At 33.6% G+C, this 118,784-nt stretch overlaps 9 protein-coding genes, 1 long non-coding RNA gene and 1 other non-coding gene across 11 annotated transcripts in view; 5 read left to right on the top strand and 6 right to left on the bottom strand.

The window, feature by feature from the left end:
• Window positions 1–17,474: 17,474 nt before the first annotated feature.
• Window positions 17,475–18,992, top strand: LOC108339032 (aspartic proteinase CDR1). The gene has a single exon (XM_017576182.2). The coding sequence runs from the start codon at window positions 17,503–17,505 to the stop codon at window positions 18,769–18,771; it is 1,269 nt and encodes a 422-aa protein (XP_017431671.1). The 5' UTR covers window positions 17,475–17,502; the 3' UTR covers window positions 18,772–18,992.
• Window positions 18,993–36,079: 17,087 nt separating this feature from the next.
• LOC128196499 (uncharacterized) lies at window positions 36,080–38,485 on the bottom strand. Its single transcript, XM_052877578.1, has one exon. It carries the CDS (start codon window positions 38,483–38,485, stop codon window positions 36,080–36,082), a length of 2,406 nt encoding a protein of 801 aa, XP_052733538.1.
• Window positions 38,486–42,112: 3,627 nt separating this feature from the next.
• On the top strand, window positions 42,113–43,483 carry LOC108339031 (aspartic proteinase CDR1). The gene has a single exon (XM_017576181.2). It carries the CDS (start codon window positions 42,144–42,146, stop codon window positions 43,419–43,421), a length of 1,278 nt encoding a protein of 425 aa, XP_017431670.1. The 5' UTR covers window positions 42,113–42,143; the 3' UTR covers window positions 43,422–43,483.
• Window positions 43,484–56,183: 12,700 nt separating this feature from the next.
• LOC108339930 (aspartic proteinase CDR1) lies at window positions 56,184–57,609 on the bottom strand. The gene has a single exon (XM_017577157.1). It carries the CDS (start codon window positions 57,606–57,608, stop codon window positions 56,304–56,306), a length of 1,305 nt encoding a protein of 434 aa, XP_017432646.1. The 5' UTR covers window position 57,609; the 3' UTR covers window positions 56,184–56,303.
• A 5,127-nt stretch (window positions 57,610–62,736) lies between these two features.
• Window positions 62,737–64,123, bottom strand: LOC108339079 (aspartic proteinase CDR1). Its single transcript, XM_017576229.2, has one exon. It carries the CDS (start codon window positions 64,115–64,117, stop codon window positions 62,810–62,812), a length of 1,308 nt encoding a protein of 435 aa, XP_017431718.1. The 5' UTR covers window positions 64,118–64,123; the 3' UTR covers window positions 62,737–62,809.
• An 8,791-nt stretch (window positions 64,124–72,914) lies between these two features.
• LOC108340475 (protein LNK2) lies at window positions 72,915–81,807 on the bottom strand. The gene is made up of 8 exons (XM_017577886.2): window positions 81,454–81,807; window positions 78,395–78,707; window positions 78,085–78,196; window positions 77,023–77,329; window positions 75,392–76,111; window positions 75,137–75,294; window positions 73,345–73,720; window positions 72,915–73,243 (listed from the first exon to the last, which is right to left on the bottom strand). Exons 1-7 carry the CDS (start codon window positions 81,475–81,477, stop codon window positions 73,372–73,374), a joined length of 1,983 nt encoding a protein of 660 aa, XP_017433375.1. The 5' UTR covers window positions 81,478–81,807; the 3' UTR covers window positions 72,915–73,243; window positions 73,345–73,371.
• Window positions 81,808–88,432: 6,625 nt separating this feature from the next.
• TRNAR-ACG (transfer RNA arginine (anticodon ACG)) lies at window positions 88,433–88,505 on the bottom strand. The gene has a single exon. It is a non-coding gene; the product is annotated as a tRNA-Arg (tRNA).
• A 2,845-nt stretch (window positions 88,506–91,350) lies between these two features.
• Window positions 91,351–92,731, top strand: LOC128196452 (uncharacterized). Its single transcript, XR_008248752.1, has 2 exons — window positions 91,351–91,446; window positions 92,534–92,731. It is a non-coding gene; the product is annotated as an uncharacterized LOC128196452 (long non-coding RNA).
• Window positions 92,732–95,047: 2,316 nt separating this feature from the next.
• LOC108339623 (annexin-like protein RJ4) lies at window positions 95,048–97,893 on the top strand. The gene is made up of 6 exons (XM_017576786.2): window positions 95,048–95,174; window positions 95,449–95,594; window positions 95,867–96,085; window positions 96,404–96,616; window positions 96,695–96,784; window positions 97,469–97,893. The coding sequence occupies exons 1-6, from the start codon at window positions 95,102–95,104 to the stop codon at window positions 97,670–97,672; spliced, it is 945 nt and encodes a 314-aa protein (XP_017432275.1). The 5' UTR covers window positions 95,048–95,101; the 3' UTR covers window positions 97,673–97,893.
• A 10,029-nt stretch (window positions 97,894–107,922) lies between these two features.
• Window positions 107,923–110,898, top strand: LOC108340687 (annexin-like protein RJ4). The gene is made up of 6 exons (XM_017578208.2): window positions 107,923–108,232; window positions 108,669–108,814; window positions 108,913–109,128; window positions 109,781–109,993; window positions 110,128–110,217; window positions 110,450–110,898. Exons 1-6 carry the CDS (start codon window positions 108,160–108,162, stop codon window positions 110,651–110,653), a joined length of 942 nt encoding a protein of 313 aa, XP_017433697.1. The 5' UTR covers window positions 107,923–108,159; the 3' UTR covers window positions 110,654–110,898.
• A 5,191-nt stretch (window positions 110,899–116,089) lies between these two features.
• The window catches only part of LOC108339841 (annexin D4), a 3,425-nt gene continuing 730 nt past the window's right edge, over window positions 116,090–118,784 (bottom strand). Inside the window, exons 3-6 of the mRNA XM_052877348.1 lie at window positions 117,742–117,960; window positions 116,975–117,199; window positions 116,593–116,661; window positions 116,090–116,503 (exon numbers count right to left, since the gene is read on the bottom strand). Coding sequence (XP_052733308.1) covers window positions 116,294–116,503; window positions 116,593–116,661; window positions 116,975–117,199; window positions 117,742–117,960 — 723 coding nt within the window. The 3' untranslated portion in view covers window positions 116,090–116,293. The remainder of the gene's footprint in view (window positions 116,504–116,592; window positions 116,662–116,974; window positions 117,200–117,741; window positions 117,961–118,784) is intronic.

The following is a 118,784-nucleotide window of genomic DNA, read 5'->3' as shown; positions in this document are numbered from 1 at the left end:
ATCGATAAGAAGCGTTAATTAACCAATAACAAACCAGAGTAATTTAAGTCTTTAATAGATATTAGAACAATTAAATTCATTAATGAGTATTAGAGCAAGTAAAGTCATTAATGGATAATTAATGAAAATAATAAAAATTATTTATTAATAATTAATGAGTTAGACCTAATTGATGAAGAACGTTTCAAAGTGAACTCTCATCGCATTATCATACAATCTAAGAAATGTTCCAAGTGAATTTCGGGAACCCAACGATCTGATAAAGTAGAAAAAGTATAACCAATTTTGTAACCAAACGAAGATATAAAAAAAAAAAACCATGAATTGAAGGCTGCAAAATAATAGCTTCATTGGATATGTACAAGGGCATAAGAAAAAGGTTGATTGGTAAACACGATGGTCTATTACTAAAAACCATGTTTACCGAGCGGACCATTTACAATGTTAGTTGTAAAAATTAAAATAAAAAAACCCCAGTACCCCAGGAGGCCCCTCATTCATCTTTGTTCTGCCCGTCCTCCTTGTTTCAGTATGAATTTGTTGGACCGAGAGACTAACCTTTTCTGACGTGGCTTTGCTGCTTTCCGACGCTGGAATCGAGTGCTCCGCTCGCTTGTCCTCAGTTTGGACCGCTCGGTGGCCTCCAATATGCCCGCTAGGTTGTCGCCAGCTCCGATCGGTTGTACTCTTGACCGCTCGGTTATCGCTTTGGATCAGAGGGAGAGGTACCTACAAAAAGTGCTCTGACGCTCAATTGAACGTACTTGGCTTTTGGCCCTGGCTTTGTATTTATAATTTGTCCCATGGACCCTAAACTGACACAGGCCCAATAAAATATAAACAGACTTACCTTAAAATCCAGTTGGTTGCTCATAAACTGCCTATCAATATCTTTAATTAGATCGTTAATCAGATATCCTTGATTATTTTATCTTCTACTGGACCATTGGCCCAATAACTTAAATGCTTGCCCAAAAACCATTCGACCTGGTTGACCTTAGTTAATGTAGTGGATGATGGCCTGGTTGACCATTGTTGTGGTGGTGACCGAATGGTTAACAATTAATAACCGTTCGATATACACTATATCTGATACATGCCCCCATGTCCGAGTTAATCGTTCGACTTTAGCCATGATTAACTATAGGACTTATGAGTTTGAGGGAGGTTGTATTCGCTATATTGAGTAGTGTGCTTTTAGATTGTTGTTCACCTGGCAAGGCTGAACCGAATGGTTAATGGCAAGATGCTAGAGAAGTTCTCTTTTTGAAACTTTTTCTAAACTGAGTGGTGGTTGATGAGAGTTCTTTTAGAACCTTTTCTCATGTTTATCGGTAACCAATCGTGTCTATTTACCTGCACTGAGGAATAATAATTGAATTTGAACTGTAAAAAGAATGCGGATGATTATACTAACCACTTCACAAGGCAGGTTGCCTAACCAAGCAAGACCGTTCGGTTGGCGACTAATGGTCTATGATCACACCATTCGGCTTTTACCACCCAGGGGCCTTGGGTGATGAGAACGACCGTCTCGCTCGGTTTTTTCGCACCCAGGTGTGCTGGGCGGCGGGAACGACCAAGCCGCTCGGTTTTTTGCACCTGGAAGTTCCAGGCGACGAGAACGATCGCCTCGCTCGGTTTTTCGCATCGAGGGTTGCTGGGCGACGGGAATGACCGACCTGCTCGGGTTTTCACACCTAGGAGTTCTAGGCGACGAGAACAACTGTCGCTCGGTTTTTCAACCCTAGGGTTGTTGGGCGGTGGGAACGACCGACCCGCTCGATTTTTTGCACATAGGAGTTCCAGGCGACGAGAACGACCGTCTCGCTCGGGTTTTTTGTACCCAGGTGTGCTAGGCGGCAGGAACGACCGACCTGCTCGGTGTTGAACTAGTGGTTCCTAGAGAACATCCCTAGGTTTCTTTGAACGGTAGGCTCACATCGGCCAAATGATTTTTGCGCAAGATCCTGTCATCTACACTAAAGAAATATAACAACTCGAATTTTACATGATGACAAATAGAGTAGTCAGACAAACCAATGTATTTACAAGGTTATACAATTATTATTGAAATAGTTATGCTATAAGGCCGAACGACCAATCGAGTAAGACCGTTCGGTCTTCGGTTGAATGTTTTAGACCAAAATGAAGATTCCGTATTAAGATGTGTCATGGCCAGGATGTACTTACTTTAGTGCTTTGTGACCTGAAGCCATGGGAGGCTGAGCAATTGAGGCCGAAAGGCCGAATACCTTGTGAGGCCGAATGGCCAAAGGGTGGAAGGTTTCACGCTTGACGCCAAATTTGGCTAAGTACCTAAGGCCATGAAAGGCCAAGCGGTTGACGCCAAAGGGCCAAATACGTGGAGGCCGAATGGCCTAATACTTGTTAAGCCGAATGATCGAATGTTTGAATACTTGAGGCCATGGAAGGCCGAGCAATAGATGCCGAATGGCCAAATGTCGAGCAGTCGAGGCCGAAGGGGCCGAGCACCTATGAGACCGAATGGTCGAGTACCTGTAAGGCCAAATGGCTGAGTACTTGTAAGGACGAATGAATGAATACCTGTGAGGCCGAAATGCAGAGTACCTTTGAGGCCGAATGGCCGAGCACCTGTGAGAATGGCCGAGTAGTTGAACACTCGCAGCGAAGGAAGGCTGAGCAGTTGAGAACGTTCCTCATCGAGCGGTAAGCTCTATTTTCATTAGGTAGCTTGTACACCGGGTCCTATCACTTGTACTTTGAAGCAAAATAGTATTTCGAATTGGAATGGTCATAAAAAGTGTACACAATCAAAAGTTGAGATAATTAATATCAAATTAGTTTAGGCTATAAGGTCGGACGACCAAGCAAGTAAGACCGTTTAGTCCATGGTTGAATGTTTGAAGACCAAAACTGAAATCCATATTAGGATGTGTCATAGATGAGCTTGTAGGTGCTCTACCACCCTCCAACCTGCATAAAAGAACAACAAAAGATGATGATAATGACTGTATGGATATACATTGCTTGAGATGCGTTAGACAAGGGTTGAGGTGTCCGGTTCATGCTCGAACAAGAGCAAAGCCATTGGAATCTAATTAGCCTAAACATGAGGTCGAGTTAACCAAATGGGAGAGACCAAGGTCAACCACAAGCAGTCTTAAATAGCAAAGTCAGCTAAAAGACGCATTTAAGATAGTGCAGTGTTATATGGTTATTGTTAATTTGAGGTGTATAAATTGGTTGGTTGAAGGAGCTCAACACACTAAAAAGGCGGTGGATGATGCAGAGGCTGAACGCAACGGATGACACGGGTGCTGGACCGGACGGTTCGACGGATGACTACACTTGAAAATTCATTAGTAGGTAGAAGCAATTGTAAAAGCAGCTGAAGAGATCCATGCATTTGATTCTAAATATATTTATTTTCATATGGAATACTTATTCTAAATATATTCATTTTCAGCTGAAGATGATCACCCATGTGGTGTAGCTTTAGCTTTGTTGAAATTTCCTAGTGTTGATCCGAAGTACCAACGTTGAGACCGAGCGCTCGCGAGGTTCCTTGCGTTATCAACGGGTTGCCGCTCAACTTAGTGTGGTTGGATGACTGGTGAATGCAACCGTTCAGATTGGTGTTGTTGGATGGTTGTTGAATGTAGCCGTTCAGAATGATGTGGTTGGACGATTGTTGAATGCAACCATTCAAATTGGTGTTGTTGGATGGATGTTGAATGTAGCCATTCGGAATGGTGTGGTTGGACGGCTGTTGAATGCAACCGTTCGGAATGGGCTAGTTCCGCCCCTAGTGCCGCGATCTCCTTTTAGCGTTTCCACTACATATCTCTGATTGGTTCCCTGGTGCTCTATTGCTCCTCCGTGTTTCTCGTGGTCATCATTGGGTTTCTTTAGCTTGCTCTCAGCCCCACGGTGGGCGTCAAAATGTTTCGGTATGGATTTGTTGGATTGAGAGACTAACCTTTTCTGACGTGGCTTTGTTGCTTTCCGACGTTGGAATCGAGTGCTCTGCTCGCTTTTCCTCAGTCTGGACTATTTGGTGGCCTCAAATATGACTGATAGGTTGTCGCGAGCTACGATCGATTGTACTCCTGACCGCTTGGTTATCGCTTTGGACCGGAGGGGGGTACATGCAAATGGTGCTCTGACGCTCAAGTTCGGAGCGGTTTTATGAACTATTTATCACAATTTAGTATTTAAGTCCTGATCGGAGGTAAGTAGAACGTAGTGGAGTCTTAGTTGAACGTACCTGGCTTTTTGCCCTGGCTTTGTATTTATAATTTCTCTCATGGACCCTAAACTGACACAACCCCAATAAAATATAAACAGACATACCTTAAAATCCAATTGGTTGCTCATAAACCACCAATCAATATCTTTAGTCAGATCTTTAATCAGATATCCTTGATTATTTTATCTTCTACTAGACCATTGGCCCAATAACTTAAACGCTGGCCAAAAAACCATTCAACCTGGTTGACCTTAGTTAATGTAGTGGATGGTGGCCTGGTTGACCATTATTGTGGTGGTGACCGAACGGTTAACAATTAATAACCATTCGGTATACACTATATCCGATACACTCTTCAACATCTTCCACAACAACCTCAATACGTTGAGGTTCTTCAAAAACAGTCGGCAAAACTTCGCCGGCCTCGACATGGGGAAGAGGAAGATCAACGAGTTGACCGTCGATCACCATCTTCATAATACCATACCCGTCGTGGTCATTCAGCACGTCAAAGAAGTAACTGCAATGGACGATTGCTTTGTAAAAGCCATTGACGTTCTCATTGTACACCTCACCCCCAAAATACTTATTTTCTTCAATCAATTTGGCCCACTCAACCAAAAGACCATCCCGTTCAGCTTGCAAGTCTTTGTACAAGCCTCCCGTTTCCTAAAGATCCATCTTCAGATCATCAATAACCTATTGGAGTTGCAATTTGCTTAGTTGGCTTCAATAATGACGGTTGTGGCCTTCTTTCTATTCTCTTCATTAGTGTTTTGCATTTCCTCCGAGCACCGGTTGAGCTCCTCGTTTGCTTTCACAATTGCCTCTAAATCTTTCTGGACGACCTGAAGTTCCTCTGCCGAGACAATGGCCTTAGGAGTCCCGACGACATAGGCCATGCAAATGTTCGATCTGATGCTCAACTCGTAAGCCATGTTTGTAGCCACTTCAGCAGCCATCCCCTTGAAGAAAGTCTTCCCTTCTTGGAAAAGATTAAATTGGGAGCGGTGAGCCACCCGTAGGTTTAGGTGGAGCGGACCAATCAAAAGAGGCCCCTCGAGTGAACTTCTTTTACTCCTCTTATGCGAGGAGACAGAGTTCTCTCTTGAAGATTTTCTCTTCCCCTTGGCTTTGGATGGTGGAGGAACAACTGTCACTGGAGTAGGGTCTAACAGTCGGGGAGAACGGCAAGCACTCTTAGGCTCTTGGATTGTTCAGGTGGGAGTCGTGGCGGTAGCCTTTGGAAGAGGAGGCCGATTAGAAGAGCCTTCCCCAGACTTTTTTAAATCTTCTTTTTGCCGCGTAGCCATATGCTACATAAAAGAAGGCTTACCCAACACTCTAGTACTTAAAGCGTCTGATAAGAGGAAACTGATTAGTGTAACGCTCTAAATTTTAGGGTGTCACGGTTAATACAAAAACCAGTAAATTTCAAAACTTTCTTATAGCACGGAAACATATTTTTAAAAAGTTCAACATTTAAACTTGTATAACATAATAGTTCCAAAATAATTGTCTAATAGCATTATTTAAAATAATGAAAATAATGAAGGAAATAAAATAACTCCAATTACATTGTCTTAAAAATTCAAAAGCAATAACTTTAAATAAAAATCACAAGTCTGTCCCCCATCATCTCTCGGATCTATCATACTTCAGCACCATCTACAATATCATCTGCTCACGTATAATACGTTATACGATCATCACCGATAAGATCATTCACAACACACAGAAATAACATGTATGGGGTAAACTACTATTAAAACAATCATAATAATATCAAGATGTAACACATTGAATATATCAACCCTAAACAACCACCCCATACCCACTAGTAATAACAATAGAATTCATAATCTTTTAACATAACAAATCAATCATATCTGATTACTTAATCCTCGATCCTTTATTTCTTGACCCTTGATCTACACACTTATTAGCACATTTGCTAACTACTCACTATAACTATTATAGTAACATTGTTACCAACATAACATCACCTGGAGCATTCCATACCATGATCATCATCATAAATACACCAACATCATGATTATCCTAGTCATGAACAAACCATGAGCATTACCAAACCATAAACACCATAGTGGAAAGATTTAGTCTCACTCATGTACCCTACCTCACCGACTGTAGCAGCTCCTAGAATCTAATCTATAGATTTCCCACATAGATACACTCAAGTAGTCATGCAATCCAACCAAGAAACATGTAATCTTGCCACACAAGGACAAGGAAGGTTCAATACCCGAACAACCCTTCCTATGCACACAAGGCAAAAGGAAGTACCTATCCGTAGATAACAACAAGATTTAGTAGGTACAACAAGTAGACTTATCCTTCACTCTCATGCTCATCAATCACACAGTCATTTATATCCCAACACTCACTCATGCTCCAATCTCAACCACAATTCAAACCTCGCCCTAAACATTACCATTAATCCCAATATTTTACTATCATCACATTCTATAGCTCCTCAAGCTTGATCGACATCCATTCTTCAACAAAACGCTCTTTTCCAGCAAATGATTCATATTTCAACAAAACGCTCTTTTCCACAAGTGTTAATTGATTATTCCACAAGCGATTCATATTACATAAAAACATATTGTGATAATCAATTATCACTTAAGATAATTGATTATCTCAGTGAAAAATTCCCAGAAACATCACACAAGAAGGGATAATCGATTATGATCCAAGATAATCAATTATTCCCGCAATCATACTCAACATCGATGTGCAGGTAATTGATTATAACTAATGATAATCGATTATTGCCGAAACGAAACACATCTTGGACAAAATTCAAGTATTCAAAACACACATACATGAACCCTAGATCACGTTAACACATACTTAACACATCATTCATGCATTCAAGCATCATATACCTTTGTAAGCTTAGTCAAAAACATATAATACATCACTTGAATCATCCAAAACCAATCATTGACATGTTATACCCCATTAAAACCCAAATATACTGCATATGATTATTACCATACCCTTACAATATATATTTGCATGGAAAACCCCCAAGCATCATAACTTTGTTCTCCCTTAGCATCAAACCCTTTGCTGGGATAACCCAATAAAACATACATAATACATTCATAGGAAAAACCCAACACAGACATTACATAAACCCTATGCCCATGCATACATAAACCCTTACCCAACAATGACCACAGATAATCATAATCGTAACCATATGTACTCATACATCAAAACAAGGATTATTAATCAATATAATCAAGAACATATAACATACACCACAAACAAATAAATGTAAGTTTCTTCATACCTTGACCAATCCTAGGGCTTTGTCTACATTCAAAAACACCACCAATCTCTAAGGTTTTTGCAATTCTTCCTCTTCTCTCTCAGAAATCCCCCTCTCTCTTCCTATCTCTCTTTTTCAGTTTAGATGTAGGATAAAAATGTTCAGACCCAAGTTTCCCTTTCTCTTTTTTATCTTGTCTTATTCTATCTTTATCTTATTTTATCTACTTTTTAAAATATCAACAACCACCCAATATTTCAAAGATTCATGTAATCTCTTAATTACATTTCAGATTTTGGTTTAATTTCTTACTTGATCCCTATATTCAAAGGTTTTTTTTTTCTTTTTATTACCTGCTTTTAAAAATTCTCTATTTTATCCCAAAGTAATATAAATTGTACCAATCGCGTTCCTTCCATTAAATTGGCAGAAACAAAGTTAACTATGTGCTAAAGTGACTATGAAATCAGTGTTGTTTCTTCTCTTTCCTCTATTTTTCTATGCAACACGGTCTTTTTGTCAATGTTCTCTCTGTAACGCAGCATAAAATGATTACTTTTCAAATAAACAGTTTTAAATTTATTTCAATAACGAAATCCAATCAAAATATTAAATAAATAATTTTATAAAATATTTATTCCAAAATTACTTATTTTAAATTTAAAAGAACTAATCTTTAATTAAGCCAAATAATAATAATTTATTTGACACTTATATTTTCTGTTTTGATAACAATAATTTATTGAAAGGAAAATTTTCAATAAAATGGTTTAAAAATACACATTTTGTGTTTCTATTAATTTATACAAATGGTTTAAAGTAATAGAGGAAGACGAAAGGAAGGGAAGCTCTGAAGCCCGTGAGCTTATAGCAGTTTATAATTTGTTCCTCTGCTACCCCTTACCAGAAAATAATTGTTCACTTTCACATTCACCTTCATTTCCAATTCATTCTATTCTCTCTTCAACCCAACCAAGGTTCTTCCATCACATTCTAACCTATCTTCATTTAACCTTCTACATATAAAACTCTCTACAAATTCTTATATTCCAAACCCCTTCACTCCTTTCGCCTTTATCCGTGTAAGAGGAAATGGAACAGTAATAAAATTTGGAAAGGGGAATTGAATGACGTTATAATAGTATCTCGTAATATTCTCTGTAATACGTCCAAAAATCTGAATTCAAAAGTTCATATAACAGAAAAGGAAAACACAACAAAGAAGGGAAGCACAGAAAGAAATGAAGAAGTCAGAGAATACGCAAAATGAAAACACCCCTTTCTTCTCTAACAAACTTCTATTTAATGAACCCTTGCCCAATCATAATCTTTGAGTCTGATATTATTTTTCCTCACACGCCTCGTTACAATTCCTCCTCCTTTAAAATTAACATTGTCCTCAAGGTTGAAGTTTGGATAGGCTTTACGTAAGGCACTTTCATCTTCTCATGTAGGAGTTGATTCTTCTAACCCTTCCCATTGGATTAAGAACTGTTTTACTATCTTATTTCCTTACAGAATTTGATGAGCTTGAAGCACAGTAGCAGGTTGGATAGCAGGGGGAGTCTCAGAATCAATAGTGATTGCTGGAACATATTGTTGAGTATGATCTCCCTTGCAAGGTTTTAGTTGAGAACAGTGGAAGACTAGATGAATTTTTGCTGTTTGGGGGCAAGAGCAGCTTATAAGCAACAGAGCCAATTCGTTCAATGATAGGAAAAGGACCAAAGTATTTCATGCCTAAGTTCTTATTCTTTCTCAAGGCCACTGAGTTCTGTTTGTACGGTTGTAACTTGACCAACATTATATCTCCAATCTTAAAGTCCATGTGCTTCCGTTTGGCATCAACATATTTTTCATGTGGTGCTAGGATCGTAATAAATTTTGTTGCAGTTTGCTGATCATTTTCTATCTCTTACTAAGGTCATCTTGAACTGTTGGAGGATCAGAAGAATTAGCAGTGTATTTAGTCAAGTGTGAAGGATCTCTCCCATAAACTACCTTAAATGGAGTCATACCACTGTTGTGATGATAAGCAGTGTTGTACCAAAACTCGGCCCAAGGTAAAAATTTGACCCATTCCTTAGGAGACTCATGCGTATAACACCTTAAATACATCTCCAAGCATTTATTAAGAGCTTCTGATTGTCCGTTTGACTGAGTATGGTAAGTCGTGCTCATGTGCAAGGTAGTTCCACTTAATTTGAATAAGTGTTGCTAGAATTGACTTACAAACACCTTATCCCGATCTGAGACAATGATCTTTGGGAACCCATGTAGTTTGATGACAGTTTTGACAAACGCCTCAGTTACCTGTTTGCTGTTGTAATCCGCTTTCAAGGGACGGAAATGAGCATATTTGGAGAACTAGTCAATCACTACCATTATCACAGTATAGCCTTGAGAATTTGGAAGGCTAGTGATAAAGTCCATTGCCACATCCTCCCAAATCTGATTTGGCACTAGTAAAGGTTGTAGTAACCCTAAGGGAAGAGAATTAACTGATTTTTCCTGCTGACAGATCAAACAATTTTGAACAAATTGTTACACATCTTTCTGCATTCTAGGCCAATAGAATTGTTGAGCAAGTCTGTTAAATGTTCTCGTGATTCCTGCATGACCACCGAGAGGAGAATTATGAAATTCTTTGAGCAACTTTTGAACTAATTCAGGAGATGCAGGTATGACTAGCCTGTCCTTCCAGTAAAGTAAGCCATCATGGACTGCATAATGTGGAACAACCTGCTTGTTGGTTACACAATCATTAATGATTTTTTTCACTTCTTCATCTGTAGTTATAGCCCTTCTTAATTCTGGTATGAAATCTAATTGTGGTTGTGACCATGCCATCATAAAGGATCTGGATAAAGAATCAGCAACCACATTGTCTTTCCCCGATTTATATTCAATCGTAAAATCATACCTCAGTAGTTTATGTATCCATTTATGTTGTTTCGATGTTTGAATGGCCTGTTCAGTGAGACTTCTTAAACTCCTTTGGTCTGTTCGAATCACAAATTTATGCCCCAAAAGGTAATGTCTAAACTTGGCTACAGCTTCAGTAATGGCAAAAAATTCCCTTGCGTAAGCAGATTGTCTTTGAAGTCTGGGATTCAATTTCTTGGAAAGGTATGCAATGGGATGTTTGTTTTGAATAAGCACTACTCCAATAGCTGACCCTGAAGCATTAGTTTCCAGCACAAAAGGAATGGAAAAATCCATAAGAATCAGCACAGGGTCTTGAGTAACAGCAGCTTTTAAAGCTTCATAAGCTTGAGTTGCTTCTTCATTCCATATAAAACAGTCCTTGAGACAAGCAATTTCAGTAGCTATTTCTTTCATTCTCGTGTTTTTGGCCATAGTTCAGACAATGAAAGCACCAATGTAAGAGGCAATGGAACAGTAATAAAATTTGGAAAGGGGAATTGAATGATGTTATAATAGTATCTCGTAATATTCTCTGTAATACGTCGTCAAAAATCCGAATTCAAAAGTTCATATAACAGAAAAGGAAAACACAACAGAGAAGGGAAGCACAAAAAGAAATGAAGAAGTCAGAGAATACGCAAAATGATAGCACCCCCTCGCTCCTCTAACAAACTTCTATTTAATGAACCCTTGCCCAATCATAATCTTTGAGTCTAATATTATTTTTCCTCACGCGCCTGCTTCCACGTGTATCTTCAATCCTCACGTTTTCATGATCTTCCCTCGTTACAATCCGACACCGGAATCTCATCGCTCTTCACCACCGGCTTCGCCCCCCAACACTCTCCTCGTGCCTCCCGCTTGGTCCAGCTAAATGCTTTTCAAGATATTAACAAAATAAGTGTTTGTTATATGAAACAAGTTATATTAATTTGTTGGGAATTACGAGTTTATACATACAAATAAGAAAGTTTAGTTTGGTGATAAATTTATTGTAAGTTTTTTATTTTATGATTGTTTTATATGGATTGAATTTAAGTTTTATTATTGTTAAATCCCTTCAGTAAATATACTTGAAGGATTGATCATAAAAGGTAAGCTTTATGTGAAAGATTTTTCATGGTTGAATTATGTGGAAGCTAGACCAATGATAGATGAGTGTGATTTCATTTCCCAAAAGAGAGAGAGAGAGAAAAAACGTGTTTCATAAAGATATACAAGAGAGAGAGAAAGCTCGCGCATTGCAAGAAAAACAAAGGAAATAGAAGAAACAATATTGATTTCATAGACACGTCGGTGTAGAGTTAACTCTGTTTCTGCCAATTTAACGAAAGGGACGTGATTGATACAATTTATGCCCCACTTTGGGACAAAATAGAGAATTTTTAAAAGCGGATACTAAACAAAAAGAAAACTCCTGAATGTAGGAACCAAGTAAGCAATTAAACCTCAAATTTTCTATTATTTTCACCATTTTCCTTTCTACACCCCCTACAATAATTTTTATACCAATTAATGAAGGTAAAAAGACTTGTTTGCCCTTGGGCAAAAAAATACAATTTAAAATTTAAGTTTCTCTTAAAGTCTTCTTTCTTGCTAGAATTGAACCCACGTATATTCAATATTAAATCACTCTTCTATCAACAATCCAAGACATGATATTGGTAATATGACACACACACAAATCATTAAAATCACAACATACCAAAAATGTGTTCCAGTTAATCAACAATAACATTAAATTATTATAGTAATTATAATCCTAAAAGACACATCTAAGCATTAAACACTAATTACAAAGAAATGCTACTCAAGTCTTATAACCACTTTATTTCCTAATTATGACATTTTCATCGGGTCTTACAATGAGTGTGCGGGAGGAAGCCTTGCGGGGTAGTTGCTTGATCATGTTGATGGTCTCCAATATTGTTGGCGTCATAGTCGATTTCGCCCAAATAGTTATTCTCTTAGGACGCTCAGTCTAGTATAAGGGAAACTTGGATCGATCATTAGTAAAGAACTTTGGCCGACCGACTTATGTTATTGCAATTTTAAGAAAATTCTTTATCAATTTTTTGTACAAAGTATAGTAGAGAGTGAACAACATCCGGTCTTTTTCTGATATGAGAGATACCCAAGACTGACGAGGTGCGGAAGAAATATAGACAGGAGTCGAGTGTCGGTGTTAGGTCAAGTGCTTTACATAAGGCAACAAACGCCTGCATAAACGCCAACCCTTTTAGGTGAAGTTTAGCAGGAGCCACATTCAACTCCTGCAAAACACCAATTTGAAATTCGGAAAGCAGAAGTCGAACGTGCATCTCCTTACTCGACTTCACCTTGATACAATAGGAAAATTTGAAGTTGTGTACCCCTAAAATATTTTTGGGCTTTGGTGGTTATCAGACCTTGTAATCGATTAAACAATGTCAAAGTCGTATAGGGGGCACGAGTTCACCCGTAATCGATTACCCCTTCTATAATTGATTATAAGAAGTGTAAATCGAGATAAACTCTCTGGTAATTGCTTACCAAAGTTGTGTAATAGCAAAAACGACTCAGGTAATCGATTATAGGCCTCTGATAATCGATTACCATAGGCTTTTAGTGTTGAAACAATGAGTTTTTTTGGTTTTTCAACATCTGTGTAATTTATGGTTGTTTATTACATTGAGAAATTGTATTAAATATTTATAACATTTTCTCTAATTTTTTTAGATTTAATGTGATTTCAATATTTATTAAAACCCATAAATGTGGTCTTTCATTAGATTAACAATCCCCTTTTTCTTCTTCTTCATTTTATGTTCTCTTATTTTTCTTCATTTTTGTTTCTTTATTCCCTCTCACAAGAAGTCTTTTTGTGGAATATTTTTTTTTTCTTGTTTAGGAAGATGGCTTAATCTTCATACATGAGAAACCTTGTTTGCTTATCATTTTCTCTCTTTAGTCCTCATATATGAATAGATAAAATTGTTGATGAGAAAAAATAATGGTGAAACTCACCTCTACCCTCCTCCAATGTAGGTTCTTTTCTCCCCTCAAAACAATAATTACACACCCCTTTTATTAATCTAACTAATTATTCTTCTTCAATTAGTGTTTTTCTTTTTTTCCTTTTTGTATGAGTAGAGTGTTGGGTAAGGAGGATGTTCATCGGAAAGACACAATACCAAATGAAATTTGAGTTTCTCATTTCTATCCAAAGTAGGACTTGGACTCACACTTGAATTCCCAACAAATCTCTCCCTCAAGGGTGAGTCCCTTCCACATATACACTCCCCCTCCAACGGAAGCATTCGTATCGTCGTTCATCTTAATGAAACTCGCTTACCTAAAAACCATTTGCTATGAAGACTTTCGGTATAGGGACCATTATACTCGTCTGAGCTATCACTGTTGGATCTATCAAGGAGGAGGTTCACCAGGAAGACACAATACCAATGAGATCTGAGTCCAACCATATAAGGGATTGACATCACATTCTACCAAAAACTTTAAAACTATGGTTTAATGAGTCTTTCATCTTTATATAATGTTTTACTTTCTCACTTTTATCCAATGTGGGACTTGAACTTACTTGGATTCCCAACATGGAGTTGAGGTGGAAAGGGATTAATCCAAATGACCATCGCGTAAAATTTGAACTTGCGTTTTTGTTTTTCTATAATTGGTCTTCTTGGAATTTGCCTATCATATTGTGCTTTAGTTGTTTAAGTTTAGGTCTTCAGTGATTTGTGTTGTAATTGTTGCTTGGCTTATGATTGAAAAAGATAAACATGTTGTAAAAGAAATTCAATTACCTTTGATTGAAGAAATTAATTTTAGGAAAAAAATCAACTCTAAATGTTTCAATTTCATATATTTCGTAAGTATAGAATAGAGATAAAGGATTACCAAGAATTAAAAAAATAGTTCAGTAAAATTCAATTCATCACCTTCTAATACTAATTTAATTTAAGGGATCACATTTGCTTTTTTTAAATATTAGAAAAACATTGAGTTTAACAATTAAAAAATAAAACATTGAACAATCTTTTGAAATATTGAAATGTAAAAGTGTAATTAAATAACACTAGTAAAAAAACTGGAAACTAACGCGTCATATACGCTTCGGTTACGCAAAACCCGAAGCGTAAAAGGCTATATGCCTCGGTTACAGCTTGACCCGAGGGCGAATGGTAATATTGTCTCGGTTAGAAGAAGACCGGAGACCTATACCTCTGTCCTGAGGACACAACTTTTTTGAAAAAGCCCTGTTGCCTCGGGTTGTCCAGACGACCGCTACCTATACACTCGCTACAATTTCTCAGTTTCTCTGAACCTTTTCATTTTCACACTCGAACAACTTCTTCTTTCTCGGTGCTCTCCCTTCTCCTCTGTGCTCTCCCATTCTTCCCATTCTCGTGCACAATCCAGACGACTGCCGCTGCCTCCGCCATTCTTCCCCTCTGTATCTTCATCTTCATCCACCGCTCAAGATCTGTCGCTTCAGATCCATCGCTCCGGATCCACCGCTCCAGATCAACTGCTCCAGATCGCCAAGCCGCTTCAGATCGGCGAGCCCTCCGTCGTCGCTACTGCGACTGCTGCTGCCTCAGCCATTCTTCCCCTCCGCGAGTGATTGGAAACCCTAAGGGAGCTTCTTGGTTCTTCTGCTTGTCCTCAAATCTACTCTTGTTCTTCTGCTTCTTCTTCATATCTGGTTTTGGATTTTCTAGTTTTGGGATTTTCTGGTTTTGGATTTTCTAGTTTTGGATTTTCTGGTTTTGGGATTTTTTGGTTGCTGAAAAACAATTTCACTTGCACCACTCCGTTTCAGGTTCCTTTGCCGTCAGAGCCACTTCTCGGGTTGAAGGTTTACACATGACCAACCGCAATGGGAATTCTCCTGTGACATGGAAATGGATTTTTGCATCTGAAGAGCACGGTTCTATTGTGTACTAAAATCTGAGAAAAAAAAAATATAATGCCTCGGTTATCTAAGAACCGAGGCATAATTCTATACTGTTTTATCTCGACATCTGACCGAGACATAAAATGTGTCCTTTTTACCTCGTCTATGTATGCATCGGTTCTACAACCGATGCCTATAAGCAAAACTAATCGGTGTTTTTTCTTATTATTGTACTAGTGTAAAAATTAAGTTTTAAAACAATTTTATATCTTTTAACTTTAAAATATTAAACACAGTGTTACATATTAACCCACGTTATTATTTGAAGGCTGTTTTTTTTAATGTATTTATTAAATAAAATAATAAATATATTGTATATTAAAGGAACCAACTATTTATTGTATTTATTAAACATGATATATAGTTAAGGTGACTAGGTAATTAAATATTAATTTTTTATTCGTTAAACACTCTATCTTTATTAACATTTTTTTATAGTTTTATAAAAAAACAACTGATTTTCTTAATTATTATTTAAAACATCATTTTATTAAACGTAATAAAAAGTCTAATTAAACAAGATTATTTTCAATAAATGTAATATATTTATATATAGCTAAGCAAATTAGCTGTTTTCAATTGAGAAGATGAATAGAGATGGTACTAATTAATAGAAATGTTTACTTAAATTAAATTATATGTTGAATAATTCTGACAACTGTCTTATGTTCTAAGTGCTTTATATAAAGAAGAGTTAAGTATGTTTTTATTATTTAAATTTTTACACGAAATTAATATTTAATTTTAAAATTTTAATATATTTTAATCTTTAAATTTTAAAATAATAAATATAATTTTTTAAACTAATTACGTTAAATTGTTTTTATGTGTTAAAATCATTTTTCAATAAATATTAAAATAGATATTTATTAAACTACACAAATAATTCAAATACTAATCTAAAACACATTTAATTATAAATAATTTAATTTCATTGAATTAAAAAATCATATTTACTATTTTTTAAATTTAAGAATTAAAATATGTTAAAATTTTGAATATAAACAATTTTAATTTTATATTAAAGTTTAAATTTTAAAAATTCAAACCAATCAGAAGGTTCTTTCACTAAATATTTAACCCATTACACCTCAAAATCATATAACACAATACTTGTCTATATGTAAGATGATTTATTTGAAATATATTTTACTTATATATTTAATACTAAACTAGTGGACGTGAGCTCATTGTCCTTTTATGATGATAAAAATAAATAATAAAATTATTATTATTTTAATTATAAAAATAAATACAAATAGTATTTAAAATTTATTAAAAGTGATTTTTATTTATCTTGTTGGTGTATTATTATTGTAATTAATTATTTTAGTTTTAAAACATGGTTAAATTTTAAAAATATAAAATAAAAAAATTGTAAAAAATAGTCATTCTAAAAAGTAAAATTGATAAAGCAATTATAATTTAAAAAAAAAACAATAAGGATAAAACTGAAAATATATATATATATATATATATATATATAAAGAAGAATTATCTTTATATAATAATATAAAAATAAAAATAAACTTTAAAATTTAATAATTTTAATGTCACTTTTAACTTTTATACTTAATACTAAAGACTAATAAAACCATAACATAGTTTTACATTCATTTAACAAAGAGTAAAAGATAAAAATGTAAACTTTTGTATTTAAGAAGAGTAATGGTATCATGACACACTTTTATAATCATTTGATATACAGTATAAGGATAAAATGATCATAAAAGTATAAATTTTTGTATTTTATTTACAAAGAAGAAAGTAAAAGTAAGAAAGGATATTATCGTAAAAAAATTATGAATGTTAAATTATTTTTTTTTTAAGAAAGAAGAAAATAAAAAGTAGAGAAATATAGTATCAAATTAATATAAAAAATTTAGGTGTGGATCTTTTTACAAAACTAAAACACCAATGAGGTTACTCTGAAACACGACATTGCAATCCGCGTCCATGAATTTCAGTGGTTGTCAAATTTGTTCTCACACACGCTTCAACAAACGTTGAATGTATCACTAGAACCTTATAAATAGTGACTAGGAATATGCTAATAATACAAATTGGAAGACTTTGATGACAACAATGTCACTTTCCTCAACCCTAGTTCTTATTCTGCTGTCTCTTCACAGCATCTCTTCCTTAGATGCTCACAAAGATGGGTTCAGTGTGGAAATCATCCACCGTGACTCATCAAAATCACCGTTGCATCGTCCCACAGAAACTCAATTCCAACGAGTTGCTAATGCAGTGGGTCGTTCCATTAATCGTGCCAATCATTTCAACCAAAACACACCTAAGGCCAATATAACACGAGATGATGGTGAATACCTTTTGAGCTATTCAGTTGGAACCCCACCATTTCAAGTTTATGGTATTGCTGATACAGGAAGTGACATAACTTGGTTGCAGTGTAAACCTTGTAAACCCTGTTACAACCAAACCAGTCCAATGTTTGACCCTTCAAAATCCAGCACATACAGAATCCTTTCTTACTCTTCTAAAATATGTAAATCAGTGAAAGGTACCACTAAAGATGGAGACCATTGTGAATATACCATTTCCTATGGTGATGGGTCAAAGTCACAAGGAGATCTTAGTGAGGAGATCCTCACTTTAGACTCCACCAATGGCTCTTCAATCCAATTTCCAAGAACTGTCATAGGATGTGGACGAAGGAACACTGTGTCCTCTGAAGGGAAGGCCTCTGGTGTAGTTGGCCTTGGAAGAGGACCTGTGTCCTTGATATCTCAATTGGGTTCTTCAATTGGTGGAAAATTTTCCTATTGTTTGGCACCAACGTCTAATACTTCTAGCAGACTCAATTTTGGAGATGCTGCTGTGGTTTCTGGGAAAGGGACTGTATCAACTCCAATATTCTCACGTGGAGCAGTATTTTACTACCTAACATTGGAAGCATTCAGTGTTGGAAACAAGACAATACAGTTAGGAAGCTCCTCGTCTGAATCTGATGGAGAGGGAAATATCATAATTGACTCAGGTACAACACTCACTCTTTTGCCAGATGATGTTTACTCAAAGCTGGAATCAGCAGTGGCACATGAAGTTAAGTTAAAACGTGTTAAGGGTCCGTTGAGCCTTTGCTTTGAAAGCAGTTTTCATGATCTGAAAGCACCAGTGATCATGGCACATTTTAGAGGCGCAGATGTGAAGTTAAATGCTGTCAACACATTTGTTGAAGTGGACGAAAGGGTAGTGTGCTTCGCTTTCGTGCCAAGTAACCTTGCCATCTTTGGGAACATGGCTCAGATGAACCTTTTGGTTGGCTATGACCTAGAAAAGAAAAGAGTCTCCTTCAAACCCACAGACTGTACTAACCAGTGATTGTTGCTTGTTTTACTGAGTATCTGTCAGTGGACTCAAAATAAAAATATATATTTTAACTATTTTTGTTCCATTTTATTATTGATAACCGATAATGAGAGAAAACAAAAATGTTGAGAACCTTTGCCAACGAATGAACAGACTAAAGGTGTTGTTTTTAATTTGCCCAGATGGGTTTGGAGGCATTTTCTATCAGAAATAATACAGCATTATAGGGCTTATATGTGTATAGCTATTACCAGGTTTGAATTCCAATGTCATAATTCTTAAACCTAAAGGTGATAATGCTAATACAATCTCTTGTTTTATGTATTAACTTGGCTAATTTTCTGTTTAAAATAATTTCCAAAATCTTAGTTGACTGGCTTGTTATTGTATCATTTCGAGAATTATTTCTGTAATGATTACTTAGTCAGTCATAAACTGGGTGACCGATCATCTAACTACAGTATGACCAATCGGTAAGAAGCGTTAATTAGCCGATAATTAATCAGAGTAATTTAAGTCATTAATAGATATCAAAGCAATTAAATTCATTAATGACTATTAGGACACTTAAAGTCATTAATGGATAATTAATGAAAATAATAAAAATTATTTATTAGTAATTAATGAGTCATACCTGATTGGTAAGGAACGTTCCAAAGTGAACTTTCATCACATTGTCATTCATACCAGCTCGGAAATGTTCCAAGTGAACTCCTAGAGCCTAACGATCGGATAAAGTAGAAAAGTGAGGATTTGATAACGATAACCACTAGCGAAGATCTAAAGTACATTAAAGGCAACCAAGATATAAACAAAAAACAATGAATTGAAGGTGACAGAATAATAGTTTCATTAGATATGTATAAGGGTATTGATAATGACATATTTTACCATGAATTAAGTATCGAAATTGAGAGAAAATGTCAACTCTTTCTTAGCTTTTTACCTTCTTTATGCCTTAATTTGTTATGTATCTAAGTGGTTATATTTTGAGTTGTATTGATTTAATTTCATCACTAATCCCCACTTTTTATTATGGAGATCATTCACATGAAGCTTGTGTGCGAATCCAAATAATCAAAGAACCATAAAAGCAAGAAGAAGTGTGAAAGAAGAACATTGAACATAAATTTTGTGGCTGGGGTGCAGCTGGAGTGCAGTTGAGTGTCTGCTCTCTGGAATGTTGGGGTGCAGTTGAGGTGTAACTGAGCGCTCTGTCACTGGAATTCTGTATAGCTGGGCTGCAGCTAGGGTGCAGCTAAGCGATGGCGATATTGATGTGGCAAAATTGGTCTATTTAACTCAGAAACGCGAAGAACTTTGCATCTTTTGGCACCCAAACACGATTTCTCTCATTTGGAGCACTTGGAGGTGAGCTAGGAGCTGTGGAAATAGTCCATCTTCTTCCTTGGGTCTTCTTCCTTCTTCCATTTCCAGCGTTGTTGTAAGCTCAAGCTCTCCATTCATGGAAAGTTAGTTTCATTGTTGTTGGGGGATTGATGTAGCCACTGAACTCTTATGTAAACTACTATGTTTTGAATGAATATATGCCTCTTTCATTGATTGTTAGTGTTTAATTCCTTTTCTTAATGCTTGTTGTGAAGTTCTACCCGTGACATGATTTTAGGGTTTGCTTGATATTGGGAAATGTTGGGTAAATCTATACTTGGATTAAACACCTAAAGGAAATAGTATCTAGGGATAGAACTAGGACCTTTGGTTATCTTAAATCTCAATTCTTAGTTCGAAAATAATTATTGGGTCTTCCAAGGGATTGGAGCCTAATAAAGAAGTCTAGGCTCTCTCTACCAAGGGATTGAGTTTGAGTAATTTAGTAGATTGACATTGGCATATTAATGAAGAGGAAGTGATTTTCTATACATAAGAGTGAAGTAGGTGAAATCATACCCGCAATAATATCATTCCATATCATTTCTAATCTTTCCATTTCTAAGTGTTTGAGTATATATAAGATCACTTTTATCATTTATTTTCATGTTTACTTTAATTGCATTAAAACCCAAATTATGAAGCATTCCTTAGTCTAAGTTAGTTGGAAATTATACGATTCACTAGTGTAGTAAGAGGAAATGGCACCCCGGTTACTTTTGTTTATAGGCACCGGTTCTAAAACCGAGACATATACAGAGGAGGTAAAAAATAGTAGGTTTTATGTCTCGGTTATGAACTAAAACAAAAAGAATAGGATTATGCCTCGGTAACGTGTTTTATTTTTTATTTTTTTAACCTTTAGGACGCTGATTCACTATGGAATGATCTTGTTGATGTTCCTAGAGCTGGTAAACAACCATCCTCATCTCCTTGACATTGCTTGTTGACCACTTTCCTCACTTCTTGCTCCTCCTTTGGCTTAGGCATCATTTGTTCACAGTCAGCCAACTAACAAGCCTGTTTCAAGAGTGGAGGGTCAAAACTCAAGGCTTCATTTTGGGGGTTCATAGCATAGTAAGAACAACAACATATTAGAAATTCCTACATACAACACAAAGTAATACACAACACACAAAGAAGCTTCATCGCACCTTCATTGCAAAGTATACAACATCATCAACAAAAGACATCATCAACAAAAGAGAAGCTTCGGAGGCCGTCGGGGGACCACTGAAGGTCGTTTCGCGGAGAGGACTCTGAACTCCTTCGTCAAAACGAAGTCGTTTCGCGTGCCCTAGATCCTGACGGTACTGGACGCATTGGCGGAGGCGACCCATTCGCCGTTGGGGAAGAAACGCACGATGGTGGCCGAGGCGAAGGCGACCCACAAATCTGGCATTTGTGTAGATGATGGAGTTGAACTTGGCGTCGCCGGAGACGAGGCTCACGATGTCACAACCGACCAAGCTCTGTTTCAATTGATGCAATGTAGGGTTCAAAGCGACGTGAGGCTCGTGCATCTGATTCGATTGTTGCAGGTACCATTGCAAGGAGACGAACTCGCGAGGTTGAACAACAACCAATTGCGATTTTCTGATTTAGGGTTCCATGGCGTGATTCTGGTGGCGCATTGATGGCGGGCAGTGAGGGTTTTGGCGAAGAGGCCATGGGCGAGGAGGGAGAGGACCAGGGCGATGTGTGGCTTGAGCTTGTCCACGATAGTTTTGAAGACGGGGTAGAAGAGGCTTTAGAGGGAGGCAATGGTGTTGGGGTTGTTGTTGTTGGTGGTGGCGGCGTTGGGGTTGGGAAGAGAAGAGGAGGGGTGCGGTGAAGAAAATGAGGGGGGCGATGGAGGAGGAGACAAAGGCGATGGTGAAGAAAAGGAGGGGGGCCATGGAGGAGGAGTGAAGGAGGGATGAGGGGTTGGCAGTGGTTTATGAGAGTGATTCGGAGAGGATGGAGGTGGTTGGGTCGAGAGAAAATGTGGAGGTGAAAAGCTAATATCAGATTTACCCTCTCTCACCTCCTCTACTGCCTCGGTTGGTCAGATAACTAAGGTAGAACCTTTATATCAGAAAAGTTGTCAGGTGAAAAGTCCTTTTTGTAAGTGGAATCAAAGTTTTCTAACTCGGTTGTTTTCAAAACCGAGGTAGTATCCCCCTTTAGGCATCGGTTCCCGAACAACCGAGGCGTATACTTTCGTTAAAACTACGATAATGCCACAGCGCTTTTATACGCTTCGGTTTCAGTAAAACCGAGGCGTATATAGCGCGTTAAAAAACCTAATTTTTACTAGTGATTATTTGGTGACATGAGTCTCTTGAGAAACGATATCTGGTCTTTCCAGTTTAATTACTTGAAACGATTTGGTACACTTGCCAAAGTCTCAAAAGGCATACAAAAAAAGGCTGATTGGTAAACATGATGGTCTATTACTAAAAACCATGTTTATCGAGTGGTCCATTTACAATGTTAGTTGTAAAAATTAAAAGCAAAAAACCCCAATACCCAGGAGGCCCCTCATTCATCTCTGTCATGCCCTTCATCCTCAACATCTTCCACAACAACCTCAATAAGTTGAGGTTCTTCTGAAACAATCGACAGAACTTCTTCGGCCTTGACATGGGGAAGAGGAAGATCAACGAGTTGACCGTCGACCACCATCTTCATAATGTCATACCCCTCGTGGTCATTTAGCACGTCAAAGAAGTAATCGCACTGCATGATTCCTTTGTAAAAGTCATTGACGTGATCATTGTACACCTCCCCCGCAAAATACTTATTTTCTTCAATCAATTTGGCCCACTCAACCGAAAGACCATCCCGTTCAGCTTGCAAGTCTTTGTACAAGTCGCCCGTTTTCTAAACATCCAACTTCAGATCATCAATAGCTTGTTGGAGTTATCGATTTTCTTAGCGGGCTTCAGTGAGGACGGTTGTAGCCTTCTTCCTATTCTCTTCATGAGTTTTTTGCATTTCCTCCAAGCATCGATTGAGCTCCTCGTTTGCTTTCAGAGCTACCTCTAAATCCTGCTCGACGACCTGAAGTTTCTCTATCGAGACAATTCCCTTAGGAGTCTCGACGGCATAGGCCTTGCAAATGTTCGATCAGATGGTTAGCTCGTAAGCCATGTCTGTAGCCTTTTCAACAGTCATCCCCTTGAAGAAAGTATTCTCTTCTTGGGAAAGATTAAATTGGGAACAGTGAGCCACCCATACGTTAGGTCGAGCGGACTGATCAGAAGTGGCCCCTTGGGTGAACTTCTTTTACTCCTCTTATGCGAGGAGACAAAGTTCTCTCTAGAAGATTTTCTCTTCCCCTTGCCTTTGGATGGTGGAGGAACAACCGCCACTAGAGTAGGGTCTAACAGTTGGGGAGAAGGGCGGGCACTCTCAGGATCTTAGATTGTTCAGGTGGGAGCTGTTGTGGTAGCCTTTGGAAGAGGAGGGCGATTAGAGGAGCCTTCCCCAGACTTCTTTAAATCTTTCTTTCGCCGAGCAGCCATATGCTACATAACAAAAGGCTTACCCAACACTCTAGTACTCAAAGCACCTGATATGAGGAAATCGATTAGTGTAACGCCCCAAATTTCAGGGTGTCACGGTTAATACAAAAACCAGTAAACTTGCATAACATAATAGTTCCAATATAGTTGTCTAATAGCATTATTTAAAAGGTTTAATAGGTTCGGAGGTCCCTATATTTGTGGGTTCGTTTCAATTGGGTCCTCCAATTTTGAAAGTGATCAATTTGGTCCTTAATTTAACAAAATTGAGTCAATAATACCCTTTCCGTTAAATGCAATGGACGACATTAACTTTTTAAACATGTGGTATGTTGAAGCATCCTTTAAATAAAACTGTGCAACCTGCAAATAAAAGGATGCCTCAACATGCCACATGTTTAAAAAGTTAACGCCGTCCATTACATTTAACGGAAAGGGTATTATTGACTCAATTTTGTTAAATTAGGGATCAAATTGATCACTTTCAAAATTGGAGGACCCAATTGAAACGAACCCACAAATATAAGGACCTTCGAACCTATTAAACCTATTTAAAATAATGAAAATAACGAAGGAAATAAAATAACTCCAATTACATTGTCTTAAAAATTCAAACGCAATAACTTTAAATAAAAATCACAAGTTTGTCCCTCGTCATCTCTCGGATTTATCATGCTTCAGCACCATATACAACATCATCTGCTCACGTATAATACATTATACGATCATCGTCGATGATATCATTCATAACACATAAAAACAACATGTATGGGGTATGTTACTATTAAAACAATCATAATAATAACAAGATGTAACACATTGAATATATCAACCATAAACAACCACACCATACCCACTAGTAATAACAATAGAATTCATAATCTTTTAACATAACAAATCAATCATATATGATTACTCGATCATTGATCATCGATCCTTGATTTCTTGACCCTTGATCTACACACTCATTAGCACATTTGCTAACTACTCACTATAACTATTATAGTAGCACTGCTACCAACATAACATCACCTAGAGCATTCCATACCATGATCATCATCATAGATACACCACCACCATGAATATCCTCGTTGTGAACAAACCATGAGCATTATCCAACCATAAACACCATAGTGGAAAGATTCAATCCCACTCCTATACCCTACCTCACCGACTGTAACAGCTCCTACAATCTAATCTATAGATTTCCCACACAGATACGCTGAAGTAGTCCTGCAATCCAACTAAGGAACATGTAATCCTACCACACAAGGACAAGGAAGACATCTTCATTCCCACACAAGGAAGGTTCAATACCCGAACAACCCTTTGTATGCATATAAGGCAAAAGGAAGTATATCCTCCACTCTCATGCTCATCAATCACTCAGATATATCCCAACACTCACTCATGCTCCAATCTCAACCACAATTCAAACTTGGCCCTAAACATAATCATTAATCCCAATCTTTGATTATCATCACGTTCTACAGCTCCTCAAGCTTGATCGACGTCCATTCTTCAACAAAACGCTCTTTTCCAACAAAAATACACTGGGATAATAGATTATCACAAGTGGTAATCGATTATTCCCTAAACGATTCATATTACACAAAAACATATTGTGATAATCGATTATCACTTAAGATAATTTATTATCTTAGTGAAAAATTCCCAAAAACATCAGATATGAAGGGATTATCGATTATGATCCAAGATAATCAATTATTCCTGCAACCATACTCAACATCAATGTGCAGGTAATCTATTATAACTAATGATAATCGATTATTGTCGAAACGAAACACATCTTGGACAAAATTCAAGTATTCAAAACACACATACATCAGCCCTAGATCACGTGAACACATACTTAACACATCATTCATGCATTCAAGCATCACATACCCTTGTAAACTTACTCAAACACATACAATACATCACTTGAATCATCCAAAACCAATCATTGACATGTTATACCCCAATAAAATCCAAATATACTGCATATGATTATTACCACACCCTTACAACATATATTTGCATGGAAAACCCCCAAGCATCATAACTTTGTTCTCCCTTAGCATCAAACCCTTTGGTGGGATAACCTAACAAAACATACATAATACATTCATAGGGAAGATCCAACACAAACATTACATAAACCCTATGCCCATGCATACATAAACCCTTACCCAAGAATGACTACATATAATCATACATAACAATATGTAATCATACATCAAAACAAGGATTATCAATCAATATAATCAAGAACATATAACATACAATACAAACAAATAAAGGTAAGTTTTCCCATACCTTGACCAATCCTAGGGCTTTGTCTACATTCCAAAACACCACCAATCTCTAAGGTTTCTGCAGTTCTTCCTCTTCTCTCCCAGAAAAGCCCCTCTCTCTCTTCCTATCTCTCTTTTTCAGTTTAGATGTAGGTTAAAAATGTGCAGACCCTAGTTTCCCTTTCTCCTTTTTATCTTCTCTTATTCTATGTTTATCTTAATTTATCTACTTTTTAAAATATCAACAACCACCCAATATTTCAAAGATTCACGTAATGTCATAATTACATTTTAGATTTTGGCTTAATTACTTACTTGATGTCTATATTCAGAGGGTTTTTTCTATTTAGTACCCGCTTTTAAAAATTCTCTATTTTATCCCAAGTGATATAAATTGTATCAATCACGTTCTTTCCATTAAATTGGCATAAACAGAGTTAACTTCGTGCTAACGTGACTCTGAAATCAGTATTGTGTCTTCTCTCTCCTCTACTTTGCTATGCAACATAGTCTTTTTGTCAGTGTCCTCTCTGCAATGCAGCATACAATTATTACTTTTCAAATAAACAGTTTTGAATTTGTTTTAATAACCAAATCCAATTAGAATATTAAATAAATAATTTTATAAAATATTTATTCCAAAATTACTTATTTAAATTTAAAAGAACTAATCTTTAATTAAATAAAATATAATTGATTTGACACTTATATTTTCTGTTTTGATAACAATAATTTATTGAAAGGAAAATTTTTCCATAAAATGGTTTAAAAATATACATTTTGTGTTTCTATTAATTTATACAAATGGTTTAAAGTAACAGAGGAAGACGGAAGGAAGGGAAGCTCTGAAGCCCGTGAGCTGATTGTTGCAGTTTATAATCTGTTCCTCTGCTACGCCTTACCATAAAATAACTGTTCACTTTCACATTCACCTTCATTTCCAATTCATTCTATTCTCTCTTCAACCCAACCAAGGTTTTTCCCTCACATTCTAACCTTCTGCAGATAAAACTCTCTACAAATTCTTAAATTCCAAACCCCTTCACTTCTCTCTCCTTTATCCGACACCAGAATCTCATCGCTCTTCACCACCGGCCTTGCCCTCCTACTAGGTGACTCCAACACTCTCCTCGTGCCTCCCGCTTGGTCCGGCCAAATGCTTTTCAAGATATTAACAAAATAAGTCTTTGTTATATGAAATAAGTTATATTAATTTGTTGGGAATCGCGAGTTTATACATACAAATAAGAAAGTTTATTTTGGTGAATTTATTGTAAGTTTTTTATTGAAAATTTTATCATTGTTTGGTAGGGATTGAATTTAAGTTTTATTCTTGTTAAATCCCTTCAGTAAATATACTTGAAGGATTGACCATTAAAGGTAAGCTTTATGTGAAAGATTTTTCATGGTTGAATTATGTGGAAGCTAGACCAATGATAGATGTGTGTGATTTCATTTCCCAAAAGGAGAGAGAGATAAAAAAGGGTTTCATAAAAATATACAAGAGAGAAAAAAAGCTCGCGCATTGCAAGAAAAACAGAGGAAATAGAATAAACAATATTGATTTCATATCTGGCAATTAAACCGAAGGGATGTGATTGATAATTTATACCACTTTGGGAAAAAATAGAGAATTTTTAAAAGCGAATACTAAACAAAAAAAACAAACTCTGAATGTAAGAACCAAGTAAGCAATTAAGCCTCAAGTTTTCTATTATTTTCACCATTTTCCTTTATACCCCCCTACATTAATTTTTATACCAATTAATGAAGGTAAAAAGACTTTTTTGCCCTTAGGCAAAAAAATACAATTTAAAATTTAAGTTTCTCTTAAAGTCTTCTTTCTTGCTAGAATTAAACCCACACATATTCAATATTAAATCACTCTTCTATCAACAATGCAACACATGATATTGGTAATATCACACACACACACAAATCATTAAAATCACAACATGTCAAACATGTGTTCTAGTTAATCAACAATAACATTAAATTATTATAGTAATTATAATCCTAAAAGACACACCTAAGCATTAAACACCAATTAAAAAGAAATACTACTCAAGTCTTATAACCACTTTACTAGTATAAGGGAAACTTGGATCGATCTTTATTAGTAAAGAACTTTGGCCGACCAGCTTATGTTATTGCAATTTTAAGAAAATTCTTTGTGAAATTTTTGTACAAAGTATTGTAGAGAGTGAACAACATCCGGCCATTTTCTGATATGAGAGATACCCAAGACTGACGAGGTGCGAAAGAAATATAGAAAGGAGTCGAGTGTCGATGTTAGGTCAAGCGCCTTACATAAGGCAACAAGCGCATGCATAAACGCCAACCCGTTTAGGTGAAGTTTAGTAGGAGCCACATTCATCTCCTGCAAAACACCAATTTGAAATTCGGAAAGTAGAAGTCGAACGTGCATCTCGCGGAAAATAGCCGAAAGCGTATAAAATAAATTAGACGCATAGCCCTCCTTCCCTTGGTACGCATGTTCGGTTCTTTTTTAGACAGTAAGTTTAAAATACCTCGTGTTTGCGGCCTCCGTCACTAGATCCACCTGATCCCTAAACTGCTTCAAGGCCCCGTTGGTATGAAAGTTGGAAACATAAAGTCGAACTTCGTGAAGGGCCCAACCATACCTCGGAACGGGCTACAAAGGAGCAACCAACCCGTCCCATTCATCTTCTCCATCCATCTCTATAATGGTCATTGTGCCCCTTCGATCAGAGTGGCCTCATTATTCAGTGTGTCCTCTTCAATCGGAGTTCCCCCATTATTTATGTGAGCGACCACTCCCCCGTCAACCGAGAACTCTCTACACTCAATTGATCCTAAAATAGAAGGTCCGACGAATGACGACAATTCCGACATAGATAAATAATAATTATATAATAATAATAAAATGAATTATTGTTATGTAGCTTCTTAATAAAATTTATGTAAATAAATAAATTAAGTATAGTAATATTATTTTATGGTTTTAATAATGGATGATATTGTTGGTATGATATATATATATATATATATATATATATATATATATATATATATATATATATATATATATAATCATAGGAATAAAATAAATTATGGTAGTGTGTCTGTGTGTTTAAAGTGTTAAATTGGTAGATAAAATTAATTATAATTGCATTATTTTGTCTTTATGTGATACATGAAATAGGAATTATACATGATTGTTTGCATTTATATAACAGTCAAAGTAAGTTGGTTTAGTTGTGAAGCATGTCTTTGTTATGGAATGGGGCATCATTTATGTAAATTGTTTTTGCATGAAAAAGAGGGTTTTGTTTATGTATCTAGGCAAAAATGGTTTGGAATTTATGTATATGGGCAAAAAAAATTAATTACGTATTTAGGCAAGTCTTGGGGAGCCTAGACGACTTCATATGAGCAAGTCGTGCTCTCCTTACTCGACTTGACCCTGACACAATAGGAAAATTTGAAGTCGTGTACCTAAAATATTTTTGGGCTTTGGTGGTTATCAAGCCTTGTAATCGATTACACAATGTCAAAGTCGTACAGGGGGCACAAGTTCACCCGTAATTGATTACACCCCTTCTATAATTGATTATAAGAAGTGTAAATCGAGATAAACTCTGGTAATTGCTTACCAAAGTTGTGTAATAGCAAAAACGACTCAGGTAATCGATTACAGGCCTTTGATAATCGATTACCACAGGCTTTTAGTGTTGAAACCATGAGTTTTTTTTTGGTTTTCACCATTTATGTAATTTATGGTTGTTGATTACATTGAGAAACTTATTCACCATATCTATCTTTTTATTCTTTAATTATTTAAATCTCATTGTTGACCATGTATGTTGTTTGTGGTTCTTAATGTCAATGACATGTATTTGTTCTCAATTCATTCTAAAGACATTGTTGATGACATTGACGTGTATTTTCTTGACCATGTAATATTGTTTTAGAGTAAATAGAAATTAAAACCACAAAAAAGTCATAAACAGAATATAAACTTTTTATTAAATCATAAGTTGATTACAAGAACCTAAAAACAAAAATAACAACGAATACAATAAAATAAATATCTAAGAAGATCCTCGTGGTGGGCCAAAATGATGATGAAGATAATCCATGTTGCTCCAGATCATCAATTTGAGCATTAATGGTATTGAATCTTTGACCCATGTTTTTCTCAAGATGTCCAACACGAGCATCCATATTACTGAAGCTTTCACCAACAATGCTTGCAGATTGCGTATGTCGTTCATTATGTCAGCTAGTGAGGAAGTATCTTGTTGAGGGGCAGGTATTTGGCGTTGAGGAGGAGCATCTCTGTGAACCCACTGACCATCATGATTTTTATGAAATTCAAAGGAAAAGATTATGTCAGTCGCGCAATTGTGAACTTCTTTCTTGGAGCAGGATGGAATTTCAAAATGTTGCATCAATAGGGTGACAAAAAATGGATAAGGTAAAGGAGTCGTCTCCCTCAAAGACTTCTTCATCCTATGTTGGATGAGATGAGCCAAGTTGATCTGCTTTGATGTCAGGATGGTCCACATTAAAAGGAGATCTTCTCGATAGTCTGCGCAACATTAGATACATGAGGAAGAAAAATACGACAGATAACATAATGTAGTATTTGAGTCTCGACTTTCATAGACCTAGTTAGTATTCTTGTTTGGGAAGATGGCTTAATCTTCATACATGAGAAACCTTGTTTGCATATCATTTTCTCTCTTTAGTCCTCATATATGAATAGATAAAATTGTTGAAGAGAAAAAATAATGGTGAAACTCACCTCTACCCTCCTCTCATGTAGGTTCTTTTCTCCCCTCAAAACAATAATTACACACCCCTTTTATTCATCTAATTATTCTTCTTCAATTCTCTTTTTCCTTTTTGTATGAGTAGAGTGTTGGGTAAGGAGGAGGGTTCATCGGAAAGACACAATACCAATGAAATTTGAGTTTCTCATTTCTATCCAAAGTGGGATTTGGACTCACTTGGATTCCCAACAAATCTCTCCCTCAAGGGTTGATAACTTTTTGGCAAGTATACCAAATCGTTACAAGTAATACAGTGATAAGTAAAGTATCGTTCTCCTCAGGGAATTTGTGTTACGTTATTCAATTAAAATTTATTTATCAAAATCAATTTGAACAACAAAATATAAGTGAATTAATAGTCTCAAACTAGATGACAATTTAAAATGGAAATTAAAATTTTAAAGAAAGCTTCATTGGAATTGACTTCATGACCACATTACAGTAACTCTTCTGAGCAATATAACTTGCGTTCAAACATCAACATCACAGTATCTTGGTTCAATTCCTTAAAACAAGTTCTAAAGAATTATGTTCAATTATTAATTCCTTAAGTAATTAAACATAAACTTTGCATTAAGAACTGATGTTATTGATGACCAGGAGAATTGAAACTATTCCTAGCATCTTTCCTTCTGGTTGCTTTTCCTGCGTTAATACTCAAATTTACTTCCCAGTACAATTTGAATATAAAAACAAGTATATTTTACTTCCGTAAAATAAAATAAAAAGTAAACAAGAAAAGCATATGAACACACTTTATATTGAACAGGAAATATTACATCAAATGTCAGCCATTACAGTCAATTCCAACGAATAAAAGTTTAGCCTATCCTAGACATCACAAACATACTCATTTCTGCAATTCCTTGCATGATGTGCAGTCTTGATGTCTTCAGAAAGGTCTCCTGATGGTCTCCTCGTTCTCCAGAGCAGTTCTCCAAAAAATATTATCCTTTTTCATCAGCTCCCCCTTTTCTCCTTCAAATCACGTCTTTTAAGAGACGGTTGAATTCTCATAACTGCTCCATTCGCTCCGCGCACAGAAGCAGATTCGCTGTGCGAATTAAAATTAATTCAGCACTCAACTGCACAAATTCGCTAAGCGCACAACCTCTGGTGCGCTGTGCGAATTTTGCAATTTTCATTCTTCTCTGATGTCATTCGCTCAGCGAACCAATGGTGGTGCGCTGTGCGAATGTATTCTCCTGGCGAATTTTGCTTTTGCTATGCGAGAATTGGCTGACAGATTCCCTTTTGTACAACTTTTCCTGAACAATAATTTACAACACAATCTACTTCCTATTACGACTTTTCACTGAGTAATAACATGAATAATTACAAAATTGAGATAATTTATAAGTGTCAAAACATCTGTTTTTCACACTTATCAACTCCCCCAAACTTGAACTATTTCATGCTCTCAGGAAATAACAGAAACATATGAACAACACATAACACACCTTTGACGTTTTGATAGAAAGACTTTACACATCAGACAAATCACATGCATTCCTAAAGATTCAAACAGGTATGGCACAGTACAATACTCAAAAATTCACCTGTGTATAGAATATGTAAACCAGATCAGCATTTATCATTCTCACCACTCACAATGTTTGTCCTCACAGCAGAATTGTCATAGAACTTCATCAGCTTTTGCGTTTCATTTGATTCACACACTTCACACACTATTGGTTAAGTCAAAAGGTCTTTTCAGGTTAAGATTTGGCTTGGCTAGAAAAAGAATCATGGTTTTTCTTGGATTCAAAGACACCTATTAAGAAGAGAACAACTTCAATACTCAAATCCCAAAATATATCATTTATCACATACCATTTTCTTTCACAGCTCAACCTTTTCTTTCATTTTGAGCTTCTTCTTCTTTCTTTTTTTTTCTTTCTTTCCCCCAAACTTGAATTCAACCTTAACCTCTTTTAAAACATAATACCTGTTCTCTTCTAAGGTGTAAGGTAGGATATCATCTAATAGGCTCAAGGTGGAAGGAAAAAATTTATCAAGGCTCAAAAGGGTTCACAAATGTATCACAGTGTCTAAAGGTTGGCTATCTGGCCAAGTAGCTATATAATCAATACAAACAGGGCCTTTTTCATCCTTAACCAAAAAGTGTGTGTACATAGAATCAAACTCATGCAAAATCCAAGTCCATATCCAGACAATTCAATATCTCTCAATCAATATATGTGCTCTCAACACTCACAGATCTGGTCATATGCATACACAGATAAAAACTTTGAAGCAATGTACCACATACATACAAGTCATCATCCCCAAAAATCACATAATATCATCAGAACATGCATAGTCATTAAATCAAAACCTCAAAGTCTTTACAACCACAACAAACATCAACAAATAACTGAGTTCCACAATAACATTTAAACTGAAACATCTAAAAACAACATAACAAAAACATCAATAACACATCAATAACATCTGTCCATCAGCACTCTACCAAGACCCATCTGTCCTGGATCTCCATTGGCTCTCCTGCGAATGATAACTCTGCTGTACCCATCTGGGATCTGGCTCCTCTTCCTCCTCATCACCATCACCTGCCATCATGTCCTCCTACTCATCTAACTCTGGCTCTGGTGCTCCTGGAAAGGCACTCCCCCACCGAGACTCTGGCCTGCCCTCAGGCCATGGAATCTGCGCAGCAAACTGGTCTCCAATCATCAGTGAATCTGGAGGAAAATCAGGGATGCCCAATGACAATTGATACATGCTCTCTTGTAAGGACACCTGATCCTGCCGCATAGTAGTGCACCAGTCGTGGATGTCGTCCTGTCTAGCCAGACTCTGCTGCATGTAGCGAGTGAAAATATCAGGTGAAGGAACAGATGGCGCTACAGGTGGTCTAGCCGCTCTGACATTCCGGCGTGGAGGGGGGACTGGAGGAGGAGCATTCATAGCAGAGAACTCTTCCCTGTTGCTGCAATTCCTATCAAAGAATTTCTTATTGAGAGGGGGTTGAAGTTTCAAAGTGATATCAGAAACTCCAGGGACTCCACTGGCCTTGCACAATGTTGTCACCAAGGCAGGAAATCCAAGCTTACAAGTATCATTATCAACAATCAGTGCCATTTCCTGAGAGATATAAGCTCCCACATCCATGTCAATCCCTGTCATAATTCCATAGACCATATAAGACCTTTCCAGATTGATGTCGGAAGTATGAGAATTGGGACAAATGTTGGTGAATGTGAAGAGACTCCAGATAGTGGCCAGTGAATTCAAATGTTTCCTTAATATTCTCACTGGTGTCCCACTAGTGCCAAGCTGATAGCCATATCCGGGAAGGCATAAAGTGGAGGCAATAAGGTCATGATCAGGATAGCTAGACATAAAAGCACCTAGAGGGCACGGCTGAAACATCAGTGTATTTAGAATCCTGTTCAATGATCTGCGATCATAGCGTACTAGCTTGCCTCTCACTTTTGAAACTCTAGAGTGAGGCTGAGAGTGGTCAGGTTCCCAAGCATTTGCATAAAATTCTTTAACCAAGACTTCATCAATCTCATCTGGAAGGCTGGCTAAAACAAAATTCCATCTTCTCTTCTCCAATTCTTCCTAGATATGGTCATACTCTCCAGGTTTCAATTCAACCCTCCTCTCAGGTAATAATGCCCTGCCCATGATAACCTGATGAAACCTATCAGAATGTGCCTCTGATATAAAACGATCATGATCATAGTTCAGGACAAGGTTCTCCTCTTGGGTTTCTGAAGGTTGGGATCTAGAAGAAGACCCTCGGGTAGTCTTCCTCTTCTTTTCTTGTGTGCTCTTGGGAGGTGCCATCTGCAAGAATTAATGCACAGTGCAAACAATTGTGGAAAATGGGTCAGAGTAAGTGAATAACTCAAAACACAGTTGCTGGCAGAATGAATTCGTTATGCGCCAGCGTGCGCTATGCGAATTTGCACTTTCGGTGTCTGTTGTCAAGACTAATTCGCTATGCGAATGTGTCGCTATGCGAAAAAGGCAAAATAGGTGTCCTCGCTCAGGAACAATTCGCTATGCAACCGGGGTCGCTGTGCGAATTTCGTAGCAGAATTTAATCCTATAATTCGCTTTGCAACTTTCTCGCCAGGCGAATTTCATGTTCAGAAAACCAGACCTCTCATTCGCTATGCGAGGGTGTTGCCTAGCGAGAGACAGTGCAGAGGACATCCATCAGAGATCAAATGACAGTCATGGATATGCATAAACAGATGGTACGTGAAAGTGTATATGTACACAGTGGTTCAAGAGAACACTCCAATCAGACCAAAACTCCTATTATACTCCTATGAACATTAAAAACAGAGAAGCAAATGGAGAGTAGAAAATGAAACCTGTGGAGAGTGACCAAGATTAGTGAACAGGATCAGAGAGTGAAGATGCACTTGAAGCAAGGCCGAAAGTGAAATGGTGGCAATGGAGATAAAGTGGAGAAATTTTGCAGAGAGGAAGGACACGTTCGCTGTGCGAAAATGGAAGAGAATGGTGGCTGGGGTAAAATGAAGAGTGGTAAAATGAAATGGAGAAGAAGAAGGTTTTAAAAATTATAACTGAACGAGTCAATTCGCATAGCGCACCACAGCTGTGCGCTGTGCGAATTTCTCTCGTTTTCTGCACCTTTGATTATTTTATTATTTTTTTGAATTTTGTTGTTCAATCGCAAAGCGCACCTCAGCTGTGCGTTGTGCGACTGATTTTTAAATTTTTTTTTTTTTTAAACATAAAATTCGCAGAGCGCATTTCAGCTATGCGCTATGCGAATTAAAACACTAAAATCACTCTCATTTAATTCGCTCTGCGCAAAATTTCGCTGTGCGAATTTTGACAGAGCTCACCCCCAACTTTAATTAGCATAGCGCAAAGTGTGCGCTATGCGAATTAAATGCTCAAATTGCTCTAGTGATTTTATTCGCCTAGCTTATCAAATGCGCTATGCGAATACTTCTGCAAAGAGAAAAATTAACCTTTATAATCGCAAAGCGAATGTAATAGCTATGCGAAATTCAATCTCAAAACAATTCTTTTTCTCTCTCGCAGAGCGCATAAAATTCGTTGTGCGAATAAATCACTGCTTTATAAAATCATCTAGTCGCATAGCGCACCTCAACTGTGCGTTGTGCGAATAGAGCGTCAGAACTCATTCATCAAGCATCTCTGCACTTCCTCTCCACACTCAAACTTAACCATTACAGAAACACAATCAACAAACACAAATATATACAAACATGTGCTAGGGTGCCTCCTAGCAAGCGCTTCTTTAACGTCACTAGCTTGACCCAGAATCTCATGGTTCAGTTGGATTCTTGATGTTGGTGTGCTTCTTCCTCTCATGACACCAACATTTTCTGAGTAACTTTCTTGTCACCAACTTAATTCTTCTTGAATATGGAGCCTCAATTTCGAGTACTCCATTTGCCTTTATGTCCTTGATGACCCATAACCTGTTCTTAAGATTCACAGATTTTCCAGGTTTGAGTTCATCACTTTTCACTTCAAATTGTTGGTGAACTCTTTGCTTCTCCTTATCTTCATCTCTTTCCTTCACTTTTGGATTGAAACAATTAAGATTATTCTTGGCCAACTTGGCAACTTGCCTTGGAAGACTAGTAATTGCTAAAACTTCATCTTTTACTTTGGAACTAGTCTTTTCCTCTTGATTTTGCTTCACCTCTTCAAAGACATTAAATATCACCTCTTCATCTTGGTCTTTTAATTTTACAGTTCCATCATCAACATGAATGACAATCTTAGCTGTCTTCATGAAAGGTCTACCAAGAATGAGAGGCATATCTACACCTTCCTCCATTTCCATTACTACAAAATCAACAGGGAATTTTAGTTTATCAACTTTAATCACCACATCTTCCACTACACCATAAGGATGCTTAATGGACCTATCTGCCATTTGCAAGATCATTCTTGTTGACTTGACTTCAAGGCCACCAATCTTTTTGAGCATAGATAGGGGCATCAAATTAATGCTAGCACCTAAGTCAACAAGAGCCTTCCCTATATCATGATTTCCAATGGTGCAAGGGATAGTGAAACTCCCTGGATCTTTGACTTTTGGAGGTAGAGATTTCTGCATAATTGCACTGCAATTTCCCTGCACTTCTATTGTTTCCTCATCTAAATACTTCTTCTTTTTACTGAGGAATTGCTTCACATATTTTGCATAAACAGGAATTTGTTGCAGTGCTTCAGTCAAGGGCAAAGTAATCTCAAGTTGATTAAATATCTTCTTGAACCGATCCATTTGTCTTTCCTTATCCTTCTGTGAAGTATTTTTAGGATAAGGAAGTTGCTCCACCAACTCTTTCTCTTTTTGTCTTCCATCTTCATTCCTGTTTCTACTTTCTTCTTCTTCAATCACCTCCTTTTGATCATCCTCTATGTGTGCTTCAACCTCTTTATTTGTCGGCTTCTCCTTGGAATCAAACCCCACTTCTTTTCCACTTCTGGTTATTATGACATTACATTCCTCCCTGGAGTGAACTTCATTCTTAGCCACAAATTTCTTTTCAGATGTCTCATCCAGCTTCTTTGCAAGTTGACTCACTTGTGTCTCCAAGTTTCTAATAGAAGCTTCAGTGCTTTTATGGTTGGAGATGGATACTTGCATAAATTGTTGCAAAGTTTCTTCAAGCTTGGATGTCCTATCAGAAAGAGTAGGTTGTTGTTGAAACTGTTGTTGTGGTGGTCTACTAGAACTAGCCTGACCCATGCTAGGATGAGGTCTCCATCCTTGATTATAATTTCCATAATTACCAGAACGGCCTTGATTTCCCCTGTAATTGACCTCTTCCTTTGCATTAGACTGAATAGCACACTGTCCATTTTGGTGCTCTCCACCACACAGTTCACATCCTTGCACAGTATGTTGTGCCTGTGATACATTTTGAATCTGTAATTGTGATACCTTTTTCATCAGAGACTCAAGCTGTTGAGTCATAATTTTATTTTGGGCTAATAAGGCATCTTGGGATTGCAACTCAAACATTCCCTTCTTTTGATTTTGTCCTCTCTCACCCTGAACATCATTGTCGCTTGATGCCATATTTTCAATAATTTCATGAGCTTCATCAGGTGTCTTCCACCTAATGTTACCTCCTGCTGAGGCATCTAACATCAATTTTGTGTGAGATTTTAAACCTCCTAAGAACAGGTTCAATTGAGTGGGGACATCAAATCCATGTATGGGAGTCTTTCTTAACAATCCCTTAAACCTATCCCATGTCTGACTCAAAGTCTCTTCAGGTTCCTGTTGAAAAGAGGATATCTCTTGCTTGCCTTTATTTATTTTTGATTGAGGGAAATACTTCTGCAAAAACTTTGACACAACGTCATCCCAACCTGTCAGACTTCTCTCAGGAAAAGAATTTAACCATTTCTTGGCATTGCCTGCCAAGGAAAATGGAAAAAGACTAAGTCTGATTGCCTCCTCTGACACATTCAACATTTTCACAGTGTTGCAATATTCATTAAAAGTTGTCAGATGATCATAGGGATTTTCGTGTGACAATCCTGAAAACTGATTACTTTGAACAAGGTGTATCAATGCTGGCTTCATTTCCATGTTAGCCGCGATTACCACAGGTTTGGCTATACTGTTGAAAGATGTAGGTATAGACACTGAAGCATAATCTTCCAACGTACGCCTTCCTTGTTCATTTTCCCTGTTTCCCTCCATCTTTTTACCCTCTTGGTCAGATGAAGAAAAAGCGTTTGAGGATAAGCTGGATTCTCTAGCTTCTTTTTTTTCTATTTTCTTTTCTACGCCTACTATTATTCCTACGGGCTGTCCTTTCAATCTCAGAATCAAACAATAAATTCTCAGATTTTGTTCTGCGTGGCATATAGAACAAAAATCTCCAATGACCAACCCAAGAAATAACAACAGGAACAAAACACAATATATACAGATACACAGAAAACTAAAACAATGAATTTACGAGATGGGAACAAAATTGAAATTGATAAACAACTAATTGAAATAACAAAACAATCAATTTCCCCGGCAACGGCGCCAAAAACTTGATAACTTTTTGGCAAGTATACCAAATCGTTACAAGTAATACAGTGATAAGTAAAGTATCGTTCTCCTCAGGGAATTTGTGTTACGTTATTCAATTAAAATTTATTTATCAAAATCAATTTGAACAACAAAATATAAGTGAATTAATAGTCTCAAACTAGATGACAATTTAAAATGGAAATTAAAATTTTAAAGAAAGCTTCATTGGAATTGACTTCATGACCACATTACAGTAACTCTTCTGAGCAATATAACTTGCGTTCAAACATCAACATCACAGTATCTTGGTTCAATTCCTTAAAACAAGTTCTAAAGAATTATGTTCAATTATTAATTCCTTAAGTAATTAAACATAAACTTTGCATTAAGAACTGATGTTATTGATGACCAGGAGAATTGAAACTATTCCTAGCATCTTTCCTTCTAGTTGCTTTTCCTGCGTTAATACTCAAATTTACTTCCCAGTACAATTTGAATATAAAAACAAGTATATTTTACTTCCGTAAAATAAAATAAAAAGTAAACAAGAAAAGCATATGAACACACTTTATATTGAACAGGAAATATTACATCAAATGTCAGCCATTACAGTCAATTCCAACGAATAAAAGTTTAGCCTATCCTAGACATCACAAACATACTCATTTCTGCAATTCCTTGCATGATGTGCAGTCTTGATGTCTTCAGAGAGGTCTCCTGATGGTCTCCTCGTTCTCCAGAGCAGTTCTCCAAAAAATATTATCCTTTTTCATCAGCTCCCCCTTTTCTCCTTCAAATCACGTCTTTTAAGAGACGGTTGAATTCTCATAACTGCTCCATTCGCTCCGCGCACAGAAGCAGATTCGCTGTGCGAATTAAAATTAATTCAGCACTCAACTGCACAAATTCGCTAAGCGCACAACCTCTGGTGCGCTGTGCGAATTTTGCAATTTTCATTCTTCTCTGATGTCATTCGCTCAGCGAACCAATGGTGGTGCGCTGTGCGAATGTATTCTACTGGCGAATTTTGCTTCTGCTATGCGAGAATTGGCTGACAGATTCCCTTTTGTACAACTTTTCCTGAACAATAATTTACAACACAATCTACTTCCTATAACGACTTTTCACTGAGTAATAACATGAATAATTACAAAATTGAGATCATTTATAAGTGTCAAAACATCTGTTTTTCACACTTATCAAGGGTGAGTCCCTTCCACATATACACTCCCCCTCCAACGGAAGTATTTGTATCGTCGTTCATCTTAATGAAATTCGCTTACCTAAAACCCTTTTGCTATGAAGACTTTCAGTATAGGGGCCATTATATGGGATTGACACCACTTTCTACCAAAAACTTTAAAACTATGGGTTAATGAGTCTTTCGTCTTTATATAATGCTTTACTTTCTCACATTTATCCAATGTGGGACTTGAACTCACTTGGATTTGACATGGAGTTGAGGTGGAAAGGGATTAATCCAAATGACCATCGCGTAAAATTTGAGCTTGTGCGTTTTTGTTTTTCTATAATTGGTCTTCTTGGAATTTGCCTTTCATACTGTGCTTTAGTCGTTTAAGTTTAGGTCTTCAGTGATTTGTGTTGTAATTGTTTCTTGGCTTATGATTGAAAAAGATAAACATGTTGTAAAAGAAATTCAATTACCTTTCGCAATTGAGTGAAGAAATTAATTTTAGGAAAAAAATCAACTCTAAATGTTTCAATTTCATATATTTCATAAGTATAGAATAGAGAAGAAGGATTACCAAGAATTAAAAAAGAAATTCAGTAAAATTCAATTCATCACCTTCTAATACTAATTTAATTTAAGGGATCACATTTGCTTTTTTTAAATATTAGAAAAACATTGAGTTTAGCAATTAAAAAATAAAACATTGAACAATCTTTTGAAATATTGAAATGTAAAAGTGAACTAAATAAAAATTAAGTTTTAAAATAATTTTATATCTTTTAACTTTAAAATATTAAACACAGTGTTACATATTAACCCACGTTATTATTTGAAGGCTGTTTTTTTTTTGTAATGTATTTATTAAATAAAATAATAAATATATTGTATATTAAAGGAACCAACTATTTATTGTATTTATTAAACATGATATATAGTTAAGTTGACTACGTAATTAAATATTAATTTTTTATTCGTTAAAAAATCTTTATTAACATTTTTTAATAGTTTTATAAAAAAACAACTGATTTTCTTAATTATTATTTAAAATATCATTTTATTAAACGTAATAAAAAGTCTAATTAAACAAGTTTATTTTCAATAAATGTAATATATTTATATATAGCTAAGCAAATTAGCTGTTTTCAATTGAGAAGATGAATAGAGATGGTACTAATTAATAGAAATGTTTACTTAAATTACATTATAGGTTGAATAATTCCGACAACTGTCTTATTTTCTAAGTGCTTTATATAAAGAAGAGTTAAGTATGTTTTTATTATTTAAATTTTTACACGAAATTAATATTTAATTTGAAAATTTTAATATATTTTAATTTTTAAATTTTAAAATAATAAATATAATTTTTAAACTAATTATGTTAAATATTTTTTATGTGTTAAAAGCATTTTTCAATAAATATTAAAATAGATATTTATTAAAATATATAAATAATTCAAATACTAATCTAAAACACATTTAATTATAAATAATTTAATTTCATTGAATTAAAAAATCGTATTTATTATTTTGTAAATTTAAGGATTAAAATATATTAAAATTTTGAATATAAAGAAATTTTAATTTTATATTAAATTTTAAATTTTAAAAATTCAAAACCAATCACAAGGTTCTTTCTCTAAATATTTAACCCATTACACCTCAAACTCATATAACACAATACTTGTCTATCTGTAAGATGATTTATTTGAAATATATTTTACTTATATATTTAATACTGGACGTGAGCTCATTTTCCTTTTATGATGATAAAAATAAATAATAAAATTATTATTATTTTAATTATAAAAATAAATACAAATAGTGTTTAAATTTTATTAAAAGTGACTTTTATTTATCTTGTTGGTATATTTTTATTGTAGTTAATTATTTTAGTTTTAAAACATGGTTAAATTTGAAGAAGAAAGTAAAAAGCAGATAAGAATAGTGTTGAAAATTTTAAGTGTAATCATTTTTCAAAACTAAAACCTCAATGAGGTTACTCTGAAACACGAAATTTCAATCCGCGTCCATGAATTTCAGTGGTTGTCACATTTGTTCTCACACACGCTTCAACAAATATCACTAGGCGACCTTATAAATTGTGACCAGGAATGTGCTAATATTACAAATTGGAAGACTTTAATGACAACAATGTCACGTTCCTCAACCCTAGTTCTTATTCTGCTGTCTCTTCATAGCATCTCTTTCTTAGAGGCTCACAAAGGTGGGTTCAGTGTGGAAATCATCCACCGTGACTCATCAAAATCACCGTTGCATCGTCCCACAGAAACTCAATTCCAACGAGTTTCTAATGCAGTGCGTCGTTCCATTAATCGTGTCAATCATTTCAACCAAAACACACCTAGGGCCAATTTAACACAAAATGATGCTGAATACCTTTTGAGCTATTCAGTTGGAACCCCACCATTTCATGTTTATGGTATTGCTGATACAGGAAGTGACATAATTTGGTTGCAGTGTAAACCTTGTAAACCCTGTTACAACCAAACCAGTCCAATGTTTGACCCTTCAAAATCCAGCACATACAGAACCCTTCCTTACTCTTCTACAACATGTAAATTGGTGCAAGATACCACTAAAGATGGAGACAATTGTGAATATACCATTTCCTATGGTGATGGGTCACAGTCACAAGGAGATCTTAGTGAGGAGATCCTCACTTTAGACTCCACCAATGGCTCTTCAATCCAATTTCCAAGAACTGTCATAGGATGTGGACGAAGGAACACTGTGTCCTATGAAGGGATGGGTTCTGGTGTAGTTGGCCTTGGAAGAGGACCTGTGTCATTGATATCTCAATTGGGTTCTTCAATTCGTGGAAAATTTTCCTATTGTTTGGCATCAACGTCTAATACTTCTAGCAGACTCAATTTTGGAGATGCTGCTCTGGTTTCTGGGAAAGGGACTGTATCAACTCCAATATTCTCACGTGGAGCAGTATTTTACTACCTATCATTGGAAGCATTCAGTGTTGGAAACAAGAGAATAGAGTTTGGAAGCTCCTCGTCTGAATCTGATGGAGAGGGAAATATCATAATTGACTCAGGTACAACACTCACTCTTTTGCCAGATGATGTTTACTCAAAACTGGAATCAGTGGTGGCACATGAAGTTAAGTTAAAACGTGTTAAGGATCCATCTAACCAGTTGAGCCTTTGCTTTGAAAGCAGTTTTCATGATCTGAAAGCACCAGTGATCATGGCACATTTTAGAGGCGCAGATGTGAAGTTAAATGCTGTCAACACATTTGTTGAAATGGAAGAAAGGGTAGTGTGCTTGGCTTTCATGTCAAGTAAACTTACCATCTTTGGGAACTTGGCTCAGATAAACCTTTTGGTTGGCTATGACCTAGAAAAGAAAAGAGTCTCCTTCAAACCCACACACTGTACTAACCAGTGATTGTATCTTGTTTTACTTAGTATCTGTCAGTGGACTGAAAATAAAAATATATATTTTAACTATTTTTGTTCCATTTTATTATTGATAACAGATAATGAGAGAAAACAAAAATGTTGAGAACCTTTGCCAACGAATAAACAGACTAAAGGAGTTGTTTTTAATTTGCCCAGATGGTTTGAAGGCATTTTCTATCAGAAATAATTCAGCATTATAGGGGCTTATATGTATGGCTATTGCCAGGTCTGAATTCCAATGTCATAACTCTTAAACCTATAGCTGATAATGGTAATACAATCTGTTGTTTTATATGTATTAACTTGGCTAATTTTCTGTTTAAAATCATTTCCAAAATCTTGGCTGATAGGCTTGTTAGTATCATTACTAGAATTATCTATTAATCAAAATGATTATTTGAAAGGTACTAATATAAAGGGCTTGTAATATGGTTGCTTCAAAAGGTATTAATTTGTTAAGTGCAAAAGTTTTTGGTTAATGATGCTCTCAAAGTTGATATTAAAAGGCTTTGGATACTTTTTATTGGGGTTGTTTACTTAATATGCTTAAAGCTTTTGGTTTTATAATATGAGGTTTTGTAGTTGGATTCTAAATATTATTCAATCTCTCAAGCTTTCGGTCAAATTGAATGGATCTTTCGCAAGATACTTTAGTTGTTACAAAGATGTTAGATAAGGAGATCCTTTGTCAACCTTCTATTTTTGTTTGGTCAAGAAAGGGTTAAGTAGAGACAGAGCTTTGATGGTTCATTCTAAGCCATATTCAGCAAATTATAAGTTTCAAAGGTAAGCAAATTTCTTCTCATGTTTTATATTTTGATGATACTTTTATCTTTTGTAGGGTAGCAAGGTTTCACAGAATCTGATATATGAATCGTTCAACTTGGTCATACTAAAGTCTACAAGCTTTGAAGAGATGGCAAAACAAGAAAAATAAGTCAAGACAATGAAGGAAAAAGATTAAATTGCAAATATTTTCACAAATTATCAAGACTAAGGTTTGAACCTAAGGTTATCAAATTTACATCAAGAAGAAGTATTAAACCGCAATGAAAGTTTTAAAATAATATAGAAAATCTTAATATAAAGTATTGAAATGTAATGTGAATTTTAAAACAATGTAGAAAGCCTAAAGTATGAGGTAAATATCGAAAACATTGTACATAGACAAAAATATAGAACATTTCACATAGTAACTAACATTATAACTAACATTTTCTATAATGTTTTATGTATCTATAAATATCCATATATACACTATCATTTGATGCATGACAACAATTACACACAACTACAAAATTTCTTCTAACTTTTACTTTCATATTTTACTATTTTCAAATTTTTTCTACCTCGTTTTCATTTCACAAACTCAAAATATTAAATAATTATAAATCAAGACTTGGATTAGTGTTATTAAACATTGGTCGAATTTGATACGGAGTAATCATATATCCCTCCTTTAAGAAGCTTGGTCTTTTGGAAAGTTTTACACAAAAAGATTCCCATGGAATACATCTTAGCTCCAAGTGTCAGCTGTCATAATAGTCAGAAAAAAAAATAAAACATTTACTTTTAAACTACAAAATTGTTGTTGTGGTTTCTGGAACCAATTGCAGGGTGTATTTAATTGTATTCGAATTTCACATCTTCATTATGATGCTACTTACAAAAAAACGATAAAAAAAATAATGAGAGAAAATTGTTTTCTTTTATAGACAATAATTAATAATAAAATTAAAGAATGAAACATTAGGAATGTGTTAATCTAGATACGTAAAATATTAGAAGGTAAATATACATAAGGATTTGAAATCTCAATTCCCATTTCCTAACATTAATAATATTACAAAAATAAAATTATCCCCACATAACAAAATTTATATTGTGATACAATTTATGATTTTTTCAAATCCAAAACATTACAAAATATATCCAAAAATATTGTTTCCCTTATAGAGTCTTCCACTAATTTTAGATGTCAATAAAAAGATGTCTTTATAGGATATCATTTTTTCTCAACATACTAAAAAGAAAAATGTGAAGGTAGGATGATTCCTTAGACAGCCCAGGAAATTTAAAGAAAATAGAAGGTAGTATGAAAAATCTATAAGTACTAATAAATAATTCTTTTAATAAGTTACCATTTTTAGTTGTACATATTTATTATTGACTTTAGTTGTATGAACATAATTTATTTTATTATTTATGAAAAATGCTTATAATAAATAAAAATTATTGTCAAATGCTATAGAATATTAATATTATAAAAATTAATAAAAAATATATTTTATAAATTCTTTTTATTAATTTTTTATATACCATATAAATTATAATAATAAATTTTTATTTCAATAATTATTATAAAATCTAATTTTTTTATTAGCATAATAAAAACTAGTTACATCATTATATGTTTCCAGTAATTATATATCTAATTTTAGTCGTTAGAGCTTATATTTAGTTATTGCATCAAAATTCTACAATTAACATCATTTCTAAATTTAGAAAACTACTTTTGACTGTCTACGTGTATTCTGAACCTCTAAATTAATTTTCAAATTTATATAAAATTATTTTTTAAATGCTTTTTTCGGTTTCAAAATATCCTTAGGCAGTTTTATGTATAAGAGAGTTTCAAGTTGGCGACATGTTTATTGAACACAAATACAAGTGTTTGGGATGTAGTCGAGTAATTCCATATTGTAAGGACCGTATATTATTTTAGAAAAGAAAATGTGGTGGAGGTGGGCCTCACGTGGGTAGCTGAGCATGTGAAGTGGTGGGGGGCGTCTTTTGATGATTGAATGGTAGGGAAGGGCTTCACGGGGCAGCTGTTGAAGAGGTGGGGAGCAAAAACGTCCGTGAATTCTCTCATGTTTTGGCACCATGCAAACTTGGAAGATAAAAAGGAGGTGCTGGGTTCTGAAATGGGAGGGAAACCCTTGCTGCAAAAATTGGTGAAGGAGGTGAAGTTCAGAGTTGCTGGAATTGCTTGGTGCTGCAAGCTTTGAGGGAGATAGATTTAAAGATTTTGCAAAGGAAGTCTTCAAGAGGTAAGGGGAGTTAGATTTTTCGTTTTGATTGTTGAATTATGCTGTGTTTGATGCAAATCTGGGCATTTTTGGGTTGAAAATGAAGTTTTCTGGGTTACTGGACTCTGGTGCGTTTCTGCAGAATTTCTGCAGAATTTCTGCAGAACGCGCCGTCCCAACAGTGCTCGACCAAATAGTGGTCGGCCTAACGTTCGTACAACCTGTCGAGCGTTCGTTCCTGAACGAACGTCCGCGTTCGTTCGTCTTAGTACGGGACGCTCGTCCAAACAGTGTTTGTCGAGCGTCCGTCCTTCCGCTGAGTGAGCGTTCGTCCAGAGACCGTTCGTCCTTTCTCGCGAGCGTTCGTTCCAGTGAGCGTTCGTCCAAAGAGTGAGCGTTCGTCCCAGTGAGCGTTCGTCCAAATAGTTGGCGTTCGTCCAAATAGTTGAGCGTTCGTCTAAATAGTGAAGCGTTCGTCCAAATAGTGGAGCGTTCGTCCAAATTGTTGAGCGTTCGGTTATATGCTGAGCGTTCGTCCTAAAATGACACTAGTTATTGTTTTGAGCGCTCGTTCTCATTTTCCACAAAATAGCGTTCGTTATTTGATACGAACGAGCGTCTTTGGTCTCGCTATTAGCGTTCGTTATTTGATACGAACGAGCGTCTTTTGGTCTCGCTCTTAACGTTCGTTCTTTGATCTGAACGAGCGTCTTCTTGTCTCGCAAAACAGCGTTCGTTCTCGTTCCCCTTGTGATGGAACGTTCGGTATTTAAATGATGAATAGTTCATGATGAACAGTAAATAATGAATAGTAAAATGACAAATATTAAATGATGAAGATTGCATGAGATGAATGGAAATATTGTGACTTTTGAAAGAACGTTCTTTTTTTAATGGCTTCCTTATGAATGATGAAAATGATTATGGAATGATGACTAGTGAATTATGAATATATGATCAAAAGTGAATGATGAACTATATATGAGATGAAATGAAAGTATGAATGATTAAATGAGCGTTCCAAGGAGGAACGACTCAGAATTTGATTATTGAGATTTGTAAAGTATGAATGTGGGAAGCTTAGCCGGTTGTTCATCCTGATGTTCCGTGAGTACTCGTCCTCACGTAGAGGGGGTACGTCATGTGTGGGAACGGCAGGAGGTCCTAGTCCTAGGGATTATCTGGACAGATAGGACTAACCTCGGGTGGCAGCTGATGAGAGTTCCAGTTACTACATCACCCGGGTGCACGAACACCGAAGCTACACAGAATTCATTCTAGTCCAGACGAGTCTGTCTATGAAGTAACGAGTCGGTCTATAAAGTAACAAGTCTTTAGATGTCAATTTACCATGTTTGGATGACTTTTGCATGTTGTATGAGTGGGTGGAATTATGGTTTAATGAATATGCTCTAATTGTTCTTTTATACGAATCTAAGTATGATAACATTGAATTTAACTGTTCTATCTGTATAACATGTTTTTATATCTAGCTCACCCTTGCATTGTTTTTGTTATGTGCTGTTTGGGTATGTTTCTTTGGCGATGATCATCCACTTGGATGGGAGCAGATGTTGTCGCGGAGTTTCCCTTGGAGCAAGAGCTGGAAGTTACTGATTTTTTTCAGAATAGTCTTCTTAGAATTTCTTGATTGAACACTTATAGTGTTTAATCCTTTCAATTGTTTAAGTTTAAATTCTTACTCCTTTTAATTGGATGACTGTAATTTATTACATTTAATTACACGTCAAAATTCCGACTGTTCTCTATATTTGAATGTTAACGTCCTTATTATATAATATTGATTATTATATAATTGGGATGTTACACATATAACATACTTTTACAATTTACTCTGTTAAGGTAATTTTATTCGCCTTTAGTCTAAGTATTCTCTTGTTAATGCTCCAAACTGTTGGGGGTAACCGTCAAAGATACTCCAATGCTTAAGTCAGTAATTAATCCGGAAGATTATTAGAGCAAAGTTTTAAATTCACAATAAATGTGATCATCTACCTCTTACCTGACCTTTATTTATAATTTTTGAGATGAGCATAAGATTAACATAACTTAATCATGACCTAATCTCAGCCCATTACATACTAATTAGTATTTACTCTTAATCTTGGTTAGCAATATCTCTTAAGAAATACTTTGCTGTTGAGAATGTTCGTCTGATCCTTAACCATGCCCGACCGAGCGGCCATTGTCTTGTATTGTCCAAATCCAGGGGTTCAAAAATACGTGATCGATTGCCCCTTCCTAGTTACGCGGCCGCCCAGCCATACAATACACAGGCCCCCCAAGACCTAAGCAGCCATAACTGACATTGGGATTTGGTATGTAAGTTTAGGGCAATTGCTTTCTTTCGTGATTTGGTGGAAGCTCCATCTGACATATTTCTGAAGGGTTTTCCTGGCAAGAAAACATGTGTTGCATCATCATGTCCTATGCTTCTCAGGAATGGCAAGGTTGTGTGATCTAGACCGTTGATCGTGGCATAGATCAACGGTGGCGATGCATTGACGGCTTTTCCAGATTTTCCTATAAATAGGGGGAGGTTACCCTGTCAATTTCACTAGTTCCTTCCTATTTTCTTTTCCTACCGTCCGACTTTTTTCGTTTGATTTAATGTAATAATAATGATAATCGTTCAGCTTTGTTCATTTGAGGAGTCATCGGGAGTGGTGGTAGGGGGTTCGTTGGCGGAGGTGGTCAACCTTCGTTTTCAAGCTTCATGTCTTCATCTTTCTTTGAGACAACCTAGCGGGAAAGCAACTCGATAAGTATCTCGCCCACTGTATATATTGATAGGGTTACTTTAAGAATTGTAATTTGTCTCCATGTCGGAGGAGTTGAGTTAGATGCTTGAGACGAGGGGCAAGAGCTTACCTAAGATTTGACGGTCATCTCGGGCTATGATTGGGTGTCCCACGAGGTGGGACTGTACACAACGTGCTTCCGCCTGAAGTAGAACCTATAGTACTAGGTCGACCAATCCTACATTATGCGAAACGTGGAGGACATCAAGTTGATCCGATTGGTCGTTTGTAAGGGGAATGTGCGGGTTTCTCATGAGAAAAAAGGAAGTGATGAGAACTTCTTCGTATACACTTATCTCTTTCCTCAGATGTTCGTTTGGGTCCCTTTTACCAACTTCCAGGATGTTGTGCTCTAAGAGTTGAATGTCGCTCCGACCCAATTGCACTCGAACGGTTGGGCGAGTATGTAGGCCTTTGTGGTGGTGTGTTGTGCTTTGAGGATAACCCCTATAGCCCCCATTTTCCTCCACTTCTTCAACGTTCGTCTGATTGCCAAACGAGGATGGGTATCCCTCATCTCCGTTAAGAAGAAATGGTTATTTAAGCTCTTTTCATATTCCTTTAACGGGTATTTTAAAATTGTAATAAAGGAGTCAGGTCGCCAGAGTTTTCTTGAGAAAGCTAGCCACCCTTTGTTCCCCTTTTATTGGATGAGGAACCCTCATAAATTTGGCTTTATGGTCGCTCGGTTCCATGACTCCGATTGAGGTTGAAGCAGTCGGGGTCATCAACGGTTTGCCCCACAGCCTCTTCGCTTGTGGCCTCATTCAATGCCTTGGTTACGAGGAATTCAATGAACAGGCGTTTGATATGTTATCTTCCCTTTATTGTTTTACTTTGTGGTTTGGTCATAACTTGTCTAAGTTTGTGTCTCATTTCAGAAATCATGTCTTCCCCCACCTTAAAGAAAACTTCTATCTTTTTGGTCAGGAAAACGATGGGCGTTGAACCGTCGAAGGTGCAGGATCCCCGTTCAACAACATCTAGCCAGGCGACCCAACCTGCGAAGATTCGTTCGGCTCTTCTCCAACGATGCCAAGGGCTGAGACTCCTCAACGCCATCCCATGGTTGATCTCGAGCAACCTTCTTCGGCCGTTGTCATCGTTCCTCCCCCGAACAAAAGAGAAGAAGAAGAGATCCCATAAGAAAGGGGAGAAATCTTCTTCTAAGAGAAGTCGTCGTGAAGGAAGTACCCTTCGGCCTCTATCGGGCAGTGTTTTCGGTATCAAGATTCATATTGGCCAAAAGGCCAATTTCCATATGAATTCTGCCGAATGGTCAGTTATTGACAAGATGTCTGAAAAAGAGATAACAAACGCAACCCTAGAGCTCTCTTCCCGAGCAACCATGTTAAATTGGTACCTACCGAGTTTGCCGATAGGAGAGGTGCTGAGGAGGTTCAAGTTGAGTTGGCCAAAGAGAAGAAGACGGTCTCCTATCTTTGTCTCAACTGGAAGAAGTGACCGCTGCCCATGAAGGGTGTGAGAAGTACCAAGTTGACCTCCTGGCTAAGATGAAGCCCGTCGAGAGCTCAAGGAGGCAATGGAGAACGCTAAGACTGTTCAGATAAAGGATGACCGGATGGCCAAGGAATACAAGAAGTTGAAGGCGAAGATGGATAAGATCTATGGAAAAAACCAAGAGTTGCTCGCTGAGAAAGTCGAGCTAAGCAAGAAGAACAAGAGTTTTGCTGTTAAACTAAAATAGGCGAACGACTGTTGAGGCCCAATTTAACTTGTTAGCCGTTGCTAGGACTCGGGTTCAATCCCCAAATCCTTGGCAACGGCGCTAAAAACTTGTTAGCTCAAAAAATACTTGTTGGGCTCGATTTCGGCAAGTGCACCGAATCGTTCAAGTAATAAACCGGTAAGACCGGGTATCGTTTTCCCAAGAGACTCGTAATACTAGAGAATTGTGCGATTAACAACTCATATAGACTCAATAACATAACATCAATATACAGAACAAGTGCAGGAATGTAAATTCATACATAATTACAAGGTTGGACTTTGGTATTGAAGACACTTGGAAATGGAAAAGACTAGAAATGATATGAAATGACATTGTTAAGGCTAGTTTTCACCAAAGCACTCTTGTGTATGACCAATTTCATCTCCTCTCTATCAATTTACTAAAGTCAATCCATTAAAACACTCTAGCCCTAATTCCTTAGGTGAAAGAGCCTAGGTTTTCCTTATCAAACCCCAATTCCTTGGCAATCTAACAAGCAAAACCCGCATTAAAGAATTGGGATCTAAGACAACATGTGAATCATCTTCCATTCCTAGAATCAATGACCCACAAGGACTCTTATTTCAGTTCAAGATTTCATCTTACGTTCCCATAATCCATAAAACCCCAAAATCAAGTCATGAACGTTCCCATTACATGCAAGCTTTAAGATTGGAAACAAGAATACTAGCAATTGATAGAAAAGGCATATATATAATCAAATCATTCAACAATTACACAAGAATTCAAAGGCTACAACTAATCCCAACAAAGATGAATTTGGTTCTCCATTTCCATGGAGAACCCTAAAGCTTACAAACATGGAAGATGGAAGAAGAAGGAGACCCAAAGGAAGAGGAGGAGATGTTCCCACAAGCTCCTCACGCCCTCCATGAGCTCCAGCCGTGAAATCGCGCCTCCAAATGACCAAAGACCCTTTCCCCTTCGCGTTTTAGGGTTAAATAAGCTGTCTGCCACATCAGTAAAAGTCGCGCCCGGGCGCCCTCTGCCAGTCGCGCCCGAGCGCGAAGCTCTCGCAAAAATTCAAATCTGGCGAAAAGTCGCGCCCGGGCGCCCCTCTGTTTTCGCGCCCGAGCGCGAGCCTCTCGCATTTGGACGAACGTCCTTCAATCTGGACGAGCGTCCTCTCTGCAATTTGGACGAGCGTCCTCTGCCTGGCTGGACGAGCGTCCACTTCTGCCTGGCTGGACGAGCGCCCTCTGCCTGGGACGAACGTCCTCTCCTCTGGACGAGCGTCCTCTTCTCTGGACGAACGTCCTCCTCTCTTGGACGAGCGCCCGCTTCTGGGACGAGCGTCCTCCTGGACGAGCGTCCTCTTGCCTGGACGAACGTCCACTGTCCTGGGACGAGCGTCCTCCTTCCTGGACGAACGTCCTTGCACTGCTGATGGCATTTCTTCGTGCTAATTTCTTGGTCCAGTTCTATAGTTTGTTGGAGAGTCTTCCAAGCTCATTTTTAGCTACAAAATAAGGGATTATTGATGAAAGTACATCAAAGTAGCCAAAAACACAATTATTTAGAAAACAAGGCAAAACAAGAGGATTAAGCAAGTTATAAGTAAGAAAGGAGTTGATTTTGCCATTAAAATGATGCTTAAAATATGGTATAATTTAGCATTATCAACGACCAACTAAAGAATTTGAACGAGTCTATCGTGACTGAGCACGAGGAGGGTTTCAACAAGGCTCTTCGTCAAGCGACCTTCCTTTTGGGCGTTGATACAACAACCCAAGGTTTTGATATCATTAAACATGTTCACGAGGGAAACCTAGTCCTGTTGGAAGAGATGCCTGGCAACCTTGGGCTAGATGAGATCGAGTTAGAAGTGGTGGTTGACCAAGAAGAGATCCAAGCGGAAGTTGAAGGCGACCGAGAGGCCAATGAGCAATAATTTTTCTATTTTTGTTTTGCATTTGAGAGGTTTATTTTTTTTTTTTTTTGGATTTTAGTTTTCTTTTAAAGATGGTTGGGTGACAAACATTAGACTTTGTAAATTGTTTGCTTCACTGGTCGACCAACGCATTTTGTATACCCCGGTTAACATCGAATATAATGCCTGATTTCACATTTTACCTCTGTCTTTTCTAAGTTACTTTCGTTCAGTATTGTCGTCCACCTACACAATTTGTGTGTGCTTAATATTGTGTGTTCATATCTTAAGGTTGGGTGTGGTCTTTATAAAGACGCATCATTCACATACCTTAAGCAAGAATGGTAGTAGTCCTTGGGGGACTTATCGTTCATCAATTCTCTTACTGACTTTTGTTTTGATTCGAGCGACAATGGTTCTTTTTTAAGGAACTCATTGTTCACTGTTCAGTTAAGTTGACAGTGGTTCACTTTGAAACTCGTCATTCGCCAACTTGGTGCTTGTACATTTAAACTTAATAATTTGAGTTGAATTCCTCATAATATTCAATTATCACGAATACATACATGGGTTGATGTCTCAACTAAAATAAAATTTCAAATGGGAAGCATTTAAAGTTTTTGGTATTACTTTCCTGTTCGGATAACTTAACTGATAGGCTCCGTTCTCTAAATCTTTACTTATCTTGAAGGGACCTTTTCAATTGGCCGTCAGCTTTCTATGCGCCACTACCCATCTTGCATCCCCGGTTTTCCTCCATACTAAATCTTCTTCCTAAAAGTGTCTAGGTTTGACCTTAGTGTTGTATCTTTTTTCGATGAGCCTTTCCCAAGCCTCAAAGCGAATGGTAATGACCTCTTTATGCTCCTACGAAGTGTCAAGCTCTATTCTTAACTCTTCTTCATTCAGCTGGACATCCTCAAGCTGTATTTGAAGGAATGGTTCTCCCACCTCGACTAGCAGCATGATATCGATCTCATACGTTAGAGTATTATGTGATGATATTTAAGTTGTGCGGTAATATTAGATAATTATTATCCCACATAATTAATAGAAAAAATTAATTACATAAACTCAATTTTGAAAAAATTTTAAATTTTAGAAACTCGTAATTAACAATAGGTTATTAGAAACTGAGTTTCTAGTAGGTATTTAAAACTTAATTAAGTAAAAGAAAATTATGTCATGGTGACAAAATATAAGGTGATTAACACTTATAATTTTTTATATGATTAATGTTTGTTCATCATTTCATTTATAGAATTAATGAAAAATTAATAATTATTATTAAATGTTAATAACTAACATTGATGATTTTTGTTTTATATGATTAATGTTTGTTTATTATTTCATTTATAATATTAATGAGAAATTAATAATTGTTATTAAATTCTAATAATTAACTCACGCTTATTTCAAATCTTAACTTCTGAAATTTTCCTGCAAAAGATAAAATCATAGTGCCCTAATGCTTGTTCTCACAAAATTCATAAATAATTGACATAATTTTTTTTCTAAAAAAACAAATTCTAAACTAAGAGGTCCAATTCAAGAGTGTTTATCTTTGCACCTTCTTTTTTATTAGTACACCTCCAAAATTACAAATATAACCATCACTCTTTATTAAATTAATTTTTTTCTTACTTTTCTCTTCTCTCTTTTCACTTGTTGTACCTAAGATGATATCAAGTCGAGTACCGATAATGTCAACTCGTAAATTAATTCGTAAAATAAAAACTTCACCCACAATTTAACCACTACCTCCGTAGGTACTCGTTTTAAAAAAAATTGGCAAATACTTTAAAACTAAATATTAAAAAATTATATTTTATACATTTTAAAAATAAAATTTAATTAAAATTCTAAAAAATATATAAAAATTTAATATAAATAAAAAAATATAAATTTAATTTAATTTTAATTAAATTTAACCTAATAAAATATAAATAGTTTTTATTTTAAATTAAATTTAATTAAATAAAATATATATTAAATTTTTATTTTTATTTTTTTGTAAATAACGAATACTCACAAGTTGGATTATAATATTTACACACAGTCTGCCTGTTTATAAGTGAGTATATTAACCCATTATCCACATCGTATAGCTACCATCACGAATTTTGTCTCTGGACACCATTTTTTTTTTGTCATCTTTAGTTGCAGTCGTTTATTTCTTAACAAACTTTCGAAAACTAATTAAGAGTTCAACTATTTTCAAAAAGTTTAAATCATATCTTTTTTCTTAACCAACTTTCGAAGGTCACCGACTGTTTTTCAATTAAGAAATAAACGTCTTAAAGTCCGAAGGTCACAGAATGTTTTTCAATTAAGAAATAAACGTATTTCGAAATACGTTGAAACGAAATATGATTATTCCTTAAACGTATTTCAAAATAAATTTAAAAAAAATGCATTAATTTTAAAATAAAAAAAATAAAATAATAAATAATAAATAATAAATTTTGAAATATCAAAATAAAACAAACAAAACAGAAAAGAAAAATAATTAACAAAATTTCAAATAAAAAATAACAAGAAATAGAATTGCAATATTTAAATAATGAATTAAATTTAAATTAAACAATTATCAACAAAATAAAAAAAATCAATATAAATAGAATGAAATAAAAATTTATTGTTATTTTAAATTGTATCTTTTTCGTTATTTAATTTTAATTGTTAATTTAATGTTTTGTTTGTTTAACTAAACTTCAAATATTTAATAATTGATATTAAGATATTTTTATGTTTGAAATTATATTGATTTTTGTTATTTGTTTATAATTGTTTAATTTAATTTTAGTTTATTTTTTTAAATATTGCAATTTTATTTGATTGTTATTTTTTATTTAAAATTGTTAAATTTAGTTTTTTTTTATTTTGCTTATTTTATTTTTTATTTTTAAAATTTATTATTTCTTATTTTATTTTATTTTTTTATTTTAAATTTAATACATTTTTAAACATATTTCGAAATAGGCTTTTTTACCTTCAAGGAATAAAGGTATTTCGAAATACATTTCTTTTTTAAATATATTTCTAAATAAATTTTTTTTCTTTAACCAATTTTCAAAAAGTTAGTTAAAAGATCGAAACTTTAATCAATTTTTCAAAATTGTTGAATTTTTAATCGATTTTCCAAACTCAATTAACCCGATTAAGAAATAAAAGGAGAGTAAAGAGAGAAGAGAAAAGTAAAAAGAAAATTTAATAAAATAGTTATATTTGTAATTTTGGAGGTGTAGGAAGAAGAAAGGTAACACTCCTATACTCAATAATAATATATCTTCTCTCTGTCATACGAACTATCTAGAATGCAACACAATACATATAAAATAGCATGTATAATTTATTCTACTTAGACTAAGTAATAATAAAGAAGAATTAATCACATCTTAGTGCAATCTGTTTGCTTAAAGGAAACTGTATTTTTTTTCAGATCATAGCCAACCAAAAGATTTTGCTGAGCCAAGTTTCCAAAGACAGCACCGTTTTGAGTTGGCTGAAAAGCCAAGCACAGAACCTTATCAGCCACTTCAACAAAGGTGTTCATTGGATGCAGCAACACATTAGCCCCTCTAAAGTGTGCTGTGATCACTGGAAAATCTAGTTTATCCAATGTACCTCTGTAGCAGAGTCCCAACACCTGATTTGGATCCTGAACAGGCTTCAGTTTAACTGCATGTGACACTGCTGATTCCAACCATTTGTAAACTTCATCTGGCAAAAGAGTCAGTGTTGTACCTGAGTCAATTACCATATTTCCCTCTCCTCCAAATCTAGACAAAGAGCTTCCAAATTCTCTTCTATGGCTTCCCACACTGAACCCTTCTAGGGTTAGGTAGTAAAATACTTGTTGAGGTTTAGAAAACAATGGGGTTGAGACAGTTCCAGGTCCTAGAACCACAGCAGCATCTCCAAAATGGAGTCTGCTACTTGCATTGGAATGCAGAGTTTCTGGGACCAAACAATAAGAAAACTTCCAGCCTACTGAAGAACCCAATTGATTTATAAGCGACACAGGTCCACGTCCTAGGCCAACTATGCCAGAATTTTTCCCTTGGAAGGCCATGCTATTGTTATGACCACACCCTATTGCAGTTCTTGGAAGTGGGATGGGAGATCCATTGGTGGAGCCTAAAGTGAGGGTCTCCACACTCAAATCTCCCTGTGAGAATGTACCATCACCATAGCTGATATCATATTTACAGTTTTTGGTGATGCTAGAGGAGCAAGAGGTACCTAGCACAGAATGGCATATGGTAGATTTGCAAGGGATGGTTTTGTATGTTGTGGATTTTGAAGGATTAAACAAAGGTGTGGCTTGTCTGTAACATTTTCTACATGGTGCGCATTGCAACCAAATGATGTCACTGCCTGTATCAAGAACTCCAAACACCTTACGCCGTGGAGTTCCAACTGCATACCTCATCAAATATTCACCAAAATCTGGTATCACAGTTGCCCTTACTGTGTTTGGAAACACCATGGATTTGCTGAAATGGTTGCCACGGTTTATGGAACGACGCAGAGCATTGGAAACCCTTTGGAATTTTGTTTCTGAGGAACTATAGAACGGTGATTTTGGTGAATCACGGTGGATTATCTCCACACTGAATCCACCATTTAGAGCTTCTAAGAAAGAGAGGTTGTAGAGACACAGTAGAGCAAGAAGAGAAGAAAAGCATGACATTTTCTTCATCTCTATGAAGGCAGTAACTACAAGTAGTTCCTTGTGGCTTTTTATAAGGTTTTGGAGTTCATATGTGACTGAAGGATTTGGTGGAATTGTGTGAGAAAATAGTGTGCAATTTTTAGGGTTTGAAATTTTGTCTTTTGTCATCAAAATATTTCAGATCGGTTACGTATTAGATCAAATATTAAACGTAATATCTCTTATATAAGTTAACTAAAATGAAAATATTGGGAAATTCTTCCCTTTTAAAATGTCTAGAGTTAAGATTAAAAGTTGTAAGAGCAATAATCTTCTATCCAATTACAAAATTGATAATTCAATACATATATTAAGTTTGATTCGGCTAATTTTAATTTATAATTTTACTGAAAATTTTACTGAAAGGTAATGGAGAATTAATTAACTTTATAAGAATATCCTAAAGTTAAGATTTTTATATGAAAAAATATTTAAAGGGCGTCTATGAATATGATCAGCTAGAGTTCACATTTTATTAATATTTAATTGTAATAATAAAATTTAAATAAATAAAGAATTATGAACTTACTAAACTTATATGAAAGCTAAATTATTAGAGAAAACGTTGTAATAAACATGTTCTGAAATAACATCATAACAAAATTCTTATAAAATCATTATATTGTAAGTGTTTTAAGGGTTTGACACTTTAAATATGAATAATGGGTTTTTAAGTATTTAGCATTAATTATATACATTTTAATAAAATATTATCAATTTTTTATTTGTGATTCATTAATAATTAGAGTCCTCTAATTAGGTTAAAAGCTTCTTAATCAATTGTACCCACCACAAATTTGAATCTTTGTATATTTTAATATGGACAAAATTAAATCAGATTTATTAAGAACAGATGGAATCCGTTGAGAGCTATTATAAAAAAGTAAAAAAAAAATTTAATATTTATATTTAGTATGCATATTAATATAAAATTTAAAATTATCATTTTTATATATTATTTTATATATATTAATTAATGTATTTATTTTATTAATATATACATATTAATATAACGTTTTTTATAATTTTGATATATTTTACATGCCAAATGTATATATGTAAAGACTCTAAAAGCATTATAAACGCTTGAAGTCTTCAATATTAGGAATCTTAATCCTCTTTAAGGGTCAATCTTTCCAAACCGAGTAGAGAATTGTGCTTACAAAAGATAATTTGGTGTTCAAGTTAAACAATTAGGTGAAAAAGTGTTAAATGTATAACAAATGCACTTAATTAATTTATCTCATATTACGTGCTATTTATACTATGTTTATGACTTTTTTACTCGGACGAGTGTGATCATGCAACTAATTAATTACAATGATTAGTCTTTGATTAATCCATCTACTTAATTATCACCTTAAGTAAGCTTTCCACATGATAAATATACCTGGCCAATTTGTAGTCGGTCATGTTGTCATAATATACTAGTTGGTTGACTATGATTCGTAGTCAGACCATTAGGGTTGATTACTTCTAAGCATACCTAGTCATGTCGTCTTTTCACGTGGTTTAGACCATGAGATATAAAGATGTATAAACATGTTTATGAACAAAGCATATTATAATTTTTCTTTTAATAATTTAAATTTAATTTTAGTTTTTATATTAAAATTATAAAATAAAAATAAAATTAAAAATAATAAAATTTTAAAAAAATTAAGTGAGTAACCTTATTTAATCCATGAATTTATTATGGACTGAACCATACTATTTTTTGAAAGGTCATTGATAATTTATTTTGTGAGCTCTATCAATAATATGATTAATTATCTCACATTTTTCTTATATATTTTAAATTAATATTCATAGTCAATTTATAAATAAGAAATTTTCCCCCATTAGGTAATTTACCTTATTGACCCATCTCATTGGTTGTCACCTATCCCAAATGATGGTGTTTTTGTCATTTGTCCTTTTTGGCAAAATGAACAAGTTTACCCTTAGCTTCATCACACCACAACAATGGCATTTTGGTGTTTTTATTTTTCTCTCTTCTTCCCTCGTGTTCTAAGTGAGACCACAATGATTGATAATGACATATTGAAAATGTAGTTTGATATGCCTACGTGTCAAACTACATTCAAATGACACGCACATGTGTCTTTATAAATTATTTTTTACTGAACAATTAGTTATGTTGTTGGAGGGCAGTTTGGGAAAAGAACTTTGAGAAGGGTAAAAAGCATATTTGTCATTTTAAATGTAAATAGAGGAAGATTAAAAATCTAATTATTTGAATGGAACCTAGGGTATATACAATTTAATTTAAGGACAAGGGAAACTAGATTTAGACTTTGGGTTTCATTGGTAGTGTGAAAAGAAGGGAGAGTGAAGGAGAGTTTTATGGTGAGGGTGAAGACATTTTCCTTAGAGCAAGGGTATCATGACACACTTTGACATTCATTTGACATAGAGTATATATAAGGGTAAAATAATCATAAAAGTGTAAAATTTTGTATTTTTTTGAGAAAGAAGAAAGGAAAAAATAAGTAAGGATAGTGTCAAATGAATGTAAAAAATGTAGTTGTGTCAAAAAATAATTTTTCTTTTCCTTATTCGACTTGGTTTATGCTTTTAACTTTGTGCTTTGTCTAAAGTGAAGAGAGAGAAGAGAAAAGTAAAAAAAAATAATTTAATAAAAAAAAAGTTGAAATTTGTAATTTTGGAGGTGTAGGAAGAAGAAAGGTAACACTCCTAATTCAATAAAGCACATTATAATTGTTATTTTAGTAATTTAAATTTAATTTTAGTTTATATATTAAAATTATTAAAGAAAAATAATTAAAAAGTAATAAATATTATTAAAAATTAAGTGAGTAACCTTATTTAATCCATGAATTTATTATGGACTAAGTCTGACTATTTTTTGAAAGGTCATTGATAATCTATTTTGTGAACTCTATCAATAATATGATTAATTATCTCACATTTTTCTTATATATTTTAAATTAATATTCATAATCAATTTATAATAAGAAAATTTTCCCATTAGGTAATTTACCTTATTGACCCATCTCATTGGTTGTCACCTATCCCAAATGATGGTGTTTTTGTCATTTGTCCTTTTTGACAAAATTGGCAAGTTTACCCTTAGCGTCATCACACCATAGCAATGGCATTTTGGTGTGGTTTAAACTCTCATTTGATCCACGTATTTGTGTGTCAATCTCAAGTGGATCATCATTTTTTTTGTCTCAATCGGGTCCATAAACTTGTTAAAATGAGCCAATTAAACTCTTTCCGTTAATTTATTACTTGGGATTATCTTGTGATTATGTGGTGCACAGAAAATGAACTCATTTATAATGATTTAAATAAGTGGACATTAGTTTTTTGAAAAAACCTATATACTAACAGGAAATGAGGGAATTAGTGCTTATACATTAGGAACCCCAAGTACAGTTTTTGACCTTTCATTTTCCGGATCTAGGGCTTCCCTCTTTTATCATCATCATCTTCCACGCGCACACCCTTCATCAATCCCTAGCTACCACCGAAACAATCGCATTATTTCTCACGCGTAAAGAAACCTTTTTTTCGGCCTCCGCGTCGGAGATTCACGATCCACACATCCCAGCCGAGGTCGCGATTCGAAGGAAATCAGAATAAACCACTTCTCGCAACCAAGTGAGAGGTGTCCCCCACTTGCTGTGCTTCACATTGTTACCTCATGTGGTGTTTTCTTCAAAATGGAGTCAAAGACTCAGCAGCAGGACGACCTCTTTCAATTGCACTCCTTGTGTATCAGAGAGAACAAGGTATATAGTAACACTTCAAAAAATTAAGAGGGCGCAAAATAAATTAACTATTAAAGCACTATCTTCCATGACAATTTGACTTTGGACTAAATTATTCTCAGAGGATTGCACTCAAATCCTTGGATAACCCACTTATGACTTGTGTGTTAATTTTGTAATAATTTGCCTAGGCTTAATGAATCTGCTGTTTTGAACCGAGATGATGAAGGAACTGGCTAATTGGTTCCTTAACAGGGACCCAGGAATAACATTACTTCTGAATTGAACTGAGTTTCATGATATTCAATGAGACTATTTTATGAAAGACTATTGTTTCTGGTTAATCTTATGACAATTTCTGTTTCAGTTAAAAAAAAACCTAATAAAAATCACTAATTCCCTCGTTTCTTGGCATGAATATACGTTTTTTTCAAAAAACTAATATTCACGTATTTAAATCATTATAACTGAGCACATTTTGTGTGCATCACGTAATCATAGGCAAACAACGATACTGATAAATTAACGGAGAGGGTTTAATTGGCTCATTTTAACAAGTTTATGGACCCCAGACCGAAAAAAAAACGATGAACCACTTGAGATTGGCCTACAAATACAAGGACCAAATGAGGGTTTAAACCTTTTGGTGTTTTTGTTTTTCTCCCTTCTTCCCTCGTGTTTTAACTGAGACTACAGTGGTTTATACTGACATATTGAAAATGTGCTTTGATATGCCTACGTGTCAAACTACGCACATGTGTTTTTATAAATTAATTTTTACTGAACAATTAGTTATGCTGTTGGAGGGTAGTTTGGGAAAAGAATTTTGAGAAGGGTAAAAAGGGTATTTGTCATGTTAAATGTAAATAGAGGAAGATTAAAAATCTAATTATTTGAATGGAACCTAGGGTATATACAATTTAATTTAAGGAGAAGGGAAACTAGAGTTAGATTTTGGGTTTCATTGGTAGTGTGAAAAGAATGGAGAGAAGGGGAGTTTTCTTAGAGCAATGGTACCAAGACACACTTTGACATTCATTTGACAAAGAGTAAAAGGGTAAAATAGTTATAAAAGTGTAAAAAAAATTATTTTTTCGAGAAAAAAGAAATGACCAAATAAATAAAAATAATGTCAAATAAATGTAAAAAAAATGTAGGTGTGTCAAAAAAAAAAATTCTTTTCCTTATTGGGCTTCATTCATGCTTTGTACTTTGTTACTTGTTTAGAGTGAAAAGAGATAAGAGAAAAGTAAAAAATAGTAATTTAATAAAAAAGTTGAATTTGTAATTTTGGAGGTGTAGGAAGAAGAAAGGTAATACTCCTAACTCAATAATAATATATTTTCTCTCTGTCATACGAACTCTCTAGAATGCAACACAATACATAAAATAAGATATAATTTATTCTACTTAGAGTAAGTAATAATAAAAAAGAATTAATCACATCTTACTGCAATCTGTTTGCTTAAAGGACACTGTATTTTTTTTCAGATCATAGCCAACCAAAAGGTTTTGCTGAGCCAAGTTTCCAAAGACAGCACCGTTTTGAGTTGGCTGAAAAGCGAAGCACAGAACCTTATCAGCCACTTCAACAAAGGTGTTCATAGGATGCAGCAACACATTAGCCCCTCTAAAGTGTGCTGTGATCACTGGAAAATCTAGTTTATCCAATGTACCTTTGTAGCAGAGTCCCAACACCTGATTTGGATCCTGAACAGGCTTCAGTTTAACTGCATGTGACACTGCTGATTCCAACCATTTGTAAACATCATCTGGCAAAAGAGTCAGTGTTGTACCTGAGTCAATTACCATATTTCCCTCTCCTCCAAATATAGACAAAGAGCTTCCAATTTCTCTTCTATTGTTTCCCACACTGAACCCTTGTAGGGTTAGGTAGTAAAATACTTGTTGAGGTTTAGAAAACAATGGGGTTGAGACAGTTCCACGTCCTTGAACTACTGCAGCATCTCCAAAATTGAGTCTGCTACTTGCTTTGGAATTCGGAGTTTCTGGGACCAAACAATAAGAAAACTTCCAGCCTACTGAAGAACCCAATTGATTTATAAGCGACACAGGTCCACGTCCTAGGCCAACTATGCCAGAATTTTTCCCTTGGAAGTTGATGCTATTGTTATGACCACACCCTATTGCAGTTCTTGGAAGTGGGATGGGAGATCCATTGGTGGATCCTAAAGTGAGGGTCTCCACACTCAAATCTCCCTGTGAGAATGCACCATCACCATAGCTGATATCATATTTACAGTTTTTGGTGATGCTAGAGGAGCAAGATGTACCTAGCACAGAATGGCATATGGTAGATTTGCACGGGATGGTTTTGTATGTTGTGGATTTTGAAGGATTAAACAAAGGTGTGTCTTGTTTGAAACAGTTTCTACATGGTTCGCATTGCATCCAAATGATGTCACTGCCTGCATCAAGAACTCCAAACACATTACGCGGTGGAGTTCCAACTGCGTACTTCATCAAATATTCACCAAGATCTGGTATCACAGTTGCGCTTACTGTGTTTGGAGACGCTTTGCTGAAATGGTTGCCACGGTTTATGGAACGACGCAGAGCATTGGAAACCCTTTGGAATTTTGTTTCTGAGGAACTATAGAACGGTGATTTTGGTGAATCACGGTGGATTATCTCCACACTGAATCCACCATTTAGAGCTTCTAAGAAAAAGAGGTTGTAGAGACACAGAAGAACAAGAAGAGAAGAAAAGTATGACATTTTCTTCATCTCTATGAAGACAGTAACTGCAATTTAAGTGTGATTTGGCTAATTTTAATTTATACCTTTACTGAAATTTTTTTATTTTATCTTCTTTGTATATAGAATTAAGATATTTCAAAGGTAATGGAGAATTAATTAACTTTATAAGAATATCCTAAAGTTAAGATTTTTATATAAAAAAATATTTAAAGCGCGTCTATGAATATGATTAGGTAGAGGTCACATTTAATTAATATTTAATTGTATTAATAAAATTAAATAAATAAATAATTATGAAGAGTCAAAACTTATATGGTTTCTGTAGGGTTGAGATTCCTGATCCAAAAGTTGTCTGCTTCATCATTTAGTTGCGCTATTATCTTTCTTCTCTTTGTCTTAGTCGTGTGGGGAAGGTCGCCCTGCAGAAGAAACTCCGACACGTCAGTAACTTTGCGTAATAATCTTGTAATAAAGATCAGTAATTATAATTTATTACCTGCCTTTTTCGTCAAATATATTTATAAATATTATTATAATGAGCTTATCATTAGATCTGACTCGTTAATCACCAATAAATTGTTATTATTCCTATTAATCGTCAATCAATAACTATTATTCTCATTAACTATCCTTTAATGACTCTTATTGCTTAGAATAATTTTCAGACTTGTTAGTCATTTTCTCCCTGGACGGTCAGCCAACTACCCAGTCTTTAGCTGACCGGGTGACCATATAGTACATATATGAAAAAGCTTAATTATTAGAGAAAATGTTGTAATAAACATGTTGTTGAGATCTCCTTGATATAAAATAACATCATAAGAAAATTCTTATAAAATCATTATATTGTAAGTGTTTAAAGGGTTTGACACTTTAAATATGAATAATGGGTTTATGAGTATTTAGCATTAATTATATACATTTTAATAAAACATTATCAATTTTTTAAAATATAGATTTGTTTTTTGATTAATTAATTATTAGAGTTATAAGCTTCTTAGTCAATTGTACCCACCACAAATTTGAATATAATTTTATTATTTGTAAATTTTAATATGGACAAAATTAAACCACATTTAGTAAGAATCTGACTTTCCAGATTGAATCCGTTGTAAGCTATTATAAAAAGTAAAAAAAGAATTTAATATTTATATTTAGTATGCTTATTAATATAATATTTAAAATTATCATTTCTATATATTATTTTACATATATTAGTCAATGTATTTATTTATTTTATGATCATATACATATTAATATAATATTTTCTTTAATAATTGTGAAATATTTTTATAAAGCCAAATGTATATCCTATAAAGACTACGAAAGCACTATGAACGCTTTTAATTTTAGGGATAATTATCCTCATTAAGAGTCATCTTCTCCAAGCCGAGTAAGGAATTGTGCTTGCAAAAGATAATTTGATGCTCAAGTCAAACAAGTATATGAGAAAATACTTAATGTTGTAATAAATGAATGTAATTGATTTATCTCATATTACGTGCTATTTACACTATGCTTATGAGTTTTTTACCTAGATGAGTATAATTCATGCAACTAATTTACCTAAGTAAGCTTTCCACGTGATGAATATACCTGGCCAATCTATAGCTAATCATAATGTACTGTTAGCCGACATTTAGTCAACTATACCACTATGGTTAGTGGTCAGACCATAAGGAATTACTACTTAAGCGTACTTGGTCATCCCATCTTATGTGATTCAGACCATGAGATTTTAGGATGTCTAGACAAGTGTCGACATGTTTATGAATAAAACACAATATAATTGTTATTTTAGTAATTTAAATTTGATTTTAGTTTTTACATTAAAAATATCAAAGAAAAATAAAATTAAAAATAACAATATATTTTAAAAATTAAATGAGTAACCTTGTTTAATACATGAATTTATGATGGACTAAACCAAACTATTTTTTCAAAGGTCAATGATAATCTATTTTGTGAGCTTTATCATTAATATGATTAACTATCTCACATTTTTTGTATATATTTTAAATTAATATTCATAGTCAATCTATAATTAAGAAATTTTCCCCTAATTTACCTTATTGATCCATGGTTGACACCTATTCCAAATGATGGTTTTTTCATCATTTTTTTTTTGCAAAATGGACAAGTTTACCCTTAGCTTTATCACACCATAGTAATGGAATTTTGATATTTTCATCTTTCTCACTTTTTCCCTCGTTTTTTATTTGAGACTACATTGGTTGATTAACGTACTGAAAATGTAGTTTGATATGTCTACATGTAGATTGAGTTTGTAGAGAGAAAATGAGTGATAGAATAGTCAATCTATAACTAAGAAATTTCCTCCATTAGGTAATTTATTTTACTGACCCATTGGTTAACACCTATCCTAAATGATGGTTTTTTCATCATTTGTCTTCTTTGAAAAAAATGGACAAGTTTACCCTTAGCTTAATCACACCATAGTGATGCCATTTTGGTATTTTTTTTTGTCTTTTACTCATCTTCCCTCGTTTTTTAGTTGAGACTACAGTGATTGATTGACATACGGAAAATGTAGTTTAATATACCTATGTGTCAAACTACATTTAAATGACACAAACATGTATCATTATAAATTAATTTTTATTGAACAATTGGTTTTGTTGTTAGAGGGAAGTTTGGAAAAAGAATTTTGAGTAGGGTAATAAGGATATTTTTCATGTTAAACATAAATAGAGAGGAAGATTAAAAACCTAATGTTTGAATGGAATATAGGGAATATGCAATTTGGGGAGAAGTGAAACTAGAGTTGGATCTTGGGTTTCGTTGGTGGTGTGAGAGGAAGGGAAAGTGAAGGGAAGTTATGATTATAGTAAAGGAGGGTGAAGATGTTTCCCTAATTGGGCTTGGTTCATGCTTTGTGCAGAGACAATAGTTGTGTCTTGTGTCGTGAATGGTTTATTGTTTGGGCAGACATGGAACTCATGTCTTGGGTCTAGTTTTTTTGTTGCTTTGGTGAGTAGGTGAAGTCATGTCCATCTTTGAAGTTGTTTGGTGGTTTAGGCAAAAGTTGAAGTGTACATGTTTTCATTACTCGATTTGGTTTCTTTATACTGTATTTGACCTTTAGAGTTAATTTTCGTTTGAGGCTATTGTGCGCGAATGTGATTCATTAATGTTGGTTGGTTGTGGTAGTGTTTACGTCTTTCGTGTAAAAGTATTGATGAGCACCCATGAGTACATACTTGGTTATCATGTTGTTTTAGAGGCAATTTGAGTTTGGAAAAGGTATATTTTCTTTTCTTTATCAATATTGCGTGTGTAACATGTAAGCATTCCTTTAGCTTTGATATTAACATTTGGCACTCCTTCGTAATAAATGAATGTTAGTTTAAGGTTTTAAAGTATAACTTATGAAGCTTATCATAACTTGTAACATAAACGAAGTGGATAAAGGTACATATATTAACTCACTGAAGTTAATAGATAGGTTATTAAAAGACATTATAACATGGTAATTATAGGTGGCATTAGTAATAATATTCGAGTTTGGTGGCATTATAATTTTTCTTTTATGGCGATATAGTAAAAGCAAAGACTTCCTTGCAATGGAAATTATGGGGAAAGAGGTTTGAATGGAAATTATGATGTTTTTTTCATTAAACTTTATTTGTTAAAGTTATGTGTTTGACATGTTGAATTGTATACTCTGGTATGTAGGTCTATCTACGACGTTCCTATACGACAAAATACTTGTCACGTATGAATAGACTATTAACGGATACGCAAAAGTCATGTATAGAGTCAACTCCTTTTGCTTGGCTATTGTCCATCATTGTGAAGGTCAAAATGAGTAGGACATTACTCCGAGAATTATGTAGTAGGTGGTTAGAGAGGAGGGGAGGAATTCAATTTAGATATGCTTTTATTCCATTTACAAAGTTAGATGTTTGCTTAGGTTTGGAGGTTAGGGTTGATGAAGAAAGGTTTGAGTTGTTTAAAGAAGATGTTGATAGTCATACTAGGAGATTGTTTGATAGAACTGATGTTTGCTTAGGGAATGTTTATGAAGAACTTGAAAAGCGTTTGAAAGGCACTAAAGTGGTTGGTGTTTGTAGATTATAAATACTGTTAAGGTTAAGTGAGTTTTTCTTCCCAAATAGATATGGAAAAGTTCATGTTGAGTTATTCGAACTATTAGATGATTTAACATGTATTGGAAAGTATAATTGGGGGAGTGTTATTTATGAATATTCAATTTCTAGTTTGTGTGATGTTACATTATGCGTAAGGAAGAAACAAAATAGATCACATTGTCATGTTGTAGGTTGTCTTGCATTGTAGATAAATTTGTATGTTTCTTATGAAATTGAATATGATATAATTTTGTTAGTGTTAGTTATTTTACATTTGTTGTTGTATGTAAAATAGATTTTGGCAATGAAGCATGTCTTATTTGGTGATAAGAAGTTGGGAAAAAGAAAAACATGTTTTCCTATAATTCTTCACTTGTTTGACGTTAAAATTGGTGAAGTGAAACTTGTAAAAGTTTTTCTCGATAATGAAGTGAGATAATAATTACTTCATTTTAATTACTTTTTATGGATTGTTTGTTGATTTCAATATGATGCTTGTACTTATTTTGATTTGGAAAGGTGACTACTGAGGTGTTTATATCAAATGAAGATATGTGTAATGACATTGTTAAAGAATCCTTCGATGGACATGATAATGGTAATGTGAAGAAGAATAACTAAAAGGAATGTTTGTCTGATTTTATTATAGAAAAAGAAGCATTGGTTTATATGGTTGTTGAGCAATAGGCTTCCATTATGAAACTTGAGAAATTGGTACAGAAACTAAAAATGTTTGTTGCACAAAAAGAGGGAACATAAGTGAGAAGATACTTATACTCCATTTGACAAGTGAAATAAAGTCAACTTATCAAATGAAAGACTAGGTGATGATGTTGGAAGTAATTATGATGTTGGAACTATTGATGTTTTAGTTCAAAAAGACATGGAGAAACAAAAATCTGACTTGTACACACATCTAAAGGCTCTACTTAGGAAGCATGTCAAAAGTGTTGTTATGAGAACCCCTTGGACAACATATTGAAGAAAAAATCATAGGCCTATTGAATAGGTAATGAATTTTGTTTGTCTTGTAAGATATTTTTTAGTTTGTATACCTTAAGTGTTAGAAAGGATATATACCTCAAGTAACTAATAAACATCTTCCTTAAATACTTCAAGTGACGCAATCTTTGATGAATAGAGATGAAATTCATGGTCCATTTATCTTTATTAGGCACCTTATTGAATTTATTTGGTTTCATTTGGCAAGTTGTCTCAGAAGCGGCATCAATCATCTAGCAAAATTCCAATGATGAAGATTTCATTGTTTTTGTTATTTAATTTCAATGAAATTGATTTATAAACAACTTAAGTATAAGTGGGTATCTATCCAAAATGCCTACCTAATGTAACCATGTAACTCATAACAATAACCATTTACTTAACAGTATTAAAGTGATTAATGTAATTGTATGTTATTTGAGTAATACTTAAGGTCCAATTAGAGGAGAATATATATCATAAACTAAATTTCAAAAATTTTATGTTCACTTGAATAGGATATAATTTATTTATTTTTGTTAATTAATTTTTTTTTAATTATCAAGGACCACATATTTGAGTTACTTGGAGTTAGGGTTGGCAAAAAATGGCCAAGCCGAGTGGGTGAGCCCGTCAACTAATGGCATACCCCCTAGTCATGGCCTAAGCACATTCAAGGAGAGCTAGAATTATCTATGCAAGGTGAAGCAACACTTTTTTTTGTTAGGCCATCATGGAGCACCTCTAGTAAATTAGGAGTATTTAGACCTTGTATTAAGGATCAAGTAGTGTAGAATTTCTTTTTAGGCCTTGTATTAAGGGTCATGTAGTGTAGAGTTTTTGAACAATCTTGCTTAAGTTGTAGGACAATATTTGCACCTAGCTTAAGCTAATCTTGGGTGATTAGTTTTGTAACCCTAGCTTAGTGGACGGTGTCCCACATGAGACATGATGGCCACATGCCAAGCTTTTAGTGAAAAGTTTTCTTACAAAAGTAATGGTCATATGTCATTTTCCTAGTGAAGAACTTTTGCTAAAGTGGTTTTCCACATGGCAAGCTTTTAGTAGAGAGTTTTCTTACAAAGGTAGTGGTCATGTGTCATTTTCCTATTATGGAACTTTTGTTAAAGTAGCTTTCCACATGGAAATCTCTTAACGGAGAGTTATCTTACAAAAGTAGTAGTCATGTGTCATTTTTTTAGTGGAAAACTTTTGTTAAAGAGGCTTAAAGTTTTTCTAAAAGTTAGAGTGTCACATGTCAAGCTTTCCTTCACCAAGATAGGATTTTTAAGGTTTGGTGCAAGATAGCATTTTAGGGTTTTGGTTTACTTTGGAGACAACTTCATCTATAAATAGAGGTTTCTCTCCCCTTATAAACCCACTTTGAGATTAGTAATTGTACCATACAGACCGGGCGGTCCAGGGAGCAGCGCCTATATCGACCCAACTGTCGGCGTTTCTTCAATCTTTTCTACTCCTTTGATAGCATTGTCGGACATCTTGCATAAACACCCTGCGCGCTATTCTACTCGACCATCCATCCTTCCATTCGGGTGAGTAATAACTATGTACCGTACGGACCGGGCGGTCCAGAAAGCAGCGCCAACACCCACATAACCGGACGGGTGAACTAGGTCATTAATACTAGGATTAAGGTAAATAGTGATTAGAGCCATTGGGCTAGAATTGGACCGTGATTAATTTTTCACTAATCCCAAGCCCATGGCGAAAACTATAAACACAGGTCAGAGATAAGTGGTAGATAGGTTGCATTTACTGCACATTCAATACTATTCCATTGAATCGCCAAACGATTCCTGTACTGACTTTGGCATCGGAGGATCTTTGACAGATTCCCTCCGGACGGAAAAGTGAGACAACGAAACTTGGAACGAGACCGGACAGCAAGAAGACAAATTGTGAAGGAGTTTGGTGACTCAGCCCTAATAACCGAAACAGTAATAAAATGTTGTTAAAATATTAAGTCATTTTATTAGTCTTTAAAGTTAATACTAGAACATCTCATATGGTTTTCTTTACCCACCTCTTGCTGGAGTTCGCCTAATCTCTGGAGTTGGATGTTCTGGAACCTATTTTTGAATTCGAAAATACATTCTGAAACATCCAATTAAGAAAATATAAAAAAAAGTTTCAAAACTACTTTTTCTTCTGAATTTCTTTTATTATTCCAAAATACTTGTTTTAGAAAGTATATTTACATTCGGAAATATTTTTCAAAATAAGTATTTTGAGAAAGGAAATTTTCGAGAACGGAGGTTCTAGAAGACATTTTTTAGATCCAAAAATACTTTTCAAAACACGCGTTTCAAAAAAATATATTCCAGAATAAGGTTGTGTTCGTTTGGGTGGATGTTACTGTTCAAGTGAAAATGCGAGGAATGATTTGCGATGAATACTCTCTCACAAATCATCTCCCACAAATACATGCAACCGAACAAAGCATAAATGTTGTAGGTTTGAGAAGATATTTCTGAATTAGAAAATACCTTTGGAAACATGTATTCTTGAATACAAAACAAAGTTTAAAATAAATGTTCCATAAAATCCAGAAATACATTCTGAAATACTTCTTATGGAAGTTTTTTCATATATCCCAAACAACTTCTCCAACCATGGTTCTCCTCCAAATTTCCCTTCTCCCTTTTGTTTGTTTTATTCCTTCTTCTTTTCAGCATCAACGTTGGCATGGAGGAGGGGGCTCGAATAGCAGAGAAAAGCAATGGAGGGAGGTGCAGGTCAGTCCACAGCGCTGAGGAAGAAAGGGGAGGAAAAGCTTAGGTTTTTTAATATATTTTTAATGAAGGGTAAAATTGAAATATTATAATTTATGGGTTGCATAAAGAAAAAAGATAGGTGCAGAAAGAAGTAGCCCTTGAACACCATTTCCAAAGCATGTTTTTAAGTGGAGATTAATTTTGTTTCTTCAGATGGTTGGATAGAAAATAAATGGCCTATGACGCATGGTTTTAGAAAACGTTAAAAGTTGCAAATTAGGTGTTGATCTAATAAAGTCAAAGAAGCCAATTCATGATAATCATGTCATCGCTCAGCTTTTTCCCTCTTACTATGATGTCCTCTTAAGTATGGAAGCCAAGGTTATACAGAAATCACGGTACTCACTCTTATTTGGATGAGATAATGAGAAAAAAATTATTTATTTAGGTAATTTAAATTTTTAAAAATAAAATAAATTATTTAGATGAAAAAATTTAAAAATGTTAAGAAAATACTTTAAATAATAAAAATAATATAATTTAAAATTCATTAAAAATAATAAAGGTATTGAAATTTCACACTTTTTTATTTCTTCTCAATACACATTTTACATATTAAAAAAATTAAATTGTTAAATATTATTTAAATATTTAAATTTAACTAATATTTTAAATTTTAACTGTGAAATGCATATTTTTATAATGAAAGTTTATCTTAGAAGAGAAACTCAATTACTTTATCCAAAAAAAATATAATATAATATATTTTAATGACTCTATCCAAACAGAATATTTAAAAATAAAAAAAATTATAAATAATTCAAATATAATGCATTTGAAATCTTTCGTCCAGAGTTAATCATTTATAAAAGTTTGGACAAAATTTAAGCTTGTAAAGATGTAGTTTAACCCTCAACAATCTGTAAGAAACATACACGATCCTCATAAACAACCACAAGCTGATATTAAGACTATCTAAATATGACGTGGGGCAAATGAAACGAGAAAAATAGCAGGAACTTTAAGCTTGGTCCAAACCAGTCTGGCCAAGACTTGATTTTTTGGCATGAGGGGCATTACTTCCAGGTACATAAATATGACTTAGTCTTTCTCATGAGTGATCTTACTACTGCATAATCTGTCACAGCCATTATTAACATAAGTCAGCACTCACTCACCAAGCTAAGTTCATATGCTGAGATACATATTCTCACGGTTTTGACAGATGAAACATAAATATTATTCATAACGTGGAAATGCGAAACGGATCTCCAAGATTCTGTGATTATAGGCTTCCTTGGTTTCCTTGATTATGATCCATACAACTGACAATAGCAGAGAATTTTTTGCATAACCAGTAAATGAATATATAATCAAATAAGGAAAGCATAGCAATAACTAAGGAAATAATAAAGGAAGGAATTACCCTCCGATTTATGGGGAATCCATTTCTTCATTGAGAGGGTTCAAGCACCTGATCTCCGGCATCAACTACCTCATTGTCACAAGCATTCTCTGAAGTGTCTATGCAATGACTGTTTTTAAATGGCTCCTCTGGCAGATGCTCAAGTCCTTGTGTAGAAAATTGTTGATTACCTTTTAAGTCCTCATTTGGCAACCATTCCACTGGAAAGTTCTCCAGGTTAGCTTTTTGACTTTCAAATTGTATCTTCGCAGAAATAGGTGACTCCAGTTTATCAGAATGGTTCTCAGTTAACTCCAAAGGCCTGTGAAAGAGCAAATGCGCCACAGTTCGATCAATGGGATTTGTCTTCGTTTCAACATCAGTAGTCCTGCCATATCTGCGAAACGATTCATACAGGGAAAAGATGTTAAGAGTCTCAAAAGGTAAATCATGATATTCAATAACCAAAAGCCGATTGATTACCGGCGACAGTATGGTAATCTTTAATACGGTTAACCAGGAAGGACAGACACCATAATTAAAGTCATAAATATGTAATTAATTTCAAGACGTCGGTACATCTCTAATCTGTTCAATCAAAAGCAGCAATTTATTTAGTCTAGTTCTTGCTTCGACGCAAATCCTACCCAAGTTTCTCACTCTCAATTTGAACCAAATCAACCCAGCATTTCTTGCACGAGCATCGGGACAAAATGCTCCTTGCTTGGTCCAGTCGTCTTTCTCAAGTGTGATTCTTTCTAGGGTTATTGGTTTATCTCATTCCCATCAAATATAGGAGAAGATGTGTGCCTGTTTCCACCATCAAACCCATGCCAAGGTCTTCATAGTCATCCAAGAAATGCATATTTGGAAGTATAAGGGCAAGACAAACTGATTTGGCCTCCATCTACCTCACTCAGACTCAGTCCAGCTACAGGCGATGAACATACTACACCTTCAATACCTTTCGTGAGATAAAGTGTGGGTATGGTGGACGATTTGGTCAAGGTTGAGAGTGTGGTGATCTTTATTCTACCCAATATCATCTGTTCAAAGTTTGGTCGACAATGGTTCAATGTTATCATCGTTTTGACCAGCAATTCCAACCATTATACACCTGGTCAAGATGCTTACCCAGCATGACCTTAAGCACCTCTTATGCACGCTGGTCAAGGTCACCATGGCCCCCAACTGCAGATTTCACACTAATAACCAACCATATCCATCTTAACATTCTTATTTTTGTTATTCCCATTTTTTTCTCACATTGTCTCTCTAAAGCTCATCACATTACCATAGACAGTAGTTGGACTTATAGTTATACGATAAAACTTCTCTTTGAGCTTGATACCTTTATCAATTTTAACCACTTAATTTGTATCATTTGTGTAACATCTTCACTAATTTTTCCATCCTTTTGTAATATTAATCCCAAATACTAAAACTTAGATACCTATGGTTTACATCTTCTCCAATCCCCCAAATAGTTTTACTTGCTTCTCACTAAAATTACAATGCATATACTCTTATCTAAATTCCTATATCAAAACTTTATCATCCAGAAAAAACAGACATTTAGGATGAACACTATGTATCATCTGTATGATATATTTGAATAATTTTTCATTGTTTCTTGATGTTACAGATACAATACACGTTATTATGATTTATGTATCAAAAAATTTGCTCATTGATTCACAATTCAAATCTCAATTTTATAATCTTGCTTTTACAATAAGTATTTGATGGATGAATGTAAATAAGCTAGTCATCATGAAATTAAAGTAGCTATGCATCTAAGTATTTTCCAAACCTGTTTTGGCTACTGCTTTCTTCTCTGGCAACAGCTAAAATTACTTCTCTGCTACTGTTGTTTGTACTGCTTGTATCACTGGCACAATTCCTTAGCAATGCACTTTGTGCCAACCGGAACAAGCTATCTCTAATGCAGAGTCTTATTTTGACATCTAACTGTAAAAAATGTTGGCCTCAGGATTGTAGATATGTCTTTGTATACAAGGTAAAAATTATACAACACAGCTTAAACCACTATAAAACTCAATTTCACCTTTGATATCACATCCTGAAGCATGTACAGAATTGTGTCTTCAACAAAATGATCATCAATTGCCGAAGATATTGTACTACAATCATCTTGCTCAGTTGGTAGATCTAGAGTTGGAAGAGTTCTTAAATCTTCAATCTCAAGATCAGCTCCATCAAAATGTTGATTATTCATTTCTATGGCACTTCTTTTATTAATTGATTTATTAGAGTTAAGAACTTGATGGCCAAATTCTTTCTGTTGTTTCTGAATAGCGAGCATTGCCTGCATTTGCTGCCGCCTCCTTAATTTTTCAATTTTTTCCTGGGGAGTCATAGTGAGAGGCTTCCCTAAGCCCACAGACTTGTTCACAGGATTCATTACACCAAGAGATGCTTCATACCCAGTAAGGGAAGGCTGTTGCATAAGAACTCCTCTTGACTGGGCCGGTGGTTGCACTGAAATAGAAGAATATGTATTTGTAAGGCTCCCATATGCAGGGGGTGATATATATGTATTTGTGATGTCCAGGTATATTGTCTCAGGTCCTTGAAGCTGGTTTTGTTGCCCAAGAATAGAAGCGGGGGAAGACTGCATGACGGAAGACCCCAGCTGATTCTGAAATTTTCCAGATGCGGTTGATGAGGGAGACCAGCTACCATAAAACTCCTGCAATGCTTTTCCATCTTTTTTACCTTGTGATTTTTTCCGACCTTTCAACTGATTATTCTTTTGCCCAAATTCCTGAATGACAAGAATGAAAAGATCAATCGGCTGGTTGACTTTTGATAAGGAAAAAGGCGACTTCCAGAGGCAGCACATAGTTATGCTAAGAATGGGTAACAAACCTTTCAAAATTTTGATATACATTGACATAGACAGAAAGACAAAACAGCAGTGTAGTTCTATAAAAAGAGCACAGAAAATAAATAAATTCAAACCAGGAAACACATCCTCCATATAAAAATAATTTGTTCCAAAAAAATGTCAAAGAATTTATGCCAAATTTGCAAGTAATTTGGCAATGAAGAAAAATTAACATCGTACACATAAATCTCTGATCTCATAGAGCACAAAATAGATTAGATAATAAATCCTTATGCTGCCCATACACACCTCTAAAATGTTTTGGCTGAGAGCTTGAAACTAAAAATTGGAGGTAGTACAGTTCAAGTTATCACTAAAACAAATACATTTATGAAATTCCTTGTTTGGATAATTAAATTTAGCAAAAGGATGTTGCATTGCCTGAGAAGCTGTATAGTTGATGAAGGAAAGGTTACTAATGGCTAATCTGTCTAGATAAGCTAGAGGCAATATTTCTTTTGTCCAACGTGTGTAATTTGGGATTTAAGGATTATTAAAAACATTTAGAATTTGGGTTAAAAGTTTGGGTCTTGCTTGAGATAAGTAATTATAGCTTTCTCTTAAATTAGGATTAGGACAAGGATTACTCGAGGCTTAAGTTTGGGTTGCCTCACGTCCTGAAATTTAAAGATTTAGGGTCTCTGTCTGTCCCATAAAAGACGTGTTATTTATCTTACGAACATCAACTTAATATTGATGTCAAAATATATTTTTCATTATTAAGATTTCTTTTGGCTCTTTGTTTCCGTTTTACATCACTAGTCATTCTCCAATATGACTTGACATACCTGTTGCTCCTTTTCAGCAGGAGTAATTCTATCTCTAGAATATCCTACATTGAATGTCTTTCCGGGAGCATTTTGAATGTCATGAGATGAAGCATCGCCAATCCTCTTAAATGAAGGGGAAAATGATCGACCATTCTGTTGAACATATTCTGTTTTAATTTCCAAAGGCTCGGAGCTGTTCCTTAAAGCATTTGCTTGGTGCGGTGCTTCCAAATGTATGGGTACTGAACAGTTACTAGTGTCTTTGGAAGACCACAACTCAGCTGAATTCTCAAGACTTACATGGCCAAATATAGGGTCATCATTGCTGCAAAATCATCACTTGCGATAATATTCAGTCAGACGTATACTATTGCAAACAACAAAAGCTCAAAAAACTGTAAAGAGACGCATAAACAGATGTGATGAAGTTCAATAATATGTAGCGCTAAAGTGGAATCTTAGCACTTACGTTAATGTTATTCATCATGAGTACAATATAATTATTCCCAGGAATTGTAGAATACCTATGGACAACGTTAAAAGTTGACAGCATAAGGTCTAAGTTGTAAATTTAATAAGTGAAGAACAGGAGATTTTCATAAATTTGACATCATAATATCATCACTTTGTGAATTTTAGAAATGTTAATAACACAGGCTCTCTAATAAATTCTAACACTCTTTATCCGTGGATAAATTTCATCTAGGACTTACTAATATGTGGGTTCCAGTGCCCATTTAGTGCCCCTTACTCCCAATGTACTATTGCTAGAATTCCTCCTTTCATTTTGGATATTACCTATTAACAATTATAGCTGTTACAATTATGCATACAATGGCTTCATCTAAATTTGACAGAAACAAGTTTAAGGACACTTATATTCGGAGTGATCCATGAGAAAGTCGTTGTGTAACGTAATTTGCAAAACAAGTCTTCAAAAAGAGAGTAAGAGAGAGTAATGTGAAATTTTATCCAGTATAATTACTGATCAAATTCAGAAAAAAATCTAACTAAAATCATATTAACAATTACCTCAAAATATATGTACCACATAATAATAGTACAGATAATATACTTTACCTGAAAATTCGATCTAGATCATCAAAGCTTCCAATGTTATCCCACGCTATGTTGGCAAATTCACCTTGCTTTTCTACGTCCTTTTCTAACTGCGTAGTCTCTTCTGTCACACCTATAAATACATATAATTAGAAATGATGAACTATAACAACATACTTTACTGTTTTTCATGTAATGATGGTGGAACATGAAGAGATACAACTGCACACAAACAAATACACTACTGATGGACATGCTATCTAGTCTACTCGTAATTCCAATAATAAGTAATTTTACCACCTCTTTGCTGAAATAAATTTGCTAATTTCACCTAAATTTTTCGATACTTCAGCACCCCAGGAACCCTGATCAGTTTTAGCTGCACTGGATAAAGACAAGTCAGGCCATGAGTTTGTGCCAGATTCTGACGCAGATTGACCCTCAACATTATCAAATTTGGAACTGCTTCCCAACTTTTCTTGATAAAAGTCAGTTTTAGTCTCGGTCCTCTTCTGCTCAATCAGTTTACTGGGAGAAGCTTCCTGATTCCATTTTTTCTCAGAATGAAGATCTTCGCTTGCCTCTTCATAAGGCACAATATGATCATCACTCTCGCCAGCCTCACCCCATACTATGTTAGCAAGCTGAAAACAATTCATTTTAAAAAAATACAATAAATATCAATGAGGCAAAACTCAACAAGAAAAATAAAATACTTCAGATGCTGGAAGCTGAGAACTTCATGGAAAAAAGAAAGTAAATACTTTGGAAACACTACAAGAGCGCTTTCAGTAATTTCACATTTTGCGGATGTTATTGCTATTGCACCATGCAGTTTATGGACGCCATGATTGACATGGACCCTCTTTTTATCCTTTAAATTTCTTTTCAAAGAATTTTCAATAGGGTTTCAAAACCTTCATCCAATCTTCTGTGTTTTCTTCTCCCACTATCTCTGTTGGGACAATTACCACTCATTTTCTCACGCGCACCACCCAACAGTGATTTTAACTCTGGGAAACCCTCTTCTTTAGTGTTTTTATCTATTCTGTTTTTTTCTCAAATCTTCTTCATTTGCCCTTCTGTTGTCTTCACAATCTCTTCTTTATCTCTTCTATATATTTCTTGTTATTACCTCTATTTTTTTGTTTCAGTTTTTGCTGCCATCTTTTTCCGGTTTTCCTTTCACCCCTACTCTATCTTTTATTGTCCTTTTTCTGTTTTTATTTACTTATTTTTTGTCTATTTTTATTCAATTGCTTACACACTTCAACCCATTATAAGTAACAACTTAATCCTATAACAGTTTTGAAGAAAAACATTTTTTTTCTATTCTGTTACACCTTGATTAAAAACAAACGTCTGCTTTAGACCTGCGTTGTCCTCCATTCATTTCATTTAATTACCATAATTTTCTATCTTCAATACTTCTTTCCATCGTAGCACCCAGAAATTATCTTCCTTCTCTCGAGGCAACAATTACAATGTAAATAATTAGAATTATGCCACCATGCATCAAACATTTATTTGCCCATTATAAAGTATAATTTCTGCCTTATCAAAGTAAAATTTATAGAGAATATATGCAGACACAATTGGACTACGGTACTCGTGATCTTTAAAAGTAATGCTTCATAAACACAACTTGGAAAGTAAAATGAACACAGAAATCACACCAGGAACTATAACTTAAAAATATAAGTTCTTGCTACTTTTTTACCCTAATACATGTTTGTCGTCAATTCCTTTTATTTCCCTGTGCAGTACAATAAACAAATGAAGCAAATATTTAAATGCAGTCATCTGGAATTTAATGTCTAGACAATATGGGAAAACTCAAGCAACACTGAATGCAAGATTGCAATCATCAGTGCAACCAAAGAGATTCTAACAATGTGTACGTGAGAGAATTATCATATCTAACTTTTTCAGTTTCCCCTCTCATAATTTGTGAATAGGAACCAACAATATATCATAGGAAGAAACCATATCATCTTCACATCTCCCTTGAAACAATATTATTATTGAATCCACTCCTTCCCAAGCCTCCTTGTTGTGTCAAACCACAAAAAACCATGAATCCAAGTGCAGCCACCAGCTATACCAAATATAGGTTAATTTTTCCTACCTTTCTAGGAGAAAGGTAGTACAAATTACAAATCATGACAACCTTCCACCTCCATTACTCCTCCTTAAGCTCAAACTTCATTTCAAGGTGTCTGGCAGTTCTGTTGGGGAAAAGAATCGGAGGGGAGGGATTTTGATAATGATTTGTTCCTTGGTTCGATTTTAGGAGGGGAGAGAAGATAATGGAGGGAGCAGAATTCCTACTATCTAATCTTTGATTCCTTCCAATATCAGGGGTACTAAGAAGGGAGGGGGAAATTTAAAGCATTTCTGTGCTGACTAAACTATCCCCACTTATGTTTTGAAATTTAAAATTTCAAAAAGAAAATTATTCTTTAGCAACCCTCCCCTCCCCTCCCTTGGTGAACCAAACAAGAACAAAGGTATTTCCAGTCCCCTCCTCTACATTTAACCAAACAAAAGTGTCTAATCAAAATCCCTCCCCTCCCTTCTTCTCTTCCCTCGTCTCCATTAACATCCTTCCCCTCCTTTGAACCAAACAGTACCATTAAGGTCCAGAACAATTATGATAAGATCTCTCAGAATTCAACCAGAATGCAGCCACAAGTTCCCTCTGCAGTCCACTCAATTTTTTCCAAAACACTGCTTACTGGATCGAGTCCACAGTCCACTCCTCATCCCTTCACCAAATTTCAGACCATCAACCGATTTCCACCACATGGCATAAACTATCACAATCCACTTCTCCTAAATTCCGTATTGAAATACTTTGATATCAAGCCTCAAATCAAAGCAAGGACAAACGAAGCACTAACACGTTTCTCAACATCTGACATAGCCTTTCAAAACCTAGTAACCAAATCCATATTTAAGAAGTTTACACTTCTAAAATGGGATTAAACAAATCAAGAAGGCAACAAAGTCTTTCCTCCTTCCTTCTTGCTCACATTTGAACGTCGAACACAAAAACACAACCAATTACACCAACCGTTGGTCAAAGTTCCAACAATATTCAATTTCCAAGAAATATTACTTTATTGCAAGCATTTCACCCCAAAAGGGTAAAGAAAAGGCAACAACAAAATACAACATCCTCACCTTAATCCCAATTTCTTATTATCATTCCAGACTCAAATCTCAAACCACCAAAATACACCTCAATTTATTTTAAAAAATAAAAAATAAAAAAGGTTGTACACAACAATAACCTAAGCCCGTTTAGTAAAAAATTATTAAAAACAAACATTTAATAGGATCTAATAATAGTAATGATAACAAAAAGTTGAGGAAAAGAATTTGAACCTCTTCGTCGTTCCAATCAAACATTTCTTACATGCGAGACACAGAAATTGTACAAGCGAAACACGTAATCGAACGCCACAGAATGAATTACTCTACTCATAGCCGAGAAAAAACAAACTCAGAAGACTTTCACAGAGAGAGAAGCAGCAGAACAACAAGAAGGACGCGACCATGAAACGAAACGACGTCGTTGCGGACGATTCGATCGTGCTTCACATGACGCGCGGCGCAAAGATAGGTTGAAAGAGAGAAATTAGAGAGAACAGTTTCAAGACTTCAGAGAAAGTGTGTTGCGAGAAACGGCGACGGAGCGAGTAAGAGAGAGCGCGCGTGAGGTGAGGCTCGAGTCGACACGTGTGAGCGTGCGTATCTAAAGTAGTGGCTCTGAGCGAGTCTATCAAATGCCGAATCCTCATTGGTTGTTTACTTTTGTGTTTCCGTTCGGATGTGGGACCCAGTTGGGCCAGTGGGCCCAGTGAAAGGCCTATGTAGTGGCTTAGGTAGCATCACAGGTTGCCTTCGTCGGGCCCACAGGCTCGTGTTTATCAACTAGCTCTTGGTCTGATTCTATGGTCAAAACAAAATAACCAAACTCCATATGGGATTAGGTTTTTTATTTTGCACCTTTGAAAAAAGAAGATTTTTTTTGGTTGAGTTAAAAAAAAGAAGAAAAATATAAATATAATAAAAAGTAGAAAATAAAATAAAATCATTTTACATCTAATGAATTAATAAAAATAATAATTATGTAATTTAATTTATTTCATAAAATGTAAAAGAAAAATATATTAATGAAATCATATACAAAATAGTAAAATGAATTACACTGATTTTGTAAATCTTTTTATTTTGTTACCAAGCTAATCAGGATGTCAAAAATAAATGAATCCGACTTATTTAAACTCAATGTAACTTTGATCCATTAATATAAAATGGGTTAAGTTGTGCTAATCAATCAATATAAAATGAGTTGATATTAAGGTGAAGATGAGAGAAGAATTAGGGTTCCAAATATGAAAGGAGTGGATAACGAGTATTCTAAAAATGAAATGAGAAAAGAATAATGGAGGAGGAAAGTGAAGTGTTGAATATAGTGAAAATTATATATGGGATTAACACATAGGGTTCTCTATTTATAATAGAAGAAATATGGGCTAAGCCCAAAATACAATAAGAAATAATAACAAACTAACTAAAAGATAAAGATAAAAGTAACACTCCCCTGCATACAAATCGTATGTACAAAAGCTTGTTACTAATATAATCCATAAAGACTTAGTGAAAATATCTACTTTTACACTCGAGACACCAAATTGCTAATGATTTGCAAGAAAAGATTTACATGGAGCAATCTCCCATAATTGTTGCTTAGGGGGAGTCTTAATGCCACCAGTGAATAAAGACGTAATTGTTGAAGAGCAACCATGGCTATAAATAAACTAACAAGAACCATCTTTTCCATGAGAAAAAAAGCATATATAGACGAGTCAAACACAATGGTGACAAAAAAATGAGGTCAAAAGAGACACCAGCAGAAGAAGCCATGGATGAATAAGAGAGAGAAACCATAAAAAAAATCCAAAATTCTCTAATCAAGACACCTGAAAAAGGAAAAAGAGCAACCTTGATGCTCTAAATAATTACCAAACATGCCACAATGCATGACGAAAAAGGAAGCAAATTCATAACTTTAAAAGGAACTCCGATGAAGGCATCGTTAAAGGCATGGTAGTCGCCTGGCCGAGACAATGAAAACAATGTGATCATCAGTCGAAACTAGAACTCCGGAGTAGTAGACGATGGCACCGCCGCCGGCAGTAGATGGCGCCACCGTCGGCAGCGGATAAAAATTTTTTTCTCAAAAAAGAACCTTAAGCTCTGATACCATGTTGAATATAGTAAAAATTATATATAGGATTAATCTCCCTTGTATTAAATACACATAGGGTTCTCTATTTATAATAGAAGAAATATGGACTAAGTCCAAAATACAAATAAGAAATAATAACAAACTAACTAAAAGATAAAAATAAAAGATATAATCTATCTAACATGAAGTGTTACATATTCTATTTAGGTTTTTAATTATACTAAACCGGTAGTTAATGAGTTGGCTTAAACCAAACTACTAGATTCAAAATGTTATCCTAACCATCTTTTTTGTCCAAACTTTCACACTGACTTGTCAGACTTTATGCTTTTTACCATCATAAAATTAATAACATTCACTTATTATTTTCCCTTTATAAGTATCAAAATAGTTATTTTTATAAAACAAAATGCTCATAAAAGAATTTGATTGGGATGTATGGCTTAATATAATGAAAATATATTTAAAAATCATTTTCAAGTTTTATAATTATCTTTTCAAATTTTATATAAACTTCTTGTAGAAAACTGATTTGGTTTACATTTAAATAAAATCAAGTATTTGAAAAATAAAATAATTATTCGAAAAAAAAATATTGTGACTATAAAAGAGATTGAAGTAAAGTAAAAATACTACGGATCTCGTGAATATATTTTTACTTGTATTTTTCATTTATTTTTATGTATATCTTTCCTACTTTTATATTTTTATTTTGTAACTAAAGGAAGTATTATTTTTCTAGTGTATTTTTTTTTTTTGTGAGAACCGGTAATTAGATTTAAGAAAATTGAGTTCAAATTAAATGAAGAAAAAAAATATGTGAAATTAATAAATTTTAAAATTTTACATTCGTATTTTATTATAAAATTCTAAACTTTTTATATTATGTTTAAAATTATGGACAAATTATTTATTATTTTTTATTATTAGATCTACATTTTATAAAATAATTGTATATATATAGATTAAGATGAAAGAATTAGAACTTTATTTGACTAACTTCTTAAAGTTGAACTTCCTTCTTCTTTATTTTCATAAGAGTTTTTGTAACATCACATTTTAATAGTATAAAACAATTAAAATATTACCTTACATATATGATAAAAGAATCGCTTAGATAAAAACTAACTTACAAAAAGATAATAGATCGACCTTTGTAAATTCATCTACCAACTCATATGTTTTGCCCTCTTGCTGGAATAACTGAAAAGACCATTTCCCTAAGCTCACTTCATTTAGGTGATCATCGCAAAAGAGAAAAACAACACACAACAAACAACACAAAAGCAAAGATAAACTAGTGATACAAAACAAATCGTATAACATTTAGAACATAGCAACCATGAATCACATATAACATACATCAACCCAAACATCTTAACATGTAAGGACCTAGACTAACTATCTGGATTTAGAATGAATGTCGAGCAAGAGCGGGTGTTGCACTTGTGATGACTTCTACTGCTTTACAAAACCATTGCCAATGGGTTTCACCCTACCACACTCACAAGGTTAGTTTGTTTCACACCTTGCATCATATTAGAAGCACCCAAAACTAAGACCTCATGTTACTTTCACCAACTGAGTCAATCTTCTACTTGAGAATGAAATATCATTAGAGTGTTAGGATAACCCCCAATATTGAGCTCCATGCATTCATTCTAAAGATACTTGAAACCATACCGAAGGAGTCCTTCGGTGGAACCCATTTTACCAACCATGAAACCATTTGAATCCATATGAAACCATATACATATAACATTTCACTTTTACATTACATACAAACATATACAACATTGATTATACTTCAAAGGATCATAAACAACCCAACAAGTCATCAAAAATCACATGAAACCATTCCATATACATTAATACACAAGAACAGTCCAAGAAGAACTACTAAACAACATAAAACCCCTTTAAAATCATATTTAGGAAAGGAAAACAACTTTGAAACTCTCACCAACAGCTTCGAAAGGTTCCAAAACCCTTATAACGACCTAAAGAACGTCTAAAACTAATACTCGCACTGGTGCAAAAACAGCATACAACGTCGAATATTTTTTTACTTTTAACGACGTATTTGTGTTCGACGTCATATCGTGAGACGTAATTTTGACATCGAACACCCACCGTTCGACGTTACGCTTTTATATCCATGTCTACTCTACAAAGTTTGACGTCTAATATCTGAATAACTAGTTACATTTAAGGGAAGATTTAGCGTCAATTGTATGGGGAGGAGACGTAAAGTTGACGTCAAGGACAAAGATGTATGACGTAACATTAACGTCGATTTATGTAGGGCGACGTTACTTGTTGTTTATAGACACGTCGAATATTAAAGTGCTTGATAATATTTGAATAAATATTTATATTTAAAGTAAAATTTGGCGTCAATTGGAGGGGGATTGACTTAAAGCTGACGTAACTTTGACGTCCAAGTAAATCGATCGACATCGTGTTTTGTTGATATACACGTCGAGTAGCAAAGAAAGGACGTCTAAGATTTGAATAAATATTTATATTTAGATGAAGATTTGACGTCGTACAAGAGGAGGTTGGACGTAAGTTTAACGTCAATCAGTGCATAGTTCGACATTCTATATTGGTTTAAATGTCGAGCCCATAAAGTTGGCAACGTTCTGTTTGGTTTATAAGAGAAATTAAATAAAGAATAAAAAAGGGATTCACTTTTTCTGGCTTATAAAACGTCCAATATTTGTCATGGTTGACGTCAATTGTGGATGGAGTAATACTGACTAGAAGCAAACCACTATTTCAGTATTTTTATATTTTGAATTGAACATCAAATGTTTCTTAAGTTGACGTTATGTGATTCTAAGGTCATTGTTTTACGTCAATCTGGGCCTTGTTGGACCTTAATACATTTTTAGACGGCGAACTGTTTTAGTAATTGACATGGAGCGATTGAATTTATTTACGAAAATGTCACCGGTCATTTTTAACGTTGGATATTGGGTGGTTGGACGTTGAATGTGTGACGTTATACGCAGTTTTTGTACTAGTGTCGAAACCCTGAAAATCACCTAAAACTGCCTTGGATTATTTTCGTATGACAATAATCAATTATCATATGTGATAATCGATTATTGTCGAAAGCTTTGCAGAAAATATGACCCTCTGATTGGAACAATCGATTATTCTTATCAGTTTTTTACAACAACCTGATTTTTCTGGTTTTGGTACATCTTAGACATATCCAAATAATCAATTTAGAATATGTAACACTAATATTGATACGAAAACATGTTTATAAATGAAAGTATAGTATTACATTGCTCATTTGGATAGGAATTAGATGTACCAAACCAACTCAAAAGTGCTTAAACTCAATTTTATCTCTTGCAACACTCAATATTAGCATTCTAGCAACATGAACAAGTCTTAATACACTAGATAACATACTCAAATACTTCAATTTCATCATAACTCTCCTACTTTCAATTCCCAACACCTAAAACCTCCAAAATAGACTAAAAACTTAACTTATGAAGCCAATATCACTTCCATGACAAATTTTATTGATTTTAGTTGTTAGATAAGTCCAAATAGGTATAATGACAGACCTCTAACCTTTCTAAAACAGTTTATACTTACTACTTCAAAATCTCACTACTCAAAACCCTTTTTTACACCAAAAATACTTAAAAACTTCAAATATAAACTCTCCCTTTGCTACATAATAGTTTTTCAACCATCTAGCCCTCTTGACAAATCTTAATTTACCTCATGACAGCACCTAGACAATAACTTCCTCACATCAGCCTCATATTCTCAAACTCACAAATACAAACCTTTATTTTAGGCCTAAAACCAAAGAATTTCACCATTTCTCATTACAATCATTTTGAATTCAGTTTCAAACAACACAACTTCATCACACATATTCATAATAACATAAAACATCAATTTCACAATATTACAATCAAAAACTCTTCATAATACCAAATATTGTTATTTACACCTAACAAATATTTTACTACTATCACAATTTCATCCAATACATCATATTATTCCTATAGATTCTATTTTAATATAACCAAACATAAATCTAAGAAAGATCTAGTTTTCCTTACCTCACAAGAAACTGCCACAACTCAAAGAACGTTCCGTCGATTACTTGAAACGCAAGGAATATCTAGACGAACCTACAAAACACCAAATTGAAACCGGATAGAGTCCTTAGAACTCTAGATGAACTAAGAATAAAAGGGAAAACATAAAAGTCACATGCAAAGGAGGATTCTAACCAAAATAAGGGTAGAAACTTACTTGCTTTATGACAAAAATTGATCGGCTAAAAATGTAGATCTCGTCACCATGATCGATTAGACACCTTCTGATCATAAAAAGATGACTCAGGAGTCAAAACTCTCAAAGAGAAGGTAGAGAAATCTAGAAAAGTTGATTTTAGAAAGATAGTACGTTTTTTAAAATAATAAAACTCGTATATAATAAAATTATTTATAACTAAATTATTTAATATTAAAATAACTAAGTGTCCCTATTTTTAAATTATCATCACTTCTAGAATATCATTTTGTAGGATTTACCATTTTTACTTCATCTACGTGAATCAATTGAAGAATAAGATATTTTTAAATTATTCCATTAAGCTAGTGGTGATATTTTGATTTATAGATTTGTGTGAAGGCTCGTTGAAATAATTATGTGTAATATGGGAGGTTTGAGATTCTAATTTTTAGTTTTATTAAACACCAAATTACCACTAATTAAAACAAACTAACTACACTTATCTATTAGAATTGAAACATTAATATTAATGTACATATCTGATATTTGAAGTTTTTAATTAACTCAAGAATTGTGAGATTATATTTTTGAATGGTGTATGTTTGTATTATTTTTTGTGTTAGTGAGAACGTGTTGTAGTTGTAAAACCAAAATTGAGAAATTTCTATATAAGTGAGTATGTACATGATAAAATAATAAGTTTTGAAAATTTAAAAGAAGATTCTTGCACCACTATTTCATTCCAACAATGTTAGTCATTATTTTATTTCCAATAATAAATAACCTAAAATAACAGTTAATTATTAAAAAGCAGAAAATAAAAATTCAAAACGACTCCACTGGGGATCGAACCCAGAATCTCTGGTTCCGTAGACCAGCGCCTTATCCATTGGGCCATGGAGTCTTTGTATTCTTCTACGAACTAAATAAATTTATATATTATAATATTCAATCTAAAGTTTATTAACTAGACAAATAAAACGTGGTCAGATATAGTTGCAGGGACTTAATTAATTTTCTTTTACCGATGGAAGGAATTAATTAGTTTTATTCTACCAAAATTTTAAATTATAATAAGGTCAGTTATATAAATTCACTGTGCAAGATTGATTACCAAAATGATTTCTATATATTTATATTCCAATCAATAGGATATAATTGGTTGATCATATATATATTCAACTCAATTTAGAGACATGAATATAATCAAGGAAAAGCAGAACATATAAGCTTAAACATAATTACCATTTAACCTTCTTGTGCGTAAGGATACTGAAAATGTAGAAAAATTAAAAGCTTTTTCTCGTTTTGTGATTCAAAAATTCAATTAAAAAATAAACCTGTAAATTTAGAAATGGAGAAAAAATGTAAAAACAAAATAAAAAAAATTACACTGTTGAAAGATAAAATTGAAAAATAATTATTTGAATTAAAAAAATTATTTATTAAAAGAATTAAAAAAATTACTAATTAAAAAATTTAATAAACAAATTACTTATTAAATTAAAAGATAATATAAATAATAATTAAAAAAAAACACTCTTTTTATAATATTATTTTTGAGTCTTATGTATCAATAATAATTAAAGTGTCTGTCCTGTTTTAGTTCGCTTTGTCTTTGACTGTTCAAAAATAGAGCCCAGCGAGTTGATTCAACGTAAGAGGGTGAGTATAAAATTGTAACTTATTTTGTTAAAAGACAAACTTGTACATTCATATGCCAACTATTTTTTATATAAACATAAAGAGAATAATATATAAACTCAAACTTAATTATCATTCAATCTTGTATGTTACTTTTTTCCTTTTAAAATTTTATATGTACATATATTAAAAGCATATTGTAAGTTTTTTTAAGTTGTGATATAGATTAATTAATGTCTTTAATGAATAAATCATAATTATTATTTTATATGTTAAATTATTTTATTATAATCAATAACTGAAATTTAATTTTAAATATTAATAATTTAACTTATAATATATTATTGGTTTAATACATCATTTGGTCCCTACTTTTAGGGGTTTGTCTCAAAATAATCTTACTTTTTTTTAAAAAGTTCAGTAAGACCCCATATTTTGTTGTTTAATCTGGTCTTTTCCGCTCACACCGTTAAAAACATAACGGTGCAAACGCCACAGTGGTATCTCATAAGCACGTGACACACGTTAATAGGTAGACTTAAATGATTTTTTAATTTAAAATAAAAAAGTCTCTGTCACGTCATCATCACCATCTCCAAACAAACCCTAATTTCTCTCCAAGAAACCCTAGCCGCCACACCATCCAGCACCGTCACCGCCATCCTCGTTGGCAATCGTCCTCTCCAACGCATCACACGCCACCACCAAAGCTATGCGACGAGAACGCGAGAAACCCTAGGTCTCAACGATTTGTTTGCAGGTCTGATTGTGGTTGTAGTGGAGGCAAGTAGCGGCGCGATTAGTGGTGGAGAAGAGTGGCGATTCGCGATCTACAACAGCTGGCGATTTGGCTGGTGGTTAGTGGTGGACGATTCTATGGTGGAGATTGGACTGCAGTGTTGTTGGCGCGACGACGATTTGGCTTGTGCGAGGGTGAAAATGGTGAAGATTGGTGGTCGCAACATAGCAAGGGATTGCGTTGGGTGGTGGCACGAGAACGAAGGTGAGATGCGAAGGTGATGGAGGTGCAACAGAAAGGAGAAGACGCTTTGGTGATGGAGAGGACGGCTGCCGGCGAGGATGGCGGTGACGGCGCTGGATGGTGCGACAACTAGGGTTTCTTGGAGAGAAATTAGGATTTGTCTAGAGATGGTGATGATGACGTGGCAGAGACTTTTTTTTTTTAAAATTAAAAAATCATTTAAGTCCACCTATTAACGTGTGCCACGTGCTTATGAGATGCGTGGTATTTGCACCGTTTTTAAAGGCGTGAGCGAAAAGGACTGGATTCAACATTTTATAATAAAAAAATTGAATGATCCATTAATTTGGCAAATCAGATGAGATGAATAAGAAAAAACTGACGATTTAAAAAATCGAACCCAACCTCTAGGTCCATTTTGTCACCCTAACCTTAATCATATATTCCACATTTGTTTTGCATACTATCCCTACTTAAATGCAAATCAATACTTAAAACTTAAATATAAATTTAATTTAATTATATCTATTTCATATGTTTTATTAAAATAAAATAAAAATCGTTATATATAATATGATCCTCAGTTCAATTACGAACCGAGTAGTCAACAAGCCTTTTGGTCTCATATGAAATAATTAGTTTATTATAGTTGAATTATGGATAGTGTAAGACTCATGAAAAATATTTATAATAGTAAATTTTAGCATTTTATTAGTAATAATAATTTTAATGGATAGAAAAAAATGTAAATTTTGGATATAAAATTATAGTAATTCTAGAAGGAGAGCTTCAAAATTTTGATAACTTATTTAGAATTTTTTTAGAAAATTGAATAGTAAAAAGTGAATAGTGAATAGTAAAAAGTGAATAGTGAATAGTAAAAAAAAATTAAGAATTTCTTAGCATGGAAGAAATTAGGATTCCTTAGCATGGATGGAATTAGGTTCAGATTTAATCAAGTGGCTAATTAAAATATTATGTTTAAATAATATTAAAATAATAAATAATATTAAAATAATTAATGAATAGTAAATTTTTTTACCTATAAATAGCCATGGGAGGGAAGGGTATTCTACACCAAGAAAAGAGGAATCAAGTGAGAGCTTGAGAAATATAGAAGAAAAAGTTAGGGAGAAAATTTTAGTTGCAAGAAGAGTAGAGGTTCTGAAGAGTTTTCGGGGAAACAAATTCGGAGCAAGAGATTAAGTCTGGAATAGAGGTAGGGGATCTAACTTTTCTAAGCTTTTATATTATGATTTAGTACTGTTTTATTACTATTCATGTCTTGAAATTATGTGTGAATATTGTTAATGCTTACTGTATGTTTATCTATATTGAAATTCGGTGTAAATATTATATGTTGTTGTTTTGAATCTGTAAATAAGAAATTTGTTAAAAACTAGTTGAGGAACGCTTTGGCTAAGAAAAGATTTGGTACTTAAGTTGTCCATTGTGACGCACCTCTCTTTCCTGGAAGTCTACCGACAAGTTTTTAACTTAAATCCTATTGAACAGATTATGTACTGTTAATTTATTTTGTGATATATTCAGTTTGTATGATTTCTAAAATGATTGGATTTTATTACATTTGAATTTATGCATCTGAACATGATTGTGAATTATAATGATGTGATATGTGAATTTATGTGATATGTTGGATTCACTGTGATAATATGATAGTATCTGGTTATTCATGTCTTGGGTTAAGTTTCAAAGTGACAGTATGGTTCATATACGAAATTCCATGATCCTCAAGGAGAGGATACATGGTGGTGATTTGGGGGTGTATAAAATGATTGCATGGTAGCTCAGTTTTGGGGGTCATCTTGAAACTCCAATGGTCTTTCTTCTCATGTAGAGAGGATTGAACCATGTGGTGAGGAGTAGCAGGAGGTCCTAGTCTTGGGTGCTTCCATATGATCCAAGGTGAGTGATAACGGATTAACCTCGTGACTGTGGCCAGGCGGTAGTGCCCAAGTTTCATAAGGCGGTATTGTCGGGCGATAGTGCCCAAGTTTCAAAAAGCCACCACGAGTGCAAGACCCGCCATAGCTCGGTAATCATTCTAGTCCGGACGAGTCAGGGTATAAAGTAACAAGTCTTGTGATGTCATTTTATCATGTGTATCAAAGTAATAGATGAGTATGTATGATGTGATTGTTGTATGATGGTATGAGTATGTCTGACATAATTATTATATGAGGTTTGCATGCATGTTTTATAAATGATTGGTTGCATGTTAGCTTACCCTACTTGTTTGTGTTTGGGTATGTGCGATGATCGTATAATTCGTTATACGGGAGCAGATGGCAAGGAGGATACGTTGGAAACAGTACTTGATGGGGAAGACAATGCTGCAGCTTAGATTCGCTAGCTTTTATTAGTTAGCTTTGATGAACTTTTGTACGTTTAAAGCTTTAAATTCTATGTAATTTCTAGGGAGAAACCCTAATACTCTAAGTTTTCAATTCCATGCTATTCTAAGGATGATTGTAATCCTTAAATTACTCTTGACTACTTTCCTATATTAATAAATTATGACGTCTTTATTATATATGCTTTCAATATATATTTTGGGACGTCACAGATAGAGTTAGTATTAAGAATAATTACATCAATTCTAAGTGAAATTAATATTGTTTAGACATAATTAGGTCAATAATAATAAAAAAACTATTTTAAAACCTATAAATACAAGTTTTATATGAAGTAGTTGGTTACTTTTTACTACATATTTAGTATTAGAGCATTCAAATAAACACTAATTTTATCATCAAAATATTTTTTTTGCAATTAATATCCAATCAGACGGAACCGAATAAAGAATTGAAAATAAAACATTAACCTAAATTTAGAGATTACATATTTTATAGAAACATATTTAACTTCAACCTCGTAAACCGAACCTCTTACATTTTTATAACTGTTTTTAGTATATTTTTTACTAGATAAATTGTTTTTATTAAATTGAAATATATAACCCTGAAGTTTCTTCAATAAAAAGAAAATCAACCTAACTCTTCAAATCAAAAAGTAACAACGCTGCTCCTCGAGTTATCTATATTCTATTTTTAAAATTATATTTTTTAACATAAAAGAGTGCGAACCTACCAACTTATTAGGATATATGTTTCCTTAATATAATATAAGTTAGAAAGTGTTCCCTCGCTCTATCTGCGTGCCTCGTGTTCATATGAAAAGTACAAACTCTGTGTAAAGTATTCATAGAAATGGACTTTCACTTTCTAACGTAACATGACCTTCATTTTCACATCAAAAGGTGGAGGATTGTTGATTGTTCGTTGAGACCTAAAATAATTCAAGTTTATTTTTTGAAATTTGTTTGCTAGTTCATGCCGACATTCAATTTCAATCTTCAAAATGAATGAAAATCGATCTCACTATGAGAGTATGTCTTATTAATTTACTAAAATTTGTAAAGCAATAATATTATTAATAAATATTAGTGAATACTTTTCAATTTCTGTTATATATTATTGATTCTTATTATTAATTTTCTTTATGTTGAGATGGTAATTACATTCATTTTCTTTATGTTGGATATTCTAAGAGTGAAGTTGATCTAAATATGTGCATAACAAAATATCCGACCAAACCACTCCCAAACACATCACTGTTCCTTGTCTTTTGATGGATTGCAAGTCATGCCAGTTATAGAAAATAATCAAATTTTACTTTAGGTTTCTTTGCACCGTTTAATGACAGTTTCTAAAGTTTAAAATCTGTTTCTTAATGACAAAGAGTGCTATTAATTACTTAATATTTAATGCACTTAATTAATAAATAATTATCTCATGAAAAATAACGTTGAGATTTAATTAATGACCATGTTAAGGCGATAACAACTAGGAATCAAACGCAAATATAAATGTTAATTCATTTGGGACTCTAACATCACACATAGTTCAGTATAGTTCTTTGTCAATTTCAGAGTGCAGAAATCAAGAGCTCAATTTTGAAAGCTTCTATGGCTACCCTTTTTGTTCCCAATCACACATCAACACTTGAAGACGCTGAGGCTCTACAGAAGGCTGTCAAAGGTATCATTCATCATATTCAACAAAAATCTTTTGCTTACATTAAAATGAAACCAGAAAAAAAAGAGTAGTTGTCTTCTTTGAATTTAGATATGTATATAAAGACGACAGAGATTGTGTGAAATTTTACAAATATGATGATTTAAAAAAGAATAATTTTAGGATTTGTGATAAAAAAAACATTTAAAATAGAAGAGATAAATATAATTAAAGGGAATAAAATATAATGTAATAAGTTTTTTGACCTTTTTAATGAAATTTAAAGAATTTCAATTTTTTTTCTTTTTTTTACAATTTTAAAGTACAAGAAATTTATGTTCCATCCCATATTTCAACAAATTGGTGTGGTACTTAATACCAATAAATTGGAATAATGTTGCAACATGATTCTTCAATTTCCCATTGCTATAAGGTCAAAAAAGACAGCACAATTGAAGATTATGGCATTGCTCTTTAGCAAATTAGACTATGTAAAAGCACAGTACATAGCCGTGTAGCTATAGGTTATTCATTGTATCATAAGAAGCTTCATATAGACAGTGACAGTCTCTTGTCATTGTTCTAAAACAAACTTATCTGGTATATTTTGTACATTTTTAACAGAAATAGGTAAACTTTTCTGGGAGATTAATAATTTGAATTAATGATGTTGTCACTGAAAATAAAATAAAATAAAATAAAATAAAATAAAATTGGACACCGTAAAAATCAGAGTTCACAGCTATATATTGTATTAATTATGCTATAAATACAAGAGTTGGAAACCAAACTCTATCAAACATACCAAACACCTTTCTGAGAAAATCATAATCAACAATGGCTACCCTCATTGCTCCCATCACTTTTTCACCTGGTGCAGATGCAGAGGCTCTTCACAATGCTTTCAAAGGTTCATATATATGTGTGCATAATTTATCTTCCCATTTTCCTTAAATTTTAAAAAAAAAAGTTTTCTGATTTACCAGTTTGTTATGGTTTTCTTGCCATGATGAAAATCCATCAAGAATACTGATTCTGTGATGGAAAATATATGTGCCTCAATCCTTCCACCATTTTTGACAAAAATTCAATATAAATATAAGTGTAAGAAATAGCTTGATCATCAATATGGTGTAACTGTTGGCAAATACAGTATTTAATATCTATGGTTTTGAACTGTGCAGGATGGGGGACTGATGAGAAAACTGTTATTGCAATATTGGGTCACAGAAATGTTTATCAGAGGCAACAAATCAGAAAGCTTTATGAAGAAATGTACCAAGAAGACCTTGTCAAACGCCTAGAGTCTGAACTAACTGGTGACTTTGAGGTAACCATTGTAAAAACATGGTTTTTGTAAGAAGAATTATGATAAAATGTAATCAGAATGGAGTTTTGTTTGAGTCATGGCTTTGCAATTACAGAAAAAATTGGATGATTGAAATCACGGTTTTGTTTGAACATATTGAGAGAAAACTAGTTTTGACTGAAAATGGAGGGATCTAAAACATAATTTAGTAAACATCACATGATTTTGTGAAGTATAGCCTCAAGAGTACTAATGATTTTGAATCATGGGGTCTGAACAAAACAATAAAACAGAGATCAGTGTATCGTTGGATGCTGGAACCTGCAGATCGTGATGCTGTTTTGGCCAATGTGGCAATCAAGGATGGCAGCAAGGGCTATCATGTGATTGTGGAGATTGCTTGTGTGCTTTCATCTGAAGAACTTTTGGCAGCTAGACGTGCCTATCACCACCGTTACAAACGATCTTTGGAAGAAGATGTAGCTGCTAATACCTCTGGTGATCTTCGTCAGGTGAATAATCTTTTTATACTGTAGGAGATCCTATGTTATTTCAACCTGGTAATACTTTAATATTAAAGGATTGTATTAAACATTCTTCTCTTTCTGAGTTACTGTGACTGAAATTACAGCTGCTGACTGTATTTTAAAACTCTGATAGCAATCAAATATGACTCATTAGATCACAATTGCAGTGACAGTGGAAACAGAAAAAACTCTCTTTAGGACCATTTTTAAAAGTTTGGTGGTCAAAAGTACATGCTTAATAAAATGTTAGGTGCATGCTGATGGTTTTGACTGTTGAGTTTGTGGTTGGTTGGCTTTATGCAGCTGTTGGTTGGGTTGGTGACCTCATATAGGTATGGTGGTGATGAGATCAATGCAAGATTGGCAAAAACTGAATCTGATATTCTTCATTCATCTATCAAAGAGAAAAAGGGAAACCATGAAGAAGCCATTAGGATCCTTACCACAAGGAGCAAGACTCAACTTCTGGCAACTTTCAACCGCTACAGAGATGATCATGGCGCTTCCATAACTAAGGTACTATACAAACACTTTTCTCTCTTCCTTGATCAATACATCTTTGGATAAATAGTTAACATTACGTACTTGTTACAGAAATTGTTAGATGATGCATCTGATGATTTCAGGAAGGCATTGCACACTGCTATTAGATGTATCAATGACCACAAAAAGTACTATGAAAAGGTCAGATTCCCACTTTATACCTGCATTAAGTATATCGTTCATCATTTTAAAACAACCATGTTATTTGCTTGCTTGCAATTTTACTTTGTTTTACTTGAAATCTTGAATCTCAGCAATCCTAAACTTCAATTGGGTATACGATGTATTGTTAGAAATCTCACATCAATCAAATAATAAAACTAGGTGTAAATCTTATTTTATGAATCAGATATTGAGTTAAGCTTAAAATTTACTTTTAAAAGCTTTTGTTATGGTTCATATTTCAAAGTCTTCTGCATTTGTGCTTCGTGTGAGGACTTCAATGAATAACCAACATCTTACTATTCATTTATGTTTAGATTTGAATATAAATAACAAAACTAGATGTCACAAGGGTTTGTTCTCCAATCAAAACTGGAGTTTCATCTTGGTTATGGTTCTGACAGAAAAGCAACAGCGATAGCAACATTACTTTATAGTAGTGTATTCAAGTTTTGCTTACTATAGTTCATGTCAGTAATATGTATATGTTACCAAAGTCAACCTCCAATTCTGACAGAAAAATAACACCAACACTACCTAAGTTATGTGTCTAATTTTGCATGATAAATAACTCAAAATTAGATTTTTTCCAAACAGTTATGATGTTTTCTAAAAATTTATCATACACTGATTTACTCTCATCTATTTTACCATGATATGTAGGTTCTGCGCAATGCAATCAAAAGGGTTGGAACTGATGAGGATGCACTGACCCGTGTGGTGGTTTCAAGAGCAGAGAAGGACCTGAGGAACATTGCAGAGCTCTATTACAAGAGAAACAGTGTTCATCTTGAGGATGCAGTGGCCAAGGAAATCTCAGGGGACTACAAGAAATTCATCCTCACTTTGTTGGGGAAGGATGTTTGAAGTGATTGCACTAGACAACAACATTGGAACATTTCTTGTATCTGTTTATGTTGTTGGTTTCTTGTGCATGATTTGGATAATTTCTCAATTCTGAGTGCGCTTTTATCAGTTATGTATCTGTTGTATTTGTTGTGAGAGAATGAAACTTCTGTAAGATCTCTGTTTGTGATGTTTGAGCACTACAATAAATTTTGAGAAACTTATGCCAATCTCTTTTTCAACACACTCATGCATTTTTTTCTCTCTATTTTTTTGAATAAATATAAGGAAATGATATGAACACTTTTTGTTTAGTTTAGACACAAACTCCTGTATTGCCATTTCATATGTAAATATTACATTTTTTAAAACTTTTAATTGTATTTACCTGATTATTTTCAAAATTCAAAAAACTAAATATGACATAAAAATGCTGAGCTATTTTGGTACTTCACTTTAATGTATATTAACTTTTGTGCTGGTGACTTTTTTTTTCTTTTTACTTTATCAATGACTTGTCAAAAATACACCAAATTTTATTTTATTATTTTAGTACTTGAGAAAAAAAAAATCTCTTTTAAAAATCTCTTTATATTTATTTTCTCTATTTTCAATATACAGTATTATTATTATTTTTAAATTAGATAGAAAGATATTGTAAGAAAAAAATAATAATTTCTCTTTTAAAAATTCTCTTTATAGTTATTTTCTCTATTTTCAATATACAGTATTATTATTATTTTTTAAATTAGATATAAGATATTGTAATTTTTAATAAATTTACATTATTACTTATTGTATGCTATATTATTTCCTTGCATTTTCTATTTAAATTTTAAATTATCATATCCAAATTGATTAAAAGATGTTTTGGTATTTATATTTATTTTAAATGACATTTTTAGCAACAAAAAAAAAAAAATCAATTGATACTATTACAAAAACCCAATCTTTATGCTATAGAGTATCTTTGGAAACGTCAGCACCAGAAGGGTCGTTTTGACTGTGGGATGCAATAAATAAGAATAAATGCTAATTATTATTTTTTTTTTCTATATACTTGAGTTTACAGCAGAAGCATAGAAAAAGTTGAAAACTCCTTCACTACATGGTTAGGAAGTTAGGATATATACTTAGGCCCTTTTCCAATATAGGTACTTTTTGTATAGTTTGTAATTTGTAAGAATTTTCTTTAATTTTTTATATTTACAGTGAAAAATAACTTATGATTGATTTAAATTTGCGTTGAAAAAGTTGTTAATAAATTTATTAATTTTTTATATATGAGTATTTGGATCTGCAAATGAAAAGTTGTGGAATGTACGGTTTAAAATTAAAGAAAAAACACAAAATAAAAAACAGATAATAAACACAATTTGAAGATAATTTATGTAGTGTAATTTTCTTCGCATATTTGAGAATATTTAAGTATAAAGGTAAATAAATAATAGAATATAATTAAAATAAAAGGAACAAATAAAAAAAATTGTATCCATTACATCAATTAGATTTTTTTCCTCAAACCTTCTCACTTTTTTTTATCAGCTTAATTAGATTTTAAAGTAACTTTTGAAATTGTAAGACAAAAAAAATACAAGTTTTACAATATTATCAATCTCTAACTAAATAATATTAGTCTACCATAAAAACATTTCATTGATTAACTTTGAAAATTATCTAATAACGTGTAAAAACTTTACATCAATAAAAGAGTATTGAATTGACTACAAGTTTAAACTGTAAGGACCGGCATTTTAGGAATGGTGGGGACATGGTGGTTACCCACCTTTTTCATTATTGGGGTATAATTATTGGAGGTGCTGATTGCAGGGAGCTTAGCAAGGTGGGGGGGGGGGGGAGAGGTTCTGATTATTGGCATGTGAGAGGGAGAGAAAGAGAGAGAGCAGCAGAGGGAGGGAACCCTTCTCCCGTTTCCAGCCGTCTAAAGGGCACCCAAGGTAAGCTTTACCAACTTCTGAAGGGCTGAGAGGAGGATTTGGGTTGGGCGTCTGGTGAGAGGAGAGTCCTTGCAACAAGAACTGGAAGAGAAAGTGAAGAACTGTTGAGGTTGCAAGGAGATCTGGAGCTGCACGTCTGGGAGGAGTTAGATCACTAATTTTACAAAGGAAGTCTTCAAGAGGTAAGGGGAGTTTGATTTATTTTCCTTAATTTTTGAGATATGTTGTGGTTGCTGTAAATCTGGGTAAAAATTGGGAAGAAGGAGATGAAGATGGAGGTTTTCTGGGTTTCTGGACTCTGGTGCGTTTCTGCAGAATTTCTGCAGAACGCGCGTACGTCCAATTTTGGTGAATCAAAATTGGACGTTCGTTCCAACAGTGCTCGACCAAATAGTGGTCAGCCAAATTTTGAACGTTCGTTAATTGTTCTGAGCGTCCGCCCGAATCAAACAACATAGAACGTTCGTCCGTATAGTGCTCGACTAATGTCAGCCAGTTTGGAATGTTCGGTCATTTAAAGCTAGCGAGTATTAGCGTTTGTCCTTAGGTAAAGATAGTACTATATTAGACGCTCGTCCAAATCGTATTGTGAATTAATGTCTTTAAGCGTTCGTCCTTAATTGTTATAGTGAGCGTTCGTCCTAAGAGTTATTTTGAGCGTTCGTCCTTAATTGTTATAGTGAGCGTTCGTCCTAAGAGTTATTTTGAGCGTTCGTCCTTAATTGTTATAGTGAGCGTTCGTCCTAAGAGTTATTTTGAGCGTTCGTCCTTAATTGTTATAGTGAGCGTTCGTCCTTAGAGTTATTTTGAGCGTTCGTCCTTAAGTGTTATAGTGAGCGTTCGTCCTAAGAGTTATTTTGAGCGTTCGTCCTTAAGTGTTATAGTGAGCGTTCGTCCATAAGTGTTATTGTGAGCGTTCGTCCTTAAGTGTTATTGTGAGCATTCGTCCTTAAGTGCTATAGTGAGCGTTCGTCCTTAAGTGTTATTGTGAGCGTTCGTCCTTAAGTGTTATAGTGAGCGTTCGTCCTTAAGTGCTATAGTGAGCGTTCATCCTTAAGTGTTATTGTGAGCGTTTGTCCTTAAGTGTTATAGTGAGCGTTCGTCCTTAAGTGCTATAGTGAGCGTTCGTCCATAAGTGTTATATTGGGCGTTTGTCCATAAGGGTTATATTGGGCGTTCGTCCATAATTGTCATTTTGAGCGTTCGTTCATAAGTGTTATATTGAACGTTCGATTTCGTATGAGGCGAGCGTTAGCATTCGTCCTTCATTTTGAGTGTAACGTTCGACCTTGGTTTAATTGTGTTAGTGAGCGTTCATCCTTAAGCTGTTATTCTTAAGTTTGAATCTTGGACGTTCGGTTTTGATGTATTAGGGTACGCTCGGCCTTAGTGTATTAGTGATTTTCTAGCGTTCGCGCAAATAGTGATCAGTCAAATGGTGTTCAAAAAATATGTTGGTAGTTAGCGTTCGTTCTTGGTAGTAGCGTTCGGTCTTAATCATGTTTAGGCTTAGGCATTTAGCGCTCGTCCTTGTCTGGAGAGCGTTCGTCCTGCGTTCGTCCTTGTCTGGAGAGCGTTCGGTTTAAGGGAATGATATTAATAGCGTCCGGTCTCGATGATGTTTGTCGTCAGATAGTGTTCGACATGGACAGCGTTCTTTCTTGATGAGGTTGAACTTGAACGTTCGTTCAAACAGTGAAGTCTTAGTGCTCAATCGTCGCGTTCGTTCATAGAGTGTTCGGTCTAATAACTTTTGGTGTTTTAGTGTCGCGCCTAGGAAATCGATCTTAACGTTCGTTCGTGTAGTATCCAATGTGAGTGAGGTGTTCAGATTTAGCGTTCGTCCGACTAGGGTTTAATTGATTATGGTGTTCGTTTTTGAGCGTTCGGCCTAGGATGGTTTGATCTGACAGTGTTCGGCTAAGTTTTAGTGTTCGGCTCAGTACATGATCTCCAGCGTTCGTTCAAATAGTATTCAACCAAATAGCGTTCGGTTAGTTAGCGTTCGCCCACTAGCGTTCGTCCAGTAGCGTTCGTCCTTTAGCGTTCGTTCAAATGAGTTTAGTGAATAGTGCTCATTCAAATATTTTTCAAATGGTGTTGGATTCTGAGTTTGAATTAAACTGTGTACTAATGTTTGGAATATATACTCTGAGGTAAATTGTGTGAATGCATGAGATATGATAAAATTACTGTGATGAATGTATTTTATGATGTTGATATGAAATTATGTCTCTGATCATGATATGTGTATTATGGGGAGATTGTGTGATGATATAATATGAGTTGAGGAATATGAGTATGGTATGAATCTCATGATGAGATTCTGCAATATCATAGTATTAGTGTATATGTTGATGTTGAGGGTCCCGTAGTTGGAGGTTATCCTGATACTCTAATAATCATCCAGTCTCAAGTAGAGAAGGATGAATTATGTGGTGAGAGGAGCAGGAGGTCCTGGTCTATGTGCCGGTTTTGGACATAGTGAGGGGACTAACCTTGTGAATGGTATGAAGTATTTTGGAAGTGTATTTGTAAGAAAAAGTAGAAGTCATTACAAGTGCATAACCTCCCGTGACCGCTCATTAACGTATCATCTGGATGAGTGTCTAGTAGGAATTGTGGTATGATGGTATATGAGAAAGTCTGACCTAAATATTATATGATGTTTTTATCAAAGTAATTATTCATGTTTTATAATTGTTGTGTTGCATGTTAGCTCACCCTTACTTGTTTGTTTGTGCCGGAAAATCATATTTTTGCGATGATCGTATAACGTTTTTGTTATACGGGAGCAAACGAAGAATCGTCACGTGATCCTGTGCAGATGAAGGAAGAGATGGAGGAACAAATTAGAGGAATTCAATGTTATAGTTTCCGTTAAAGTCTGAGCATAAAACTTTTGTATAGATTTATGTATGAGGTTACGGGGTATTACCGTAAATATATTATTACAATATATCAAATTTTGAATTTTAAAGGGTAAATTTTTGGGATGTTACATAAACAAAGCTCAAAAGGATAATCAATATTGATTAAGAATCCAAATAATGATTTTGTTGTATTTTGTGAAACTATACTGCGATCAAATAAATTAGTATAAAAATATGTGGTATATTTTCTTTCTTTTTTTATTTCTTTATTTTGCATGTTATTGTAAAAGAGAATTTCTTTTTTGCAAAAATGGTATATTTTTATACGTAAATTACAATAGTGGACAAATTATAAAAAAAAATACAATTTTTAATTTTCAAAAAAGAGTTGAAAGTCGTCTTTATAAATCACAACTTCAGTGGAGTTGTGTATTTTAACAAACTCATGTACAGATGAACTTCTTCTCACAATTTTACTAGGAAAAGTTATGTTGAATATGCATGACTTAACTAAAAATGACAATTATTTTATAATTATTCCAATATCATAATTTATGTATATATATTTATATATTTATATCATCGTAAGATTTATAATAGAATATGTTATGCTTAAGAATAAACGTTTTGAGATGAAATATTTGTAGATGGTTTAACTATAATTTAATAGAAATGACATAACAATTTCAATAGACTTGACTAATAGAAGTTTTGAATATATATAGCTATTCTTTAACGCATACAATAACTAATTTACTCATAAAAAGTAACACACTCAAATTTCAAAAGCATGATATTAATTCCAAAACTACCATATACCTACAAATCATACATCACCATCACCCTTAACCATAGTTAACAAATCCATTAACACAATCTTCTTTTTTAACTTTAAATTAATCACAAACAGAACCAAATCTGGTGATCTACAATGGCTACTCTTGATTTTTCATTCTTAATAACTTCACCTGCTCAAGATTCTCAGCCTCTTCACAAGTCCTTCCAAGGTATTTTCCATTTTTTTTCTCCAATTTTTTCCATACAGCTTTGCTTTATTACTTTTCATCTAACTTTTGATGGTGGTTGTATTGGAATATTGAAAAATATAATAAAAATATAAATCTCACATAAAAATAAAAATTAAAAAGTTAATATAATTTTTTATAGACTTTTTCCACAGTATATATATGCAAATCTTATAGTCCGTACAAAAGGATGGAAGATAAAAATAAGAAAAAATAATAAACGAAAGTGAAAGAATAGTTATTGTCACTCTATAGAAAAAAAACACTTATTTATAGATATAAAAAGAATATAAATGAATAAAAGTATCTCTTTACAAAACAAGATGTAAAACATTCAAAAACTAATTATAACAATTTTCGTATTTTGTAAAAAAAAAAACATTTATACAGATTTTATACCGTGTTGCAATTATATAAACTATATTCTTTTACTATATATTAATTATTACAATAATATTTTATTGATATTATATCTTTCAAATAATCCTCTCAAAGGACCATGATATGATTTGTATAATTTCATCCTGCACTAAATAATTAAGTTTCTCACATGTTATTATTCAATTGAAGTGTCTTCTTAATTAATCAACTAAGCTAATTAATTTGTCGACAAAGTGTCTTCTTGAATATGGAGGAGGCCCCAGTAAAAAGCAGTTTATAGAAAGTAAAAAGAAAATCAAAACAGACAGCTCAAGATTCCATCTTATGAATTAATCATTATGAAAAGAAGATTTATTTTTTCTCTTTTTAAATATAGTAACGTTTCATATTAAGTTGATTTTACATTGTTTTTCTCCTTTATAATAATGTCTGATACACTGATCTTCGATTTAAACAACTCATGTGAGAAAACAATTAATCCAAAATGAAAAATATGATTAAATGAAAAAATAAAATAAACAGGTGTTTAAATTAACTACAAAGTTTCTTGAAAATTCGAACAAGTTGAACAAACCAAAACATTCTTAATTAGAGTACCTACCATGTGACAAGTTTTACAATCAATGAGTGTAACCGTTTTTCTTTTCATTTCCTTATGGCTTTGTTTACTTGAAGGAATTTAGGAGAGAATAATTGAGAGGATTTAAGAGGATTTGAAGATAATTTTAATGATTTATTTGTTTACAATTAGAGTTGTTTATTTGAATGAATTTGGAGGTGGATTTGATGATTTAAAATACATCACCCATTCAATTTTAATAAACTTAATGCCGTCTGAGAGCATCTAACGGTTAGGGTAAAATTGACTCATTTTTATAAAAAATATGACCCAATTGAGACAGTTGCAAAAATGAGGACCCAACTCAGATTACCATACAAAAATAAGGACCAACCGAGGATTTAAACCTAATAGTATTTAAACCTAATAGTATTTAATGTAACATCCCAAAAATATAACATAAAACTATATAAATGAGTTATCATATAATAATACAATAGGACAGTTACTGGAAATAAAGTTAACCTTATAGTTATTACAAAATAACCATAAAATTTAAAACTTTACAAAATTACTATACCAATACAAAACTATGTACACAATCGAACGATTATTACAAAGTTAGAGTTGTGATCGAACGATTCACACAAAGCTATAAACAATTACATGACCGAACGATCATAATCTAAACAGCAGGGTTTTCGTCATCCAACGCCAGCTCCAACGAACACTCTTCCCCCTCTGCTCACACCCAAAAGGTGATCATCGCAAAGAAAAATTACCGAACGAAAAACAAACAAAAAGGAAAACAAAAGGGTAAGCTAGAGTAATTTAATTAATCATATGAATCATTCAATTAAAATAAGTATATACAAGCATGCAACATACGAGCATTTCAAACATACCAAGATAACCAGATAATACATGCTATGACCGAACAAATGACTTGACAATCTGGATTGTATGAATATGTAGCTTGAGGTCGTTCTTGCACCCAGGTGGTGTAGTAACTGGAAAAACCATCAGCTGCCACCCGAGGTTAGTCCGTTATAACTCACCCAAGAACCTATGGGCTAGGACCTCATACCATTCTCACACAATGCATTACCAATCTCTACTTGAGAATTATAATCATCAGAATTTCAAGATGAACGCCATGAATTTCACTGTCCATATTCATACTTTACCACTTCAATACACATTCACTAAGACATTCCTCTTTGGAATTCTCTTTCATACCAAATTGAAATATAATATCTTATAATTGCATAACAACTCGCGTAGTTGAAATTAACAAATTCTCAAACAATAAAGTAAATTACATACAATGCCGAACACCCTATGAACGCTGGAAACTGAACGGAAACTCACTACCTATGACAAAACCGAACACCATTACAAGACTGTGTACCAGTATAAGACCGAACGCTAGTACTAGACAAAATACTATTACAAGACCGAGCGCTATGACCTAAGACAAACACCTACAGCTTAGTCCGAACACTTAAGATTGATATTGAATACTATTCCTAAAACCTATCACTACTAAGAGACCGAGCGTTACAACAATATGACCGAACTTTGCACAAGAACTACTATCCAATCATAACCGAATAATCATGAACATGTAAAGCCCATGAGAAGCCGAACACTTATAATTTAGGCCGAACGGTCAAAGAATGACTCTCAACGAACTGCATAATTCTGCAAAATGACTACATGATTATGATCAACACCAAAACTTTACCAATTACCTTTGTTCTTCCCAACTTATAGTATACAGACCAAACTCACACCTAACACAAATTCTCCATCTTTACTATCACACTTCCTCCCAAAATCACTCGGCCACTGAACAAAAATTAAGCAAAATCACAATCAACATGAATACAACACTTAAGAGTCTTCAATAACAATACCGAACACACAATCATTCAGTTTCACACACATGCAAAGCCATCAAACATCAATTTCATACATCATCAACCAAATAATTAAATTAACTAACTTCCCTTACCTCTTGACTGAATTGACACCTTTAGGAAAATTGTTTGAACTTCAAGAAAATCTAAAAACACTTAAAGATCACCGATTTAAAAAGAAAGGATCAACCAAAAGACTGAGAACATGATCAGAAATGAGAAGAAAAAGTTGATGAACACATGCAACGGAATTTCCTTTGCATGCACCAGAAAATCGAAACACTAAGAAGAGAAGATGAAACTTAGTGACTCAAATCACTGGATTAACTGGTTGACAAGAAATCCAGCTCAAGGATCACCTAAACTCCTTCTGAACGAAGAACAGCTGATTAATTATTGAAGATTTTTAGAGAGGAGGAGGAGAAAAGAGAAGATCAGAATTTTGGAGAGAGAGTGTATGCAGAGAATGGGATGAAATTTGAAACTTTCCTTTATATACTAATTTTAAAACCGAACGGTCCAATCTAATGCATACACCTGTCCTGCTTCAATTTCCTTTAAATTTCTCGGTTCTCACATTTAACCCATAAAATTAGCCTTTAATTTTAAAATATATGAAGTTTTCTTATGTGAATTTATTAAGTTTTCTTTGAAGAAAAGAGTAACTTTATATTTTGAATTACTTAGGAATTTGTAAGAATTTTAAGCTTTTTTTTTATTGTGAGCAAAATTAAACAATTTTGATGAATTAAATGAAACAAAAACTCGTGGCATCCAACAGCATTTTTTAAAACATAATTTGGTACAATATATCCTTTTGTTGAAAAAGATATATTAGACAACTCTTCTGTTTCATATATTTGGGTAAGTTTTTCCTCTTTTGGCACCTAACTTTCTATGTACAGTCAGAAAATAAGAAAAAGATATTGACTTTTGTCTATAAATTTTTTTATTTAATTTTAAATATCAAGTAATTTATAAAATGGGACTCCCACAATATTATATATATATATATATATATATATATATATATATATATATATATATATATATATATATATATATATATATAAAAGCAATCTACAAAAGCTTGTTTTGCATTTGAGAATGAAAATTGCGAATCAAAGCATAATCTTGACCAGATTCATTGTACTGTTCAATCATTCCATTCTTACCCATGCCATGCTTCTAAATATTATTCAATAATTTCAAATTTTGATCTTTCAGTAATCCCTTTTGTTAAGTGTTGCAATTAAGGACAATTAAGGATTAAGAAAAGGTGGTAATCAATTATGAATGGTATTAATTTTATTTCCCTAACAATAGTAACAGCAAATTAAGAACTTGATTGCATCTCAGAAAATTCTAGATGTGCCACATCATTACCATGATTACAATGCTGCTTTATTATTCTTTGAATCAGACAATCAACCTTACATGTGGCATTGATTTGATCACAGAGGGTCGGCACAAATTTTTCACCAATAAATAAACTATTTCTGCAGTTGATTACTTAATGGCAAAATGGCCCTGGAGTTTGAAAATAGTGTGAGAGAGAAGGGAAAGAAAATCAATGTAATAAATTATTGTCTGAAAAAAGCTAGAAACCTTATCGGATTTCAAGGCTTGGATTGGTACTAAGTAGATTTTACTCATCCCAAAAGAAAAATTACAGCAAAAGTTGTATACATGTATAAGGTATTTGTCTACATACCTTGTTATAAATAGAAAGTATGTGGGCATAGCTTTCTTCATCACACCATCGTAAACAAACACACACACACTCATCAATGGCTACCCTTATTGCTCCCAGCAACCACTCTGCCCAAGAAGATGCTGAAGCTCTCAGAAAGTCTTTTGAAGGTGGCTTATCACCACCACCATCATCATCATCATCATAACGATCCCCTTTGTTGTTTGGATCATACTTATTCATGACCTTGTTGATTTTGAAGAGTTTATCTAATGAAAATCTGCGACAAATTTGCAATCTTGATTAACCATTTAATTTCAGTTTGAACTAGAAAGTGAATTTTTTGTATCTCAGGTGATGAATCTGATATACTTGTGTAAATGTTTGCAAAGGGTCTTTAAAATGAACGAGTTTGAGTGATTTTCAACTCTGTAGGATGAGAAAACTGTGATCGTAATACTGATTAACATGTAGTTTCAGTGTTGACTTGAAAGTACTGTTTTTTATTCGAGGGTAATCTGTTGGAGTGATGAACCTGGTGTATTTCTGTGTATCTATGAAATGGGTGTTTAGAATGACTGTGATCGATTGATTTCAATTTTGTAGGATGGGGTACTGATGAGAACCTTATAATAACAATATTGGGTCATAGAACTGTTCATCAGAGGCAACAAATCAGAAGAGTTTATGAGGAAATTTATCAGGAGGATCTTGTGAAACGCTTAGAGTCTGAGATCAAAGGAGACTTTGAGGTGCCTTCTATGTGAAATGTTGTTTTTAATTTTCCGTGTTCCTTTTGAAATTCTTGTGTGCTAATTGAACTCTGTACTGTGTTACTGGTACTGAACAGAAAGCTGTGTACCGATGGATTCTTGAACCTGCAGATCGTGATGCTGTTTTGGCCAATGTTGCCATCAAGAGTGGCAAAAACTACAATGTCATTGTGGAAATTGCCACTATCTCCTCCCCAGAAGAGCTTTTGGCTGTTAGACGTGCTTATCTCCTCCGCTACAAGCACTCTTTGGAAGAAGATCTTGCAGCACATACCACTGGCCATATACGCCAGGCAAGTTCTTGTGCATTGAATACATGTTTGATCCACTCTATCTTGAAAAAGCAAGGATCTTTTTGACCTATTTCTTAAGAGATCACTTTTTTGTTCAATGTTTTCAATCTGATTACATTTAAGAGTGAAGGCTAAGTAGCCAAATCAGCTGTCAATTTTTCTTCAGTTGCATGATGGGGTTTTTTGTTAGACATGTGGAAACAAGGGTTTGATCCGAAGTAGCTAGGTAAGGTTTCTGAATTATAAGTGAAGGGAATGTTATGGTGCATATGATCTCAGTTTTTACTTCACTTTATTTTTGGAAGACAATGAGGATTGATTGTGTAGACTGCTAGTTTTACAGATACACCAGATATTCACCCTTGTCCTTTGGATGAACTTTCCCAATTGACACAAGTGTGAAAAGATAGAAAAGAATAGCTTTTGACCAATTTCTTGATTGATAACATCTTTTAAGTATTTGTATTCTAAAATAATATCAGATTAGATGTGAATTCTGCTTTGTAGTTTTTTGGGATTTTCTAATAGACATGTGGCAACACAAGTTTGATTTTGATCCACTGTAGATATGTAAGTATAAGCTTCTGACTTTATAAGTAAATGGAATGTTATGGTGCTTATGATCTTAGTTTTTGTGGTTGATATTGAGCAGCTTCTAGTGGGGTTGGTGACCTCATTCAGGTATGTTGGTGATGAGATCAATCCAAAATTGGCACAAAGTGAGGCTGAAATTCTTCATGATGCTGTGAAAGAGAAGAAGGGTTCCTATGAAGAGGCCATCAGGGTCTTAACTACAAGGAGCAAGACTCAGCTCATTGCAACTTTCAACCGCTACAGAGAGATCCATGGCACTTCCATCTCTAAGGTACACAAAAAGGAAACACTAACATTGCTCCAAAATTATCATAGTTTTCTACATATGCCATTCATAAGAGAAACAAGTAAAAGTTTAGATGTTTTACTTTATGACCTTATATCTGATATTTCTTATGTTTGCAGAAACTGGTGGATGAAGGATCTAATGATTTTGAGAAGGCATTGTACACCACCATCCGTTCCATCAATGATCATTTTAAGTACTATGAAAAGGTTTGATGTTTTAACTCAATTTTTTTCTGATAGTCCTATCCAATCTCACTGTATTTCCATCCTTGAAATTTGGGTTTCATCAAGACAATAGTCCTATCCAGTTCACAACATATAACATATTTGAATTTGTTGATGTCATGAAAAATGAAATCACCTTGGATGTTGAAAATCAACAAACCCTTATGAAAATATCTACTATGATTCACATTGATTTTTGTTTTTCCAATGTTAGGTGGTGAGAAATGCTATCAAGAAGGTTGGAACTGATGAGGATGCACTCACCCGTGTGGTTGTGAGTAGGGCTGAGAAGGATCTGAAGATAGTCTCAGAGGTTTACTACAAGAGAAACAGTGTTCTTCTTGAACATGCCATTGCCAAGGAAATTTCAGGGGATTACAAGAAGTTCCTTCTCACTCTGTTGGGGAAAGAGGACTGAGTTTTTTTTTTTGAGGGCATTTGTGATAATGAGTTTAGAACACCCCAACTCATACTTGTGTAATTTGGTGTTTCCGGTGTTGCTTTTCCTTTAGTTTGTATTTCTCCTTTCTCTTACGTTAAGTATATTTCTGCATGGGAACATAGATTTCTTCTATGAGTGGTAATGTGAGAGCTGTTTGGTGGCTATAAATTATGAACAGACTAAACAATAAAAGATATCATGAGAATGCCCTTTTCTGTTAAGATTCATTTTGAACTATAAAATTGATAAGATCTGTGGCTAATTTCAACTACAAACTTCACATTGAAACATGTGTATTGTTAATGGAACTGATTCTGGTACAAAATATCTCAGTTACAGACAAAGTGTCACATTAGATAAAACAATATAAACACATAAGATACCTTTTTGTGATAGAGATTTATGTATATGTGTTTTGGGTCTAAGAATCTAATATTTCATGTGCAAACATTTGGATCCAAATTTTGGCTAATCAGATACTATATATTCTATGAGCATGAATCATGTTCATCATGGAGTTAGAATTTATCTTACGAAGTAGATTATGCAGGAGAATATGACAGCAAAGAAAGTTACTACAAGAAGCCAAAGAAGGAAAGTCTCGGTATAAAACTACAAATGAAATATACAAACATGAGTGATAATGTTCAAAACAGAGAAGAATCATGCATCAAACACTTTTAATCATAAAGTACAATTATTGGTGCTTTACCAATGTACACTAAATGATTCATCAAAATACTACTAAAATTTCGAAACCTTTTTTAGATTAATGGAGGGAAAAGCAAGGGAAAGAACACAAATATATGGTGTAATTGATGAAAAGAGAAAAGTGAAAAATAATTTTAATTAATGGTGAAATTTATTGAACTATTACTATTTATTTTTATTTTTATATTTATCTATTTCCTCATCCCATATGTCTCTTCAATCAAAGACCTTCAATTTATTTTTTGTCTCATCTATTTTCAGTTATCGACTTATTTGTATCACATTTGGATGAAAAAAGGACAAACATAAGACTGCCAGTGTTAGGTAAGAATGGATGAAAAAAGAAAACGAGTAATAAAATAAAAGTAAGAGATACTAGAGACTTAAAGTAGAAAAATAATGAATAAACATAAAAGAAAAAATGAAAATAAAATAAGATATGAATTTTACAGCTTTTTAATATTTTCCTTTTTCATTACAACCAACCCATACAGTTTTCTATTTCCTTTTCAATTACTCACCTGCCATTCTATTTCTCATGTACTATTTGGTTGAGTAAAATGGTAGGTGGAGAAAAAAATCAAAATTAAAAAGAAAAAGTGACAAGACACTGAAAATTTTGGTTTGTGTACAGAGATGATAAAAGGGTGGGACGTGTGTATCGACACAGGTATCAAATTTTTTTTTAAAATATTAATTAAATAATTGAAATTATAAAAAAATATAATATTATCAAAGTATCTAACGGAAAAAAAATATTTTTTCCCATGTCAACTATAAAAAGAAATATATTTATATAATGTGTTTATTATTTTAAGATGATAAAAAACTAATATAATTATTATTATTATTATTTTTATTTTTATTATCATAATTATAAAATTAAACATAAATATTTTTTTAATTTTAGTTTAAATAATTTTTATTTATTTTGTTCTTTAATTTTTTATTTAAAAATGGTTAAGTTTAAAAAATGTCAAATAAAAAACATTAAATATAAAGAAATGATATTTTAAGGGGTGAAATTGAGAAAATAATTATTTTAATTTAAAAAGAATATTATTTAAAAAGTAAAATTGAAAAATAATTATGGAGACGAAATACAAAATCTCTTTTATATATAAGTATAAATATTATATAAAAATATCAAATAATAATTAAAAAAGAGTTAAATAATAAGAATGATCAAATTTATATTTTAGTATCATTAACATAAAAAAGTTAATATAAACTTTGTAGATTAATTAAAAATAAATCAAAATATTTTAATAATTTAAAACGGATAAAATATGAGGAAGAAATCGAGTTTAAAGATAAAAATGAGATATATATATATATATATATATATATATATATATATATTTATCTCCTATGCTTTTCTTATATCTAATTTAAAAAATCACGTATTCTTTATAAATATGTCTATAGTGTCAATATGTAAGTATATTCGGTCAGAATCAAAATAAATTCATTTATTATAAAAATAAATTTATTTATCATTCATAAGTTAGGTAAAGAATGGGAGATGTGTAAAGTTTTTTTTTAAAGATAATTTAAGATGACAAATTTAGAAATTTAAAGATGTAATAAAAGAGCTCGTAACTTTGAACTTAGTTCAACTATAAAAAATATTGAAATGAACTAAAAGAAAATACCTAATCACTTTAAAACATCAAAAACATGATTAATCATATAAATATTCTTAAAATTTTTAATTGAATAAATTAATAAAATTGCTATTTTATATATTAAATTATTCATTTACAATCTATCAAACCTTAATTTATAAATATTAATAATTTAAATTATAACATCATTATGTACTTATATATTCTAAACATAAAAAACAATTAATCTATTAATTGTTTTTATTATTTTAATTTCAATTAAGATTAAGGGAATATAGTCCGGAGTGAAATAGTTGAATTGGATTTAAATTTAATTTTTATTATTTTAATTTTAATTCAGTTTAACGGACTAGACGGGACTCAAAAAGTTGGATTAGATTTAAATTCAACTTTATAACTTTGAAAAGAAAATAGTTTGAATATTTATAAACTGGTTTGATACCAATTTTAAAATTAATATTTTTAAATATAATTTTAAATTCAAATTAACTTAAAATTAATATGTACTTTTTAAGAATATTTAAAAAAATATGTTAAATCTTTCATATTTCATAAAAGTGTACAATTGATTAATAATCTATAAAATAAACCAGTAATTGATATTTGATAAACATTTGATATATTTGTTTAGATCTAGATATACCTCGTGAATGTGAATGTATGCAAGTTCTTAATAAAACAAAATAGTGTATTACTTTAAATTTTAATGTTAAAAAGAAAGGAACATAATATATCAATTAATATATTTTAGTATAAAGGGTATAAATAAATATAAAAACAATATATGTATTTAATAAACAGTAATATATTTTTAGTTGGGTTAGTCCCTCAATTTCTGTGTAAATTTTTCTTTTACAGTTTATGTTATATATTTATTAAGAGCTGAAAATAGGAAATAGAAAATATTTTTATTTTATGTTCGTCTTGTTTTCACATTAAATCAAAGACATATAACACTTTGAGACGATGTACAAAGGAATACAATAAATACATATATATATATATATATATATATATATATATATATATATATAATTGATATTATTTTATTTTTAATTGAAAATAACTATAAAATTGAATTATGTAAAATATATATGGAAGGTATTTCATCAAATCATATTTTATATATTTTTAATTAACATTTATTTAAACAAATAGTATTTATTTGTTATCATATCATATTCCCTATTATTATTTTCAACAGATAATTTTTTTCTGTGTTTTCATATACTAGACGTGTACTATCGTCAATATTTGTTAATTATATCTATTAATTTAAATTTAAAATGAATATTAGAAAAATAAGCTTTAAAATTGATATTGAAAAAAAAATATCAGTTTTAAAATGGTATCAAACTTATTGATAAAAATCAGCTTAATTTATTTTTTAAAAAATATGAATTTGAAATAATGAATTAAACTAGTACAACAATAAAACCGATTCAATCTGACCTAGTGAAAATGAGTTAAGTTATTTTTCTTTTAAACTGTTTATTTCAAAGTTGTTTTTATATAAAAAATTTAAATTTGTTCAATTTAAATTTTCATAAATTAATTATCTGAAAGATTTTGTATATAAATAATAAGTTAAATGAAGTAATTAAGAAGAGAAATATTTATAAATTAATTATCTTAAAGATTTTGTATATAAATTGATTCATAACTCAACATTCATTAAATCCATAATTATCATAATTTGACTTATGAGTCAGACTCACATCACATCTACATCTATTAAGTTCCCTATCAATTTTCCCTATTATATCTACTCAATAAACCCAAGAGATTATTACCATTCAATAAAGTAGGATCACCGTGAACACATCTTTTACCAACTCCACAAAACTCCGATCACCAACTACATATACCTTATTAATTTTTTTCTTATTCAAAAGCATAGACACACCCAAATCCAAAACACCAACCGAAAGATTCCAACCTGTTCAATTCCAAAGCAGCAAATTTCAACGAAATGCACAATTCATATATGTTGGGTAAATGTGTTAGGCATTGTGAGTTGTTAATCTGTTAAACAGTTGTGAATAATTAATGTACTAATCGTTGTGACAAATTAATGTGTATGATAGAATATCTTAAGTTGAGCGGTTGTCAACAATAAACCAAACGACCGATTGAACGATCGTCTTTATCCGGACGGCTAGTAATAGTAAACAGGCCAGGTATTAATGAATAGTCAAACGATCACTTCCGAACGATCGTCAACCTCCTAGACAAAACGATCGCGATATCATAAAAGATAATGCCAGCGAGACAATCGTCATGCCCTACGCTCGTCAATACCGCCCCTAATATCAATCGTCTTAATAGCGATAGTTCGTTACGCTACTTAAACCAAACAACCAACATGGATCAAATTAACCCAGTCAAGCTAAGAGTCAACAGACGCTCGGTCAGCTTTATTCAGACTGGGTCAATCAACCCGCGTAAACTAAGAAAGAAGCGGTTACAAATGTCTAACCATGAAAGCGCAAGTTACGGAACTAACCAACCAAGTATCAAAGACGAGGATCATGATCAGGTGACTGAATTATCCAACTAACCGGATTTTTAGGTAAACAATTCATCTTACTTTTAGGTTAAATACGAGAAACCTAAAGGAAGGAGGTACGTTTTTGATAATTGAGAAAAGAGAGAGAAAATATTAATTTGATTATTGAACCAAAAGGTTTGGTCATTCATTTTTCTGACTTGAGCGTCGGAGTGCCTTCGCAGATACCCACTCCATTCTCTCCGAAGAGCCCTCTGCAACCGGAAAATATAAAGATAACTGCATTGTGAGAAGGTGAAGACGTCATTGATCAGATTCGCGTCTCGATCCCAACAATTATACTGAAACATAATGTATAAATCGTTTATAATCATTTTTGTCTATTTTTAAATACAATATTCGGAAATGTGAATTTATAAATTGTATTATTGATGACATAAATGAAACAACAAGATTACGAAGCAAATAAGTTGATTCACATATGTTTATTTGCTATTTACCTAAAGGTTTAACCTAGCATAAAGCACAACAAAAATTGTAACATGATAGAAAAGGATATCTGTCTTGGAAGAAACACCAGAATGATTTTATTTGATTACACTTTCACTTTTGCTTTTTGTGACAATGATAGTACAAGATGAAGAAGCATCGTGCAGTGAAAATGAGCAGCAACAACCAAAGGAAAATTGGGAGGAAAAACAATACATTGTATAGAAATTAAAAACAATTTCATCTTCCAAGGTTTTCTTCTCCTTTTAACTTCTTCAATCAGCCTCCTCTGACGATCAAATTTAGCAAGAAATCCTTGTAGTTTCCTCTAGCAACCTCTTCGACTTTCTGTGGCAAAGAAACTCCATACAGATTATGGTACTGTGCTTGTATTTCCTTCATATCAATTTCAGCTCTAGTAACAATCACACGAGTAAGAGATTTCTTAGTATTCTTATCCACATCAATTCTCAATGCTGCATTCAAAACCTGGACATAAAAAAAGAATTCTAGTTATAACAAATTTCATAATTCTCATCATGGAAAACAGGAAACAATTGCAAGAACTTTCATGTAACCTTGCTGAAGTATATTTGTGGGATACAAAGGCATTGCACAGTCTCTTTAAATCTTAAGTCGTCAAGATCCTAGCCACAAGCAGTGAAGGTTTTGTCAGAAATAGAATCTCATCATGTTTGAAGTATACAACAGAACCTCAAAACTATAGAATCATATGAAGATACCATGAGAGTACTCAAATGTAATGGTGCATCAGTTGTGTTCGTTCTAATAACTCAAACTGATATTTCTTGAAGTTTACTAAGATTGAACATAATCTCTTTGTTTTTGTATCATTTACAACAATGGACTCTTGTATAGATAGAAAAAGATGAAAGATGCTGTGTGTAATCTGAGAAAATGTTAGGTACTGTCAATATAATTTACTCTAGTGTTGAATACCTCATCAAGGTTTTTGCCAGAAATCTCTTTGTAGTGCTTGTAAACTGCCTGAAGATGTAGCTTGCTTCTTGTTGACAATATCCTTATCACTTCATCATCCTCATTAATAGGTTTCTTATGAGCATTCTTGATTGCATTGGAGAGGACTTTGGCCTCTGATTTTGCAGTGTCATCTTTAACCTTGGATCCTTCATATCTATAGGCACTTAGTAGAGCAATCAATAGCTGTGCACACAAGTAATAGGTGTTAATTTGACTTAGATAGTATTGTGCTGATATATATATATATATATATATATATATATATATATATATATATATATATATATATTAAGGACAAATCACATACAACCTAAATATCATTTCTTATTTTATCAAACACAATCTTACATTTCATTTCTAAGCTTTAATGGACATTGTCGCAGTGTTATTATTTATATGACAAAGAATAATTAAATATAATTCGAGGTTAAATATGTTTTTAGTTGATGTTATAAAAAGTTGTGTTTCATTCCTAAATTAATGTAAAACATTTTTCCTAACAAACAATATGTGGAGTGTTTCTATATGACAAACCAAGTTTCACAGTACACTAAAATATAACCTCCATGTATCATTTATTTATTGAGAGGATGTTTTACACAACTTTCATAAAATATAGAGATTAAATACTTTATAATTTAGTTTAATAACTAAATATAATTTTTTAGGGAATAAAAAACATATTTAATCTTTTTTTGTAACAAGATGGTGCAAGTGTAACTCACCTTTCTTTCAATGGCATGGATGTGAGAGGCAACATCTTCTTCAATGGAGTGGTCAAAGAGGGAGTGATAGGCCTTCCTAGCTCCTAATAGCTGTTCTGAGGATCTAGTGCATGCAACCTCAACCAAAACTCCATATGCATTTTGGCCCTTCTTTAGGGCCTCTCTTACTAAACGGGCATCTCTTTCCCAAGGGTGCATGGACCACAACACCACAGCATTCTGTTTAAACCACTCACATAAGGGACCACATATCAGATCAACTGTTCCAACTTTTCGATCTTGTTTTCCAAAGTATTAAAAATGAATAAAGCCAAGTCATATCAGCCAGAAATTACCATTCTTTTTCTTCTTTGATATTCAAAAACAGAATTTAATAGTAATAATAATAACTAAGAGTTTTTCTTCCATGAGTTCCCTAATCTAACAACAGCAAAATATACATTAATGAAAAAATAAAAATAAAAATACAAGATGGGAAGTCTATTTTATGGAAAATGTGAATATTTCTTGTTACATTAACATATTTATTGAGTTCCAGATTATAAAGATCATCTAGACTCAATCTGTTTATGTTTTTTTTTATTTATTGAAAATGTAAAAAAAATTAAAAGTAATTATTGTCATTGATTTTGTTTGAACTTTAGGAAAAGAAAAGAATCTAAAAATTAAAATATATTCCTAATTATCTTGTGAATTTATATTTACATTGAAGAAAATGTTATTTATCACTGGCTTTAAAATGCAAAGTTCGTTTTTATCACTACAATATATCAAAAACCAACTTTTACTTTTCATAAAACCTCATATATATAAATTTAAACAAACTCCTTTAGTACATAATCAGATTGAAACATAAGCTTGTGATCCCAAATTAGCATTCTTTATATCATCAACAGATAGTCTTATAAGAACAATTCAGCTTTGACTTCATCATCAAATAAACTAAAAAAAAAGTAACATCAACATCTGTCCATGGAAGCACATTTCACAGTTTCCAAGGATATTCAACTCTCAAAGGAAATTCACTTGTGACATTACAGAAC

This window comes from Vigna angularis, chromosome 5 (assembly GCF_016808095.1).
Source record: "Vigna angularis cultivar LongXiaoDou No.4 chromosome 5, ASM1680809v1, whole genome shotgun sequence".
Classification (NCBI taxonomy): Eukaryota; Viridiplantae; Streptophyta; class Magnoliopsida; order Fabales; family Fabaceae; genus Vigna; species Vigna angularis.
This window is presented reverse-complemented; position numbering and strand designations above follow the sequence as displayed.

Excerpts from the sequence above, each read along its gene's own strand:
- LOC108339032 (XM_017576182.2), top strand. The coding sequence starts at position 17,503 with ATGACAACAATGTCACTTTCCTCAACCCTAGTTCTTATTCTGCTGTCT.
- LOC128196499 (XM_052877578.1), bottom strand. The coding sequence starts at position 38,485 with ATGGAGGGAAACAGGGAAAATGAACAAGGAAGGCGTACGTTGGAAGAT.
- LOC108339031 (XM_017576181.2), top strand. The coding sequence starts at position 42,144 with ATGACAACAATGTCACGTTCCTCAACCCTAGTTCTTATTCTGCTGTCT.
- LOC108339930 (XM_017577157.1), bottom strand. The coding sequence starts at position 57,608 with ATGTCATGCTTTTCTTCTCTTCTTGCTCTACTGTGTCTCTACAACCTC.
- LOC108339079 (XM_017576229.2), bottom strand. The coding sequence starts at position 64,117 with ATGAAGAAAATGTCATACTTTTCTTCTCTTCTTGTTCTTCTGTGTCTC.
- LOC108340475 (XM_017577886.2), bottom strand. The coding sequence starts at position 81,477 with ATGTTTGATTGGAACGACGAAGAG. Across the intron at positions 75,295-75,391 it reads TTCAGGATGTGATATCAAAG|TTAGATGTCAAAATAAGACT; the intron begins GTGAAATTGAGT and ends CATTTTTTACAG. Across the intron at positions 73,721-75,136 it reads GAAAGCAGTAGCCAAAACAG|ATATGGCAGGACTACTGATG; the intron begins GTTTGGAAAATA and ends ATCGTTTCGCAG.
- LOC108339623 (XM_017576786.2), top strand. The coding sequence starts at position 95,102 with ATGGCTACCCTCATTGCTCCCATCACTTTTTCACCTGGTGCAGATGCA. Across the intron at positions 95,175-95,448 it reads TCTTCACAATGCTTTCAAAG|GATGGGGGACTGATGAGAAA; the intron begins GTTCATATATAT and ends TGAACTGTGCAG. Across the intron at positions 95,595-95,866 it reads AACTAACTGGTGACTTTGAG|AGATCAGTGTATCGTTGGAT; the intron begins GTAACCATTGTA and ends ACAATAAAACAG.
- LOC108340687 (XM_017578208.2), top strand. The coding sequence starts at position 108,160 with ATGGCTACCCTTATTGCTCCCAGCAACCACTCTGCCCAAGAAGATGCT. Across the intron at positions 108,233-108,668 it reads TCTCAGAAAGTCTTTTGAAG|GATGGGGTACTGATGAGAAC; the intron begins GTGGCTTATCAC and ends TCAATTTTGTAG. Across the intron at positions 110,218-110,449 it reads ATTTTAAGTACTATGAAAAG|GTGGTGAGAAATGCTATCAA; the intron begins GTTTGATGTTTT and ends TTCCAATGTTAG.